The sequence below is a fragment of the Sturnus vulgaris genome, chromosome 12, assembly GCF_052056855.1.
Source record: "Sturnus vulgaris isolate bStuVul1 chromosome 12, bStuVul1.hap1, whole genome shotgun sequence".
In the NCBI taxonomy this organism is placed as follows: Eukaryota; Metazoa; Chordata; class Aves; order Passeriformes; family Sturnidae; genus Sturnus; species Sturnus vulgaris.
The window spans coordinates 19,552,966-19,665,412 of NC_142254.1; the positions used below are offsets into that span (position 1 = coordinate 19,552,966).

General features: G+C 47.0%; 3 protein-coding genes, 1 long non-coding RNA gene and 1 other non-coding gene across 6 annotated transcripts; 2 read left to right on the forward strand and 3 right to left on the reverse strand.

The window, feature by feature from the left end:
• Positions 1–1,617: 1,617 nt before the first annotated feature.
• On the reverse strand, positions 1,618–25,883 carry FBXO31 (F-box protein 31). 2 transcript variants are annotated; one of them, XM_014874483.2, is made up of 10 exons: positions 25,501–25,883; positions 18,866–18,937; positions 17,010–17,096; positions 13,404–13,480; positions 11,819–11,986; positions 11,085–11,159; positions 9,281–9,390; positions 8,509–8,662; positions 7,625–7,980; positions 1,618–6,383 (listed from the first exon to the last, which is right to left on the reverse strand). In XM_014874483.2, the coding sequence occupies exons 1-10, from the start codon at positions 25,877–25,879 to the stop codon at positions 6,161–6,163; spliced, it is 1,701 nt and encodes a 566-aa protein (XP_014729969.2). In that variant the 5' UTR covers positions 25,880–25,883; the 3' UTR covers positions 1,618–6,160. The 2 variants fall into 2 exon arrangements, with proteins under 2 accessions (XP_014729969.2, XP_014729970.2); XM_014874484.2 differs by lacking the exon at positions 17,010–17,096.
• A 429-nt stretch (positions 25,884–26,312) lies between these two features.
• TRNAM-CAU (transfer RNA methionine (anticodon CAU)) lies at positions 26,313–26,385 on the reverse strand. The gene has a single exon. It is a non-coding gene; the product is annotated as a tRNA-Met (tRNA).
• Positions 26,386–34,513: 8,128 nt separating this feature from the next.
• Positions 34,514–43,202, forward strand: MAP1LC3B (microtubule associated protein 1 light chain 3 beta). Its single transcript, XM_014874457.2, has 4 exons — positions 34,514–34,805; positions 37,277–37,332; positions 39,616–39,722; positions 41,663–43,202. The coding sequence occupies exons 1-4, from the start codon at positions 34,766–34,768 to the stop codon at positions 41,835–41,837; spliced, it is 378 nt and encodes a 125-aa protein (XP_014729943.1). The 5' UTR covers positions 34,514–34,765; the 3' UTR covers positions 41,838–43,202.
• A 138-nt stretch (positions 43,203–43,340) lies between these two features.
• On the reverse strand, positions 43,341–93,009 carry ZCCHC14 (zinc finger CCHC-type containing 14). The gene is made up of 13 exons (XM_014874456.2): positions 92,090–93,009; positions 79,546–79,669; positions 59,683–59,756; positions 57,027–57,098; positions 56,687–56,796; positions 54,641–54,735; positions 54,497–54,551; positions 53,600–53,873; positions 51,877–51,968; positions 50,747–50,874; positions 50,339–50,479; positions 48,794–50,269; positions 43,341–47,482 (listed from the first exon to the last, which is right to left on the reverse strand). Exons 1-13 carry the CDS (start codon positions 92,651–92,653, stop codon positions 47,427–47,429), a joined length of 3,261 nt encoding a protein of 1,086 aa, XP_014729942.2. The 5' UTR covers positions 92,654–93,009; the 3' UTR covers positions 43,341–47,426.
• On the forward strand, positions 92,293–95,881 carry LOC148222424 (uncharacterized). The gene is made up of 2 exons (XR_015806365.1): positions 92,293–92,419; positions 95,569–95,881. It is a non-coding gene; the product is annotated as an uncharacterized LOC148222424 (long non-coding RNA).
• The last annotated feature ends 16,566 nt before the right edge of the window (positions 95,882–112,447 follow it).

The window sequence follows — 112,447 nt, forward strand, 5'->3', positions numbered from 1 at the left end:
CTCACACTGGGAAGTGATTTCAGGCTCATATTTGTGCCTTTAAGAATGGAGACCCACCTTCCTTCCTGGCTGGAAGCAAAAGCCTTGTGGGCTTTAGGAACAAGCCAGGAATGCTGTGCAGGAATGCTGGGGCCTTTTCAGAGGAGCAGAGACCAAGACCCAGTGCAGACAATGTCCCCAAACCAGTGTGGGATGTGCCTGTCCTGTCAGAGAGGGAATAATTCACCCTGCACTGCCTCAGCTTCTGAGCCAACAGCTCTGGGAACAACTCTGTACCACACTGAACAGCTATGACAGCCAGGACTTGAGCCCCAGCAGATGGAAAAAATCAATTTATCCATCACTGAGCTGGGAGGAGGAACCCACCTGGCCAGGAACACCTCTGCCAGCTCTCTGGGAGCTCCTCACTCCTTGGCCAGGGGTTGGAGCAAAGGAGCTCAGCCCTGCACGGATCCTTCACACCTCCAGCTTCCTTGGAAGGAGAGGGAGGCTCCCAATCCAGCACCTGGGAGGTGGCTGTGGCTGGGATTCAGCAACGCTGCCCTTTGAGAAACCACATTTGTGCTCCTCCAAGGCCAAACACATGGCAGGAGTTTCTGAACTTGTGTTTGACTCTTGCCTTGCTCAGGATTGAACACTCAAAGGGACCTGCAGCACCACAAAATCACTGCATGGGATGAGGGGCAGGCATTTGTGATACAAAAATATATAAGAATATAGAAAAAAGGGGATGTGGGAGGTGCCAGACATTCAGAGGATGGCACTGGGGAGCTGTGACAGAGTACTCCAGCCTGGATTAACCATCAGCACTGAAGCAGAGCCATTTCCAGATCAGGAGTTCATGCCTGAACTTGGGCAGTTCAGTGCTTCACAGCCAGGGTTTGTTCTGAAAAAGAATCAGCTGCCAAGGAACTTACCAGCAAAATTGGGCTGCAAAACTCAAAGCACAACATTCCCTCCAGGAAAGGCAGGACAGGGAACAAGGGCCTGGCACAGGACCTGCAGCAGGAGGAGGAAAAGCTCCTTGGTGGCAGCTGAGCTCATGCCACAAGTTCTCCATTTGCAGAGAATCACTTGGAAAAGCAGTGCAGAGCTGGAGTGGGTGTTGGTTTGAAGTGTAGGAAACACAGACAACTCTGACCCCACAGAGAAGGGGCTGACACCACCACACTGCTTCCCCCTTCTCATCCCTCCTGCTGGTTTGGTGCCAGCTGATCCCTTTCAGACCACGTGGAAGGAAGAATGGAAAAAAAAAAGGAATCCAGAATTACCTCAGGCTTCCTTTCAGACAGAGAAAGCTGGGCCTGGGAGGGCAGGGAGGCTTTGTCAGGGCTCAGGGTGTCAGTTCTGCCACCCCAAATCTGCTGTGGCAGGGAGCCAGGCACCACGGGCACCCCAGGAGGAAAGAACAGAAAACAGGATAAAGCAAGAATTGGGATTTCACAGCATGAGGTGTGGGATGTGTGTCTCACATCTCCAGGAAATCAGAACTGCTCACCAAATACCCAAAGAAGGGAAAATTAATTCCTATCCCACGTTGGAAGACTGGGAGCTGCACATCAGGCACAGCATTTTCCTTAGGGATAAAGGGGAAAAAAAGAAGCAAACAGAACTAAATTCACAAAACTTTGCTTTTTATTATTTGAAATTGGAAAAGGCTCCTTGGGTAACAATGATCAGGTGTAAAAGTAACACACAGAGCTTGCTCAGCTTTCCAAAACCTGGGGTGAAGTAGGCCAGGTATTGATTTGATACATTCCATTCCTATCAAAGCCACCAAGGAAAGGACAGGCAAACCCCCAGGCCTTGCACAGGTGAGGTGGTTTAAAGTACAATTCTTCATGTTCCACACAGATATTTGTGGTGGAGGATGTTCAATGGTTTCCTCCCACTGCCCTCTGTACAAAGCAGGGATTTATGTTTCACCTTCATTTTTAATACTTTTATAGAGACTTATCCACACTCAAAACCTACAGGAAATGCCCAAATTAATCCATAAGTGTCATGTTAAAGTGGTGAGTGCAAAATACACATGGGAACAGGGAAGGGGGAGTAATCAATGACAAAACAAAAGCGCAGATTGCTTTAATTAAGCTAATGAACACTGTCGAGCCAAGTGCTCTTTGCCTCAAAAGTTCCAAGGATTGCAATCCAAACAAAAACCAGAACCACACGTTTTAACTCGGCACACAAAGCACCCAAAGGTCAGTGGCACTCACAGTTTGGTACCTCTCTCTTCACATCCCAAATAATTCACTGTCCCACTGGGAAGGGCAGCACGAGCCTTTGGCAGCTGAACACCACAGAGGATTATTGGCCACCTGAGCAGCCAGCTACAAGACAGAGTTAACACATTATCATTCCCTAAACTACCAAGTCGAGCCTAAACAACCCATTTCCACACAACACCCAACACTCCCATCAAGTTCCACTAGGTTTAAATTAATAAAAAAAGCAAGAAAAAAAGTCATCCCTTGTTGAGAAGTAAACACTGAGCCAGCTGGGCTTTGGGCTTTTCCTGGGAGCTGACACGTCCAGGCACGTTGGCACAGAATTCCCTTTCTCCCCAGCACACATTTCCCAAGGAACTGCCCTCTGTCCCATTCCAAGGCAGCTGCAGCAGCACTGCTGTTCACTCCACAATGGAGCTGACACCAGAATTTACAAACAATCCCATCCTTTTTCCTCCCCCTCAGTAAAATCCAGCCTGACAAATCCCCCTGCAGTGTCTCACAACCACCATGCCTGAGCACAGCACATTCACAGCTCTCAAATCAGGCCCAAGGCAAACAAACTGGAGCTTTTGATGTTCCTGTTTTCCAGCTGGTCAAATCCATGTGTTTTGACAACACAGGGAGCAGGATGGAGGAGCAGAACCCACCCCCAGCACATGAACCAGACATTTCTTGTCCCCGAGCCAGAATTCAGCCCCAGGTCCTGCAGTGGCCATTGGGGCTCTGCAACCTCCCTGCAAAGGCTTTGTTTAATCCAAAAGGCTCCTGCCAAGAGTATTCCTACCCCTGACAAGTTGTTTTCCATCCTCGCCAGCACTTTCCACCCATCTGGGATGAAGAAATCCAGCCAATTGTCCCCGAGATTTCCTGCAGAGCCAAAAGGACGAGGAGCCGTCGGCAGCAGGGATTTATCACCATCTGCAGGGCCCCAGCACACATTATCCCTGTCAACAGCTCACAGAGATCCCAACAGGCTGGAAAACTGGGAAAAGTGGGGAATGCAGTGCTGTGCAGGGGGTGGTACCAAACATCAGCAAGCACAGCAAAGCCCTGTCCTGTCAGCACAGCTTCCCACCAAGGAAAAGAGGATTGGGAAAGCAGGAGCATCCCCCTCAGCCTGCTCCTAAATCTGTCTCCCCTTTCCCAAAGATTCCAGAGTTTTAACTCCAGGTTTACCCTGCTTTGCTCTGGAAGCACTGGCAGAGCCAGGCACAATGCACAAATTCCCAAATTCATTTTCACAGCTTTCCTCACCCTCAGCCGAACCAGAGGGAATTCTCTTCTGAAATGCCACAAAAGCCTGCCAGGCTTGGAGCAGCAGCAGGTGAGAAAAGGCATCAGAGGAGGAATATTAATCCAAACTTGCTATTCCTTTTGCTCTAGACAGAACAAAGCCAGGGGGTAGCAGCAGTTCTGCCTTTAATCAGGAATTATCCTGACATTTTGAGGCCAGCCAGGTGAGTTATAAATAAAAAGATGCCACTACAGGGGTAAGGCAGAGATAGGAAAAATTCACACAGGGCATCAGCCTCCACCAAAACCATTCTCTCCAGCCAGCCAAGCAGGTCTGGCCCTCAGGAGACCCTTGGCAGTGCCACTGGAAAGGTTCAGAAGGGACAAGGAGCCTGAAGAAAAGGAGATGCACAACCTGTGCCAACAGCAAACAGGTGACAAAGGACAGAGGCTACAGACAGGCCAGTACTTGGGAGAGTGACTCAAGCCTCAGGTACTTGCAGCGAAATCAATGTAATCTGGATTTTAATCTCCATTTTAAAAAAATTAATTTAATAGCTAAAAGCAAAAATTATCAAGTCAGTTGTGTAAAACTTTAGTTTTGTTTTTTTTTTGGGGGGATATTGAAGTGAGGAGGAATCTGCAATCAGAGCCACAGATCCAGCTGAAGAAGAGCTGGTTTTAGGGACAGGCAATGGGAACAGCTGCCCAAGGGGACATCTCCCACCCTCTGGGCTCTCAGGGAGAACACAAGGCAGAACTGCAGCAGCCTAACAGCAAACTCCAAGATAAACAGCCCACTGAGATACTAAAAGTCCTAATCATAGAATCATTTAGGTTGGAAAAGATGTCTGAGACAGAGTCCATTAACCCAGCACTGAACATGTTTAGTTGTCCCAGAAATCTGCATCAAACTGAAACCTCTGTCTGCAAATCAAGCACGAGCTCTGCACAGAGCTCAGCAGCTTTGGCACAAGGCTGAGATGCCCGATTTCAGCTCCACTCACCTCTGTGCCCACTCACCAAGGCACAGGGAGCAGCCACTCCCTGTCTCCCAGCCCTGTGTGATCCAAACTGGCTTTTCCCTCTGCAGGAAAACCTCTCCAGGCTGCTCACAACCACCCTGCTTTTCCCAGCTTATTCACCAGGCTCGTAACAGCTCCTCAGCCCCAACACTGAGGCAGGTTTGCCACTCCTCACAAAGCTGCAGGAAACAAAGCAAACAGTGCCCCAAACCACCTTGAAATTCCCAAAGGTTTGGAGAACTCTATCCAGAGAGACAGAAATTCATCCGGTGAGTGACAGGAGCTGCTGCTCATTGTCTCTGCTGGAATCTGGGCTCTCCCACAGCTCAGGGAACACATGAGAGCCAGAAATGGCAAAAAGCCCTTGTGAGAGTGAGAATAAAAGCAGCTCACAGGCACTGGAACCAGGCAGGGACTGAAACGTCTCCACAGAAGGGGCCTGAAACCTTCCACACATTTACAGACCTAAAACTGCAGAGATGTAACAGCAGGGTTTTGTCAGACACTGATGTGGGGAGAAGAGAAGGGACCTGGAGTTTGTCATCACAGGCAGAGGGCAGCTGCAACCAAGAGTTGTGTTAGTGCTGATGGTTTCTAGCACAGCCTGGAAATGAGCCTGGATTTTCCTGCACAGCACAGTCTGAAGGGAATCTGCTCCCTTGCCTGCAGCACACAACTCCCAGTGGAGCTCAAATCCATCTGGGATGAAACAAGTGCAACTGGAAAGGAGGCTCCTGTGAGTGGGGCAGCAGCACCCTCTGTTCCAGGAGCCAGAACAAGCCACACAGTACAGGCACAATTCCTTGTCAGTCTGGACTCTGAAGGACAACCCGAACAGGAATGGCACCTCTGGGGACACACCAGTGACATGTGGCACCTTCTGCTGCCCATCTGGAGCCCACTGGGCTCATCTCACAGCTGGGTTTCTTTTGGCTCCTTCCTGTGCCTTTTCAGACCCACTTTACAAGATCCGAGAAAACCTTTCAGGTACAAACCAGTCTGAACACATCCGTTTTTACAGTTTACACCCATCTCCATTCCCACACAGAGCTCCTGCAAGGAGAAAAAAAAAAAAATCGTCTCTGGTCTCAGGGAGACACCCAGACCTGGAGCTCCAGGGACAGCACATCCATCAAGCTCCAGAAGCCAGGACAGTGCTGCACACCCTCATCTGCAGTGGGGATCCTGCCCTTGCTGAGGGAATTCTCCAGAGGAAACCACACACTCCAACCAGCAAGCCAAGGATGCAGGTATCACACCAGCCTCTCCTGGCAGTGCTGCACCCACTGAAAGGTTTCTGGAGAGGAGGATGTGCTTTGTCACTGCCCGTTCTTCTGTCCAGCTCTGACCAGAAGTTGGTTTTGTCCCAATACATTCTTTTCTTGCACTAAGGAAGGTCTGTTCCCTCCTCTGCAGGATCCCTTCATCTCTCCAAAGCACAGACTGGGAAACAAGGACTGCTGGGAAGCAGCGTGGAGTGGCACAGAGGAAAGGGCAGCAGTCAGGGGTGTCTGAAGTGGGATGTGTGTACATTTGGGGTAGAAAGGCTTGATTCAAAGTGCATGCTTCTATCCAGAGGTACCGAGAGCGAGGACTCGCCACCCCAGCCCCGGCTGGGGAGCACAGCAGCCTTTGCCACCCCGAGCCCTGTCCATCACCAACCACTCATCAAGTAGCCAGGGACTGAATGTTCTTGAGCATCTCATCAAAGGCCTCCCGGGAAGGCGCTTGGGCGTTCTGGAAGGGGACCTTGATGCGGCTGTAGAGGCTGAAGGATTTGAGCTCCAGCCAGATGAAACCGAAGCGGTCGTCGTCGAAGAGCACGAACACCCCCGGTGTCCTCTCGGGGCTGGTGAAGCCATGGCCAGCAATGAGCCCTGTCCCATAAAAACTGCCAGGGGATAAGGGTAAAAGAGGTGTGAGAACAGGCAGGATCACCCAGCGTTTAGTTCAAAAATCAGCACAAAACTCTGGTGAAGGCGCTCTGCTGGGGGTGACAGAACAGCGAGTTTTACACTCGGTTTTTCTATTAAACAAGGAACTCCCCGGTGCTACGTGCAGGCTCCTGCTTTGGGTTATCCTAATTAGCATCTGCACACCAAAGCTGGGTTTTTCAGTAGTTCATCCCCCAAGCCCATCTGAGATTAACTTGTGCAACTCAAGGATCACACCAGGTTCAATCCTCCCAGGAAAGCAAAGGCATGTTGGGAGCATGACCAGAGAGGCAAAAGCTAAGGGAAAGGAGAGAAAAATCTAAAAAGCAGAAAAATCTACCAGGACCTGAGGAAGAATAAAAGTCACTCAAAGCTCTGAGCAAGCAGCAGGTGGAGCAGGGTTTTATCCAAACACAACTGAGCTGTGACAGCAGGAGCCTTCTGGGATTAACCAGCTCTGGGTAGGTTTTTCCATGAGCACAGATGTTTGGCTGAAGGTCACCTGCCTAAGCCTCAGCTTCTGGGCTCTTTCTCCACACTTCATTTAGTGTGCTGCTTCACCAACTCCAGCTCCCATTCAGCACAGCTCTCTGCATGCCTGCACCTCCTGCTTGGGGTGCTCAGCACCTGCCAGGGCTGCCCCAAGGCACCAGAGGCCAGGGAAAGGTGGGAGGGAGCACTGTGTTCCCACAGCCAAGGAACATGAATGACACTCATGGGAATGGGAAGCAGCTTGAACAGTTCCAAATATATGAGCTGGCCAGCTCTGGGACATAAAATACACTAAAAAAAAAGGAGGTGTGGGGAATTCAGGAGAGGTGCCAGCTTCTGAAGCGAATCTAGCAAGGAAGTGGGATGGCAGATGACAGTGGTGAGAAAGGGAACAAACCAAAGCATGGGAAATTGGGCAGCAGAGGCAGGAACCAGAGATTGTGGATTCCACATTCCTGGAAATGTTTAAGGCCAAATTGGACAGGGCTTGGAGCAACCTGGTCTAGCGGAAGGTGCCCCTGCCCATGGGGTGGAACAAGATGGGATTTTAGTTCCCTTTCAACCCAAACCATCCTGGGATTCTGTGAAATTGAGCCCAAGGGACCGAGATATCCACAGGCAGGTAAAGAACATACAAATACAGGACACAGCTCAAAGACTCCCCCTTTCCTTTCAAAAAGGAATCAGCCACGAAAGCAGCAGTTACCAGATTCGGCAGGTCCGGGGATAATCCTCATTCCTCGACCTGACCCCCATGGGCAGCACGAAGGGCTGGGAAGCTGGGGCCTTGTCCTGGGTCGTCCCCTCTGCCCCAGCTGCAGTCTCTTCCCCTTCAGCACCTTCTCCTCCCAGGGGACTGGCAGGCTGGGGGGTAGCTGGCTGGGAATGCTCCTCTTCCTCCTGCTGCTGCTCCTGCTCCTCCCGCCGGACCTGCTCCTGCACCTCCAGCACAATGCGGGAGAGCTCGCTGAAGTCCCGCAGGTTCTCGATGTCAGGCAGCTGCAGAGGATGAGCCAGGTCTATCTCCACAGTCTGCTGTCCAGCTGGGATGTTGGGATCTCCCTGGGGACAGGAAGGAACACCAGGTGCTACAGAGCCATCACTTGAAATTGTTAACAGTTCACCAATATTCTACAATCACCAAGCTGGCAACAAAAAAACCCTGCTTGGACCTTGTTCGCTGTTCTTTGACATTTCTGTTTTCCCCTTGTCAGAACCAGAACTTTAAATCAAAAGCTGTACTTGCAAAGGTGAAAGAAAGTCAAAGCTGCAGCTGCATTTCACCAGAATCCCTCCCTGCAGGGAGGAAGGAGCTCCCCTGCCTGACTTCAGAGAAGAGCTGCCAACATTTGGTACCTGCTGCTCACACACACACAGGGGATCTCCAGCAACCTGCTACCAGCTGCTCTCAGAAAGCAGCTGGAAGGGGGAGCCAGGAGAAATTTTGCAGAGCAGGTTCTGCTTACTTAGCATGTGCTGAGATTCACCCAGTGCCACCAATCCCTTGGGCTACACAGAAAATCTCTCCTGTGCATCCACAGCGCTCAGAACACTTTCACGAGCACCCGAGAGAAAGGAAGATGCACTCACAGTGATCTTAGTGCCTTTGGCTTTCTTGCCATGAAAGCTGAGCATGACAATCTCCAGCCCATGGCTCCCGTAGGTGCCTTTGAAGAGGCCAGGCTGGAAAAGGTCCTCGGGGCTGCCGGGGGGGAGGTAGATGCGCCGGTACGTCAGGCAGTTGCTGTGCAAGAGAAAAAAACGTCCGAGAAGTCAAGGAAAAAACCCTCCCCAGCAGCAAAGTGTTTGTATTCTGCTCCTCTAGCAGCTTGGGGATGTTGTTAAGACAGGCAGAATCTGTGTTTGTAGATTTGCTTTAGAGCTCTGCAAGTACTTCCTCCCTCCCCACCATCCTCGTGAGCACACCAGGAGATTCCTGCAGCAAGGAAACTTCCTCAGCCCTTGAGATTCCCTGAGAACCTGAGAGTGAAGTATATTTAAACATCTGCTGCAGTGAGGTGGCTGCTAATAGAACCTTGGAGAGGTGGTTAAAATCCCCAGTTTCTCAGGGACTCTCTAATTCCTGCACTACAAAGCACACTGACTAATATGGATAATAACCAGACACTCCTTGGGATCACAGGCATTTGGTCTGTCTTCAAATTAAACTGAGTTAAATGACTCAAAAGCACCTTACTGTGCATAGTTATTGTGTAGAACTTGGAATCCTATTCCTACTGCTGTCATTCCACCTCATCTCCCTGTACAGCTGGGAAGCACTGCAGAGACACAACATTCCTCTGGCTGTGAAAGCCCATGGAAAAATGCTCCAGTGTGCTTGTGAAATTGCAGCAGCCCTTACTCATATTGGCTGGTGTAGATGAACTTCATCAGGATGAGCTCCTGCATGTGTTCATGGAAAATGTCTTCCAGAGTCCGACCCCACTCCTCCCTCAGCCACGTCCGGAATTCCTGCACAGGAGAGAAGGGGGAGGATGTGTGGACACGCACATTCACAGAGCTGGGGAATTACAGCTTGGGAATCCTTCTCAGGCCTGGATTTCTCCTGACTCTCAGCTCCATTCCCAGGCTGACAAGCTGACTGCAGCTTCAGTTAGGGAGGAGTCTCCCAGGGTGACAACATGGTGACAAACAGAGTGGAGTTCATCACCAACATTAACCCCTGGTGTCTTTCCCGTGGGACATCCGGACATGCTGTCCCAAGGATGTTTTTCCCAATTGTCCAATGAACTCCTGTCCTGTCCTAGCTGCACGTAACACACTTTAAATCCGGGCTGTCTGTACAATAAATTGGCCTTTTTTCCCCAAAAGAGCTCCGTGTGTGTTGCTGTCTTTTCTCCTCTCTGCAGCGCAGTAACCACAAGGATGAGGTCGTTTCAATGCTGTGCCCCAAAGTGACCTCACTGTGTGACTCTGTGACAGCACATTTCACTGGCACAGCCACAGACAGGGAAATGTATTTGGATTTGGCAACATGCTTGGAAATATGCTTAAAAAATAGCGATGCTGCCAGTGATCACACAATAAACAGGCTCCCCTTCACATAAATCCCAGGTAGAAGCATAAACCTCCTCAGAACACAGGCATGAGCATGGCTTGTTACTGCAAAGTAGCTCATCTACTCTTTCTCTCCAGTAACTCATCTGTGTGCCCACAAGCTGACTCCTGTGCCCTGTCCTGACATGCTCAACATAAAAGAAAAAAGCTTTTGGAAAGCACTGAGGGTTTAGGAGGTTAAATCCTGCTGATTTAATAGTGATGCATCTAAATCCAAAGGGTGCTTTGAAAGCATCTCCCGAAGTACCCCAACTGCAGCTCTGACAAGTTAATACCCTGCCATGAGTTGGTGTGATAACAGCTTACACTGAGACAGCAGCCTGCCAAGTGATATTCCTAAACCTGCCTCCTTTATCTTCCCAAGCCAGATCCTCCAATTTCCATAATGCCACGCACACTTAATGTGGTGCTTTGAAAGTATTAAAGCATTTCTCATCTGCTCCAGCACCAGAAAACACTTAACTAAACCTTTCACCCAGCTGTTTCCCATTAGCAGGCAGACTTTTACAGCATTCCTCAGAAGCAGCTGAAATATCGGATTTGTCACGTGGAACCAGCTGGAAGCAAACAGCAGTACCTGACACAGGTATTCATCCTGACATTTATATCTGCATTTAAACACAGGTATTTCAGTCAGGAATCTGCCTGGCTGGGTAGAGCTGACAGACACAGGAGAAACAAGCAAATTAAGCTTTTAATCCCTCGAGCAAGGCAAGCAGTGGGGAGGTGCCTCGCTGACCAGCACGTATCCAAATGCAGCTGGTGCTCAGTGTGTTCAAAAGATCTTAATTATACAGACAGCAATGCCACTGAGATCAGTGCCTGAAGTGTTGTTGATGCCCAAGATGTGCTGCTGAGCCTCTCTGGACAGGTCTGCTACCAAAACAGGAGGAAGGTGCTGGAGCTCAAAAAGCACAGAAAACTGCCTAAAAACAGGGAACCAGCCAAAAGCTGCCAGCCTGGGGGCTCATACCTGCCCAATCACACAGAAATCAGAAGGGCACCTCCCACAGCCCAGCAGCAGCTGAGAGCTGGCCTCAGGAAGGGGACACACACAGGCTCAGTGCAGAGCCCTGGCACAGACTCACCTCCTGCCTGCCCCCTGACATCCGGTGGTGATCTATCTGGTTGCACTTCGTGGAGAACTCGTCCTTCTTTACAATCTGTAGTTACCACAGGGGAGAATTGAACAGGTTGGTTACACACCTCTTCAGAGGTGCTCTGGGTGATGCAGCTGAGGCTGCTCACAGTCAATGCTTTACAAAACAAGCATTACTGGATTTGCTACAACACATAAATCATTCACTTCTAACAAGTGCAACAGCTACAGAACAGAGAAATAAAAGCAATAAAACCTCAATGCACTCTAATGAAAATAATAGTTTTAAGCTGCTTCCCTATTTCAGCTTCCTCCTTTAAAGAAAAACAAACAAACAACCTGTCAGGAAGCTTTTCAAAGCATTCAATGGATGCTGTATCACGTTCTCAAGGTCTCACGGTGGAGAGAGCTGCAGAACAGGTCTGTGTCTGCCTGGGCACACTCAGCAGCTGCCCAGGGCCAGTTTTACACATCCTTTCCCCAGCCTGTGCACATCCTGGTGCTCCCAGCCCAAGAGAAAACAGCACAGCAGCCTGGCTGTGCCATTGCCAGGGAACAGCCCACATGACTTGTCAGACACATAATGAGTGTAAAGCTGGTGCCCACACTCACAGCAGGCTGGGGAAAGCCACATCTCTGAAATAAAATTCTCCCAGCTTTCTGATGAATCCATTTCCAGAGGCAAAAGTGCACACAGAATGCTGGAGAGGCAGAGGAGCTCACCTGGACGTGGCCTTTATGAGGTCCCTTGTGGCCATACATGCACTCCACTGTGGCACATTTCCTCTCCATGAGGTGGATCCTGAAGAGGGGTTTGAATCTCATGGGATCATCCACGTGAGGGTCATGAGGGGGCAGGTACATCCAGCCAATGATGAACAAACCATCCACCTGCAGAGGGACAGGACACAAAGCCCACGGGATCAGCTTTGCAGGATTCCTTAGGAGTCTGCAGCAAACTCTGAGGCCTCTCCTGGCCCAGATCAGGAGCTGCAGAACAGTTTGCTGCATTCCCAAACAGCTTTCCAGCCATTAACCCAGACCATATGCACTCCCAGGGTGAAGAGGGTTTCTTTAAAAGGCTTCCTGCACCACTGGAAAAAGCTCAGGCCTTTATTGCTGCAAATGACTTGCCTGGAGTGCAGGATCCAGAGGGAAAGACCACACAGCAAGTCAGACTCTAATTGGTTTGAGAGCTCCTGCTGGCAGATACTCCAGTAGACGAATTCTGCTTCCCATAACTATCCCTGCTTTTTGGATGAGGAATTATTTGGCTTTGTTACTCAGAATAGAGGAAGCAACACTCACTCTACTGAGAGGCACAAGAGCCAGCTCCCTTCCTGCACACCTAACAGAATCCTTTCCCTCAGGGCCTGCTATTCCAGAGGCAGGATATTCTCCAAACAAAGAGACCGAGGCAGGGCGGTGCCACAGAGTCTTTAGAAGGTCACAGTGGAAGCACTGATGCAGTTGGATGCCCTCTTACACCAGTTCATGCAACAGAATCTTGCAAAACCCAAAGGCTTCGTGATTTGCTCTGCTTCAACCTGGCGGTTGCCGAACCTTGGGGCAGAGAACAAGGCTCCAGGCAAACTCCTGGCTCAGCTCTCAGCAGTTCAGAGTCAAATGTTGTTCATTAACTGCTCTCCCAGCAGCACCAGAGCTGCCAGGCTCCACAGATCTTGCACCAGTGTCACTCTGCATCTGATGAATGAGTCTTAGGGATGGTGTAAAGGTTTGCCAACCACACAATTGCAAAACCCTTTGCAAAAGGTTCAGCTGCAGGCAAAGAAAATGAAGCAATAGAACAGATTCATGTGCCAGGCACTGGAATATCAATGTCAAACTCTAAATCAGGCCTTTCCTTCATGTTTTCTACCTGCTCCTGGGGCTGTTTGGCATGGAGCTGAAATATAAAAGAACTGTCTGGAGAAAGGTGGCGATGATGAAAAGAATCCCAGAACCATTCAGGCCAGAAAAGAGCTCCAAGACCATCGAGTCCAAGCTGTGAGCAATCCTCACCCACAGCAACGAGTGCCACGTTCACTCCAGGGATGGAGATTCCAGCACCTCCCTGAGCAGCCCCCTCCTGTGTTTAACAACCTTTCCTGTGTCTGAAATTCCTCCTGACATCCAACCTAAGAGAAACCAAGAGAGAACCAAGGAGCACCCTCCGGGTCCAAATCACTCACTCGAGGGCTCACTGCTCAGACTTTTCAGTGGTCTGGGAATGGCTGCCAGGTGTGGGAAGTGTAAAAAAAAGTCACCTATCAGTCCCCAAAATGCCCAGGATGAGGCACTCACTCACCACCACGTTGAGCAGTCCCCCGTAGGGCCCGATGTCCGGCTGCCACAGTCCCAGGATGTGCCGGTACCGGTGCAGCACTGGGGAACAGGAGACACTCAAGTGAGCACAGCCAGCCAAGGAATTGGGATTTTGGGAATGAAAACCTTGCTACCATGCTGACCAGTAACACCCACAACTGCTTTTACTCAGGAAAAGTTGATTGTGTCCAAGCTGAGGTCTCCCCACAAGCTCACACATATTTATGTTCTTTATTCCTGGCCCTGTGGAAGGGCAGAACCACCTACCTCAGCATGAATTCCTAAAAAAAAAACTTCTGCAACACAGTCCCATTAATGCAAATCACACAATATAATCAGAGCTGAAAACAAATAAAAGCATCTGCTGCCTCCAGTTACCAAAAATGCACTCGATGCTTCACACTGCAAAGCAACAGAAAATAGGGAAGGGCAGGAAGGTAGGAAGGAATGGGGAAATTTGAGTATTTTGAAAGCATTTCACTGCCTTGTGTAAACAAACTTGGCTCCAGAGTTAAGCATCCTTATAAACAGCCACTGGGAGCACGGGCAAAGCACATGGATCACTCCAGCTTGGCAATCTGGTGGTGTGGCCACATCAGTCACGGCCTTAAAAATTCTACAGAAGCAGCTACACCTCAGCAGTCCCCAAAAGCTGCCTCCAAAACCCACTCAAAATCTACTCTAGCAGTTGAGGCTTCTCTGTTTCTCACCTCAGAGCCAACTGTCTCTCCAATCCCACCTAAACAGAGGAATATTTTCAGCCAGCAGGAAAAAAGGGCTTTTACAGAATGATCTTAAACCTCCTGTTGAGAGGAAAGCTTAGAGATGGGACCTACCTCCAGTCCTTGCACAGCCATTCCTGTTGTCCAGCTAATTTCATTTTGTCCATCTGGTTTCCTCACATGACCAGTAACCCTCACAAGAAGGCATTTCCCAGTCTGGCATTTTGGGCAGGAAGAGCAGCTTGCACATTATTTCCATGAAGATGGCAAGAATGTATTTCACTTGCCTTAAAGTGATGTCCATGTGCAGCTCAGAAGGCCACAGAAACTCATTTTAACCTCCAAGACTGGCTTGAATAATAGGGTTGGGTTTACATCAATTTAAAAGAGGAATTGTGCTTCAGTGCAGCTGTTCCAGCAGCTTTGTTTCAGTAATTACTTCAGACAGCAAGAACTACAGGAGTGGTTTTATTCCACCAAAGCAAGAACTTCCCCAGGAGTTTAGGAGAGCAGGGAGGGATGTCCAGAGCTGCTGCCAGCTGGCCTGGAGGAGCCTTTTCCCTGGGCACCTAAACAATTTCAGACTGATGGCCTGGTTTCACCCAGGCAACCAAGTGCAGCACAAACAACACTAAGGCAAGCAGGCAAATCCCATTCCCAGCTCAGTAATTAGACATTAATTAATGGGATGAGCTGCTCTACCCACCACACTCTGCCTTCTACCCTGTCTGCCACAGAGCTGGTAAAACCCAGCATTTTTTCATGTATTATTATTTTTTAGGACAGAAAACTAAGCTATCCAAGGGGGATGAGGATGTCCCTCCTAGCCCAGCTCCTGTTAGGAGCAACTTCAGGAAACAGAGCTGAGATCTGGACACAGGAGGCAAAAAAAAAAAAATTCCATTCACTTCCAGAACTTACTGGGGAAAATGCTGGTGCTTGGCCAAAGGCCCAAACAAATCTCAAAACACAGCTCAATTTTCAAGCCTGGGCTGTCTCTGAGCTCCAGCAAAACAGCAGCTAGTATTAATTGCAGGGAAAACCTGATGAATTCCAGCTCTGGCTCTTCCTGGTAGGAGACTGGATGGATCTGGTAGTTGTTTCCCCTTCCTGCTCCTTGAGAGAAAATAACACTTGGGTCTTTCTCCAAGGTTTTCCAGTGCCTGTGCTCAGTCCTGGAGAAGCCTCTTGCTTATCCAAATTTCTGAGTCCACATCCTGCCAAATGGAGCAAAACCACATCTACTGGATGCTCCAGAACAACCTTCATCCAGCCTGGATATTCTCCACATTCCAGAAGTAGCTCTGCACACCCTTCAGATGGGAATCCAGCTGGGAATGGGATGGAAAAGCAGGGAATGCCAAGCTCCCACTGACAGAAGGCTGCCTGGGGAATGTCCTGACCAGGAAAGCCCCAAGCCACTGCAATTCTCCCAGATTCCTGGGATGCAGGAAGGTCTCTAGAAGCAAAGTGAGCTGGAACAATGTAAGCAGTGCCCAGGTTGGTAAAGCCTGACCTGCTCTGGGAAGAGCTCAGGGTAATCCAGGTGAGTTTAAACCCCTGGGGAAAGTGATCTGAGCTCTAACACTGTATGAACAGGAACTGGGGAAGACTTCCATGGGAAATCCTGACAACACAGGAGGGGAAAAAGGGGGAATGGGCCACTGCATCTTAAACCACATGGGCTCAGAACCACAGAATCATTTTGGCTGGAAAAAAAAAATCTCTAAGATCATCAAGTCCAACCATCCAAGCTTTTCCCCAAGGAAAACAACATAGCCCAAGGGAAAAGGGGCACATCAGAAGTTTGGGGCTGCAGCTAAAGAAATAACAACTGAGGGAACAGCACTAAATGCCATTTAAGTTTGGAGCAAACATCCAATCTCCAACGGAATCCATCCTGCAGCTTGGATTTGCTTCTCCTTCCCGTCCAGCCCCAGAACACAGCTGGTGCTGACAGGCACCCCAGGTTGCCAAACCCCAAATTTTGTCCCAATTCCTGCTGTAGCCCTGCTGCTGGTCTGTCCTGACTCACATTAAAGTCACCACCTCCCCTGCATGGCCCCTGCTCGGTTGCTTCCCTCAGCACAGGGAATTCTGCAGCATCCACTCACTCATTAATGTGTGCAAAAAACTCCATTCCCAAGCAGCAGTGAGTTAGTAACTGGAGTCTGCCAAACTCTGCAGACCCAAAGGAGCATCAGAGACAGCTCCAAATAAACACCAGATAGTCCTGGCTTCCTTAATTGATGTCAACTAATCAGTCCTTCCCCCTCAATTCCTGCCGAACACTAAACTCCAAGGGTTTAACTATTCCTCCCTCAACACAACAAAAGGAGGGGAAAAAAAGGTTATCCAAAGTAAGGAAGGCAAATCACAAAAATCTTTAAAACATTAGCAGAACGTTTCCTAGAGACAGAGATGGTGCTTAAAAGGGTTCAGTGTGCAGAGAGGGAATTACTATGGGAACAATCAGCATTTTTCACTAAAGGGCTGTGGATTTCACTGTGGCTCACTCGAATCACGACAAAGCTCTTTGCCAGTCCAGAGCTGCTTTTGGGAGGCCTCACCAGGGTATCTGAATTCTTCCCTTGAAGAAAGGAGCGATTTCCTCCTGTTCTGTGCAAAGAGATCCTCAAAAGAGCACCTCCAAAAAAAAGAGCAACACGCACCTCAGCGCCTGCCCTGCTCACGCTGTCACCCCGCAGGGTCCCAGCTCCTCTAACACACACCAGCCACGACAGGTGGCACCTCCCTGCTGTCCCCAGGTGACCCCCAGTGCTTTGCTCCAAGCCAGGGCACACTCCATGCAGCATCCTGGGCGCAGTGCTGGGTGCAGGAAGCAGCAGCAGCAGCGGGGTACGTACGGCAGGTGTAAACATCTCTGTACTCCATGTGCTCGTAGTCGGGCAGGATTTTCATAAAACGCCCCGACTTCACCCGTGGGTTTATACCTGAACAGACAGAGCAGCGTGAGTGCCAGCAAACTCTGCTCCACTGGGACCAGCAAACACTTCCATGGCTCTGGAGCAACCACACAGGGAAGTCCAGCTCTCTCCTGGCTTTGCTTCCAGTTGTTTCTGTCACCCTCAGCCTCTGATTTCTCAGCCAGAACTTGTTCCAGATCCCCACAGACATTATTTATAAATGGCATCCAGTGAATTCCAAGTGGAATCAAAGTCCTTCCTCAAACTCTGCACTGCTGCCTCAAGAAGACCAAGTCACTCCATGGACAGCAGCCCAGGCTCAGGATTAGTTCTGCTCTCAGGCACTTGAGCTCAGTTCCCAGTTTCCCACACCATTTCTCACAGAAGCACACTCAGTGAATGGAAAAGCCCAAGCAGTAATCCCAAATTAACTCCTCTGCAATGAAAGAGGTTTATGGGACAGTAGAGAAATGGGGTGACATCACCAGGAAACTGCTCCTGGCACAGGGCAAAGTGCACAATCTGAGCAGAGGAGCTGAGATGGTGCATCCTGAAAAGCAGGAAGGGCTGCCAAGCATTCCCACTTTGGAGTAACCATCAGTGCTTGGGATTGCTGGGTGGATCCAAACACAGAAATGCAGGAAAGGCCATCACAGGCCTTTCTAGTGTGACCCTTTGCTAATGGATGCCATAGATTTGAGAACTACTCCTGGAAACTGATGTGTCAGACAGATTTATTGCAGGTTATTAAATAAATAAACTGATTACACTCAGGAAGCCTAGAAACAGTGGGAATGTTTAGGAAAATATCCCACAGCCTTGCCCTCTCCTCAGCTTCCTGCCCACAGCCATGGGCTGGAGAGTCACCACTGTCCTGAGCCAGTAAGGCCATTTTTACCCACAACTTGTGTATAAAAAGAGCTAAATATCACTTTAGTGTCTCTGAACCATGGAAATTATGTAGTGAAAAGGACTACAGGTCATGAAGAGATGTTGTCCCACTTAAAAATGGCAGTGAAGAGCTGAGATCTGACCTGGTATGTGCTGTGTGGCTGTCACCACATCAGTGCCACACAAAGTTATGGGATTAAATGGGAATTAAGGGAGGCCTCAAGGGTTAATGGAATATCTCTGGGGACATCTGTGTGCTGGCTCAGCATCACTCAGCCTTCCCAGCCAGGAAAATGAGGCAGCTCCATCCCTAGTGTAGTGTGTAATAGGAAAAGAGAGATATCAGGTGATAAAATCATTTTCTTGTGGATGCTCAGCAAGTCTATTAAAGATGGGATTAAACCCCTTCTACCTGTTTTTCTTTCCAGCTTTAAGATCAAAAATAAATACTTGAGGTCATTTCTACTTCAAGGTTCTAAAGGGTCCCACAGCCACAGACATTCCCAAAACACACAGACACCTCCTGCCAGGCTCCTTCCTTCAGGGAATGCTCATCCCTTTCCCACTGTCCTACAGCCATTTCCTTTCACTGAGATCCAGGCTTAGACAAAATACCAGTTAATTCCTTAGCAAGATCTGAAAATGACCAAAAATGATGAAAAACCCTCAATAAACTTCATTAAAAAATGAATTCTGTGCTCTTTTCTCACCAAAGGACTGGGAGGCACAGAAATCCCAACTGTTGGTAGTAAATAAAACTCCAAACACATCAACTTCCCAATGAAACACCTGCAAGTCAGTCTGAACAACTTCTGCCATCAAAGTCTAATGAATATTCAACATTTCTATGTTGAATGCTCTCAAAATTGGAATTAAGTAAGGTTTGGATTGGTTTTGTCACTCACGTTTGGCGTAAACATCTCGACAGGACACTCCTGTGATCTCCAACTTCCTCAGGTTTTCACACACTCCATATTCTGCAACAACACAGGAAAAAAAAAGGGTCAGTTCTGGCATAAAAAGGCTGGGACCCAGAGCCTTGACATCAGCTACTGAGATCTGATTTGTGCTTTCTTGAAGCTGCCAAAGTAAACCAAGAATCTGATTTTTGCTTTAAAAGCTGGATGCGATTTCGTTGCAGATTCCAAGACATTTCACAAAGCAATGCCTGCAACAAACACAACATAAGGCACAAACACAGCCAGCAAAGTCACAGCTGCTCAGGAGGAGTGAGAAATGTGGGAGACATCCCCATTCCAGCTGGGATTGTGTGCCTGTTCCCAGCAAATCACCGCTGTGCACGGCAATTATCCACTCTCACTGAGGTACCCAACAGGGAAAAACGCTCATTAGGATCCTAAAGGAAAGGTCACAGACTTAAAAAAAGAATGAAACAGAGACATAAAACAGGGCCCAGCATGTACAAATATGGTTACACTTAAAGCAGATCAGATTGAGACAGGGCTGTTGTACAGTCAGATGCCTTTGATTGCTTCCAGAACCCCTCGAAAACAAAGGGAGTTGGAGATCTGGGAGCAGCTTTGAAGCAGAAAATGAGATTCTCTCTTTTCATTCTCAGGAAGTCGATGTTGAACTTCTAAGAAATAAATAAAAGAAAAAAAAAAAATCAAGTACTAATGTCTTGATGCCAGAAATCCTCAGAAGAGCAGAGGGAGGAAATGAGAGGAGGGAGATCCCAAAAAATCAGCAGTGACAATGCCACCCTGCTGCAGTGACCCTGACAGATCTCAGTACAGAACAGTGCCCTCCTTGACATCAAAGACATCAACAGCACAGATCAAACAGCAGCTTTCCTCAGCAACACAAACACCTGCCAGATATTTGACACAAAACTATCTCTGCAAACCCTCATCAAGTCATTAAATATGAAATTTATCCTCAGCTGAGCATCCTTGAATTAACAACTGTGGCTGTGAAGCACCACCTAATGCTGGAAACCTGCTGCAGGAGAGAATTCAGGTTCCAGATACGAGAAAAGCAGGAGTTTCCCTGAATTAATTCAGCCTCCTCCTGTCTATAAATAGGAGCACAGGATGAGGGAGCACACCCAGGGTTTATTGGCAGCCTGTCCCCAGGGAATACACGTCCTGCACACTCTGGTAAGGGTGAGGGGGGCACAGGGCACGACACACAAGCTGCCCTTCATCAAAAAATGCCAAGGGCAGTGGCAGAAATGCTGATTTCTGCAGGCAAAGGCAGAGGAAGCTGTGAGGGTTCTCAGCCCCAAGGTGGGCTGAGGAAGCACAAGGAGCAGAGGTTCTTCCAGCAGGAACAGCAGCCCAGCACAAACAAACCATTTACTGCTGGGGCTCTGCCAGCACTAAATGTCAGCAGGATCCTGCATCCAAGGGATGCAGGAATGGTCCCAGCTGATTGGAAAGTCTTTGGCAAAGGGCAGGAACAGTGGTGTAAACAAAATAAATAAAACTCACCTGGCCCCAGGGCAGGTGAGATGAGCCCTGCAGGCAGGGAAGGGATTTATACTGCATGGGAAAGGGAGCACACACGTGGAGGATCCTTCCCAAATGGAATTTCTAACAGCACCAAGAGTGACATTCCTTCTCCCCACAGGAGATGCTGGTTTTTCCCAAAACCTCCTCCCTAACCCATAAATCACTCGAGTGAGTGCCATGGGAGATCCACCAGCAGCAGGCACCTCCAAATCACAGGGTGGGAAGGGATTTGATGTCAAAGCTTTCCCTGATAACCTGCAGTGGAATTTTATGAAAGCCAAATCGCTATTAAAGTGGTTGTAATTTCAATCTTACCTGGAAAGATTCAAGTAACAAATTCCTTTAAATAACACAAAAATTTAGGATTTCTATATTGCTACACGTTTTTTGTGATTAGATATCCAAGAAAGTATTATCAAGAAAAAAATAACCTCATCCTGATGTGCTTTAACACTCATTTTAAAACTAATTGTTATCCTGTTTTAGTCAGCAAACAGCTACAGAGAGTGAAAATGCCACAGTGATGGCTGAGCTCCATAAGTGCATTACTGCAGCTCTTCTGACCCAGCTGCTCACACCAGCATGGCCATTTTATGGGAAAAATGAATCTTTTGGCTCACAGTGCCTAAAAAAAATCGCCCCTCCAAATATCATAAGCAAGAAAGGTCATCTCTTTTTAACCCAGAAGGCAAGAGGGACATAAATTAACAGCAAGTAGAGCTTCAAGATAATGAGAGAAAAATAAAACTGGTAAGGTTTTCTTTATAGAGAACAGAAATCCCTTTCCAAGAAAGATCTGAAGGGCTTGAGCTTCCTGGAAAATTCCACTTCAGTGCAATTAAATCTATTTTAAGGAAATGTATCTCAGTGCAATAGCTCACTGAGTATTTTTATTTTAAGGAGTTAATAGTCACCGAAATTCACACCCTTGGAAAATGGCTACTTAATCCTGCTTCCAAAGCAAGGATGGAAATTGGTTTTCAAGTTCCCACTGACCAGCTGGAAGGGCTGCTGGTTTACAAGGATTTCTGATTTCCCAAACACAGGGACACGCTGCAGTTTCCATGGTCACATGCACGAGAATTTAAAGGACTTGGAAAAGCAGTCTCCATTTGGTATGAGCTGCATTAATGCTTCTGCAAGTGGCATTTATCCCCTGCCCTGCTCCCAGCACTTCCAAGCCTCACATTCCCTGTTCCTCCCCCAAAGAACTGTGTCACCTCCACCCTGCATGGATTATTCTTGTTGTGTTTTGCTTGTTTAAAAATAAGCAAGGCTCTTCCATACAAGGTTGGGAAGGACCCCTGTGTTCACACCAAATTCCTGCTTTTCTGCTGCCTTTCCCAGCATGGGAGCTGCTGGAAGCTGTGTGTGCACATCCATAATTTTGAGGAAATGAGGATGTCTGGCAGAGTTTGATCCCCTTCACCATTACTGAACTTCCACTGTGTCCTGGCTAATCAAATCTTCCAATTATCCCTGGATAAATGCACGCTCACAAGGCTGGATACAGAACAGAGAGGATAAAAACTCACTGGATTATTCCAGATACCACAAAAATGGGAGATTCTCAGGTTAGCAGCTCTGAAGTACCAGGTGGACAAATTTGGAATTGGCTTCTTGTTTCCAAAGGCTGAGCAATCAGATTAAAACACACCCAGTCCTCTCCCAAACACTTCTTCCAGAAGAAAGCTTGGGGTTACCACTGAGGAGAAGGAGATTTCAATTGCAACAAATGCAAACATTTGGGGAAACCCTAAAGCAGAAGATGGGAAGCTTCAGATGTGCAGCTTGCAAACAGGTCTGAGACTCTCAGAGGGTGGCTGAGAGTGCTGAGCACCTGCCTGAGCAGTGAGGAACAGCCAAGCACTGCCAAGCTGGAGTTTAAAAGCCAGGAAAGGTCACCAGAGATGAAGAAAAGCCACTACACAATGTGTTCATCTGACACAAAGGGAGGTTGGAGCCTTGTGACTTCTGAAAGACACAGCACTGCAAGAAATGGCTCCTGCTGTGGCAGCATTTGTGCATCAAACTCCTGCATGGATTCCTTGGACTCTTTTAAGGGCTGGACCCCACCCAAAAGTCTCCATAATGAGTGTACAAACCACATTTCCCACCCTTCTTTCCCTCCTCCTTTCACACAACCTGAAGGTCACAAACTTCAGCACCTCAGCTGACATTTTCCAGAAGGACCAAAAGCTGCTGGGGGGTTGTTTTCACAAACAAAACAAACAAAAGCCTTTTCTTCTAAGCTCTGGAACTGGTTATTCTGCATCACTGGTCTGTGCCCAGGTGTTCTGCTGCACTTACCCTGTTCTGGTTAAAGATGAAAGAAATTAAAGATCAAAAATGGACTATAAGGTGTTAATCAAGGTAGGTCAGGCCACCAGCCAGGATGACACGAGCTTTAATTCTGCTCCTGCTGCAGAGATCAGCAATCTCCTATTTATAGAAAACATGGAAGTGACTGCAACCCTCTCCTTGCCAAGGAAGCAATCCAGAGACATTGTTTACCCCAAACAGTTGCAATGATAAAAGGACAACAGCTCTGACAGCCGTGTCGGTGTTGCACAACTCCCCCACTTCGTCCCAGTGCTCTCCCAGTTCTCCACCAGCAGCAAAAGCCACTCCACTTCCAGGCACACAAGTCCTCTGGACACTTGGAATAATCACAGCATGTTTTCAGACTGATCTCCAGCTGGGCTGGCCCAGAGCAGAGCAGAAGAAGACATCAACACTGGACTGAGGGCTCTGTCCAACCTGGGGCACAGCCAGGCTGCTCCTCACACCCAGCACTGCTCCTGTCCAAGGAGAAGGGGAAAATGGTCAAAACAAAGCACTGCAACAGCTGCTCCCAGAGAAGCTTCTCTCTGATTATTTCAGGATTTTTTTCCTGCCTCTGCACTGCTGTGCATTCCTAAAAACAGAAGTGGTTTTGCACATGCAGCTGACACCAAGCTGAGGTTTCCCAGTTACTGTTGGAACATCGTGCTGGGTTTGCATGATCCTTGTGGATCCTTTCCAACTCAGGATATTCTGTGATTCCAGGATCATCAGGAGGCTTCAGAGTGAATAAACCAGCACAGCACACGTGCTCTTGTTCTGTTTTTAGGCCATGCAGCCTCACAACAAGACTCAGGCAGGCACAAACACACATTCAAACATTGACCTCAGATGGGAACTGGCTTGGTTTTGGAAAAGATTACAAAAAGTAAAGACATTTTGTGTTTGACACAAGTCACCAGTGAATGGCTGTGCAGAAACACAGCACAGAATATTTTAAGTTTTATATGTGTATTTATTCACCAACACTTGATGTTTCACCTATAAAATAATGCCCAATTTTACTCATGTGCACAACCACTCAGTTACAGTCCTACCTCAGCAGAGCAATGCAAAGCACCACAAAGAGCCTGAGAAGTCCAGCTGAGGAACTGCTTGGAAAACCAGAGCTGGTTAAAAGATTCAGGATCAGTTTCACCATGGTAGGAGGATTTTGGCCAGGAACTGCCCCTTATCTGTTCAGCACAATTTGGGCACCTGCCTTTGTACAGGATCCTCCTCAGCCACACCAGCAGCCACCAAAGCACCCTCTGACACTGCTTGGAATGGATATGTTGGGAAACTGGAGAAATGACATGCAAAAAGAAGTAAAATTTGGTTTATACACCTGTCATCTGGTAGTTAGCTAAGGGCCATAGACAAAAATGTTTCCTTGATACCTTTCTTTCCAGGTTAGTTCTAGCCATACAAATTCCACTGTTTCCTTCATTTTCTTAAGTCTCAGCTGAGCTTTTGAACATTGCTTTATCCATTGGAAAGAAAATCCAAGGAGCAGACATGAAATTAATAAATAAATGTAAATCCCTGTCAGGCCTAATTCAGTGGATCTTTTTACAAGTCAACCTAGCCTAGAGTTAAAAGTGACATAGATTTCTATATACACATTTTGCCAGGTTCATAATTCATTAACATAATTCATCAGTGAAGTTTTGCAAACCATTCATCACATTCACAAATATCCATGAGGGCTCCATGTCACTAGAATATAAGGAAAGAATTAACACCATTTCATTAGTCTGTCTCCTAAAACAAATCCTAAGTTATTTAGACAATGCTGGATTATGAAATAACGCTTTAGTTTACATTTCCCAGGTGCAGCCTTTGTGCTTACTGTCCAAAGGTTCTTGGATAGTGCTGATAAGGCACGAATTAATTCCTGCAAGGTTTCAGGCATTCCACCAGATCCCACTGCAGGCGGCCGACTGCCATTCCCAAATCCTTCATCCCCGTGCCCTCACTGGTATGAAAAACAGAAAGCAAACAGGAAAATACACATGACTTCATGTGCTGGCAGCAGCAGCACCTGGCAGCGTTTGGAGAGAGGATGAGCACAGCAAGGCAGACCTTGGGAGATGGGACAGGATTGAAATAACAAACAGAGGACAGTGGTGGGAGGAAGAGGATGAGGAGTAACGAGGGAGAACTGCAGCTTTACAGAGCAGAGCAAAAAAACATCTCGCAGGCCTTCACACTAATGCAGCACAGCATCCTTGCACCAGTGGAACGGGAAAACGCACACACGGACCTGGAGTCTCTCCACACTGGCTCTGTGCTTCCCCAAAGCTGCCTTTACCCAGGCCTGGCCTCTCTGCTCCCCCTGCATCCCCCGTGTTCCCACGGAATTCCAAGGTCCCCCCTTTCTTCCCCGGTGCAGGGGCTGAGCGTTCCCTGTCCTCGGGATTCCCCCAAGGACATTCTCCCATCCCGTTCTTCCGTGGGACAACCCCAGCTCGATGCCCTTTGCCACAAGACAAGTGCCACCAGCAAGAAACCGTGTCCCGAGGGACCCGAGCTGTGCCCCGCACACCCTGCGATCCACGGCATCACAGCCCGCACCCCCAAATCCGATTTCTGTCCTGCACCCCCAGCCCTACAGGACCGCGCAGCTCATCGCCTCTCGCACTCTCCGTGTCCTCCCGCTCCTCCTGGAGCCGCTGTCCCTGTCCCTCGAAGCCACGTCCCCCTGCAGCCCCGGGCCGCGCACCCCCTCGGCCGGGCGGTACCTTCGCGGCAGCGCCGCCGCCAGATCGTGTCGGTGCGGAGGATGCGGCGGAAGGTGGTGCACACCCGGGCCAGGCTGGGCAGGTCGGTACCGGGCAGGCAGCCGAAGATCTGCACCAGGAGCTCCGGGGGCAGCTCCAGCAGCGACAGCGGGGCCCGCCCGGCCGGGCCGGACTCGACAGAAGGCGGCAGGGGCCGCCCACCCTCAATGCGTTCCGCAGCCTCGTCGTCCTCCGTGACGCCGCCACCTCCCGCTTCCTCGGGGTCCGTATCGGTGTCGGGCTCGCTGTCGGCGGCGCCGCGGCGCTGCTCCCTGGCCGCACCGCGCCGGCGGCAGCCGCGGGCCGGCCCCACGCCGCACAGCCGCGCGCACACAGCCATGGCCGCCGCCGCTCTGACCGCCGCTCCGGGGCGCGCCACCGTGCCCACCGCTGGCCCCGCCCACCGCAAAGCCCCGCCAACCAGCACCGCCCACCCCGCAGCTGGGCCACGCCCACCGCGCGGCTCCTCCAATCAGCGCCGCCTCATCAAGCCGCGCCACGCCCCCACGGGTAGCGGACGCTGTGCGGACTTTATTCCGTAACCGACACAACCAGCGTGCGCGCCCCCTAGCGGGCGGGCGGACCGCAGTCATGGCGGGGCCTGTGCCCGGTAACGGGGCGCGCTGCGGGCCGCTGCAGGGCTGGGGACGCGCTCACCCTGTCCTGCCTCCCGCTCCAATTCCATGAAAAAAAATAGAGAATCCCTTCCCTTGCGAAAGGCTGGCTGCAGGAGAGGGAAGGGGGAAGAAAAAGAAAAGGAGGAAACCGTCTTTTGCCCCGTGTGAGGATCGAACTCACGACCTTCAGATTATGAGACTGACGCGCTACCTACTGCGCTAACGAGGCTCCTCGAAAACACGGCCCCCGCGCAGGGCTCTTGTCCCTGTGCCTCCGCCTCCCCTGGCCCTTCCCGGTGCTCCGCCATTCCCGGGCTGCTGCCTGAGAAACCTCCCTCCTTACAAAAATCTCTTTTTCTGCACCTGTTTTGGTTGTTTCGTTGTTTCTCCTTCCCCTATTCGTTCTTCTCCCTGCTTTTCTGCCAGCCAGACCTCACATTTTGTGCAAATGGCTCCTCTTTCCCACAGTGTTCTGCAAGAATCATCTTGTGTTTTGTCTTTTTTTTTGTATTTTAAATTTTTTTTTATTTTGGAATTGGCTCCTTTTTATTCCATGTTGTTCTGCAAAACAGCTGCAGAGTCCTTTGGGGTTCCTAAGCATCCTCATCCTGCTGGCCAGGAATAGACAATGAAGGCTGCGCTGACAACAGGCTCGCGAGGAAATCAAGTTGCTTCCACATAATTAACACAAATTAGAGCCAGCTTCGTTTGCTGTGAAGAGACGCTGTTCAGCTGGGATTTCTGCAGTGGAATGAGCTCTCTGCTCTCAGAGAGTGCTCAGTACAAGAGGGTCCCCAGTGATGCTGGCTGAATGCTGCCCTGAATCCTAATGGAGGGGCCTCACCCTCAGCGAGGGTCCCACGGCTGCAGTCGCCATGACAATGGAGCAACAAATCCCCAAACTGGCAGAAGACGGGAAAACAGGGATTTAATTGATGCAGAAAGTCTGAGAGCATCGCCCACGAGAATCGCTGCTCTGCAGAGCAAGGAGCTGGCAGAGGATGAAGGAGGAATACACTTTTGGACACCACAGAATCCCACAATGGTTTGAGTTGGAAAGGGCCTTAAAATCATCCCATTCCACCCCCTGCCATGGCAGGGACACCTTCCACCATCCCAGGGTGTTCCAAGCCCCAATGTCCAACCTGGCTTTGGACATTTCCAGGGGCAGCCACAGCTGCTCTGGGCACCCTGTGCCAGGACCTGCCCACCCTCCCAGGGAACAATTCCTTCCCAATATCTCATCCAATCCTGCCCTCTGGCAGTGGGAAGCCATTCCCTGTGTCCTGTCTCTCCATCCCTTGTCCCCAGTCCCTCTCCAGCTCTCCTGGAGCCCCTTTAGGCACTGGAAAGGGCTCTGAGCTCTCCCTGAGCTCAGGTGAGCACACCTAGCTCTCCCAGCCTGGCTCCAGAGCAGAGGGGTTTCAGCTTTTGGAGCATCTCCCTGGCTCCTCTGGACTCTCTCCAGCAGCTCCACATCCTTCTTAGGCTGAGGGCTCCAGGGCTGGACAGAGAGCTCCAGTGGGATTTCATGAGAGCAGAGAGAAGAATCACCCCCCTTGTCCCACTGCTCATGCTCCTTTTGAGTCTCACCAGACCAGATGAGATACTTGAGTTGCCCAAGGATTTTACCAAGGGTCTGGTGGGCAGCTCTGCTTGTCAGGGCCAGGAAAGCCTGATTTCCAAAGATCTGGATGGCCATGGGTATGGGATGATGACATGACGACTCCAGGCTGCCTGGCTCATGGTACAAACAACATTGCTCCAACCCTGGCATGAATAAATGCTCGACTTCTCCCAGGCTGAACCACTGCATTCCCCCTCCAACTCTGCCCACGTGCAGGATGAGGTGTCATTTTTAGTGCTGTGCTAATCCTTTGGGGCTTCAGTGATGGACAAATTTAGTGCCCACAGTTCTGATTACATTACAAGAAGCTGCTGCAAGCATCTGAAGCAAGGCACATGGGCAGTGAGTCATGTAAACCAAACATCAAATCTTTGGAAATACGGCCAGATCTGTTTTGCACGTGTAGGAATCACATGGCTTTTCCCATGTTGCATTAGGCTCAAATGGTACTTAAAGGTTCTGACACACTTTTCAAAGGCCTTGTCATGTCTGTTTGTTTAGGAACTGATGGATTCATGGAGGGGACAGGGAAAAGTACTGATGGCAAGGATTTTCATGTGAATGAAACAAAAGATGTCCTGGGTGACATTGCCTGGAGCAAAACCACGGTTTCTACAGTACACACATGCTTTCCCCTCTTTTGCCTTTCTACTTTTATCTGAACTTTATTCTTTCTCCTTTTCCACTGAATGCTCCTTCTGCCTAATCACCCTACAACCTTCTCTCCTTTCCCTCACCCACCTGACCCCTATAACCTGACCCCACAGTCTTGGCTCCGTGGGTGCTGAGCCACATTTCTCATCCATCAGACTTTCCCTTGGCCCACTGACCCCCTTTGCAGTCCAACCCAGCAGAAGGCAGGACTGGAAAGGGCTGTGATGGACAGCCTATCACAAATCCATGCCAATTCCCACGGAGCTCCATTGTCCCGTGCTGATTTCTTCCAGATGAAGAAGGGCAAAGGGAAAAGTCTGCCTGGCAGTGCCCACCTCCATCCCTCAGGTGACACTGATGTCACCCAGAGCCCAGCAAAGCCTGGGCCAAAACTCCCAGTGCTCCAAGTCACCATGAAAACAAAGCTCCCAGTGCTCTGAGTTCTCTTCTAACAAAACAGAATGAGGGAATCCCAGCCCTTCATCACACCAGAGAGGAGAAACAATTGCTGTCTCCAATTTCCAGTGCTGTTCTTGTGGAGCAGCTCACAATAGTTTTGGAGTCCAGGCACATCCAATGGCTTTGAGTCCCAGAGGGTGAAGACCTGGTGCACAACAGAGTGGTAATAATTGAATATCACCTAAACTTCAGTCATCAAAGTATAAAATTGCTGTTACCAAATCCATTATCTGAATCAACCAGCTTTGTTTGTGACAGTAAGGAAAACAGGAAAAGTGTATTATCATCATCTCCCATCCTCTGTGGCACTGTCTGAGCACCTTCATTGGAAAACATTCCCAGAGTAATGGCCTGGAGCTTTCCAGTGCTGCTGTCTCAGGCAGGCAGCTCGCAGCCCTTACCACAGGGCTCTTGGAAAAGGATGTAGCAAGAGGGGAAATGAAACAATAACATTTCCCCTCAGCAATTAAGGAGCTGATGCAGCTCTCGCTGTAGTCAATTAGTCTTCATGCTCACTAAAGGGCTTTGGATGGGTCCCAAAGTTAGTGTCCTCATTTTCTGTAATCCTGGAAGTGTTTACGCCTTCCCAGGCTCTGAGCAGGGATGAGCCAGCTCATGGCATATCCAGCCAATTATAACCAGAACAGCGAGGAGAGGATGATTTGTTTTCCATTTGGCAAGAGGGACAGAAAAGTATGGCAAGGCAGGCCAAGACAGATGAACAAACTTTCTCTGCAAGCCCTGTTTGCCACAGAGAGTACTTGCAGCATGTTTTTTTGGCATGGGCCTGCACTGAGATTTCTGCTTTGTAATAAAAAACAAAGACTCCTCCTGCCTCCTAAAAAACTGCTCCCATCCTTGGAGGGAGGACACATCAAAGAGAGAATATCCCAATAGAAAGGCTGAAGAGTTTTGCTTTGGTTTTTGTAATGTATATATTTTAAACTGGAAAAGAGCTTTTCTTGTCCTGAGTCTATGCTTTACCACTTCCTTGCTTTCTCTGTGGACACTGATCTCACCAGATTTTGCAGGATAAAGGCTGGGCTCTTCAGGAAAAATCCAGAGCACCTCAGAAAAGTTGCTGATGGCTTAGGAAGTGGTTACATCCTTCTGCCCTCTCTTCAATTGGCTCCCCACTGCCAGAGGGCAGGGATAGATGGGATATTGGGAAGAAATTCTTCCCTGGGAGGGTGGGGAGGCCCTGGAACAGGTTCTGTGGCTGCCTCATGCCTGGAAGTGCCCCTTGGACAGGTTTTGGAGCCACCTGGGATAGTGGAAGGTGCCCCTGCCCATAGCAGGGGGTGGCACTGGATGGGCTTTAAGGTCCTTTCCAACCCAAACCTTTAAGATCACTTCCAACCCCAACATTCCATGATTCTATGACTCATGGAAGAGGGTATGATCTTTCTTCAACGTGCTGTCCTTGCCACGAGGAATCAGTCACCCAAGACATCCCAGCACTTCAACCACAAGCAGTTCTTGTCCCTCCAGTTTTCGCCCCAACCCAGCCTGAACAATTCAGTTCTGTTCAACACCTGAAGCAGCTCAGCTGGCACAAGGATTCTCCTGCTCTGGAGGGGTCAGGTGTTGGGGCTGCTATTCCTGGGTGCTGATCCGTGGTTGTGCAATCCCAGGCAGTTCACGGAACCGCTCGACGTCAGCGAGGAGAGTGTTTTCTGAAACACGTGCAACATAGAGCTCTGTAAATATTTGAACACGTGGGGGATTGCTTCAATGCTGGGAGTATCAAAAATGAGGGGAAGACCTCGTTACAAGCTGTGTTATTCCACGATTTCCCCGCTCTGCCTCCCGCGCTCGCGCTGTCGTCGCTGCTTGCCAAGATGTTATGGATTTTCTGAGTGAAAAGCAGAACACAAACACAACTCACTGTTGCTTACAGCAACTGATTGACCGTGTTCTGTCATGAAAGCAACATCTCCCATTTCAAACTTGATCCTGGAGCCAAGAGCTGTTTGCTGGAACAGCAGGAACAGCAAGAGCTGATGTCAGTTATGGTACCCAGCAATAATGTCTTGGGCAATGCTTCGTGCAGGGGGAGTGCAGGGAGTTTTTAGACAAACATTCTATGAAAATGATGGGTTTGTGATGGCATCGCACTCATCTGTGTGTTATCTTGGATTTACCATCCAAAAAAAGCGTGTCTAATAGGCTAGAACATGTGATATTCCAAAAGACAGTGTTGTATTCCCACTGAGGATATTGTTAGACCTCAGAGAAAACCCACTCTGGCAAAATCTGGGTTTTGTCCCTACCTTCACTTCTCTCAAATTACACCTTCCTACCCCCAAAACAGATATTTTACCATTCTCACCACTTCTTCCCAAAGTTCTCCTAACTCAGAAGGTGAAATTTGAAGTGTGGGGATTTGTTCTTAAGGGTAGCCACCATCTTGAGTCAAATTTAAGATGAAAACTTCCCAGCAGGGTTATTTTAAGGCGCTGCAAACAATTCTCTACAGTCAGATTCTGCCTGAAAATCTCCAATAGCAGCTGGGTAATGGCTGCACACTTATAAAAAAAACAAAACCACATTAATCTTGAGCTGAGCAAGATCGATAAGAACAATTTGTGAGAAAAGAACTGAGGGGAGGTATTTTAATTCAGGTTGAAATGAAAGTTATTATCAGCACAGTGTCCTTCCTTTTATTTTATGGGGCTTTTCTCTCTGTGTTCCTGGTGAATTTAATACTGCTGACAGCTGCTGAGCTCCCAGCCCCACACACTGAGTGCTGTCTTCCAGGAAGGGTGCAGCACTGCAGAGGAACAGCTTTGTCTGTTCCTTGGAAAAAAAAAAAAAAAGCCTTTTCAGTCCCGTTGTACCAGAAAAATGAGGGGATGATTTATTATTCTGAATGTGAAATACACTTGTTTCATTGTGAGGCAGCTCATGTGGGAAAAAAATAGGAAAAGTGGGAGTTTTTCCCAAGGGAAGTGCTGTGAATATCAGTCATGGTTTGGAGTCACTGTTCATACTGGATTTTTAACAAAAAAAACCAGCAACCCAACCTTGTGGAAGATAGAATGGTTGGGAAAACCTGGTTTGCTTTTTTTTTTTTTTTTTAACTTAATATTTAGTCTGATATCTTAAGGGCAGACAGGAGGATCTGAGCTGGAATCCAAACCCAGCCTGTGCTCTAACCTGCTTTGTAAATTTGGGAAATCACATCTCCTTTGCCTCATGCAAAACTAGGGCTGAGAGGGATTGTAGGGGATTATTTACCCCATCCTTCTCCCTGAGATCAGAACAATTCTCCCTGAACTCCTCACAGCAGATGTTTTACTAATTTCTTGTTAAATAAAAACATCCAAATGTGATTATTCCGTTTCTTTCCTAGGGAATTTCTTCTGGTGCTCAACAATTCTTACCCTTAGCCCAGTCCCTATTTTCTATGGCCTTTTCCAAGCTGTAAGCTCATTATTTCTCATCCTGGCCCTGCAGCATGCAGGGAAGAGCTAATTCCCTCCTGCTCTGCAGAAACCTTTTGCATATTTGAAGACGATGTAATGTCCCCTTTGGGTTAAGCCTCCTCTTCCTCAGCCCAAATGCTTTGCACAGTGTTCTAAGGCCAGCATAAAAACGCTCTGCGGCTCCATTTTCGAAGGGCTCTGTTCCAGCGCCGTTCCAGCCTGAAGCCAAAGCATTTTTCCAAAGCAGCATTTTCTCACCAGGGCTGGGGAGCTGTGCTGAGGCAGAGCTGATCCCAAAGGCAATGTCCATGCTGTCATTCCAACTGCTCCTAACACCTTCCTCAAATCCAGACTCGCCAACTGTCTGTGCTGTCGACACGCAGACACGGGCGAGGGCTGAGCTGAGGAGGGAAAGGTCAGGCGAGTCTCGGTGTGGATCTAAGTTTCCTTCTCACAGTCTCTGCGGATTATTTATGAGAGGAACATGTGATAGCCCAGCCTGTCAGCAGATACTCTGATTGTGGCTCTCCCCAAGCACCATATGGATGCTTTCAGCCGGAGCTGCAGCCCTGCTAACATTCGGCTTGTGGATGCAAAAAGCACGGCACACAGAGCCCGGAATTGTCAGCCCTGACACCAGGATGCACCTGTACACCCCAAAAATAACAGTATGTGGTTTCACCGGGGCTCATCCTCCTGCCTTCAGCCCTCAGACACAATTCCGAGAGCATGGTGGAATTTCCTCAGCCTGGAAATTTTTTTTTTTAAAGGCAGGCTTTTAAATTAAGAAGAGTCCCGTTGACACAGAAATTTGAGATTGCTGTTTTAAGTTGCAGAAGTATCAGTGTTCTGCTGGCCATCCATGTCTCACCTGCTATCCCTGGACAGTGATGTGCTGGACAGAGCAATCACACACCTTAGGGCTGCATTTCCTTGTTAGTCACATCTTTAATGGCCTCATAATGACAGGCCATGGGAACTACGTGACCCTGAATCACAAAATGAGCTAATGAACTCTCATTCCTTTGTGTGAGTGCAGATTCACTCCAACTTCAGTGCATCACTCCACCCCAAAAACGCAGAAACACTGATAATCTCTAAGATGGTTAGAAAGCTGTCCTTCTCCCTGTACTCCTAAGGACAGTCCTGGCCACAGCTCCCTGTCCCTTGGATTGTATACAGTGAGATCGTGTCACCCTATTGCTGCAAAATCATCCTTAAATTTCAAAATATGGTGCTGGGAACGTATGTGAGAGAAAGAGAGAGAAAGAGAGACGCAACTGAAAGGCTCCAGCCAACAGCTTGTGTCAGAAAGCTGCTAAGCAGGAAACAGTTGGGCAGTTTTACTCACAACGTGGTATCTGTGACTGAAGTTGTGATTTAATCAATTCCTCACAAACTGCATGAGACTGGGGGGTGGCTTCCAAGAGAACTGGAGCACCTGCTCCTAAAATTTTGTTCTTCAAATGTAAACTCTATCACGTATTCATGTCAATGTGAAGGCAAACTGGTGACAGGTCATTGAACTTGCATTTCTGCATGGAGAAAAGGGCTTAAGTGCTTAAGTGCTCATGTTGAAGGGGATGTTGTGGGTCACTCCAAGGTGGCCATGGCTGCAATCATGGAATACCTGGTTAGAGGGGACCTCAAGGATCATCTGCCCCAACCTTTCTTGGCAAAAGCACCATCTAGATAAGACAGCTGAATCTTTTAAGTGCCCAGCATTGAGGAATCCACCGCTTTCCTGGGGAGATTGTTCTATTTTGTTGCCGAAGGGGAGCATGGCAGGGCACCAAGGTGACCATGGCTGTGTCACGGCCTGGCACTGAGGTGGCCATGGGTGTGTCACTGAATGACGAACACACCTTGGCACTGAGCTGGCCATGGCTGTGTCCCCGAGGACAACACGGCCTGGCATTGAGGTAGCCACGGCTGTGTGTCAGTGAGGAGAACAGGGCCTGGCTCTGAGATGGCTATGGCTGTGTCACTAAAGAACATGGCCTGGCACCGAGCTGGCCACGGCTGTGTCACTGAGGACAACAGGGTCTGGCACCAAGGTGGCCATGGCCGTGTCACAGTCTGGCACCGAGCTGGCCATGGCTGTGTCACTGAGGACAACATGGCCTGGCACCGAGCTGTCCATGGCCGTGTCACGCCCTGGCACCAAGACGTCCATGCCCGTGAACCGCAGAGCCGCCAACACCCACAGGGCACCGTGACATTCCCACAGCACGAGGGCCGTGTGTCACCGAACGAGGAAACACCGCCATGCCCCGGTGCCACACTCAAGATGCCGGCGGGCCGAGGCGGAGCCGCCGTGACGCGCGGATCAGCTGACGGCCGAGCGGCCGCGGCGGCGCGGGGGGCGGGCGCCGGCACTCGGAGGTGTCCGCTGCCGCTGCTCAGAGCCGCCGCCGGGCCCGGGCCGAGCGAACGCCGCCATGCCCTCGGAGAAGAGCTTCAAGCAGCGCCGCACCTTCGGTGAGCGCCCCGGGGAGGGATGCGCGGCTCGGTGGGGCCCGAGGGTGCTGCCGGTGCTGGAGGGATGCGGAGGGGGAATGGCCGGGGAGGGGAGGACAGGGGAGGACAGGGGAGGGGGCCGATGGCGGTGGGAGCAGCGAAGATCCCCGGGAGGCTCCTGCTGACAGCGGGGCCCCGCGGGTGGCTGTCCCGCTGTCCCGGCCTGCTCGGAGCTGCGGCGGAGTCAAAGCCCGGCCCGTCCTCCAGGGTTGTTTATTTATCCCGGCGGTCCGGGACAGGGGGGGTGTAGCGGTATGGCGAGGTGCGGGCTGGCACTGGGAGCTCTGCGCTGGGAGAGGGGTTTGGGGTGGGCACATCTCTTCGTGGCATCATCTGTTATCGACTGCAAAACTCCCAGGAGCCTGGAAACATCCTCGCTGTGTGTGTGTGCCAGGAGCTGGGCCTGCCCTTCCCTCCGGTGTCTGCTCAGTGTCCGGCGGCCTCTGCGCCAGTGGCAGCGGAATTAAAGCTGCACTGGCAGCCGGTGCCTGGCGCGGGCAGCGGAATTCTCCACCCGGGCAGCCGCCCCTGCGCTGGGGCGTGCGGCTCCTGCGTCCGTTCGGCTGTCGAAAACTAGCAGGGCATGGAAAAGAGCTGTGTAATGATGGCTGGGAAAATGAGATTAGTCCCTTCCGAGAAGGAACAGCCTCGATAGAGCCGCGCCACGCTTCTGTGTGTGCGCTCGGGATGGGAGCGGAGCAATCCGAGGGCTCCGGATCTGCCCATGTGTGTCAGTGAGCGAGGCTGAAGCGCTGCGAGGGTAACACGAACTGGCAGCGTAACCTATTTCTGCATGAGCTATAAAATCCCGTACGTGAGATGGAATTGGTGGAAGTAATTGATCCAGATTTTCCTTTCTTCCTGCCTTTGGGTTAAAGTCAAGCTGCTTAAGAGAGCCTTGCCTTTGCTGATGTGGTAAATGTAAGCTGTTCCCTGCGCTGGAGTATGTTGATCTGACAAAAGTCTGTGTTTATGCTGCCCCTTTTCTTGGAGCCTTCCAAAAGTGTTGTTGACCCCATCGCCTGTCAGCAGCCTCTGTTTGCAGGTATTAAGTTCAGCTAGGATGGCAGCCAAGCAGTTGCCACTGCAACTACTGTCGTCAGAGAACAGTGTTTATCTGTGGCTGACTGGGGCCTGATTTTGAACACGCCACACACAATAATCTCCATGATTTGCCCGGTTTATGTTCCTTCTACTCCAGGGAGTTCTGCTGAATAACATTGCTGTGAACAAACCTGTTCCAGCTGAAAAGTTTAGTGCTTGCCAGGTGGATGGTTGGTCTCACTCTCTCCACGTATCTTTTGTGTTTCTGGTTAATCTTAAAAAGTATTTTAACGAGGTGGAACTCTGCCCTTGGAGCGCTCCTGCTGGGAATGTGGCTCGGGATTTGGGGTGGCTTTCAGGTGAAGGTTTCTCGTGCTCCTTGCCTGAGCTCTGCTTGATTCACCTGCAGCTTCAAGCGGTGATTCAGGGCAGCTGCATTCCTCGCCGGGCTCGTGGGGAGGATGTATTCCATGGGCACAAACACGGACTGGGGAGACTGAGGGATGTTATTGCTCAGTGTCCTGCCATTAGCATTCCAACGGGGAGCTGGCCTAAGTGCTTCTCTCCCTAGGCAGGTGCGTGTTCAAGCCGTGATGCAACACTAAATCATCCCTCTCGGAACCTGAAAACAGCCTGGAAAGCCCCGTCCTGCTGAAAAACAGAGGGGTTAAAATTGAGGTCACTGAATCTGAAAGTAGGCATGGGACACACAGATGAAAGCAACCGGGCTGTTTACTGTGTCTCGTGTACTTTAGCCCGGTTCATGATATCTGTTCTATTAATATTTCTGTGTGAGGAGAGGTGAACTTTATCCTGAAAACTGGCACGGAGAGTGGCAAAATGTGCAGGTCCGGCAGAGGCTCCAGCAGCTCCTGCAACAATGGGTGCGGCCGAGTCAAAATAAAACCTGGAATTCAGTAATGTGAGAGCACACGAGGAAAGCTGATGCTGCCAGGCTTGGGCCAGTCCCGGGGCTCAAATAATTGTTGACCATTTCCTCTTCTGGGACCTGACAGAAATAGCACAGGGTATTTGGTTGTTAACTTGGGTGGTGTAATTTGAGGCCTTAGCTGTGTGAGGTTAAATGTGTGCTTCAGTGGGCAGAAAGTGAGGGGGTGTGGGGAGCAGAGGATCTCCTTTAACACTTTCTAGGAGTGCCAGGCAGGTGCACACAGCGCTTGTCACCTTGGGTTAAGGAGCAGGGGATCAGCTGTCACAGGAGAGGTTGTGCTCCTGATAATGCCGGCCCATTTGGAAATTGTTTTGCCTGAATTTCCTCTTCTGGCTTTTCATGACACTTGGTCACTCTCTTCAGCAGTGGGGAAATAAGGAAATAACAGCATTAACTGTGAATATGTAAACAGATTTTTTTTTTTAATCCCTTGCAGAACAAAGAGTGGAAGATGTACGACTGATTCGGGATCAACATCCCACTAAAATACCAGTAAGTCCAGTTCTTTTAATTTTTTACTTTCAGTTTCCAGTCTCGTGTTCTTTTTAGCAGTTAGAAACCTGTGAAAGAACTGTCCCGAGGAGACCAAATGAAAATGTAGCTGTTCAGGGTGGCTGAGGCTGGATTTCAGGAGCATTCTCAAGGAGTTATTCTTATTCTCACAGTTGCTGTGGTGGAACAAGGTGCTCACAGGGGCTGGAGGAAATGGCGTTTCCGGAGTTTGGCAGTTGTGTGTTGCAACTTGGGAGAAAACCACACCCCAGCTGAGCTCTGAGATCCTCCTGAGCGCTCAGCTCTCCTCTCTGTGGTTTTCTTCTCTGAATTCAGAGTCTTCAGAGGCTCACCAAGAAGAGTAGACAGGAGTGTAGAGGCAGATATGGATTTGCTCATCAGCTGAGAAGGACAGAAATGCTTTTCTCCTGGGAATGGGCCTGTGTTTAGGTCTCCAGGAATGCTGCTGGGCTGTCCAGCTCACTGGATATCACCCTTCACCTTGTCACTCTTCAGCTGCTCAGCTCCAAAGGCTGCCTAAGTTTGTATTTTGTTTTACTTACGGCATGCTGAAGGTTAAAAATGCAGAGAATATCCTACAAGCAAAAGGCATGGATTGTGTTCTGTCACTGCTGAGTTCTTCAGCAGAGGGAACTGAATGGGACCCTCAGCCTTTGGCTCTGTGATGAGATTTGGTGACCTCAGTGTGTGGAAATTCTGCTGTGAACCAACTGCTGCAAACTGAGCAAGCTCACTGGCAGAAGCTGCTGTAGAAACAGAAACCGAAAGGTTTTCAGCTTTCCTTGGGCTTTCAACCCCTTCACCTTGGAGCTGCCACTGCTGCTTCCCTGTGCAGCTGGGCAGAGGAACAAGGAATACTTCACAGCAGGGATTTTCTAATTTTTTTGGAATGTTTCATTTTTCCAAAAGGCGCTTTCCTTGCAAATGTGTTTCCTGACAAATATTGCTTTTTCACTCACCTTTCGGAGACCACTTAGCCATAGTCCCCAAGCTCTGTGACCACAGATTGAAAGCCAGGGATTTATGGCAAAACTCACTTTAAGTTAACCATGAACAGGTTCCAAACAAGAATTCAGAGGTACCTAAGGAACTTGCTGGACATGTGGTGATGCAAACTCCCAATTATCCCTGCTGGGATCCCTGGAGTCTTGCTGGGCCAGTCACTGCCTCGTTATTGTCATTAGCAGTTCTGGATGAGATAAGGTGGCAATGTCACACTAAATGTGCTGTCAACATCCTTCATTCTGCTGTTGGAAATATCTACTAACTGCTTAAAAATAGTGGGGCTTTGTTACCCAGAATAAGCCAGCATTTATTTCAACTGATGTAAGGCTCTTTTCTCTGGTAGAATTCAGTCAGTCTCTTCACCTGTGCAGCTTTTTAAGATCAACACGGCCAGACCCTGTGAGCATGGAAAGGATCCAAGGGACTGGTGTCACGTAGCTCCTGTTGACTGAACATCAACAAACCCCACATGGCCGTGGAAACAGGAGCACCCAAGTTCTGAGATCACTTCTTAAAAGCAGGAACTACCCTCAGTTGCTGGGCAGGGTGTTCCTTAAATTGGGAAATCTGCAGTTTCTCTGTGAATTAAGAGGTTATTACATAGCAATCCTGGCAGAGTTAGTGGTTGCTGAGCATGCTTGAGGAAATTTTCTCCTTAGTTTGGAAATTGGAGGGTTTATACCCTTGCAAAGTAGCTTTTTCTCATGTGTTAGAGGAACCATAGGAGGTGAATGGAACAGCAGAGTCATCTAGAGTGGTAGTTCTTAAAGAGATGGCCTAAAAGTGGAGAAATTCCAGTGAAAACTGCTTGATCTGGAAGACTTCTATAGCAGCACAAACCCCTGGTCAGCCACTGCAGTGTGTTAGAGGGAAGTGGGCTTGATCTTTCCTTGGATTTCCTTGTTGCTGGATAATTCAGTGCTGGGTTAAATGATTGCAGTAAAGGAACTCTTTGAGAATTGCACTGAAGCTGTGGATGTGTGCTGTAAAATCCTTATGTGTTACCCTTCTGTGCAGTGGCTCTTGCAAACAGAACAGAGGAGCACGTGAAGATAATTAATTCTCATGGAAACACAGAATTATTTGTGTTGGAAAAGACCTTTCAGATAATAATTGAGCCCAACCATGAATTGTTGCTTTTCAGATTGGAGATGCTGCATTCACAGATGAAGGGAAATGGAGCTGGGAGGGGGGAGATGAGGGCACCAGACACTGCTCCTGCCTTTCACATCTTCTGCTCTTTGTGTTTCTTCTCAGGTGATCATTGAAAGGTACAAGGGAGAGAAGCAGCTTCCAGTTTTGGATAAGACCAAGTTCCTGGTGCCAGATCATGTCAACATGAGCGAGCTAATCAAAATTATCAGGTAGTATTGCTGGGATTCCTGTGTGAACTGATCAACTTCGGGCTCTGATGCTCTCTTAATTCCCCCCTGGTGCACTTGGGAGGTCTAAATGGAAAATTCATCTCATGGGCACTAGGACAAATCCAGGAGAAGGTGCTTTTCCTTTTGCTTTGCTGGAAAATCCCCATTCTGAAGAGAGCTGGGCTGGTAGTCTGCTTCCAAGAGAAATAACATTCCCAGAGCTGTAGGAGGGAGCTGGGGCTGTGAATCCCTGTCTGACATGGGTCCTTCTGCCCAGGGCTCCAGCTCTTCCTGCTTGGCTATTTTGGGATGCCTCCTCTCTTCTGCCACGGAGTCCCCCTTGGGAGTGGCTGCCTCTTCCCACCCACTGGCAAGGGGAGTTTGGGCTCAGAGCCAGAGCTCTGTGCTGCTGCTTGGGGATGCTGTTGGCATCCTTTGGGAACTGAAGTTTCCCTCAGTGACAGCACTGAAGCCTGGGAAACACCAACTCAGGCCAGAGGGTTTCTGCCCTGGCTGCTTGCTCAGCTTACAGGAAAGGCAGAGAGAAACAGCCTCGAGTGGAAGTGGTGTGGTTGAAAACTGTGGTCGGAAACTCTGTGTGGTCAGAATTTCTGCTCGAAGTGCATCTCTGCTGGCTCAGCAGCAGTGTTTGGTTAGGAAGGGTTCTCCAGTGGTAAGTGGGAAGTGAGCAGCAAACCAGAGCTTGTTTTGTGATGGTCACGCTGCAGCAGGTGCTGGTTCCTGGAGGCCGTGGGCTGTGGGAGTTATCCAGAGTCTCCAAACAAAAACTGTCACAGCCAAGTCCCAGCTCCTACAGGAGCAAGAAGGGCAGATAGGGCTTTGGAGACAGGAACCAGGTTGCTCAAGTCATCCAGAGTTTCTCAGGAACGTGAAAGGCCCTGGGCAAAGAGGTTAACTGCAGGCTGAAGGATTTTCCCACCTTTTTTCTCTGGCTTTACTGTTAATAAATAACTTGGTACCAGCCAGACTTGGGCCTCAGCCAGCTCCAGTGATGCACAGCAAAGCCCATCCTTCCCAAATCTTGGAGAGCTGCTGCCTTCCCTCAGCCTGCTGTCTCTGGAGTGATTAGAGTCTGGATTTGGAAGGGCGTCCCTGTCCAGGGCTGTGGTTGGGAGCTAAATAAATCCTTGTTTCCAGCTGCTGCTGCCCCTCAGCAGCCAGTGGAAGCAGCAGGAAGCTCTTGTGATCTATTCTTTCCTTCTTGCTTTGGTGGCAGCTCCACACTCCCGAGTTGCTGTTGCCCACTTGGTTTATCAAGTGGGAGGGGAGCTGCTCTGTGCAGACCTGCTCTGCAGGAGGCAGTTTAGCAGAAATACCCATTTCCTCTGAGCTGGAATGATCCAGGGAAATGCAGAAATTAGCTGTTTCCTGTGCCAGGCAGTTTGTGCAGCCTGTTGCTCCTTGCCCTTCCTACCATGCTTGTCCTGGAGGGAGGGAGGAGGACAGGGAGCAAGATGCTCCAGGGTTAAACCCAGGTCGTTACAGAGCTGGAGACAAAGTGAGTTTAAAAGTTGCCCAGGTTTTGCAAGGAAGCTCTGCCTGTCCTTCTAAATCTTCCCAAGGATCGCTGGGTTCTCATTCCAGTGAGCTGCAAGCTAAAGGTCCCTGGTTATGCCAGGGGTGCTTCTTCCCAGTCCCTCCAGTTTAATGCCTTTTTCCCTTGAGTGAGGGCTCTGCCAGTCGATGCACCTACCTGGATTTAGTGGAGGAATTCTGTCCAATTTTAAGGGACAGGGCTGGGTGGGGACATGCAGGGAAAGATGCCCATAACTGAGGCTGCAATGAGATAAGCTTAATCTAAATCCTTCCACCCCAAAACCATTCCCTTTTTCTCTGCTATGACCTCGCTGCTGTCAGTGTTGAGGACTGTCCGTTGCCATCTGTCCTTTGTCCCCTTTTCCCCCCTCACCCCTCCCCAGGCGACGCCTGCAGCTGAACTCCAACCAGGCCTTCTTCCTGCTGGTGAACGGGCACAGCATGGTGAGCGTGTCCACGCCCATCTCCGAGGTGTACGAGAGCGAGAAGGACGAGGACGGCTTCCTGTACATGGTCTACGCCTCCCAGGAGACCTTTGGAGCAGCAGCTTCTGCCTAGGACAGCAGCCCTAGCCTAGGATTTGGGTTGACCCTTGGCCATCACCCCCACTCTTCCCCACGCACCCCCCAGGGAAAGAACCGGATGTCACCCACGCTCTCAGTCCTTAGCATAGTCTTGCTTTAGCAGGTGTCTCATCTCACCTTGCCTTGTTTGTGACTATTAAACAGTACAGACGAGCACCTCCAGCTTTGAAACCTGCCCTTATAATAATAATAATAATAATAATAAGCCACACAGGCACATTTACAGGTCTGGACCTGATGAAAGGAGCCCAATTGTGCATGTGACACTTGCAGAGAAAGGGACACTCGATTTACTTTTAACAAGCAAACAGGCACCAGGAAGGAACTAAAGTGTTTCCTGTGAGTTTGCTGGAAAATCTCCCTCCGATTCCTTAAATATTTTGGTTTTAAATGGGAAGGTTTCTCATGAGAGCAAATGCATTTTAATGTTCCAAAGGGGAGCATTTTCTTCTGCAGCTCCATCAGCCTCGTGTCAGCGCTGCAGGGAGTTAAGGCAAGTGCTTTGGGGTGAGCTGGGGAAGGACAACTCTTTGTGTCTCCGGTTTTTGGGGCGCCGCACGCTCAGGGGCGGTGCCGTTTCTGGAATACTCATACCAAACACCACAGCTTTATCGTAGTTTTAGGAAGTGTCTAACTGTAAAATGCACACCCAAACAGGTAACACTGAAATAAACTCCAGTCTGTTATGAATTCCCAATCCCTGTGTGTTCATCTGAGCTGGTGATCCTTAGGATCCTTAGGATCGTGCTCCTAACCCGGAGGTCGGCCGTTCCCGTGCCTGGCAATCGGGAGAAGCAGCTCAGGGCCGGGAGGAGTCGCTGCCCAGAGTTGACGAACAAATGATTTGTGGCACGGCCGGAGGCTCCTGGGCAGGGAGCAGGCTGTGCACAGGGGAGCTCTCCCTCCCGTGGGACAAACCTGTGTTCGTGCAGTGCTGTCCAGCGAGGCGTGGCGGGATCCCCGCGGTGTCACCGGTGTCACCGGCGGCTCGGCGCTGACGGGGACAGAAGCAATACTACAGCGCCTGGCACTGCGCGGGGTGCACGCGTTGTACCTCCTCCTCCTCCTCCTCCTCCTCGTTCCTCCACTCTTTGCATGCATCTCCTTCCTCCCGGGGCCCCCTGCCCGTTTTTTATTGTCCTTTGTGTTTTTACTCCGACGTGAACTTTTCGATGCAGCTTGTTCTCTGTTTTAGTTCTGTTCGTGTAAGAACTCGTTTAACTCATTAACTGACAAATGTACTTGTAATTACGACGTGATCGACTGATATTCCTGTACAAAATGTTGCTTTTTTAAAATTAATACAGTGCTGATATGGATGGATTACATCCCAACTTAATTCTGGCTCGTGTGGTTATTCCTAGGCATTTTCACAGCAAAATAATTAAAGGAATTAAAAATAAGTCCCTGCTACTGCCAAGCTGGAGAAGCCCCCACACAGCTGAATCCCTTTAAAATGAAACCCAATACCAAGGGATTCTGTTTAACTCTTTATTTTCCATACATTAAATTTACTCAGATAAAAACATTCTAAAAATGTACAATTTAACTTTTAACAAAGTATAATAAAACATAAAAATCCCAATACCAGAATACTTGACATTTACAATTCAAAATCAAATTAGCTGAATATTAAATATTTACAAAACTATTTAAAATATTTATAAAGTTACATGCAGAATTTGTAATACTAGAAGTGATCGAAGTAAAAGAAATGGCTCAAATGGAGCAGGAATTTTCCTTCATTCCTAATGGAAAGTTATGTCCAAGAGAAGCTGTTAATCTGCACTTGAAAACACACAGGATTTGCTTTCTGCTTCAGTACCAACACAGTTCTTGTGTACATCAGGAACATTTCAGGGGAACAAATGGGTAATTCCAAGGGTTTATTACAAGAGCTGTGGGGCCTCAACCAGCCAAAGTGATTCCTACTCTCACAAAGGCTCCATTACGTGGATTTTTGTCCAGATTTGCCCGTGCTCATCCCATTTACAGGTGTCCCAGGCTAACCCAAATCCAGTGCTCCAGGGTCCCTCTGGCACAGCTCTGCTCCCCTGCAGGATTTTGGGAGGAGCTTTGCCCTGCCTGGTGCCCCAGCCTGGCTCATCCCGGGGTCTCTGCCCTGGGATCTGGGGGGATGGCCAAGGCCTGGTGCTGGACTGTTACTTTGGGAAGTCTGGTGCTTAATTTGCCAAGATTTAATGACTGTGGTATGAAAAGGTTTCACAAAAAGCTGAGTGTGCCAGAGCTGAATAAAAACTAGTTTTGATAAACTTTAATAATGGTTCAAATATAGTTTTCAATAGAAGTCGGGTGGAACCCTTGATCAGTATCTTGGTTCCCTCTCCTCCCTCTCTGCTCTCCCTGTTAGGGTCAAGCCCAGAATATTTATTAATGCTTAATTTGCAGGGTGAGGAGGAGTTTGCTGGAAATTCCATCCTATTTCGAGTCTTTCCATCATCCAATGGAAAATGCAGCTGGAACTGCAGCACCTGCTGCTCCCTCCCCTGGGAAAGGCTCCTCACTGATTCTCTGTGCCCCTGCAGGGAGATGACTGGGGATTCCCTTCCCTCTTACACTGAAAAATCATTCCCATTCCCCAGTGAAATCCAGCTGGAGAACTAATTCTTTTTATACTTGTAGGACAAAGATAGGGCTAAATAACATTCTTTGAAATCTCCATCTTTCAATGTACAAAAATAGGCTTTAAGAACTGGTTCCTTCAGGCAAGGCAGCTGGAACTCTACTACTCCAACCCAAGCTGCCTTGCTTTTTAGGGGTAGAAAGATGGATTTGTGCCTTTTAAGAACAGATGAAGGATAATTTTATGGAATTAAGGTGCTCTGTTCGGACTTACCAACTTTGGTGGTTCTGGGTACAGAGTGGAGGGTGTTCACTGGCAGGTCTGAAGCCCCAACTCTCTGGGATTTGGGGAAGGCTCTGAGGTTGCTGCTGGCTCACCAGATTTTCCTCTCAGGACACTCGTGTTGCCTCCAGGTCCTTCTGGATTGGATCTTACTCCAAACCCAGACCCAACTGTTCCAAAGCGTCCCCCAAACGCAGCCATGAGCCACTTGAAGAAACATCAGCCTTAACTTGACACAAAGGAAACAATCCCAAAGAAAGGAATGAAACAGTTTGCTGGAAACATCAGCCTTAACTCTACACACAGGAAAGGATCCTAAAGAAAGCTCTGGAGAAAGGAATGAAACAATTTGCTGGACAGAAGTTCAGTTTTACAGTCCTTTTGATATGATTTTTTTTTCTGTGATGAAGATCAGACACAACTGTGCCCAGCCTTGGGCAGTAAAACAGAACACACCTGGTACAGAAATGACCTTTTTTTTTTTTTTTTTTTTTTTGCTGCTGCTGTTTTTTTGCTGTTTCAAGAGGGTTTTGAACACTCACATGTGTGTTGCAATACAGTTTCTTTAAATACAATTTTAAAATATTGTTTAAAAAAAGTGAAAAAAATAATACCAACAACAATAATAATAACACTAAGTTTGGCTTTCAGCACATGTTCCAGGCCACTGGAGAGACCCTCAAAGCTGCAAATAGTAAACATGGAACTGCACGTTTTCCTTGGGCATGATGCAGTGGGACAGACTGTTCCTACCATTGTCTCGAGCTCATTAAGGCAAAGTAAATTGCATTGTCAGTTTTCATCCCTTTAGTGTTGTAGGTCTGAAGGTTGTTCATGGGAACACAGGGAACGTCCTCAAACACAGGCAGAGCCAAGAGCTGGGCTGGGGATACACAAATCGGGGGGTTCTTATTGCATAGCAATAAAAAGGATTTATTTTTGTTTGTTTGTTTGTTTGTTTGTTTGTTTCTTTAAACCAACCCTTCTGCAAATTCAGATTTTGGATCCCTCCCTGGGCCGTGTTTGGTTCTGCCCACCCACATTCTGGAGGCTCATGATCCCGAGAGGCTGAGACTGCCCTTGCAGAGACAGGGACACGTTTTGGGATGGCCCAAAATGTTCCTTTCCTATGAGCACGGGCCAGCAAGGGCTGAGCTCCCCCCTCCCACGGCCCCATCTCCTGGGGGCAGCTCTGCACAGCTCCAAACCCTCCTGCTCCCAGAGGACTTCCCAAATCACTGCTCCACTACAAGTCCTATGGATTCATCCTGCTGGAAGGAATAGCTCCAAGTGTAAACAAGGCTTCAGACTTTAAAGGTGTCCCCCAAATTACAGGATGCAAGTATCTCTCTGTCAGACACTTTTACAGAGGAGGCCTCACCCATTTAATGCCGTCAAATTCCCGGGGGGGGCGGGGGAAGGGAGCCATGAGGATTAGGATCTTCTTTCAACCAGACAGGACCAAAGTGTTTCAAATTAGCAGTTCGAGATGGGTTTGGCTTCCTCTCGAGTCCTAATTTAGATTTGTCACCCACAAATGATGGACTAAGTAGTTAACACCAAAGCTACTCATCTACAACCTACTGCAACGAAGGAGGCCGACAAGAAATCCTTCCAAGTCTTGATAATAATGAAGTTTTTACTACCTTTTACATGTTTGACTCCCACCACTCCTGAATCCTGGGCTAAGGAGCCAAAGGGTATTTTATATAAAGTAAAGCAAAAGCTTATCAACTCTGCTGCCAGAGTTCTTAGTTTGATTTTTTTTTTTTAAAGGATGGTTTAAAATTCATTTACAAAAGCAGAATAATAAGGTTTCTGTGAAAGAGACCTATATACAGTAACAGGACGTAAAGGTTTTGTGTATAACAGGAAAATATCCTTGAAGCCTTTATGACTCTGGAGTCTCTGGGACTTGGACCCTTGGAAACTAAGTTTATTCCAGTGCTGGGAAGCCAGCACTAGCTAGTAATAGGTGAGACAATGAAGCACGAGTTTGTTTCCAGAAGGAACCGAAACTGCCGTGTGTGTTCTTTTGGAAGGGAAAAAAAGAGACTTTTTAGGATTTTTATTGTGGAATTAAGTCCCGTAAGCCTGCTGGTGCCAATTTGTAAAGGTTGGAACTTCTTTGCCTCTTGCACTGGTCTCAGAGTGACACTGTCTGCTAAAAGTGCAGAAAGCTTGAAGAGTTTTACATTCTTCTGTAGTGCAATCCTTAAAAATCCCAGAGATTAGTGCCTGATCACTTTTGAAAAAAAGTAGACATTTTACCTAGCCCAGGGGTGCCAAAGTCCTTCCAGCCACTCCTACCTTCCACCTCAGAACAGAGCTGCCCTGGAGTCAGGCCTTTCACCTTGGAAAAGTCCCATTGTGGCAACGTTCTCCAGCCAAAAAAAAAGCACAGGGGATGTTGTACTTCCAGCAGGAACTGCAGTTGGCCAGCTCCACCATCCATCTGTCCATCCATCGGTCCGAGGACACGGAGTCAGGAGTTCCAACAAACAAAGCTTGAATTTGGCAATCAAAACTGGGTTGGCTGCACCCCTAAGCTAGATTTTCTACCTAGTCTAATAAAGTAAAGCACCTTTGGATTAAAAAATACATTAAGCTTAACAGCAACTGGACGTCTCAGTTTTGTGGTTCGATCTCCGTCGCTCTCCATGGCTTTACAGCATCGTGGTGCCAGGTGGGGAAACCTCAGTCTGTGGAGTCCAGACTTTCAGAGGGAGGGGCGTACTTCAGCCTGAACGTACCTGGGACAGGGACAGGGACACAGGGTTACACACCACTCACCTCCCACAGCTCCCCAAACCAACCTGCTGCTTCCTACACTGGAGCTTGGCTGGAATTTTAGGGTTGGCACGATTTTGTTTGGTGGAATCAGAATCCCGCAATGGTTTGGGTGGGAAAGGACTTTAAAGATCATCCAGTTCTAACCCCAACAGCTTCCACTAGCCCAGGGTGTTCCAAGCCTGTCCAGCCTGGCCTTGGGCTCTGCCAAGGATCCAGGGGCAGCCACAGCTGCTCTGGGCACCCTGTGCCAGAGCCTGAGCACCCTCACAGGGAAGAGTTTCCTCCCAATATCCCATCTAACCCTGCCCTCCTTCAGCTTAAAGCCATTTCCTCTTGCCCTGTCAGTCCATGCCCTTGTGAAAAATCTGGCAGACTTTAAATGGGAATTTAATTAATGAAATCAAATCCAACTTAAAAAGACATCAGTCTCCTGCATTTCTGAAGTTCTCTCACTCAGAACTAATGAGGCAGCGGCTCTGCTTCCCCTGGCCACTGCCAAAACATTTGCCACAGGAATTCCACTCAGTATTTACCTTTTTCCTGCTGTCAATTGCTGCCCAACACCTGACACTTGTTAACTGATGGTGTTCAAACTGTTGAGACCACACAAAAAATGCATCCAGGTAAAGGTACAAGGTATGATGTCAAATGGAACCTGAGTGCTCTTCACTCAGAGTTTGTATTTCATTCTTTAACCCACACCACTCTCAGATTATGTCAACATCAAGACAATCAAAATAAAAAAGAAAAATGAGACTAAAAAGTGCTCTTGGTAAAGCAGTATTTCTCTTTTAGCTGTTTGCTGCTTGGAATTAAGGATTCTCCTGGAGAAGCATGTAAGCAACATGCCCTATAAAATAATTACAGCAGCAAACAGGACCTTCAGGAGGGTTTGAACAGCAATTCTTCATTTAGGTTATTGTGTTGGGCAGGAAGGGAAGAGGAACAGAGATTTCAGTTTCTAAAATTCCAGAGGAATTTGCAATAATGACCAAAGCTGACCTGGCTGACAATGCAGAAGCAGCAACAGCAATTCTGCTGCAACCTCTCCACGGCAGCTCCCTCCCTTACTTGATGTTTCTTCTCTCCCTAAAAAGCAGTGCCAACCCCACAGAGCACACCTGGGGCCTCACCTGGCTCCTCCTAGGGACTGCCTAAAATCAACTCTCAATAACAAAATATTTTTCCAAGCCACAGACTCCAAGATGCCACCGGGCCCCAGGGGCAGAGCTCAAGGCCGCACTGTGTGTGTCCCCCCACAGAGCCTTTACCTTGCCGATTGAAATCCATGGGTGGCTGTTTGCAGTCCTGAGCTCTGTGCCCGCTGGCCCCGCAGTTGTAGCACGAGAGGTTCCCGTTTTTTTTGTGACCCGACCCGTTGCCGTTGCCCATCATTCCCTGTGCCTGGTACACCCCGGCCGTGCCCGCCATGAAGTTCTGCATGGGGGGCACGGCGAAGGTGGACTGTCCTGCCATCACGGAGTCGGGGGCCAGGCCGCTGTTGTAGGCCGTGTGCACCACGGGGAACGTGGTGCTGCTGTTGTACTGCTGCGTGTTGATGTAGCCGTTGCTACACAGGGGGTTGAAGGGCAGGAAAGGGAAAGTAAACATGGAAGGTCCTGAAAAGGGGTGCTGGAAATAGTTGGCGTAGCTGACGGTCATGCCGCTGGAGCCGCAGTTGCCGCTGCAGCCGCAGGAGCTGCACACCATGCAGCCGGGGGGCTGCGGCGGTGGCTGCTGGTGGTGGTGGTGGTGATGGTTCTGGTTGGGGACGGGCACGCTCCCGGCCGAGCCACCGCCGCCGCTGCTGCTGCTGCTGCTGCTGCTGCTGCTGCTGCTGCTGTAGAAGTTGTTGTCGGCGCCGGAGGAGAGCGTGGGGCTGGAGCTGGGCGCGGGGCAGCTGGGCAGGTTGGCCATGGTGGTGAAGGACGGGGACGGGTGGCTGCTGGAGGAGGCCGCGTTGCTGTTGGCGCAGAAGCTGCCCTGCATGGGCGCCACGGGCACGCTGCTCATGGCAGAAAAGGCAACTTTGGTGTTGGCTGTGTACAGAGCAGTCCGGGGGTTGATTATTGCGGGGGACACCGTTATTTGCATATTACTGGAGCAGGAAGTCTGTCCGGCCATGGCGGAGTCGGTGGGAAGAGACGACGACACCAGGAGCTTGATGGGCGGACGAGCCACGTGGAAGACTGTGCTGGATGTCACCGTGGCAGCAGTGCTCGTCTCCACTATGAGTCCTGGCTGCTGGGCTGGTTTGATCACTCTGTCCAGAGTGGAAGCGTGGACGACTTTGGTCCGAGGCCCAAAGTTCATGGTGGACGTGGGGGAGCTGCTCTCGGCACCCCCCGACAGCACCTGCAAGGGCTGGTGCGGGGAGGACGCGGACATGACATCCACCACGGCGTTCCCAAAGCCCTTCTCCATCTTGATGCTGCCCCTCGAGCCGGGAGACACTTTATTCCTTTCTTCCAAAGACAGGAGGGAGTGCACAGAGGATGAGAGCAGCTTCATGTCTGCGGAGCCGCGCTCTGGTTTGTGCACGGAGCCCAGCATGCGGATGGGGGTGATGTGCGAGGGCGTTGGGGACAGCATCTGCATGGGCAGGGCGTGGTGGCCAGCGGGGCCCGAGCCAGCCTCGTTCTGCACGGGCAGCACCTGGGCCGTGGGCCTGGCAGAGCTCGAGGGGAAATGGTTGAGCAGCATCACCGGCTTCTCCTTGTCCGAGGTGTCCAGGTGGAGCTCCAGGCCTGGGGAGAGAGGAGCTGTGAGGGCAGCCCTGGGCAGGGCAGGGGGCACAGCTGGGGGGCTCTGCTTACGTCTCTCGTTCTCCTCGGCGCTGTCCGAGCTCTCCTCGCGTGTCTGGATCCCCATGGGGCTGGAGCTGGAGCTGGAGTACTCAGAGGAGCTGCCCTCCCGGGGCAGGGGGTGGGCTGGCTGATCCACGTCCACTCGCAGCTCTGCAGGGACAGGGGACACGCAGGTGACGCTGGCAGCACCTCAGGAGAGCACAGCCGTGCTCAGCACTCACAGGGATACTGCCCACTCCCACCAGAGCCATAGGAAAAAAATCACTTTTTATTGCCTCCAATAATCACTGAAATCAGACTTTTTGCTTGGTCCCTATTAAGGCTTTTGGAAGATAAATCTTGGGGAAGAAGCAGCACAGGAATGAGCTGAGCCTTGTGCAGCACAGCTGAGCACAGCAGTGTCCCCTGTCCCCTTACCTGCAGCGTGGTTGCCCCGGATGCTCTGGATGGGCCCCACGTGGGAAGTGGGGGGAACCCTGGCCACCCCACTGCTGGTCACTGAAGAAGGTGTGGAGGGGTTTAGGCACCGTTTCTCTGATTTCTCCCTACAGGGTGATGGAGAGAGGCATGAAGAGACAGAAACTGGCTAAAACACAACCACAAATAAATCAGTTTCTGAATGAAACCAAAGCAGACAAAGCCCATTGAACAATCCACTGACGCTGTGCTCATTTCAGATGGAAACACTTGGAAATCACATCAGTGCTGACCATAACTGCCAGCAGTCAGGGTTGGACTATCTGCCATCTGACTACAACACTGTGCTCTTATTTGTCCAGGGTAAAACATCACCAAACCCTGACTGAACTCTCAAATTCTATCTCATATTATGTCAGCACATCCCAAACCCAGCCCTGCACACCAAACCCAAAGAGGAAACAAACACAGTCCCAAGTTCTCCTTTTCCAAACAAACTCTGGAAAAACTAAGATTGCTGAAAAAACGCTGCCAAGAAGCTCTGATAAATGGGCACAGATTTGGATTTCTAATTGCTTTTTAAGGAACAGCAGTAGCTACAGAATAAACACTTCTCTGTAAGTGGAGATGCAAAAACCAGGACAATTTGTTGCACCAGTGTCCCCAGAGGGCTGTCACAGCTGCCTGGGGTCACTGTGGGGCTCTGAGGCAGTTCCCAAAGTAGCTGTGCTCCACCCATATGGGTTGGAGCCAAAAAACTCTCCCCTCCCAGGAAAAAAAGGCCTGACTTTGGGAGTGCATCCCCTGGGCTTGCAAAGCCAACAGCTCCCATCGATGTCAAAGTGGATGGGAAGCCCAAAATCTTTGCAGTAACAAGTTGTGTGTGTTTAAAAAAACCTGAACACAATATGTATGTTTTGTAGATTCAAAAATTTCGTATCCTTATCACAACCCTGAAGAGGCAGCAGTAAAACAGAAAGTATTAAATATTGCTCAGTAATGGAGATAATAATCATCCATATCTCCAGGTGGGAATCATGGTAGGTTTGTGGTCTGGGAAGCAAAAATCACTGTAAAATTTGCATTTTTTGACTTTAAAAAGTTAAAAAGTTCCCCCAGCCCTCACTTACTTCTCCAGCTCTAGTTGGGTCTTGAGCTTCTTCTTTGCTCCCATGGTGAGGGACTCAAACTTGTTCAGATCTTCCTCAGTAAGACTCAGAAACTTGGAAAGAAAAAAATGTGTTTATTTTTATAACCTGGAAAATTCTTATTCCCATTTTTAGTGGAGAGCAATTCCAAAAGCCAACTTTGAAACCATTTTTAAATTCAAAGAAACTCTCTACTCCAGTTTTCAATTATAGTGTAAAAGGAAAGTGTGGGGGACAGAAAGAAAGAACACCTGCAGATTTAATTTAGTTAGGAGTGTGCTGGTATTAACCAGTCACAATAAAGATGAAATAACTTGTGTGCATATTAAAATAGAATTAAATTAAAAGAGAACTTGATGCTATCAGTAAATTTAAGGATCTTAGAAAATTACTCCAGTTTTCCCATTGTGTAATTTACCACAGGAGTGCAGTGGAAAATACACACCACCAACAGTAAATTTAATAATAAAATATAGAGATAGATACAGATATTTATATTACAACATAATTAAAATGAAAGTCAGTGAAGTATGCATAACAGTATTTGCTGTTTTAAAATATACTGGAATACAGAGTTTTACTACTTTATTAAAGAAAAAAAAAAAAACCAAACAGTGTATTTCCCTTCTTATAATGAAGAAAATTAAATCAGAAGACTCTGGTAAGAGATTGAAATTAAATCCATAAAATATTCCATAACCAGCACAAAGCTCAGCCCAAGCCCTCCCTCCACTGGAGGGCGTTCCAGGCCAAAAGACACAGGACAAGGAATCTCCCATTGGAGCTGGGAAAATGCTCTCAAACCTTGTTTATATCAATTCCAGCACACAAGGGTGTTATTTGGGACTCTTACAATGCAAAGACATAAGAGATGATTTTTCTACAGGAATTTCTGCAGGAAACAAACCTCACTCACTCATGTTCATATTCACGCCACGAGTCTCTGAAAATCTGTTTCTTAAAATGAGGATAACCAAGTATTTTGGGAGAAAAAATCAACAAAGAAGTAGAAATGAAGAGAAATCAACACATTTAGGTATCTCCTGTGTGGTCACTGCACTGCAAAGAGAGAGAAAGGACAGCAACACACACGGAGCTCTTTGGGGAAAAAAGGCCAATTTATTGTATGGACAACCTGTATTTAAAGTGTGTTACTTGCAGCTAGGACAGGACATTAATTCATTGGATAATTGGGAAAAACATCCTTGGGACAGCACCTCAGGATGTGTCCCACGGGAAAGACACCAGGGGTTAATGTTGGTGATGAACTCCACTCTGTTTGTCACCATGTTGTCACCCTGGGAGACTCCTCCCTAACTGAAGCTGCAGTCAGCTTGTCAGCCTGGGAATGGAGCTGAGAGTCAGGAGAAATCCAGGCCTGAAAAGGATTCCCAAGCTCTCTAAATGTGTGTGTCCACATCTCCTGCACACAAAGGGATGTCCAGGGAAACAAGCAGAGCTCCTAGGGCAGCACCAAGCATTCCATGGGGAAGCCTGGGAGCAGCAGCAGCTGTTGGACAGCCCCGGACACAACACAGAGTGAAAACAGCAAGAAGGTTTTCATCAACTCATTATTGCTTTCAGAAAGTGAAAACCACCCCAGCACGTGCCAGGAACTTGTGTGATCCTCAGTGCAGATGTTCCCAGCCTGGAGAACGTGGGGATAATTTCAAAGCTGGCTGCTTCCCCTCATTTCCTGCCTTACCTTTTCCATGGTGAGCTGTTTGAAGACAGGGTAATACTTGTGCAAGCGCAGCTTCCTGAGCCAGTCCAGGATCCCGTTCTGCTCCTGTGGCTGAGGGGTCTGAGGGCTGGAAGACATCAGCATGGCTGGGGAGGAGGATTCCAGCTGGGAGCGATAGCCCAGCGAGGAGCCGGCGCCTCCGGAGTGGGAGCAGTGGGGCAGAGACACGGGAGCAGCAGCCGAGTGCTGCACGTGGTTCTGGGAAGACTGAATTCCAGCCACCCCACATATAGGTCTGCAAAATAGGAACAGGCTTGGGTTTAGGATGGGTAAGCTGTGTCAGTCACAGTTCAGCTGTTGTGGCATCAGAAATTGGGATTCTGGGAAAAAGCGCCCTGTTGGAGACGAGGTATGGATTTGTACCTGCTCTGCTGCACAGCTCAGTAAAACAGGAGTTTGCAGCTCTGGCAAAGGGTGAAGCTGATCTTCACCCTACAGCAGTTCCTGCTCTGCCCTTCCTGCTGGATTAACACCCCCTTTGCTGGGAAGGGTTTTATGCCCTTTGGAAACATTCAGACCATTGTAAAAGTCCCCTTCCAGTCAACTCCTCCAGCTCTTACTCCACAGAGTTTTCCTCAAGCCCTGAAGAATAATTTTTCTTCAATAATTTCCTTCAGTAATCATAGATATTAAATATTCTGCTGCCTCTCTGCAATTTAAAAAAGCTTTTGACAGAACGGGCTTTGCATTATTAAAATGAAGTAAAGATGGCCAAATATAATCCCATGGAAATTGTTAATCTTCCCATATGGCAAAAGAAGCCACAATATTGACTCCTTGAAGGAGGTCTGGGTTTTGTTGGAGGACATGAAAATTGCCTCTTAAGAGAATGAGTTGGAAATAAGATAAATATTTCACCTTCCAGATGTTCCCAGCGTAGTTCCTACTTTATACAGGGAGGGATTGCCAGGATCTGGAAACAAGGAACAGAGTCACAAATAGCATCAGTTTATGATATGCAGTACAAAAAAAAAAAAATTTTTAAACTTTATTTCAACTCACTTGAGCTCTGAAGTTGCTGTGAGGGAGATGAAGTGCTGAAGAACTTCCTGACATGGTCGTTTTTCACCACATGGGAAGGGAACGGGGCCAGGTACCTGCAGCAAACAAAGCTCTGTCAGAGCCTCCCAAATCCATCAGGATTGCACTCTGGACAACACAGTTGGAAATCAGATTGGAAATTTAAAAGCTGAAACACACAATTCAATTCTCAATTCTGGAAATGTAGGGATATTCTTATTCTTAGTACCAAACCCTGTTACCTCTGGGTTGTTTTCACTCTGTTGAGTGTTTCAGCAAAGATGCCTCATTTAGGAACCCTGAACACTTAAAAGGCAGAAAATGGTCAAATGTAAACTTAAAAATTGCCTTTCAAATGCAGGAACCTGAGGAATATAAAATAGAGATGGATCTCTTATCGAATTTCCTCCTCTTGGAGATAAACAGCAGATGCAGAGTCTGGCAGTTTAGGGAAAAAACTTCTGTCACGTTTTCCCTGTGCCTCTTTTAAGGGAGAAGAGCCCTTAGAGCAGCACTCCAGTGCCTCAGGGGCCTGGGGGAGGCTGGAGAGGAACAAGGATGGAGGGACAGGGGAAGGAGAGACAGCTTTGAGCTGGAAGAGGGTGGATTTAGACAGAATTTTAGGGAAGAAATCCTCCCCTGGGAGGGAGGTGAGGCCCTGGCACAGAAGCTGTGGCTGTCTCTGGATCCCTGGCAGTGTCCCAGACCAGGTTGGACAGGGCTTGGAGCACCCTGGGACAGTGAAAGGTGTCCCTGCCCACGGCAGGGGTGAGGTTTGAGGTCCCTTCAACTCAAACCACGTTGGGATTCCGGGGAAAAAACACCAACCTCCCAAAGCTTTGCACCTCCACACACCCAGAGGTGCTTTCCCTGGAAACCCCAGAGCTCAGTGCTGAACTTCACAGCTGAGCAGCCCCCTGGAGCAGCTCCCTCCCTGCTCCAGAGCTGCAGCTGAGCCCTGGCAGTGCAGTTGCTGCTCCATTAACCCAGATGTGGAGAGGCTGTTGTTCCCAAAGAGCAGCCACACACATTCCCTGCAGCCTCCCAAATTCTCCTTGGAGCACAGCGAGGGAATGGGAATGCTGCTTGCCATGAAAAATAATCCAGGCATGCACCTGCTGGCTGCTGCCTATGGAAAACCAATGGCTTAGGGGGAAAAAAAAAGTGTAAAGGAGAAGCTCTAATAAAGTTAATTAATATTTTAAAGTGTCATTTAATTTTATTAAAATATCATATTAGGATCAGAATAATATTAATATTACAGTAATCTCATTTTGTGTAGATAAAGACAGTAGCAGCTGAAAAGAATTTAAGTCACTCCAATTTTCCTAGGAAAATCATATTTAGAAAGAGAAACATGATGTGATCTGCCAAAGATTATGATATTTAAAATACTGGTTTATATTAAATCATGGCCAGATGATTTGTGATAATCTGAGGAGGTACAAGCTAAGGCTTCAAAACTTTCTTAGCTGTTAAAGGCTTCCAAAAATGTAATAATTAAATAATATCTAAATACATAACTAACTTTTTAAAATTAAAGTCAAATAAACACCACAACAACCTAAAACAACTGAGAAAATAAAAACTCTGTGAAAGGGGAAAAAACCCCCCCACAACCCTTTCCTCAGTACAGATGGGTGAATATTCAGGTTTCTATTTTTTTCCTGAGTTTTGAGCAGTTGTTTTAAGCAATTCTGGTTATTTTTGAGTCCAAAACAAACTTTTACAAAGCCAGTGATCCTCTATTTGTTCTTCACAAGGAATGAGGAAATATCAATTCTCCAGGAAGCTTAATAGAGAATATTATTACCATCTGTATTTCTGAAGAAAGAATTCCTGAAAACTTGTTATGCACTGGAATTAATGGAACATCAAGGAAAAAAAGCTTAGGATCAGGCTCTAATTTCTTTAAAGTAATTTAGAATATGGAGATAATATTTCTACTTCCTGTTTTTTTGGGTTTTTTTTCTTTTTGGTGAAAGAAACCAAGTGTCAAGATAAAAACCCCACAAAATGCCATCATACCTCAGGTCTGATTCCAGGTCCATGTGGTTCCGTTCCAGGTAAAATGAATCTGGACCAGCTAAGCAGGGAATGAATTTCTCCAAGTTTTCTTCTGGATACAGCTGAGACAGCTGAAGGGGGAGGATATTAATTAAAATTAAATTAAAAGTGAAAAGAAGTTTTGTTATTTTCTATGAGATTCAAGCCACTGCCAGGTATAAATCAAATATTTTCTGAAATGTTGAAATTCAATCTGAATTATCTTGGCACGTTTTGAAAAGTATCATTGAACAAAAATAGAGAGAGGGACAAAACTATATTTTTTTTTTCATTTTCAAAGTGTTTTTCTTATTGTCTTTACCTTTGAAATAAATTCAGTCACTTCAGCAGAAGATTTGGTTACCAACGTCACCGAAGAATCAGACCACAGGACCTTGGGGAGGAGGAGCAAGAAGGATTTGCTTTAGTAATTAATTAAATTTGGTTCCTCAAAGTTCATAATTGGTATCAAGTGTCCCTCACAGATATTGTGATGGATGACATCAATAAAGAAACGCTTTTTTTTTTTTTTTTTTTTTGTGCACAAGGACAAAACTGCTGCTCAATTTTTGCTGTTTTTACATTTAACAACTCCTGTGGATGCTTGGAAAAGCTCCTCAGAGTTTACACAGCCCTTCCACACTGCACACATCCAGAGTTAAGCAACCAACCACGGAGTAATGGAATTTTTTCCCCTCATTATTGTTAAAGAAAACAGCTGCTTTGTAGGATCTGCTTTCCAACAGGAACAGCTCCCCCACACAAGGCTGCCTATTGCTAATTAATCAACTCCATATGCCACCAGAAATTGGGAATGGCAGCAAAAAAACCCAGGCAGGACCTTCCCAGTGAAACCTGCAGCTCCTGCTCCACACTCCATCTTGGCTATGCCCTAAAAAAAAAAGGGAATATTCAGTATCTCTTCCCACACAAACATCCTTGGATATTGAAGCATTTATTGCTTGGGAGATGGAAGTTTAATCGAGCCAAAAATCAGGATTTTTTTGGCTTGAGGAAAATCACCATGAGACAGGCCAGGGATGGATCCCTGTGGATCCAAAATATCCACTGGAGGTGTCTGGATCCATAGGGGAAGGAGCTGGGTGGATGTTTTGGGATCACAGAGCAGCTTCTCACATGACATTAGTTTCAATGACAACTCCAAACATACACAAAGTTTTTCCAGCCATCCAAAAGCTGCCAAAAAGAGTGGGGAGAGGATTTCAAAATATATTACATAAGGGAGGAATTTCCTCTCAGCAGAGCTGTTACACACACCAAAAAAAAAAAAAAAAAAAGGGGGGGGGGGGGAAGAGAAGAGAAAAGAAAAGAAAAGAAGACAGAAAAACTTGAGCAGTTTTACCAAGTTTGTGGGTTGGTTTTTTTTAAAGTCTATGGTAAATAAATATTTTTTTAATTCTCAAGGAACTTCAGAAAGCACAGGAAATAATTCTCTCTTTTTCCTAGTTCTGTAATAACCCAACAATAGTCATGACTTCTGTTTTAACTTGAATTTTCAATACTTATAAAACAATAATGTGAACTGTAAATGGGGGGGAACAATAGCACTGCAAACACTAAACTGCTCCATCCATTGACCTGCTATTCCCAAGCTCCTGAACAGAACAAAAACATTCCATAATTAGGTTTTTAACCCAGCAAACAGCAATTTATCAGCTCAGCTGAAGTCTCTGCTCTCCCTTCGGTTCAAGCTGTTGAGGCAAACACTGAGTACAGTAACTTCTGTTATTTATAGAAAAAATTTGTAATAGGAAAAGAAGTTTCACGAGATCTTAATTGGAGTGGAGACAACTGCAGGCTTCATACAGAGTTTGAAAAGCCCTTGGAAAAATCCTGTCTGTGATCGATGACATTTGGAACAATTGGGGATTCAGGAAATTTGGGACATTCTCCATGAATCCAATCCTGCAGAGATTAATGCTGCCAATATCCCAACAAAATGCTGAGCTGATGCTCTGCCCTGGCTGGGAGTTTTAAGGAATAACTTGGTGAAAGTTGTGGATAATTGGGATTCTCCTGCCTGGCTCCTTTTGGATTCTCCTTTTCCCACCCCTCACTTTGGCTCATTAAACAAACCAAAGACGTTTTCTGTGCTGTGCATCCCAAATTTTGAACTATTTGGTTGCTGCTGGGAGAAAAGCAGTTTGGGAGGTCCTGAGCAGCACCCTGATCCATCCCTGCCATTCAGCCAAGGTTTCATGGGATGAACTCATCCCTCCACCGGAATTGGGAGCAGAACCCAAGCTCCAGAGGCTGCTGCTCCTGGTGGGCTGTGGTGAACCACACTCATTCCACAGCACTGCTCTCACTTCCACTGGCAGCCAGGCTGCCTTCAGCTCACAGACAGCAGTTCCTGCTCTGCCCTTCCTGCTGGATTAACACCCCTCCTTTGCTGGGAAGGGTTTTTATTCCCTTTGCAAACGCTTTCAGACCATTGTGAAAGTCCCCTTCCAGTCAATTCCCCCAACTCTTGCTCCACAGAGTTTTCCCCAAGCCCTGAAGAATTTCTCAAGTTTTTCTGTTTTCTCCAACCTTTTGGGACCATATCCCCAGGCTCCCTCCCTGCCTCTTTGCAGCAGCTGTGCCCTCAGAGCCCACATTGTTCTTTGTCTAGATTAAGACTTAAATTCTCTCTGGTTTCTGCATTCCAGCAGAAGAATGGACATTGGATATAGATATGGATAACCACCCCATAAGTGTGGTATCATATTTCCCCCTAAATAAACACTGCCAAAATTTTCTGCATTAAAATGTTTTTTTTTTTTGCCAATCCCCCCCTACCAACCTCTGCATCATCCACAGCCATTTATGACTTTCAAATCACTGATTAAAAACTATCAGTCCCAAAGGAGCTCTGCTTTCACAAAGGATTTTTGGGATCCAACAATAAAGTCTGAACATTTCCTTAACTCAAGCATTATCCTCCCTTCTTTCACAGGAAAGAAACTCAAACTTACCTCAAAGGAATACTCAACATTTCTTTCATTCTTCTTGTGTGCCAGCCCCTTTAATTCCACTTTTTCAACACTCACTATGGAAAAACAAAGAGAGAAGAAGAATGGGGAGGATATTCCTAAATACAGACAGAAGTGATGACTTTTGGGAAGTGCCAGGCCTTGCTTTGAGAGCATCCCATGACCCATGGAGGTGATCCAGGTGCCCAGCTCCAACTTCCTCCCTCAGGATTGTTGGTACCACCACTTCATTCTATTTTCACTTGCAGCCTTCATTCCAAACATTTCAACCCAAACAATCCACTCCAAGCAAAGCTCTTATCACACCACTCATCGCTGTAATAACACATAACACACACATGGAATTATCTTAATACCATCAAGGAATAAACACCATCCCTCCCCCAGGGAAACTGGGATGAGGAAGAAGTCTCCATGTTTTCAGGGCCTGGTTTTACAAGTTCAGTGTGGTTTCATGGCTCTGTTGATATCCTGACTCCTCCCTTCCTGCAGTTTCACAGAAAATTTCAGTCTCCATTGGAACAAGGTGTAAGTAAAACCAGGATTTGAGTGTGGAAAGGATGGAATGTCAGGACAGGTCACTGATTCTAAAGACACCATCTCACACTTCAGGTATCTGATGTGCTGAATTCCTGGAGACTCCCACATCCCAAGATCCCCAGATCAGGAATTCACCATGACAATCCTTTACTTCACTGACTTTCTCTTCTTATAAATTCCTCCTGCCTTTTACTGCACTCAAGGGGATGGGATACACACATGGATTTTTTTCTTACAAAAAGCCAATTTACATTGGCTTAAAACTACAAAAGCAGAATTATCCCAACCCAGAGTCACTAAAATTGTACCTGTGAGTGCCAGGTGCCTGAAGGGATGTGTGCTATGCATGGTGTAATTTCACTGAGCAGCCCTAACAAGCAGAGCCCAGAATTCTGTCACTTTATTTCCAGAGAATCACCATTTACAAGCTTTTTACCTGTTTTCAGGACTATTTATTATTAACTTTTTTGTTATCAGTAAGACTCGAACCAATGTTTATCACAAGGAACTTCACAGAACACTGCAGTGCAAAAGTTACAGCAGCACCACTGCAACAGGGACCTGCTTGTGCCACCTCCCATGTCCCTGTCCCCAGGGAGGCTCCACCCAAAGCCACCCTCCTGCCCATCTGCAGCTTGATTCCAGATCTAATATTCCATATCTATCTCATATTCTGTATCTCATATTCCATATCTAACATTTCATATCTGCAAGGCATCTTCATGGGTACCCAATGCAAATACTCCATGATCCCCAAAACACAGATCTCCAGAACATTCCTGCTGGGTAAAACAGGCCAGTGACAAATAAAAGAGATAATTAATATTCCATAAAGCTCAGGAGAACCCGGTTAAGGTTTAGTTCTTACCATCCAGTCGTGTTCCCCATGATTCCATCCATGACCTGGAACTAAAACTGACTTTGGAAGGGCAATGGGATGGAATAAAACCCAGGGAAGAACCTCCTGACTGGATTCTTACCCCATTTCTGAATTCTGCCCCACTTCCATCTGGAGCTTCCTTCTATTTCCCAGCAGTTGGGGCCTGAAGGTTTTGTTCTGGCCATTTAAATATTTTATTGTGTTCTCAGAGAATCCCACAATGGTTTGTTGGAAAGGACCTTAAAGATCATTCAGTTCCAACCCTGACACCTTCCACTGTCCCAGGCTGCTCCAAGCCCTGTCCAGCCTGGCCTTGGACACTTCCAGGGATCCAGGGGCAGCCACAGCTGCTCTGGGAATCTGTGCCAGGGCCTCCTCACCCTCCCAGGGAACAATTCCTGCCCAAAATCCCATCTAAGGGCAGTGGAAGCCATTCCCTGTGTCCTGTCCCCCCATGCCTTGTCCCCAGTCCCTCTCCAGCTCTCCTGGAGCCCCTTTAGGCTCTGCAAGGGGCTCTGAGCTCTCCTTGGATCCTTCTCCTCTCCATGTGAGCACTCCCAGCTCTCCCAGCCTGGCTCCAGCCCTTGGAGCAGCTCCATGGCCTCCTCTGGACTCATTCCAGCAGTTCCTCCCATTGGGAATCCCAATGCATTGGGACTGGGATGCTGCTCTGCAGGGGGGGTCTCAGGGGAGCACAGCAGCTCCTGTTCATTGCTGCTTAAAAATCTCTTCTTTGAGTCTTATTTCTGGTGAAAATTTTAAGAGCTCCAAAATACAGATTTACAGATGTTTGTGCCTGTCTTTATATGGAGAAAATTAAGATTTCCTGTTCTGATCCTCACAACTGGTCCTCCTCCATGTAATTCCCAATTACATCAATCCCTGGGTTTATGAATAATGTCAATTTATTACTTACTGCTTTCTCCTGCACATTCTGCTTTTTGGAAAGGTTTGTTCCTTTCAAAAGATTTCACTGGGTTTCTCTCACGCTTCTGAAATGATTTTGTGCCACATGCTGAGCACCACAGGGATAAATCTGCTCACCAGACATTGCTGAACCATCCAGACAATATTTAGTGGCATGAAGGTTTGAACATGAAGATTTGAACATGCAGAAGGTTAATTTAAAAAAAAAAATCTACCTCAGTACATTCATTTAAGAGAATTTATGGCCCCCCGAGTTGTGATCACAGCTAAAATACACTGAATATTGACTGGAATTGTGAGTACTGCAGGACTATAATGAGAAAGAATGTGTAAAATGGGTATTGAAAGGGGGAATGTGGTGAAGGATGAGCAAATAACTTGCAGAAATCCTGGTGTGAACTGCTGCAACATCTGGTTTTGAAAAACACAGCCAGCGTTACGCAACATTTGTTGTTTATAGCAAAAGCCAGCATCACTTTTCTGCAACTGTTCTTATCATTTGGCATTTCTAAAGGATTCAAATCCCATCTCTTCCAGTCATTCATTTTTCATCTCCAGCAATTCCAGCAGAATTGGATTACCCAGAGATATAAACTCAAGCTATTCCTGTTTTACTCTGTGGGTTAATAACAAATCTTAAATCACCCCTGGATTTTGTGGTGCTGACAGTGCCACAACCTTTTCCTGTTCAGTGTCTGGGCTGAACTCACCCAGTGAATAAAATCCACTGCACTGAATTTTGTCTGTGGAAAAGGACTGCAATTAGAAAAATGGACATTTAGGTAAAGATTTTTGCACTGAGTTTGTAAGATTAGAGCAGGAAATGCAGTTCAGTGTCCTGCAGGACAGGCTTTAGGGACAACCAACTGAATAATTCCTAATATTACACAAAGAGCTCCAGGAATTGTCTCCCAGCTAGCTAAAATACCATGAAAAATATCACTTGCCTAAAGAAATCTTGTTTAATTTATCAAGCTGTATGTTTGTGTTCTGTGGCCTCTCACCTGCTCTGTGTGTTGTTTAACTTCTGGTTGGTTTTATTAAAACAACCTTTCTAAACCTACCCTGAAGCTTAACTTTATTCAATCTGCAGTGATACAGAACTCCAGAAGAAAAGGTACCAAGCAGAAAGGGGAAAAAAAAATTTTTATTTACTGTTTTTACTCTCAAAAGCTCCAAGAGCTGATTCTACTCAGTATCCCAATAAATGAGTCCAGGAGCAGAAAAACCTTTGTGCAGAATTAAGGATATATGGTACTGATGTCTTTTCAGGATGCTGAATTCAGCAAAACTCCAATTTCTCAACCCAGGGGATATAAAAAGTTAAAGTTTCCAATTCAGGAGATTCCCAGAGTATATTTGCACTGGCAAAGGGGCACACAAGGCTTTTAGCCATGGAGATTTATCCATAAATATCTGAGAAATTCCAGCAGGTAAGTGGAACAGCTGGATGAGATCCCCAGGAAAGGGGGGAGGAGGAAAACAAAGGGGGCTGGAGAAGCTCAGGGCTGTAGGAGAAGCTCCAGCAAGGTTGTATCTTCTGCCATCATCCCTTAAGGGTTTTTTTCATTTTTATTTGCTGTTTTCTTTAAACAAGAGAAGCATTTTCCATATAGTTTTGAAGTACATTTCCTTGTGTCCAGCATGGAAGCCTGAGTGTGGAATACTCCAGCACTGAGGCACAGGCAGGAATCACAGGCAGGACAGGCTGTGAAAACATCCAGGGAAAACACATCCAGGGAGCTTGGATTTGATCACATTTTATCCAGGTCTGTTTTCCTATTCCAGCCAGGGAATTTCACCCTTTGGGCTCATTTCTCATCTGCTCAGTTCAGTGCTCCTGTGAGGGGACACTCAATTCCCTCCCTCTGTTCACCACCAGGTGTTAAATCCTCTGCATTTCTGGCCTCCCCCTCCAAAAAAGCAGGAGCTTGGATCTCCTCCTCTTCCCAAAATGTCAGCAAAAGGCCAATCCCAAGCCTTCAGGATTTGCCATTCCTGGCTGGTCAAGGTCAGGGTAAAACTTGCACTGGGTGTGGGCAAGGGCAGAAGAGAGATTGTGGAAGCCACCTCAAATATCTCATCAGATATTGATCTTTTTGTAATTCCCTCTTTACAACTTCTGGATCCATGCCAATTAAAGGATTAGATAGATCAGTGCCTCAATCCAAACTGAGAATTTTGTGCTCCTCCTATAATGTAAAGTAATTGAAAATAAATCAGGAGTGTTGATTGTGGCCCAGCCCTTTTCCATAAAATCCAATATTTCATCACTCCATACCTAGTGGATTTCCTCTGATTAAATCCCTGGATGCAGGAGCAGTTTGTGTGGGATGTAGAATGGAAATGCCACTCTCCAGGTGGCAAAATCTGAGTCTCCTGAAATTGGGTTGTGGATCTTGGTTTGTGGTACTTAACCTAGAACAGCAGAAAGGCTGCAATGTATTTTTAAGCTGGGTAAAAAAAACCCTAAGTAAAATCCTTTCTATAGGAGGCCATAACCATAAATGATGCCTCTGCACTAAAAGATTTATAAAATTTTCATTCATTGAAAGAGGCATCAAATACCATGACAAGCAACTGAGTTTGTGCTGAAAAAGTGGAACAAAAGTGAACTCATAAAATCCTTTCCACATCCCTGTTTACACAGAAATGGGAAGAAATGCAGCAGCACCACTTTCACATGGGATCTCCTCTTTGTGCTGAAGAAATGCTTCCAAAGCAGCATTACCCAATTCCTGCTGCCCAGTAGATGCCAAAATCTGAGAACAAAATCCCACAGAGGCTCCCCACAAACCCACCAGGATTTTTATTCCCATATATACAGGCAGGGGGGAAGGAAAACAGAGAAAACAGTTTATTTGCTACATGCAAAGCACATTCATGGCAACAAAAGAGCAGAAATTAAAGGGTTTTGTGAGGTTTTTGTTTGGGTTTTTTTGACTGCTTAGAAGTATCAGCTGAAGAGAAGGTTTGGGGTTTTTTTGCAGAAAACTTTCTGCTTTAACTTTTTAAATCTTTCTAAAGCTTTTTATCCAGGCTATGATAGGGAATGAAAAAATTCAGGATACCCTCTTGTTCCAGCACACACACTGATCCTCTTCTGCACAAACACCCAATGACTAATTTTTCTCATCACTAAATTTCATTTCCCTGTCTCCTACATCTCAAAACTTAAATTATTCTTTTACTGGAATAATGGAGGCCTGAGAAAAACCTGCAGAAACAAGTAAGGGTTTGAGTCTGTAGGATGAAAACTGAGCTCTAATATGATCAAGCATCTTTAGGGTGCCAAGAACTTGGTGTTGGTGCTACCCCAGGATCATTTTGGTTGGAAAAGAGTTCCAAAGTCATCAAATCCAGCCTGGGACTGGTCCCCACCTTGTCATCAGCCCAGAGTGCCACATCCAGTTATTCCCTGGTCACCTCCAGAGGTGGGGACCATGTCCCAGGAGCTCAGATCAGGTCAGACTCATGTTTATTATATATCTCTTTTAATAAACAACAGAATGACAACATTATCTCCTAATAGCTCTGTCACCAAAGCCAAGAAAGAGCTGGCAGTGCTGAGCTGTCCCTGAGACGATTTCAGAAGATTTTCTTGGAAGAGCATGACAATTCCTCACTTCAAACTTCCAGCTTTGCACCCAGCAGGCTCTGAACCCTCCAAATCTGGAGAGGATGGCACTGAAACCATTCAACTTGAACTCTGCTCTATTCCATAGGCAGCAAAAACACACCTTGGTGTGCTCCAGGACACATTAACTCCTGCACAAACCCAGAGATATCTCATCTGCATCAGCTGATGGGCCAGAGTCCAACTGCAGCACAACAGGAGGTGCTCTCTGCTCTGGGAAGGCAAAAAAACATCAAATACACCCTTAAATGTAACTGCAGCAAACAATTAAAAGGAATAATTAACTTCATTGACAAGTCATGAGCTTGTCTATAGAGATATCAGAGGGGAAAATGCTCTCACTCAACAGCATGGAGAAGTGTTTCAAATATTGCCCTGAATGGGAGGGAGAACAGGCAAAGAAACAAATATTTCTTTTTAAAAATCATCTTATTTTGCTACCTTTAGAAAAGTCAGATGTAGGAATAGGTGGAGCAATTCTCTCTGCAGTTCATTGACCTGTCATGTGAAAATGACCTTTTGCTATTATATCAGTGAGAAGTGACATCTCAGACTTCTCCAGAAGGATAAATAAACATAAAATTTAAATGTATTAAATATTTATAAATAATAAAGATATTAACCTGTTTTCACATCTTGCAGTGGTTATGGATGGAGAAAACAATGATGTGAAGAGGCCTAACTGGGACACTGAAATGATCCCTAACACTTTCTGCAAATATAAAGCTGCTGCTTGCTAAGAAATACTTACATTAGATGTTTAAATTAAAAAAAAAATAAATAAATTTAAAATTATGGAAGTTCTACAGAAAAGATACAATTTGAGTTGGACTCATTTGGATCCTGCTCAGCCCCATAACAGCATCCACCATGCAGTTTTCTACTGGTATCCCTTAAAACTAAAAGTAGATGAGCAGACAACAGTTTTTCAATGGAAAAGGAAGGGAAACTGGGAAAAAAAAAAAACTTGTAAGCAAACAGAACAGTTTTACTAGTTAGCAAGAAAATCTTGTGGCTGGCTGCTCCTCAACAGGAAAACCCTGGAAATTAAAGTTTCATGGACGAAATGAAACATTTCTGTCAGCAGAGGAAAAGCTCTCAGATCTGGCATTTTCCTGTGTGAAAAAATACCAGAGAATATTTAAAATCCAAACCAACACATCCCTCCACCATGAGTTCAGGTGACAAATCAATCCTGCTTTAACTGAAGAGCAAGGCTGGAGCCTATGAAGTTCAATATTCCACAGGAAATAATTACACAGCTTTTTGAAAAACCAAGGCCATGAGCTGAGTTTTGGCAGCCCAGAGGAAGCAATAACACTCTGGGGTTTTATCACTCACCCCAATCAAAAGAGGAGTTTTCATATCCCTGCTATTTCCTCACTTTGGTTGATTTAAGCTGCCAACTAAGTGACCTTCTTATGTTTTTCCAAAACAGATATTTAAAACAAAACAAAACAAACAAAAAAAAAAGCTTGTATATCTCAGCTTTTAAGTGAATTCATGCATTTTTGGAGTAATCCTGAATGATCCTGTCAGCATTTCAGCCAACCACAAAAGTCAATCAACCTAAAGATGATTTGTGCAACTTCCCTGGATTCAAAAGCTTCCCTAAAATCCCAAAGTGCCTCTTCTGGAGGCTGGAGAAAACTCACATCTGGACAGGAAAATGTAAAACCCTGAAGAACCACTCAGCTGCTCTGAAAAAAATAGAGAGATGGCTTCAAACACTGCTCTGAAGGGTTTTCTTCCCAAATCCTCGAGGCCAGGAGCACTTTGTACCCCTGCTCCTCCTGCCATGGCCACTGAGCACACAACTGCCTGATGAGTTGTCTTTTTTGGGTTTGTTTTTTTTTTTTTTCCTTTTCTGAGACCAGAAAAACCTTTTGCAGAATAAAGTGGCCAGAAAGGGCTGCTGGATTGGCTGGATTTGTAAAACAGCTCCTAAATTTGAGCACCAACATTGGGCAGGAGCTGGGCCTGAGAATATCCCCCAGGATCTGCTGCTGAAATGTGCAATGGGGTGGAAAAAGTTGTGCCATAAAACCAGGAAAGGCTGCAAGAGTTTGACATCAGGGACAACCCAGCAATAAATATATTCTTAAATTCCAGCAGCTCTTAGCAAGCACAGATGCAGCTCTTTGGGATATCAGGCAGAACTCAGGGAAAAGGAATCCTGAAGGATTTTTAGTTTTGGTACCACGGCATTTTCAAGCATGATTTTAGGTAAATATGTGCAACACTGAAGGTTTAAAGGTATCCTATAATAAATTCAGAGTTATCAGTCACAGTGAGGTTCAACATATGCTCAGGTTTTGTGCCTTGGGGGCTGAATTTTTAAAAGATTCCAGGAATTTATTTCATTTGCACACTGTATTTACTGCCTAATTCCACTTGGAACTGCAGCTAATCAACTATTTGCATACAAGTGAGAAGTGTAAGTTTTGAATACAGCTCTGGACCTCATTTGCTCAGTGACTCATTTTCCTTCTCCCAGTTAGCTCAGAAACATGGAAAAGAATTCCTGCAAAAGTGACCAAAACCCCAAACTCTGGGGTGCAGGGCAGCTTCAGTAACCATTAACATCCAGCCTTGTACAGGCAATTTAAATAAGCAGCCTGCCTGTGTTGAATTTATCTAACAAAAACATCTCTGAAATCAAGAGAAATGTTCAACTATAGATATAAATAATTTTACTTTCTGGATAAGCAAGATGCAGTTGTATATTTAGTCTGGTTTTATCTGATGGAGTGCTTATTTTATTTACTATTCTTAGAGCTCTTTTAAACAAAATGTTGGCTTTGTTTCTCATTCTTAAGAGGAGCTTTGCTCATCATAGAGAAATCTCCTGCTTTTCCCCAGAAAGGATTTTCTCTGGCACATAAAATTCCCTGAGCCCCCTCAAACCCAAGGTGAGCCTCATGATTAATTCTGATCTGAAAGTTGTATTCACCTACAAAATTACACATGCAAAGTCAGTTTTCCATGGAAAACTTTGGGGTTTTTTTGCTAAAGTGCAGCAAAGCCCAGAAATCCCCAAATCCCAAATATCACTGAGGAACCAACCCAGCTCAGCTGAAGGCTTTGAAGTTTGAGGTCTGCACAGAGCAGCTGCTTACCCTGAGCTCAGAGAGGATTCAAACCCCAGAAAGGAGAGCAGAAAAAGGGACATTTTCAGGTGGTCACCAGAGCTGGGCACCTGAGCTGGGGTTTGCTCTGAAGTTTGGAGCAGTGTCCTAAATACCAAACGGAGTCTCACAGCAACACCCAGTGAAATAATGCACCAAAGCACCTTTGAGTGCAGCCTGAACCAACTACAAACCACCTTTGTTGGAGGTGAGGAAAATGGGAACTGAGCTAAAGCTGTTATTATCCATTAGTTTCCCCCAAGATTTTATTCATTTAATGACTGAATAAAGATTTGAAGACCACTTAGCTCATGATAATCCAGTGCTGCTCTACTAAAACACCCCAGCCCTCACTGCATAAACCCAATCCCAACTGCATCCAGTGAGGATTTGAGGGAGTGTAGAGTCTCCAAGGCAGGAGCTGAGTGCTCCATATATAAATATACATTTCTCCCAGCACAGGGCTGTTTGTTTTGCAGCCCGAGGGTGCAGTTTGTAACCATATATCGGCATGGCTGGAGCCCAGAGGGAGGGGACAGGCTGCAGCTGCTCAGCCAACGTGCCCTGGCTCGAAGGGCATCTGGTGCTAAAACACCCCAGCCCCGGGATCAGATGGCTCCAAGGATTCCTGCCCCTACCCAAAGGAGTTCAGAGATTCCAAGTGCACAGAAAATGCAGCATTTCAGTCTCCAAGGCAGATGAAGTGAGCAGCTTGCCCGGTTTGGAAGAGCTGCTCCAGGCCAGCAGGGTTTAATGCTCCTGTAAATAAGCACGTGCTGTTTGCTGCATTTTTGAGACCAGGCTCAGCACTGGAAACTCATGACTAAGGCTGCAATAACAAGGAGGAGCAGCAAGGACAAAGTCATTTTATAGCAGCTTCAATTTTTTATTTTCTAAGGAATTATATAGCCTCGTTAACAACAACAAAAAATTCTCTTAGCACGCCATGTAAAAACACCAGACTAGGGGACTCATGTGGAATAGAAAAATCCTTGAGTACAGACAGTCTTGCCAAGAGCCACAAATGCATTCACTGAGTTCAGTGAGGAACAAATATCCCTGCACAGCCACTTCTGTGAGGTTCCCCTTTTGTGGCAATTTTTGTGCCTCTGTTCTCAGGCTTTAATATTCTTGTTCCCTTTTCTACTTTTGTACAACTCATTGTTCCTTCTTTCTGGATCCCAGACAAGATTTGCTCAGTGATTCAAAGAGACAGAAGGGAAGTTCTAATTCAGCAGTTAAACTGATTTGGAGACACTACACAACTATTGGACAACTGCAACACATCTATGAAGCAAATACAAGAGGGAAAAGCCCAAAGTAGATTTTATGAATATTTGCCAGGGCAATGAGAATGCCCAGAAACTGAGCTAAACAGAATGGAAAAAACATCAAACCTCATTCACTAAAAAAATCTCCAAGCCCTGAATCTCCAGACTCGCCAGTAGATCCTTCAGCAAAGGCCTACAGAATGAAACAAACCCCACTTCTAGCAAAAATTAATGTTTGAAGTTTTAGATCCCCACCTTCTTTTGCAATAGCTGGATATCCAGCAAATCCCTGAACTCTTTAATAACAGGGACAGGCAGGAATACAAACTAGGAGCTCTCCAAGCCACTAAGACCTATTTCATACCTGCTGGTTTTGCAGGCAAATTCACTTAATTTACATTTTCCTCGGGCCTGTTCACAAGGGGCTGATTGTAAACAACTCTGCTGGAATGATACACCTTGAATAATTCACCCACAGGAGTGGAAAACACAATAAGGAGAAACTCCAAAGGCTCTGCTGTGTTTTCTGCCATTTCCTTTCAGCTGGGGATATTAATGATGTAATTTTAGCAGGGCTGCCCCTCTGAGTGATGGTTAAAAATAGCACCCACACCCTCCACTGATGAAATGCATCCACTCCAGGCAGGGAAGTCGTGCAGCACAGCAAGTCCTCTCCTTCTTTTTTTCCAGTGAGAGATAAAAGAACAAGCCAGAAAGCAAATAAAACATTAACCTTTTAGCTTAGCATTTCTGTGCTCCCAAGAAAGAAAATTTACTTTAATCAAAACCATTGTCTTGCATAATTACAGCCTGTGACTCTCCAGCTTCAAAGAACAAGAGAGAATGAAATTAGAAATGAAAATTCAAAGCACCTAACAATTCCAGAGTTGACTATTTGTCTCCTCTGCTTGTGTGGCACAAAGGAACAGATCAACCACGTGGATCAGATCCACAATTCCATGGAATGCTGAAGGGAAGTACAAGGCACCATATCCATATGAGTTTGGGGCAGCATCACCCCTCAAACTTCTCCCAGTTCCCACTGTCTGCAGTGCACAAATGACATTTTATTCTCAATTTACTCCCAAAAACCAATCCAAGAACAGCTCCAGATGCTTCCCTTCCCTAACAGCTTTCCCATCTCTTCATCCAGGTCCCAGGATCAGGCTCTGCTCTGGCATTTTCCAACATATGCCATTTATCAAGACTACATTAAGCTGTCATTAAACACAAGAACACAACTTCCTTTAAACAACCCCAAAATAACTGAATTAATGGACAGAATTCCACTGCTTTGACTCTTCTCAGATTTGTTCTTTCCTATCATGGAATGGTTTGGGTGGGAAAGGACCTTAAAGCTCATCCAGTGCCACCCCTGCTGTGGGCAGGGACACCTTGCAGTGCTCCAAGCCCTGTCCAGCCTGGCCTTGGACACTGCAGGGATCCAGGGGTGTCCCCACCCTCAGATCCAAGAATTCCTTCCCAATATCCATCCCAAACCAACTCTCTTTCAGTCTGAAGCCATTCCCCTTGTGCTGTCACTGCAGTTCCTGATGAAGAGTCCCCTCCCCAGCTTCCCTGCAGGCTGAACAGCCCCAATTTCATTTATTTATTCTTTCCAATTCCCAAGATCACCCATTTCTCTGGTCCTACAGTATTTGCTATCTTTTCCCTGCTGCAGTCTGAGTCTTTCCAAAAATCACAGCCCCCCATGTCTGCAGAGAAAAGCCCCCAGTGAGAATTCTAATGCTTACATCAAAGGCAAGCAAGAAATCTTATATTTATTTTAAATACCCAGAAATTTGCAGATCTGGACCCAAAACTATGTGAGAGATGACACCATTTTTAACTTGTATATTCAGATACCTCTAAAAACTCCAGCTACCTATTGAGAAAATTATTGTACTTTAAACCCATTACCTTCAGCTTTTGGAGGCAAGAATTCATCTAAATGGAAAAGTAGATGGAAATGAAAAATATGCTTTGGAAAATGGGGGGGATTTAGGAATAAACTGTTAAGGGAAAGAAACACTTACCAGCTAACAACTAACCAGCTGTAAAAGCTTCCTGAGCATGACATGCAGCAGAAAATTGCCATTTAGTCATTAGTACAGTGGTGACAGTATGTAAAATGGGCAGGGATGTGCTGGATTTCTAGGAATACGTGTGAATCACTTTGATTTTCTTCTCTGAAGTGCCAATTTTTATTCAATTTAAGGGTTATGTGGGCCTAGATAGGATAAGCAAGCCATTTATTTTAAATTCTTTCCCTAAATTCTTGCATGCCCCTGTTTAAGATGGCAGCAAAATGGGTTATTTCAGAAATTCCCAGATGTTCCAGGGTGCTGCATTGTGAAAGCAGGAGGAACAGCTGAGCATTTCTGAACATTTCTCACATCCCTCTCTCAATCTGCAGGCAGCAGACACAGGAATGTCCAGCCCCACTGAGCTATTTCCCTTCAGGTTGCAGCAGGAATTTGCCAGGAGGAAAAAAAAATCAGCAGTTAAAATGCACCTTCTTGGGGTTTGGGTTTTGGTTTTTTTCCAGTCTTGAATTACATATTTGTTATCCTTCAGTAATTTCTTAAATTTCAAATTTCACCTCCTGCTTTTAATTAAGGATTTTCAGTAAAAATGCAGGTTTAAGCATTAGTTCCACCACAGGAAAAGCTCTCCCAATACCTTTTTTCTGCCTCAGAAGATGGGCTGGATGAAACCATTACCATTAAGAGCTGAGAAAAAAATGTTTTTCACCATTTAATGCGATTTTAATTAAAAGTTGAAGTTGCTTTGTTGTTTCCATTACAGGGAGAAGGTCATGCTGCTGCTTCCAGAGCTGTTGAGGTAATGACCATTAATTTCACCTTCATTAACAACTCCTGTGCCACTGAAGGCACTTCCAGGACTCCAAAGACATGGAAATGGGAGAATCCTTCCAGGAATGCACATCCTATCCTGAGAGAGCCATGGAAAAAGGCAAATAATATTAAATATGAATTTATAATCTCACCATAGATATTGATGACTACACTGTCCTTATCCAAGACCAGGAATGTGCCTGAGGATTGAGGTAAAATCCTTGGCATAGCTGGATTTACCAGCATCCTATTCTTAGAATTTAAAATTTTCTGAGTAGCTTGATTAAATAATTTATAAACAGAAGTATCATCCAACTCCCACTGAAGCCAAAATGAGCAGAATACTACAAATCCTATTGTAGCAGAAAACTGCTCGTTTCTTCATGTTTAATAAGGAAATTGTATTACCCAACACACAAATCTTTACTTAACACAGGGATAAATAAAAACAAGAAGAATGATGGGGCTCTGAGTGACCTGGAAGGTGGCAGGGGTAGAATAAAATGAGCTTTAAGGTCTCTTTGTACACAAATTCTGGGATTTTATGGATTACCAAGGAGAAAAACAAAGCTTTTTTTTTCCACAGATCCAGGCTGTACCTCATTGTTCTCACCTCTCCTGGAGGAAGCATGAATGAGTCTCTTCTATGCAGACACCACTGTAAATAAAATCTCTAAATAGCTTTGTCAAATTTGAATGAATTTAATCAACAGGCTCAGCAGTTAATTAGGAAGGGACCAACAGCTGCCCAAGCAGAGTGATTCCACCTCCTGACTGAGGAAAAACAGGCAGGAAGACAAACAAGACCAAAGTTAGAGAATCACTCAGCAGCTTGAGGATAGCCATTATTTTAGGGGAATATGGGATCAAGGCAGATGGTGCAGACACACCCAAATCTGCTCAGAGGGAAATCAAGGAATGCTCTGTGATATGAACTCAACAGGAGGCTCTGGTGAACACACAGAGCATCACCTGCAGCTCCTGGCCAAGGAGTGACCTGGAGCCTCCCTCGAGCACAAAGGGAAGGGATGGGGGCCATGGATTCCAAAGCTCAGCCAGGAACATTTCCACATTTGCACAAAAGGTTGTGACAGGTTGAGCAGGCAGCCAGGAGCCACCTTCCCATCCAGCCAGGAGTGTCCCTGCTCCCTCCTGTCCCTTTCTATCCTATCACAGCAATCCCAGATCTCTCCTGACAAGGAAAAGGAGGCAGTGAGGATGACAAAGAAATACTGACTCCAGCCTCCAGACAGGATAAAAGTTAACTTATTAACAGCTAACAACATCAATTTGCCAGAGTCCAAGTGCAGCCCCAGCAGTGAGGAACTCCACTCCCAGCTCTACAACAACCACGAACCCTGGCTTTGGGGACATCAAATGGCCTTCTGTAAGCAGAGAACAATTGATCAATAAAAACTTGAGGTGAAATGCAACGTTTCTGATGTTTTTTTTTAAACCCTAAACTTGAATACTGTCTTTATTGCAAAATCAAACCTCCAACCTGAACTGAACTCCCCAACTCCAGATTGAGCAACGTGATTTATGCATCATCAAATAACTCCTTAACATAAAAAAAAAAGTCTTCTAGCACGGGGGAAAATATGCAACATCAAAACATGTTTTTTTGGAGCACGCTAATCCTTGGGTTTGACTTCTAGAATTCACTCTAAATACTTGATACTCCTCAAACAACTCGTGTGGCAGAGACAGAAGGTCAGGAACGCAGTGCCTGGTGTGTGATCTCAACCTACATTGCTCAAGTTTAGAAGCACAGCTCTCCCTTCAGAGGGAATATGAACAAGGACATACACAAACAGCTGAAAAATTATATACAGTTGGGAGAGGGAGATTTTTCCTGAAGGATTATCATAGCCTAAATATTTCTTTAAGCCCTACACTACCAGTAGTTGACCCAATATTGTTGGAGATGATGCAGTTATTTAAAAATAGAATAATCCAGCTCCACAACTGATGCAGAACAAGGCAGTCTGAAGTCTGGACCTGAACAAAACAGATTTCAGAGCTTTTTTTTTTTCCCCCTCCTCCTGTATTTTGTGCCTGCCTTCAGCAGACTGGTATCAAACATTTCAAGAGGAAAAGGCTGTGGACCGCCATTAAACTGGGAGAGCTCCTGCAGCCTGGTTTCTTATGGAAAAAGAATGAGTCAAGGAAGTGGGAGAGAAAAAAAAAGGTGCAAGACTGTACAAACACATTTTGCCAAGGAAAACAGAGCAGCAAAAATAGTGGTGAGAAGTTCTGGGAGGCTGACATCACACATTGCTGCTAACTATTGTAATGAAATAATTCAGATACCAACGTTTGCTGCACGTGACAACCACCACAACCCACCTGGGCTCAACAGGAGTATTCAACCAGGGATACACTTCCATCCTAATATTGATTGAAAACTAAATCAATATATTCCTGAGATGCACTTAGAGCTTGTTTTCCTTCAAGTCCACAGACTTTTATCCAGTCAGCCATGTGCTGTTCCATGTATTTATCCAAGTCTGGGACACATCAAGGCTTTGTGTGTGCACTCAGAGTATCCCTTCAATTAAGCAATTGGTTTTCCTGTGCTCAGCAGAGCTAAATGGAGAAGAGATTGTAGAATAAATCCTGCCCCCATTTTCCATCTCAAAGCTTTACTCCTCACTCTCCAGAAGCAGTTTGTGCCTATCCTTAGATCCTGTGTTGCAAGAATTATGATTCAGCTTCACTCTAAAAGGATCAGATTTCAACAGTTGCCTCATTTGAGATCAGGCTGGCGTGGAGACAATTTGGAGGGTTTTGTGTGGCAACAGCAGAAAGGCAAGATAAATATACAGGAAACACAAGAATAGGACAGTTTCTGTCACTCTGCAGAAAATGAGACTTGTTCAGTTGAGGAAATTATTGTCCAGGCTGTTCTGGGAAGTGCCACTTGTTAAAGGTCAGAGCAGGGATGAGCAACTTCTAAATCTCCAGTGCAGGAAACTCACCCAAAGGCTGTGACAAATCAGGATTTTACTCAGCACTGACAGCAGGATGAAACCTGCACAGTCTCTGTCCTGGGATGTTTGTAACTTATGTTGTCTTTATTATAAAGATGCTTTTGTTCTGCACTTCAACATCTGGTTAATGCAATTCATTCCTCTGTGCTTTTGGAAAACATGCTGTGGTCACTGAGCATGCTTAATACATTGCTAAAATATGCCACATGCAGAGAGCAGGACTTGCCTCCACTGCTATCCACCTAATGGCCAAATCCTTGGAACCTTACAGTAAAAGAGTAATTAACAACATCTCTGGAGCATGGAAAATTCCTATGGCTTTTTTGAACAAATAAAAATAAGCTGATTTCTTCAGTCAGCTGTGATAACCAATAAACTACTCTCTTTTGGGAATTACCCCAACTCTACATCCACAGGCTTGTTAAAAATTAGCTCTGTGCACGAGGCTTCCCATGGGTCACATAGATCCTCCTGAACTTTGGAATAAAAATGGAATTTCCTGAATTTCCCTTTGCTACCAGCAGAGGATTGCCTGCAAAACAAAATAGTGAAAAGCAATTTTAACTCGTGACTTTTTTTAACTGCCTTACTACTGGGAAAGGCTCAGGAGACAAAAAAATGCCCAACCTTTATTTGAATTCGTTTAGTTCAAATGGTGTTAAAACCATTTTTAAAACCAGACTACATTCTAGGAACAGTGGGAAGAGGGACAGAAAGCAACACATCCCTCTTGGAATTTTAATTATATGTAACCCAAGAATCTGTGTGTTTATCTCTGTTCTGCCTGACCAGTGAGATCTGTCAGTGCCTCAAAACCTGTGAACAATCCTGACTGCAGCTTCCAGCACATCCTGAGGAGAGGGAAAGCTCCACTTCCCAAAGTTACCTCCAGTTAAAACAATTCCACGTCCATGGAAACAGCTTTGGACAGCCCTACATCACTGGTCAAAATAGGAATAAAAAGTACAATTCACAGAGCATGTTACAGCTGCTGGATTTCACCAGAGCTCCACATCCTTCTGTCAGAACCCATCTGCATTTTTTTTCCTCGACTTGCACAGGGCAAATTTTTAAACTTTATTTTATAAAAGAAAAGCCCAGATAGAGCACAGATCCCCAAAATATTTATGTCAGCAGGCACAGAACTTCCCAGGGCCACAACTTTCACTTTGAAGCAATGTCCACCTGGTTTTCCCACTGATATGTACACAGGGACAGAGGGGCTTAGCTTGGAGAAACAGCAGGAAAAATGGAGGAATTTTAATTTAAAAAAAAAACCAAGAGTTTTCTGGTCACCACTCTCAACAAGTTGGGTATTGCAGCATGGATCCAGCACCTGGGCCAGTGGAAGGCATCCCTGCCCATGGAATTAGACAATCTTTAGGGTCCTTTCCAATCCAAATCATTCCATAATTTATGATTTAATGTCTGACAGTGCTCCCACAGCGAGCTGGGCCTCTGAGGTAAAAGCAAAGGTTTGTGCACTTCTCAGGCTGACACTCCTGTTATAAATTCATTTCCTGAGGCAGCACAATTCTGGTGAAATTATTCCCAGGTATTTGACAAGTCTCTGCATGAAGCTGTATGAACATTCCCAGCTACCACTTCCAAGAGCACACACTGCCACTGAGAGGATCCAGTAAAATGCTCCTTCCTTTCTTCCTGCCTCCTTCCCATGGAGAAACTCAAATATTTGATGCCAAAAGTGGTGGATTAAAGAAAACACAGTCACTGAGAGCTTTCAGGTCCAAGCCACTACAGTCCCAGTCACTGTTCAGCTGGGGAGAGTAAATTAAATTACTGACATTTCTCCAAATCAGGATTAAAACATTCCCTGGGTTAATGCAAACTGTCTCTAATCCAGCTAAGCACAATAAATACTGCACCTTTCTCATTTTTCTTTTCTTTCTCATGTTTCAGCTCCAGCCTTTTTTAACTGAGACACTTCCAGCTCCAGGGCTTTGCCAGGAGAGGAATGATGACCTTGGGCAGCTCATTACTTCTGGGGAGAAATCCTGTCCTGTCAAGCTGTCTGAAACCAGGCTCACTAAAAAATAACAACATGAAAATCAAGCATCCCATGTTTTTATGACAATTTTATGTGCTCCAGCTTAAAAAGTTGGTGGCCCCTGCTAAAGTAAGAGCTGTGTTTGGTATGAAAATGAGGAATATAAATCAGCAACAGTTGATTCAGGTGGCAAATAATCCTAAATTGCACTCCAAGCTGAAGAAACAGAACCCCAAGACATCAAGGAGAATTCAACACTGCTGCTGAAGCAGAAAGAATAGCAGTGTTTGTTCCACACCCCCTTTTCCCAACCATCACTGAGGCAGTCTGTAAATTAAACTGAACACGAGGCAGGTATCCTATAAGAGAAAAACAGATCAGAGCAAAACCTAATTAATTTTCACAGCGTACCGTGACTAATCTTAGCATATATGGTACTGGAATAGCAATCACTGAGTACAAATGAAAACAGAGTTGAACCCTGTCCTATTTTTAATCAGATGAAAGCCACAAACCCAGCCATGCTTCTGCTTAGTGCTGCGTTTTCTTCTACCCTGATGGTTTTTACAGCTGGAGAAATGGCTACTTCCAGCATTACTGTGCTGTAAAAAATGACTGCTCCTTACACTTCTGGGATTACAGTGGAGTGTGGCACAGAAAAGGAGGGCTGGTGGAAGCAAATCAACATTTCTTGGGACGTTTTACCCTTTCTGAGCTGAAGCCGTGCTTTGAAATTCTTGGATTTTTGTGCTATCAAACTGTATTTGCAAAGTTCTGTAGGAAGCCAGTGGTAGAGAAGAAAAGAGAATAAATTCCAAATTAAACAAATTTAGATGGTGCCTGACAAAATTTTTAATGATATTTGAAGGCAACATATGAGGGCAGATATTTCCCCTGATTAACTCTGCCCTACAGGGCTCACAAAAGCTGTTCTGCACAAAGGGCAGCTCCCAGTTCAAAGACTTTCCTCATTTACCAGTGATTTTTTTTTTTAATAAAAACACTGTTAGTCACATTTTAGCCTGGACATTTTCATATTTGCAATGAGAGCCTGGAGTGTGGAAATGGAATAATTAACCCTGATTTGCTAAGCCCAGTTTTTAGCCAGGTCAGCATGCAATATAGCACGACAAAAACCAGATTTATTTTGTAACAGAGAAAGGTGCAAGATCTCTCTCCCATCTTCCACTTCTCTTCACTCAGTTTCCCATTTGGGAAAACAAGAGGAAGGTGGAAGTGGCAGTGAAACTGTTTAAATGCCTTTTCCCCTTGAGAAACACTCAACACCACATGCTTTATCCAAGAAATAACCTGCTGAGAGGTGGAATGTCCAAGATATTCACTCTTGGAGAATATTTCTTGAGAGCAAAGCTGCTGTTTCAAAAGAAGGGATCTCAAAGCACCTTCTTGCTTATTTTCTGGTGGAAAGTCAGGATACTCCTCTTTTGCTGGCCATTTCTCCCTGACACACTCACACTTCCTACAAATCCTTCTGTCACTTCCTTTGCCCAAGCTAACCCAGCAGAATTCCAGCATCCAATCCCAATGAAAATAAAGCTGAGCACCACCAAGGATGGAAGCAGGCATGAAGAAAAGGGCACACCTTTGGAGTGTTTCCCTGAAGGCCTCTTGGGTAATGACTCCTCCATGGAATGTGTGGATGTGTGGAGCACATTTTCCAAACTGTTACTGACACTATTGATGGGGGTCTCCGACCTTGGAGTGACCTGCAAAGAAAAGTACAAAAATCCATTAAAATGAACGCAGGGAACACACAAACATCACACCTTCTCTGGAGTGAGGGATCCCCTGGGAAGGCACTCAGGAGGAGTTGGCTTCTCTTAAAACTGAGGCTGTTACTCCTGATATTCCCCAAGTAACAGTTCAGGGAAGTGCTTTCAGTCAGCAGCTATTCACAAACTGAGATTATCTTGGCTAATCTAAAAAGCTACTTACAGCATAATTCTTTTTAAACAATAGTCACCCAGCAGTCAATTGAAGAGAGATTGCAAGACCTTTAACCTCTGCACACCACAGATTTTAACTTTTCCAAAAGAAAACTGGGGAAAAGTGCTCTTGGAAAATGTCATTTTTATGTTATGTCACTGTGCTGCTTTTGGGTGGGGTGGAGTTAATTTTCTTCACAGTAGCTGGTGTGAGGCTGGTTTGGATTTGTGCTGGGAGCTGTGGATATCTCAGGGATGTTTTGGGCACTGCTGAGCAGGGCTGACACAGCCAAGGCCTTTTTGGGTCCTCATCCCACTCCAGCAGCACAGAGGCTGGGGGGACACGAGGATTTGGGAGGGGACAGGAATGGCCAACCGAGCACAGCTGATCCCAGGGATATTCCAGGCCTGTGGATCATGCTCAGTCTGGAAATGTGGGGACATTCAGTGACCCCAATACTCTTCCCCAGTCACCATGACCTGTGAGGTTCCCTGGGATGGCCAAACCCTGCTCATCCATGGGAAATGGGGAATGGATTCCTTTGCTTTGCTTTGCTTGGTTTTCCTACTAAATTGTCTTTCTTAAATCAGTTCTCTCTGTTGCACTCTTCCCACTCTCTCCCCATCCCAATGCCAGGGGAGCAGGAAGTGGCTCCATGGATGAGACTCAAGGCACTCCCAAGCACTTCCACAACAGATTGCAATGAAAAATTCTTAGCAAAACCCTGATTTTCTTGTCTTTGCCATTTAATAACCTGTCCTGATCATATTTCAATGGAAACTTCTCTACTAACAATGCCCAAGCAGAAGGTTGAAACATCAAAACCAAAAAGGGTTTAAGAACCTCAAAGAGGAAAAGATGCTTTAAAGAGGGAGTTCAGACCAACAAAAACACTCCCAGTAACTACTCAGAGTAACTGTGTGACTTGAAAATCAATTGTTACATCTGGAATCAACCTGAGCTGCTGCTAGGGAGAGCTGTAATTAGAATTCCACACGGATTTTAACCCGGCACAAATCACAGGAGAAAACGTGCATCTTGCCATAACAAAATTAGTTCTCCTTCACTCAGGGTAACTCAAAACCAGCAGCTCCAGGTCCCTGGAAGGGAAAAGGCTCCCTCAGACCCTGCTAACTTGACACAGTGCCCTGAGCTGGGACAATTTCTGCTCAAAACAATACTTTGCACACCCTCCCATCCCATGTTGCCGTCAGTCAGCACACACAATGCAAGTCAGAAATAGCACAGCCCCACTCCATACAATTACCTATTGTAAGCTCCATTTTAAGATTGACATTTATAGATTTATACACACTTTAAGGCAGTAGAACAAGTGGAAAGCTCTGTATACTTGACATCCATAAAAAAGCTTCTATGTGTAAAGAAATCAATCCAGAATGGCAGATGGGTGTCAGGAAAAAAGAGAGTTACAGGTACTATTCAGCACTATTTCTTGACAAAAGAATAAAGCTTATTTTATATATACAAATGCCAAAGTATTATATTTATCTAATTATACACTATTACTTCACCACAGCTTCCCACCAAAAACAAAACTTAACACCAAGCTTTCCCTTAAACCAATCATTAAAACTCCCAGCTTGGCAGGACTTTAATGGGGAAGAGTTGAAATTTCCTTTGCCAAAGTCAGTCTTGAGCTGAGCTTATCTCACACAGCCTCTCTCCTGGAGCTCATTAAACTCTCCCTGCAGCCCAGGGCTGCTGGGAGGAAGTTCCAGAGAGCTGAGCACCATCCTCCTGGCAAAGGGACAGCACAGAGGAGCAAGCTGGGAAAGGAGCTCCGGCAGGGCTGAGTTATCCTGGACAACCAGGTTCCAAATATTCAGAATAATCAGAAATATAAACACTCAGAGTGATTGAAGCTGAGTAAGAGCAGCCACACAGCTCCAGAAAAATCTCTGAACAAGCAGTTTGTTACAATTTATTGCCTCTTATCTTGTATTCCCTCCTCTCCACTCTCCTTACAACAAGCATCGCGTGCAGCTTATAATTTGCATTTTGTTTATACATAACCTCCATTTTTTTTCCATAAAGATTTAATTTTCCTAGACTTGCTAAGGATTAATTTAGCCCATATGTCTTGTCTGCCTGAGCTCATACTATCTGATCCCGTCGCACATCAAAGCAGTTCCAAATTGGCCTAGAAAAAAATCACAAAGCTCTGATTAGTTCCAAATGGAGCACTTTGTTAGGGAGCTGAATGGTGTTAGAACCACTGAATCCCACTGCTTAAAGCTTCCATTCCAACTTTTGAAATCATTTTTTCCACTGACTTAAACATCACGATACTGCAATGGTTTGGATTTGTTTAGGGAAAGTGAAATAATGAAAAGTGGTTTGCAAATCAAAGTTTCAGTTCCAAAATAGTAACAGCATTTTTTTTTATCCTTCTTTTTTTTTTTTAATTCAAACTTGAGGCCAAGCCAAACAGAGGAACAATAACCCATCAGCTCAGAACTGCAGGAGATATTGTCCTGGGAGCATTGGGAGAAACACTGGGAAAAGCTTTACAGGAAAGACCTGTCCAAATTCAGCTGCAGAAATTCAGCATCAAGTAAATTCAGGAAGGAAAATTCTCAATATCTGAACACTCCTGAAATCCCTGGTTTGGGCTCAGCACAAACAGCTGCTCAGGAGAACCTGGATTTAGAATAAAGAACAAGGGAGATAAAGGTTCAGAGAAACAGGGAACAAATTGCTTTGGACCTTTTAGGAGCTGTAACATCCCTGAGAAAGCCAAGATGCCATTAAGGAATAAACATCTGCAGCTCCAGAACTGTTCAAGGCTTGTTTGCTGAGGCAGTAACAGGCCACACTGAAGATGGATAAGCTGGCATCACAGGAACCAGGAATGTTCAGGCCATACATCATAACAAACCACAGGAGTGACATTTTATAAATGCAGCAAAAAAAAAACCAAACCCATGAATCATTCAAGGTCTAAGAAAGAACAGCATTAGACCTTTGAATAAAAGACTGGATTTTTCTACAGAAATTACTTGAGAACATCAGCAGAAACAATCCATAAAGAGTAATCAAAACTAGCAGCAAGCCCAGAGTTAAACATTCTGCCTGATTTTACCCCCAGCACTGCATTTCCAGGAGGGTCAGGGAGAAGGAAAACCCTCTGGTGCACCTCTCCATAGTTTCACTGCATTGCTCAGGAATTCCTTCCACACCACAGTGCCCTGAAGGCTCCTCCAATGCCTCTAAAAACTGCAAGTGGGTGCAGAAAAGAGCCTTAAAATTATTTTGACTCCACTCTAATGTTGCATCTTTGATTGGAGCCAAGCTGGTCTAGAGGAAGGTGTTCCTGCCCAGGGCAGGAGCTTGGAATGAGATGAGCTTCAAGGTCTCTCCTAACCTTGATGATCCTGGGATCCTTTGATCTGCTCCCTCCACAGCAAAACATCTGGCTCACAGATGGACTTGGATTTTCCAGATGCAAACCCTGCTGTCTCCTGCATTTCAAGCTAAAGCCAGAATTGAAAATAACAAAGAAAATTGATTACTGCTCAGCGACTGAGGCTCAGAGTGAATTCTTCTCTGCCTCATTCTCCATTGTAATGATGACAGGATCAAAACTGCTATCACTATTGGAAAGTGGATCCTTCCCAACACAGATTATTCAGGAGGATCACTAAATGCTGCCCTCAAATCCTCCATCCCCAGGAATTACCAGGAAGAGAAACAATTGTTTTGATCCAGAAGGTTGATAACAAACGTGCCAAGGGAACAGAATTCACTGCTAGAATTTTGCCATTATCACATTTTTCCCATTTTCACCTGTCATCATCCAAACCCAACCATTTTCCCCACCAGAGTGCAGTGATAGGTTGGCCTTGATAATCTCAAAAGGTCTTTTCCAACCTAGTTAATTCTGGGATTTCCTTCCCAGAGAGGTCCTAACAGGCTCAGATCTTCTTGGGACTGCAAAAGCAGCTCCAGGAAGTTCTCCTAAGCTCTCAAGCCATTAAAAATCACACAAGAAAATAAACCCAAAATAAAAAATAAACCCAGCTATTTCCCACAGGTGGTGCTGCTCTTTCAGTCACTGCTGCCTGAAGTGGCTCTGTCCCAGGCAGGGAAAGTCACTATGGAAAATGGGAAATCTGGGAAGCTGGGTAACTGTTAGCTTTGCTAACACTGAAAACAGCAAAGCCTTTCATAAAAATAACAGGACTGATAGGAGTCAAACTTAATGTGGTCAGAGTTTTACCAAAACAGCAATTATCTGTTCCTTTGAAAAATAAACAGTGCACAGAAAATACATGGTTTAATAGCAAAGTATTTGCTGACTTAGTTTGAAGTGGAGCCAAAAAAAAAAAAAAAAAAATAAAAAAAAAAAATCAACACAGTCACTACCCAAAGCACCGTGGACACATGGAACAATGATCTGAGGGAACAAAATACGGATTTCTATACCTGGTTAGGTAAGAAATGTAGGTCATGTATTACACAGGAAAAACAAACAACACATAAGAGCAATGAGTGAGTTAAGTGAGGTCCTGGAGCTCCAAGCCACACAAACACATTCTCCCACTGATCACACAGAAAAACTTTTCCATGTTTTCAACAATGGCCAATGATAAATTGAGAGTCCCACAGAGAAACGCTTCTGTCCATACTGGCTTTGGAATTCTCCTTTAAAAAAAAAGAGTTTTTTAGTCATAAATTGCCCTCCAGGAGCAGGTAACATGTATGAGTGACTTCAGGAACTGGAACAGTGACTCTAGGGGGTAAAAACCACTCAACTCCTGTCCTGCCAGGTTCATATTACTGAGTATTAACAGCAGCTTATTTGAGGTTAACACCAAGGTCTTTAACATGTGCAATCCTGCTGGCAACAATGCTCCAGGAGAAGTTTGATGGCAGGGACACAGCCCCCGAGAGCTCAGGCTGATTCCCACCAAAGGGACAAACTCAGATTTTTGAAATCATTTGAATAAAAATGCATTGCTAACACTCAGCTGTCAGTCTGACACCACGGGATGGTTCATCAGGATAAATCCAAGGCAGAGACAAGAGCAACTAATGGGATCTGGAATTCCAAATGCACAGAGACAAGGCCAGGAGGGGCAGGACTGAGCAAACACCGTCCTTTTGGTAGTAACAAGTCAGTCTTGTGAAACCACTGCCTCAGGCAGCACTCCTGCATTTATTCACATATCCAAACACCTGACTGTTCTCCCACCAGGGCAAGAAAATTCCAAGCTTCTCCTTTGGAAGATTCAGGCTCTTCCATGAGGATGTTTTAGAAGTGCTCACAAACACCTTCCACTTTGCACATAGCCCAGTAAAGTGCTCACTTAAATTTGCACGTATTTAGTTGCTTTGTTGGACTGGGATGTGGATGCAGCTGGAAGTGTTTGGTTTGTGTGAAAATTCAAGCAGTTCCAACAGTCCAAATAAGCTGTAAGAGCCAGGTGCCTCCATGTTTCAATACCTTTTCTCCTAGAGGAGGAGCACAAAGGGTGAAGAGGCAATTCACAGGGAGATGGGATCATGGATAATAGATCAGATGGTTCTGTCCTGGGAGACTCTCTGGAATGAAATGAGGCATGTGGTACTTAAACACCACGGGACAATCATGCACCTGCTCCAAGGCTCCTTATGAATTCAGGAGAACAGATGGACCAAAATAAGTCTGGGCTGCATTTTATAGACTAATTTCCACTAAAACCCCTCTGCTGGAAGAATTGTGTTAATAATAGGAACATAAATCTACCATAGAGGTACTGGACTCGTCAAAGCTGAATTTTACAAACCAATCATTTAAACCACCTCAAAATCAAAACAAATCCCTGCTTCTATGCAGACCTTGGAACAGACACTGCTGCTCTACACCCCAGCCCTGATGTACAAATGTTTCTTCACCTGATGCCATCAAAAGCCAACCACCCCTGTCTCTTCTGCACCAACTCACAAAGAAATTACCTGCCAGGTCACAAATCCACTGAATTCTATTTCTCCCTCTTTCCCCTCCTCAATGTTCACTTAAGTAATGGCTTGAGTGCAATAAAACTACACAGAATCATGGAAGTACAGAGTCATTAAGGTTGGACAGGACCTCTGAGACACCAAGTTCAACCATGATCACCACTAAACCATAACCCCAAGTGCCACATTCCTGGTTTTTGAGCACCTCCTTGGATGGTGATTCCACCACTTCCCTGGGCAGCCCATTCCAATGCCTGAACACCCTCTCAATGAAGAAATTTTTCCTAATATCCTGGACACACTCCAGCCTTTCAATGTCCTTCCTTCTTCTACTTATGGTGATAAAAGAAGAAGACATTGGAGGAGAATTCATAATACACATGAAAAGTGTTCCCTTTCACTATTTATCATCAGGATTTGGCAGGTCTGTAATTAAAATTAAGATCTTGCTCTTAAGTAACTGATCTGATTATTTCTGGATCACTCCTGATATTCACAAAACCCCTGAAATTCTGTGTTAGACTGAACACCTGTTAAAAGGTTATCTCTCTCAATGCTGATCATTGGATAATTATCCCAATGGAATCAATGGGAAAATTCTGGTTCAGCATGAGGACAGAGCAAGGAATTGAAAAGTTTGCTCATTACAAACCCCATGCAAAGAAACACAGACCTGAACCATATCAACATCCTTTTGCTTGAATTAATACCCATTTCAAAGCTCAGGAGGGAACAGCTTCAATTCAACTGGCTCCAAGACTGAAGTTAAATTTGAGTGGTTCTTGTTTCTACAAATTAGATACAGCATTTCTATAATAAAATTCTGTAGGCTCTGGGAAATCTTATCTATGTTCTTGGGACTGTATTTGCTTTTTTTTTATTATTTTTAGGGATAAAAAGCACTCCAGAGCAAGTAAATGGAGAGTGGAATATTTGAATATTAAAGATGAGAGAAGAAGCCGAGCTCTGCCCTGCCAGGAAGAGGCAGGGCTGTACACACTGTCACAGAAGGTGACAGGATCTCAGTTGTAGCAACTCAAACATCTATAAACCCACTAAACCAAATGGTTAAACACTTCCAAACAAGGCTGCTGTTCAGCACCTTTGAAGTCAGCCCCTGGAATGCCTGTGAGGTGTGGTTAACTACTGCTGCCTCTGCTTCTCCACACAGGATCTCCTCCAGCTCATGCACTGATCCCATTAAAACAGCTCAGAGCTGGTACATCCAACAGGAATCTTTATCCCACAAGAACCAGGCTCACTTCAGTGTTGCTTCACTAACAGTTACAAAGTAATTAGTAGAAAAAAAAGAGTAAATTAAAAAAGAGAAGTGGAATGCACTCTTAAAACAAAAACTTCATTCAGCCCGTGCAAAAATAAATGGGAAAACTGTTCATGGAAAAAACATCATCATTATTAGCTCAACACACATTTTTTTTGGCTGCTCTGTTCCTGATGTTTGGGTGCACAGAGCATTTCCTAAGCAAACTCCTTTAGGCTCCTAAATTCAAGTTCCTCACGTAACATATGATTAGGCAAAGTGAATTTGGTGCTAATTAATAAACCATTGTCTTCCAAGAATTCCTTTCTTTGTAAAGCTCATTTCTGAAAATATTGCAGGTCTGAGACTGAACCATTTTATCACATTTCAAACGAAACCATGAGTAAGAAAAGAACGAGAAGGAGAAGCCTCAGAATTTTTAAAGTGGAGTATCAAGAGCTGTGTGCAATCCACGTTGCCTGGAGTACCCAAAAATTTTCAAAGGACGTGCAAAAGACACAAAGGGCTTGGCAATGTCACCAGAGCTGGAAGCTACAAGACCTGTCCCTACAGCTCCTGAGGTTGGATTCATGTGGTTTGGAAAGTGAGATCATTCTGAGATAGCAACTCCTGATACCAGTGAGTGAACACCTCTAATCCCAGCCAGCATCTCCTCAGTCCATAAAATACCCTCAAAGAGGCTAAAAATTAAGTTTCTCATGGTTTATTCTACTCCTACAAAGGTCAAAAAAAAGCCCATAAAAGCAGCTGACATAGATCATTTCATAGCTGCATTGCTGCCTCTGTGAGGGCTTGACTACTTTCAACCCAGCAAGTAAGTGATGGTTTTTTTATAACTCATCACTCCATTGGTGAAATAAAAATATCAGAATATTTCTCAATGGAGTTATGCCCATTCATGCTCTTGAGACAAACAGTGCAGACAGATGGAGGTGTTTGAAATGGATCCCTCAGAGCAGCTCCATAGCTCCCAATATACAGCTTTGAGTTCTTTGGAAGTTTTAGAGGAGCCTATGGAATTAGCATGAGTGAAAAATAGCACCTTATGCTATAAACTTGAAATAGCCATTGGTGCAGTTTTTGGGAGCTGACTGGGCAAGAGCCCTCCTTCCCATTCACAGGATACCAGCCCCAAAGAGCCACATATCCACGGGGTCACTGCCCCTTATTCCACTTCAGCTGCAAACAAACTGCACTCAGAGTGGCTATTTCTGACCCTGGCTCTGCAGCTGAACCCACAGCCAGAGCAGAATCATCACCACAGGATCATGGAATGGTTTGGGTGGGAAGGGACCTTAAAGCTCATCTCATTCCAGCTCCTGCCACGGTTGCTCCAAGCCCCAATGTCCAACCTGGTCTTGGACAGTTCCAGGGATCCAGGAGCAGCCACAGCTTCTCTGGGCATCTTGAGCCAGGGCCTCAGCACCCTCACAGCCAAAAATTCCTTCCTAATATCCGATGCAAACCTACAGCTCATCACCCTGAGTGCACTGAGAGCTTTTGTCACAGCACAGCAGGTGCCGAGTACCCAAAGCATTCTCTCATTCCCCTGGTTTTACAGCACAATTGCAATGAGGAGATGAAACAACTCCAGGAAACAGAGTGACAGATTCATGAATAACTTCCCTAGCTCTGAAGTTCTGTCCTTACAGTTACTGACAGTAGAGCTCTTGAGAGGGAAAGTCCATGCACAGACTCATGTCAGGATGTCCAACATCCATTTAGGTCACAGAATCCAAGTTCAGATTCGTGTTTCCATTTGCCATCCACTCCAGCAGAGAACCACAGAGTCACTGAGGTTGGAAAAGACCTCCAAGGTCACCAAGCCCAACCTGTGACAAACCCAACATTGTCCCCAGCCCAGAGCACTCAGTGTCACATCCAGGAATTGCTGGGACACCTGCAGGGATGGGCACTCCAAACCTCCCTGGGCACTTCCAATTCCTGAGCACCCTTTCCATGGGGAAATTCCTGCTGATGTCCACCCTGAGCCTCCCCTGGCCCAGCCTGAGGCCGTTCCCTCTGCTCCTGTCCCTGCTCCCTGGGAGCAGAGCCCGACCAGGAGCTGGACTCAATGATCTTTGTGGGTCCCTTCCAACTCGGGGAATTCCATGATTCCATCCTCACAGAGTCCAAGGCAATGCAAACAGGACAACGTTTTCCCTCCTGTTCATAAAATGTTCATTTTATACCATCAGGTAGAAACCATCAATCTAATAATTACTGACCTACTTAAGGCCAGCCACAGCCACCTTTTCCTGCAAAGTTAAGATTCAGGTAAGACAAGAAGCATCTGAAAAAAGCACAAAAAAATATATGGGCAGCTGGTTGAAGCCTGTTCATAGTCAGTGAGTGCAGGCAGTGAAAGGAAACAGCAAAAAGCAGTTTGCATCACTGACCACCTTCAGCTGTGTTCACCTACCCCCAAAGCAACTTGAGGAATCATGAAATATTTACAGTAAATTTGTATCAGCTGTTCAGTCTCTTCTCTCTGTTAAACACAATTTGATTTTGAGCTATTTCACTGTTCAGTGTGAAAGAGGAGATGGAAAAAGGATTGCAAGGTCCAATCCTCTGGATAAAGTTCTGGCTAACAGCAGGTTGGGGCATATTTTAATAGGGCTGGCTAAGCAGAAGCAGCATATTCCTACTTGTTTCTGCAAGGAGAACAAAGAGCAGATTTCAGATTTCTGTTGCATCTCCGACTAAACAAGTTAACCATAAATCAGAAATTGTAACAGTAGGGCAGGTGCAGCTACACAAGAGTTACACCCTATTCCCACCCTCCCAAGGGGAGGGCTGGAGGATAACTCAGCTCACAAACAGCTCCCTGTTTGCAACCCATCTCCCCAAAGTTTTTCAGGACCTCAAATGGTGAGCATTTCTCCAGTTTCTCAAGGATGAGCTCAGAGAGCAGCAGAATTCCCCCATTTAACACCCAGCTTCCAGCACCAGCTCAGCAACAGGAGCCATGAGAAAGTGCTGGTACCAGGGGAGGAATTCTCCTCCAATTCCGAGGAGAAAAAGCAGCAGCCCAGGGCACTCACTTTCTCTCCACATCCACATTGTTTTTTTCTAGGTGATGTTACAGCACAAGGATTGTCACAACATCACTTGGTAACACCACAAGGACTCGGTGCTGGAATTTATTTGTGCATATTTAACCAGGGCTGAATGGAGAAAGACATTCTTTTTTCCACTTGCTTCATCCAACTCCTTGTTCAAGCCAACTGCTTACTCTAAAAGTAGCAGAATTACCCAGTTAAGAACAACAATAAAAAAAATCTTAAGGAAATCTACATCACTTCAAACAAAATGCACATTCAGAGACTGTGAAGGCAAAGTCACCTTTGTGTTCCCTCTCACTACTCTGTACTTAGCAACCAAGATTCTTCAACACAGATTTCTATAAAAATGTGCTTTTTAAAGAGACAACCCATCAGTGAGCTCAGAAGAAAAGAAAAATCAAACGATCCTGGCTGCCTTGTTCCTGGCAGGAAAAATGGCAGGATGGATTCTCCGTCCATCTTAGATTGACATAAATAGTGCCGGGGTTTTTCAGTTCCATAAATCCTGCAGCTCAGAAAGAAGACTCTCAAAAACCTTCCAACCTTCCTGCCTGCCTGATTTTATCTCTCTTTTTTTTTTTTTCTTGTCTTATTTTGGGGGAACTTGGATGTGATTTACAGCATTTCCTTTCCAAGCCAACCCAGGGTCGCTGCATCATTTGAATAAGGGAAGCTGAAAGTAGTTAAGGAGCTGAAAAGAAGCTTTTTTCTGGTTTTAATTATACCCTTCTACATCCTGTGTGAAATATCCTTTCCAGCTATATTTCATCCACATGGAGGATTCAGCTAAATGAAGAGGCTCTCCCATACCTTGTTCTTTCCCTTTACTACAGGAGGTTAGGAACAGGCACAGGACAGGAAGGGAAGAATAACAAAAATATGAAATTGAACACATCTCAATTTTAGCAGAGGTGTTTAAACAAAATGAAGTTGGAAGGGGATTTGTATTCAGGGGAAGACTGTGCACAGATTTCTGTCTCAGTCTGGAATTCAACGCTCAACTTAGTGAAATCTCTACTGAGCCCTCAGAAACAGCTTTATTTAGGATATTACTCCAATACAGGGGCTTTCACAGCTTTTAGGTATTCCCCACCTTCCCCAAGAGCAGGGTAACACATCATCCACTCATCCTCAAAGGCTGCAGCCTGTTAACTTCTCACAAGCACCCTCCAAGCTGGTGTTCAGATTGAACTTTCCAGCGGGTTAAAATCAGGCAGAAAGACACTTTGACTCCCTGATTTGTAGCGGGCTGAGAGCAATTAAGCAGTCACATATCTAATGACTTACAGCACATCTTAAAACGTTCCTGTCTGGCCCAACTGCTGGCAACTGAATGAAAGAACAGCGAGTTAATGACGGTGAACCCCGACACCAGGATCAATACCCGAGGGACGCAGAGTGACAGAAAACGACAACATTTCCTTCAGCTTAACACCAGCAACTCCAAACGTTTGCCATCACACCCGTCTAAACAAAACCTAGTCTCACCAAGATGCTTTGCCACTGGACAGCTACTTCTCCTTTCCAACTTTTTCCAGGGGGAACTTTCAAACAGATGCTTTTATCGAGAGATGCAGTTATTTCCCTTCCTAAATCACTGTTTTTCCATGCAGCTGGCGGGACTGTTCTCCCAGCACATGCTTTGAGAAGCAATCAGGGATGGAGGGCTTATATTGCTGCTGTTGATCGGCTTGTGAACCCCTTCTCATTTAAATGACACAAGCTCGTAGAAACTCCATCCATCCTCTCCCTGTGCCCTCAGCTGACCATCACCAACCAACTGCCAGCCTCTGAAGCTGCCATCTACCACCGTGCTAAAGCACGGTTTAAAATGAGAGCCGGAGACACAGCCCGGTGCCATCCCAGCGTGCAAAAAGCCGGATACCCACCTTATGGCAGCCAGGATAGGTTGCCATGGTGTTGAGGGTAGAGGTGCTGGGATTCTTGCTGCTGCTGGCCATGAGACTCTGGATCTGGGTGAGCTCCTGCCTCAGCACCTGCTTCTGGTGGAAGCTGAACGCCGGGTGGTTGGATGCCATGGTGAAGAGCAACAGGAACTCATCCCCCGTGCGGCCCTCGTTGAGCTGCAGCCCGTAGTTGTTGATGACCGAGTCGATGTGGGTGAGGGTGCGGAACAGGACCCCGGCGGCCTCCCGGTGGGCAGAGCCGAGCAGGGCGAGGGACACCAGGAGTTTGCTGCGCACCACCTCGTCCGTCAGGTTGGTGAGGCTGCCCAGGTCGGCGGGGTTGTTGGCCTTGATCTCGGAGTCGCGCAGGGAGTGGTAATCCTTGCGGGCCAGGTCCTCCAGGCAGGCGCCGAGGAAGCGCAGCTCCAGAGGGATGCACAGGTCCAGGAGGCCGCACAGGAACTCCACGCGCTGCGGGGAGGGCAGCTCGGAGAACCAGCGGTACACGCCGTCCCGCTGCAGCCGCGGGCACCGCTTCTCCACCATGGTGCCCCGCGCCGAGCACGCCCCGGCCGGGGCTCGCACACCCGGCCTGGGGCAGCCCCGGGCGGGCAGGGCCGGGCCGGGCCCCGCTGAGGGCGGCGCAGGCCCGAGCGCTGAGGCGCGGCCTGGCCGCGGGGTCCCCGCCCGCCGGCGGCCCCGAGGAGGCCGCTGCGCTCCCGTTCCTCCCTCACGGGGCGGCTCCTCCGTCCCTCCGGCGGGCGCCCGGTGCCTCCATCCCCCGGCCCCGCCGGGGCCGCCCCGCCGCCGCGACCGCGGGAAATAATCCCTCCCGGGCGGAGGGGCACGGAGCGGCGCGCACACCCCGCCGGCCGCTGCGCGCAGGCGGAGGGATCTCACGGTGAGGAGGCTCGGCCGCGAGCGGAGCGGGAGGAACAGGGAGCGACGGGCGCCTTCGCTCCCGGCCTGACCCCGCTGCGGGACACGCCCCCCGCGCCGCTGATTGGCCGAGCCCCCCGCCCGCCCTCGGCGATTGGCTGCGGCCGCGCTTCTCCCCGCCCCCTCCTTCACGCTCGGGGGCGGGGTCTCATGAGCTTGTCAATCCTCCCCGTTCAGCCCCGCCCCTGGCGCTGATTGGTCGAGGAACCCTTAAATAGGAGAGGGGCGGGAACGGGCGCCTTTTGTGTGTGGCCGCCTGCGGGTGCGGCGGGGCTGCGGCCACGGCCGCCGCTGCCCCGGGGGTTTCTGAGGGGCGATAACCCCGCTCAGGGCACGGCTCTGCCTTTCCCTGCTCCCGCTGACCCCGCAGAGTTGACGGGTTTGGGCCTCCTGTCCTCCCCGCAGGCTGGAGAGGAGCCTCGGGTTGCGTCCTGACATCCCAAATCGTGTGTGAGCACCTTCCTCCCTTCTGTCCTTTATGGCCGGTGCATTTCAAGTCTGTCCCCCGGCGCCGAGTGCTGCCCGTGCCCGCTGCTTCCAATGTGTGCGTTAGGTGCCTTTTCCCTGCCTTTTCAGTCACAACGCCTCGTTCCAGCCACGAGGAGCCTTATGGAGTAGAAAAGGGAATGGCTACGATGCTCTCCTTCCTCAGCCGTTGTTTTAGGATCACAAAGAGCCTCGGGGATGCAGCCTGAGCTGCTGCTGGCTGGTGATGCCAAAACCCCCATAAATCTTTTGGCAGCGGCGCTTGCCTGAGCCGCCACCAGCCGAACCCACAGCCAGTTTGGCACCTGACTCCAGATTGTCTTTAAATACAGTGTGGAAACAAAAGAGACACCGAAGACCTCTCAAAACGATCATTTTTTTCGCCCCCCCCTACATTCCCACTCTCCATTCTAATCCGTGATTCTGGCTGACAGCATTGTAGAAATGCACATTTTCTAGCAGGGTTGTCGGCTGCAGATTTGAATGAGGAGCCAAGGGGCGGACACACAATTTCTGTTTTCCGTGGAGTTTGGCTGTGGTAGCCCAGTAGCCAGACTGCACATCAGCAAGATAAATGACACGGGTGAAGATCTTTAACTGGGACAAGCCAGGAATAACATTTTTAAATGCAGCCCCAGGCAGGCAGCAAATAAATCCAAGGCTTGGTTTTTATACGATGGTAATGTTGGAAGATGGACCGTGTGTTTTATTTTCACGAGTGCAACGTTGTTGCGCCGCAGCTAAACAAAAGACCCAGCATAGATGTTTTTAAAGGCAAAATTGTATTTTGTCTCGAGTTGATCTTTATGGGATGTGCAGATGCCCAAATGTGGGCTCTCACAAGAGCTGTGTGACCACTTATGCTGGTATCACAGAAGAGAAAAAGTCTCATTCCTCCGGGGGATGGTTTATTGGAAATCACATTATACACCTCGCTAAGACGAACTGCTGCACCACAAACATTCCAAACGCTGGTAGTTTATCCTTTTTTATTTCCCAGGGGGATATCGTGGGCTATCGACTGCATTTATTGGAGTCCCACTGAAATGCAGGAGTCAGCAGGCAGAGGACACTGACTGGGGCTGCATAATGCCGTATATTGTAAACACACACAACCCTGCTTCTGTTCTCCTGCTGTGAGAGGGTCCTTGACACCCCCACAGCGTCTCTGTGTCCTTTCCTTGCAGAGATCCCTCACACAGTGCAAACCATATGTGCTTCCTTTTCCTGCCGTGCCCGGCATTGTCCATGGGAGGAAGGCATGTGTGGAAAACAGAGGAAGTGCTCTCAGTCCCTTAGGAAAAGTCTGCATTGAGTTCTAGCCCTGGCCAGGCTGTTGGCATGGGTGTGATGAGTTCTTTGGTGGCCTTTCTGCTTATATTGATGTCTTTATCCATCCTGAAAGCACATCCTTTATCCACTAATCCATCCTGAAAGCACCACGCTGTGCTCAAAGCCAGGTTTCTGCAGCAAGGTGAAGAAGGTTGAAACTGTCTGCTTGGGGTCTAAGACTCAGTCTAAATAAATGTTTGAATGAGAATTTTGTTGCAAAAGAGTGATTCTGTGGTTTATAGCCAGGAATTTTTTGTCTTTGATGCCAGACAGCAAAACAAACCCTAACCTGAAGTGTAATAGATGAACTGGGAGCCTCTTCTCTGGTTAGAAGTGGCTTTGGGTGAAGCCTGAGGAAACCAAAAGGGGCATGGTATATAATTCTGTCACCAAGAATTCCTGGCTGTCCAGGGGCAGAGCCAGGAACTGCTTTCAGGGAGATAAATCAACTGAGTAAGAGCTCGTGTTACCATTTATCCAGGCAGAGGTTTGGGAGTGAAGGTCGTTCTGGGGTGCCTGTGCAGCCTCTGTTCCTCCTACAAGCACAGGACACCAAACTGGCTCCTCATTTCATCCCCAGATCATCCCATTTCCTGCCTGTTCTCCTGAAAATTCTCTTTGTGCACGCTTGAAACAGCTGGGGAAGATTCCTTGCTGGTGTAATCAGTAAGCAATAACTAATTTTCTTCTTTTTGTATTTTCAGAGCATGCAGAGGCTGTTGTTGGATGTTGCAGTCAGCTGAGGACTGAGAGAGGGTCCAATCCTTCAACACTTCAGTTTTATCTGCTGTTGTAATTTTGAGTTCTCCTGTTTGGATTTCCTCAATCCTTTTAAACCAAGGAGCTTGGCTGAAGTGCTTCTTTTCCCTTCAAGCAGCACCTCAGAGCCATTGTAGCCAAATCTTTTATCACATGATTAATTTATTATATCCTAATTATCACAAAGAATTCCTTCCTGTGAGTTTGACTCTGTGCAACATGGAATGACCAAAAGCCTATAAAAATTAACTGAAATAATTGAGTGTGAGGTAGGTGACTGAGTCCAGGGTGAAAGGAGGTTATTCACTTCTGTGTCCTTCCACAGAGACAATAGAAATGAGAATCTCTACCATGGAAAAGGAGGAGATTTGTTTGGGAGGCTGCTGGATAAAAAACCAGTTGAGTTACCCAGATCCATCAAGTGCCCAGTGCTCCCAGCCCACAGAACTCCTCCACAGGGACCTTCTCAGAGCTTTCCCCCATCACATTTTGGAGCCTTTAGGAGGCTGTTCAACACTTGCAAAATCTTCTGCCACTTAATGACAGGCTTGACATTTTAAACCTAAATGTGGCTTAAATCTTAGCACTTCTGCCAGATATCCAACCAGGAGATCCCAAATCTTCTACCAAAGTGACTCACAAAGCCAGAGATGAACCCACTGCTGTCTTGGGTATGAGTCAGGTGTGATGGGCACCTTCCCTCAGGTGGGTTCTGTGCCAAAACAGCTTTTTGGGATAGAATGTTTTCCCAGGATGATCTGAAAGCCCACTCTGTACATGGATGAACATAAAACCTGATGGACCAGCTGGGTGTTCGAAGTGGGATCTCTTTCACCCCAGAGCTGCCTGCTCCTTTGGAGATACTCCTGACTCTGTCACACCTCTCCCAAATATCAGATTTTGCCCTTTTCTGAGCCAGAGATGGGGCAACTGAGAGGCGTTTTAAAAAAACTTTTATTCCATTTTCAGTCTCATACGAAAGGTGAGACAATACAGGTGTTATAATTCTCACAATCAGAAGTCAGCTATTTCCTAATTACAATACACTATAAGCATTTCTTGGCTTATGCCAAGAAAGAAATGCCATGAAATAGGACAGATATTGTTGAGAGAGAAATGGAGCTAGGAAAAAAGTTTCAAAGGATGGCCTTGCAAATAAGACTAGATACTTTGGAGAAATAGAACTATGAAAGATGTAATAGAACCCACGAGGGGTGATTTTGGATAATTGGCTTTAAGCCATTTTACAGCGTGATGTGACAAAAGCTGATAGGCTAAGAAATGCTTATAGTGTATTGTAATTAGGAAATAGTTGGCTTCTGATTGTGATGGCGTGAATTATTGCCTCACCTTTCGTATGAGACTGAAAATGGAATAAAAGTTTTTTGAAACGCCTCTTAGTTGCCCCATCTCTGGGCAAAATCCGGCACCGAATTTCCCGATGCTGATCATCCCCTGCCTCTCCGCTCATCCCTTCCTTCCTGCCTCGTTCCAAACCTTCCTCCTCGCTGCCGTTCTGCCCAGCTCTCCCTCTCCACGCCGGAATCCTCAGCCCCTGCGGCTCCACCCTGTCCTTTCCCGATGGATGCGCTGAGTGGCAGGAGCAGGAGCCTTGCGTGTCTCCACTCCGGCCCACGGAAGGGGAAGATAAATATTGCCCTTGCGTGTTCTCTCAACTACTTCTGAGCACACACGGGTTATTTCCTGCCGGCTTTCACGCAGATGCTGGAATTGGAGCTCTCGGGCTTGAAAAAACAAACAAACCCCAGCTTTGAAGCGCAGAGAAAAATACCACGTGGGCGTTGGGAAGAGGAGAGGGAAAAAAAAAAAACCACCAACCAAAAAACGGGCAGATGTGGGCTCTGCAGCATCCCTTGGAGTTCGATTTTCAGGGATGAAGCCGGGTTTGGTTTGGGCAGGGTGGGGAAGGTGTTGTCCTTGCTGTGACAGCAGCAGGAGCGGGATGGATTTTAGGATGCCAGGGATGAGCGTGTGCCTGCGAGAGTCACTGCCCTCTGCTGATAGACTCCGGCACGCACAGAGCTGGCTGTAAATACGGATTTTCCAGGGGTTTTATCCAGCTGGAGGCATAAGAGAGAGGCTCTCTTCTCCTTCAGCGAAGATCCCTCCTCAGTCACACTCTGCTTCGTCTGTCACCTTTCAAAATCAAAAGTGTGAGCATCCCTTGCCCTGTGTGTCCCCTGTGTCCCTTCCAGCAGCGCTGGCACGTCCCTCCCTGTCCCCAGAAGTCAGGATGCCCTTCTGGCTTTGTGTGGTTCCCCGTGGGACTTCCTTCAGAGCGAAAATCCACAGAGCTTGGCTTCCAAAAACACTGCCCGGCTCCCTTCCCTTGCTCCTTGCATCTCCCTCGGGACCTGCTGCAAAAGAAACACTCTTGGGTTTCCCTGTGCTTCCCTCCTGGCTGGAAGGACAGGGGTGCCTCAGCCTGCACCCCCTGCCCCATCACAGGCCAGCAATTTCCTTTTGGAATATTTTCCCTGTTTGGAATATTGCCTTACTTAAATCTTACCCCACCAAAGTCACATTTGGGTGACTTCACCCAAATTAGGGATGGGCAGCAGCCCAGCCTGGAGTTGTCCTCTGTGATCCACAGGCTGATTCCAACCCCCATCCATTACACAATGTTAATTTAGTCTTTGCTAAAGCCAAAACACTTCAGAGCTGGAGAGGAAAATCTGGAAGTATTTACTCGATTATTCCAGTGACATTCCTTGGGCTGTTTTCACATCATATCCCTTCCCTCGCTGCCTTAGGTCACTATTCCAATAACCAGCTAGATCTGTTTAAAGTGCTGGAGGAGAAAGGACGAGGAAGAAAAGGAAAGTGCCCAAGTATGTGCTAAATGTGGGTGTAAAGTTCAGTGTTTCTTTGCAACATTTGAAATTCTTGCTGCAGTTGGTTATAGAAAATCAGCTTGGGCGAAAATTAAACAATGGTTTGGGTTGGAAAGGACCTTAAAATTTATTCCATTCCATCTCCTGCCATGGCAGGAACACCTTCCACTAGCCCAGGGTGCTCTAACCTGGCCTTGGGCACTTCCAGGGATCCAGGGGCAGCCACAGCTCCTCTGGGCACCCTGTGCCAGGACCTCAGCACCATCACAGGGAGCAATTCCTGCCCAATATCCCACCTCTGGCAGTGGGAAGCCATTCCCTCTTTCCATATCCCTGTCCAAAGTCCCTCCTGGAGCCCCTTTAGGGCTCTGAGCTCTCCCTGGATCCTTCTCCTCTCCAGGCTGAGCAGCCCCAGCTCTCCCAGCCCACCTTTAGAGAGCTGGTGTCACCTGTCCCACCTGCAGGTCCCACACTTCAGCCCTTCTGTGCAAATTCCCAATATTTACACATTGGGATGCGTGCTGGAATCACACACTGGGGATGATTTCCTGAAGAAACCCACAAATAGCTTGTGAATGACGACCAAAATGAGAAAATTGGGGTTGGTTCACGGGCAAGTCATGAATAGAGAAAGAGATGAAATTAGCTGAATGAACTGTTCATTATGCATTATTCAGCCAGCTGTACTAATTAGTGCCTTAAGGACTGTTCCTGTTCCCACTGCAGCCAACTCTAAAACTCCTTTTGATTTTCAGTGGGAGCAGGACAGAGCCCTCAGAGAATGGGCTTGGTGCCTGCTCCCTCTGCAATGCCTCATGTTTTCTTTTCCTTTTACTATTTCTTACTGATTCCAATATTTTGTGTCTTCTATTAAAAAAAGCTTCTGAAATGTCCTGCGTGGTGATCAGTTAATCACAGGGACAGAATTGTTCCATCAGTCCCTGTGCCTCATGTGTTCTCTGAAGGCAAAGGTTTTTCATGTCTCCTCTTGCTTTGCTTTTATCCAGAGGAGGAGAGAAGCTTGAAAACCTTTTAGAAAACACAATCCAGCCAGAAATGTCACCTGGGCAGGAGGTGCTGAATTAAATGTTTGCACTCTGAGCCCAGAAATTGCAGTTGGGCATTTGATTTTTTTTTTTTCCTGTATATGGATAATGTTTGTGCTGGTTCTTTCCCACCAAAAATTCCTAGAGTTCTGAGTGTGGCAATGTTAGAAAAACCAGACCACTTGTTGGGGGTCAGAATAACGTGGTTTATACCTCACTTTTCTCCCCGTGGACAAACCAACACCTTCAGAAGAAACAACCCCTGATTTTGGTGTGGCTCACAGCAGACTCCAACGTTGTTGTGCTCCCTGCTTTTCCCTGGGTTGCCAAACCAATTCCTTTGGACAGGCACCACTGCAGATCATCATCCACAGAATTCTTCCAGCCGATGGTGAGGCCAGAGAGGATCCCAATGGATGCTCAGAACCCAGCTTGGACTTGAAGGGATCACATTTAAACGAATTATTCCTCTCTTGCTGCAGAGTCCCCTGTGCCCCCAGCCCAAGGCAGTGTGCACTCAGGACTGTGTAGGGAATGTCTGGCCAGAGAACAGCTTCCCATTCCCACATTTTGCTGGATTTTTGCCTGTCCATGTTGTACCAGCCGCCTTTCCCCCCCCAGTTCTTTGGTTCCCTGGCAAGGAGCAGCAGTGCAGCACCAAGGTGCAGCCCCAGCCTGCCCTAAACTGGAGCTGCTGTGGGATTCCTTCCCAGCAATTCACTCCAATTCCATCCTGGAGACAGAGAGCAGAGGATGCAGCAGCAGCTCAGCCTGGAGGAATCTCCACAACCCCACTCTTTGGGCTCCTCTCCACAGACTGCCTAAAATGGCTATAAAGGAGCCTCGGCGTGGAATTTATTTTCTTCCTAAGACCATCCTTAAAATAACAAACACCAGCAAACTGGTGACATGCAGTGCATCTGTTTGAAAAACACGGACCTTCTGTTTGTAAGGGAGGAAACTCCAAATAACTCTTTGATTTGTGTTTCCTTTCTTCTCCTTCCTCATCTCCTCCTCCTCACTACTGTGTACAAATCTGTTCTGCCAGCTCCGAGCCACCAGTCCCCCCCTCCCTCCCCTGAGCTGTTTTTTTACGCCTTGTGATGGTTATTTAATTTCCTCTTTTGCTTCCAACACGGTCAATTTTTATCTTCCCTCGTGGGATTGTGCCTTTGTTTACAGGCTGATGTCAAGGGGGAAGGCCAGCCCTTCTCTCAGACAGAATTCCTGCCCTCTGACTGCATCCCAAGGAATAGCAGCTTCCCTCTCGGATCAGAGGAGCAATTAGGATTAAAAGATGTGTTTAAAGTTAGCACATGGACACATCCTTTTCCCAAAGAGGGATGGAGTGGCTGTTGTGGCAGCCCGGGGTCGAGCTCTGCTAAAACCTGGCTCAGTGTTATTTTCTCATTGTTATTTTCCCCACAACGAGCAAGGCTGGGAAAACAACACCTAATTGCCTTTTTTTCATTCTTTTCTTTAAGATAGCACAGCATTTCGACACAGGTAAAAGGGAGATTGTAAAGCACCACTCCCAAAAATCCGATTTAAATCAATGTGACTCTCAGAAAAGGCAGGATCTTACCAGAAGCAGCTTTCCTTTGTTCAAAGCTGTGCTCTAAACCGAGTTAGGAACCATCTTTTCCTCATTAAATTTGTTTCCTTTCAGTGCTGAGCCTTTCCCTTCATTACCACATGCAATTTTTTTTTTTTTTAAAGTCCTCATGGCTAATATCACAACTATAGATCTTGGGGTTATTTATAGCCCCAAACTCCGCAGAGAGCTGTGTGTCTTGTTGCTGTGGAAACTGGGATTCTAAAAGTAAAAAGGTTTTGAAGGGATTTGAGAAGAGACCTGCTGGATTTTGGGACTGGCTTTCATTTCCAGAGGTCTGTGTTCAACCATGCCTTAAACTTACAGGTAAAATTCACCTGAGGGGCTCAGGTAACCCTCAGGGGATGCTGGGGAATACTGATCCTCTTTTTTTTTATGATCTGGCACATCACAGCCTGGTTTTTGCTCTCTGTTGTGAGACAAAAGATGCACAGGTAGCCATGGGTGTGTCAAACTCTTGGTGTCACCGATGGCACATTGGCCAGGCTCTGGCCTGTTTGCTTTTTTTTTTATTTTTTAATTTTTTTTCTTTAGCTTTTGTTGTTTTTTGGGCAGCCTTTTCCCAAGGGAAATACCCACCTGACCTGATGTGCTGGAACCTCCTGCACACTGCAGCCAATTATTGAACGTGGAATGGTTTGGGTTGGAAAGGACCTTGAAATTCATCCCATTCCATCCTACACCTCCCACTGTCCCAGGGTGCTCCAGCCTGGCCTTGGGCACTTCCAGGGATCCAGGGGCAGCCACAGCTTCTCTGGGAGTCTGTGCCAGGGCCCCAGCATCCTCACAGGCAGAAATTCCCTCCCAAAATCCCATCTAACCCTGTTTTCTTTCAGTCTGAAGCCATTTTCTGTGTCCTGATGAAGAGTCCATGAGACTGGCATGGAGCAACATTTGCTGGAAATTGGATTTTCCTGTATTAAACAGTTATTTAAATGATTTTATTTCTCTCTGGGTGTAAAGGATGATGGGCTGGGTCCTGCTTCCTACCCTGCTCCTCCTCTGGCAGCTCAGCCAGGGGCACACTCTCACTTGGCAGAAATTCCATGTTTTACCTGGGCAGGGATCTCACTGAGCCACCTATGGAGAAGCCAATTCCTTCCCCTGATCCACCCAGCGATGCCCAGACTGAATCCCAGCTCCTGACTGGAAGCCAAAATCCCCCTTTGCCTGCCATGGGATGCTTGGGGTTGACAGGAGCCCTGTGCTCGCCACCACCCCGGATTTTTCTGTGCCTCTCAATGTCAGGTGTCCCCTCCCCAGCTGGGGACAATTCCGTGGAAAGCTTCTCTGGCTGGGGGTGTCACTTTCTAGCTTCAAAAATTTAAATTCAACCAGGAATTCTGTTTACAAACAGCTCCGGAGCCAAGCCCGACCTGAGATTTGAGCTACTTCCAGGATGCCAAACTTGGAAAAATATCCTAGAAAATTCCACCCTATCAATGCAGCCGAGGGAGAGGAGGGGGGGGAAAGGGAAGGACAGGCAATGTAACACGAGCATGTGCCTTAAATTCACAAACAAAGCCCAAATGTCAGCGCTGATGAGCTTTTCCCTTGCATTTCCATAAGTAAAGCAGCAATCCCTGGGCGTGCTGGATTCCCAGAGTCGGGGGCGAGCACCAGGCAGCCTCTCCTTCCCCAAAAGCATCCCTGACATTTGTTCAGCACATTCTCCAGGTCCTTCCTGGCACGCCGTGTATCGTGCCTGGCTCGGAGTTATTCCTGTGATATTGGATTAAAAATAGAAAGGCAGGAGCCAAGACTCGCAGCCCGAGACGGTGATTCAGTGACCGAGCTTTTCCATTAGAGGGTGCCAGGAACCTACTGTTGCTACAGAGCCCAGGAATGGTGGAAAACACAACTTTGTGCCTTGCATTTCGGGACTGGGCACATCCATACCCATTTTTAGACCCAATTCTTGCCCTGCCCGTTCTAAAGTAGAGCGTGGTAGAATGGCAGAATGCTCTGAGTTGGGAGGGACACAAAAAAGGATCAAGTCCAGCCCTTGGATTTGCACGGGGCGTTTCCAAGAATCCCACCGTGTGCCTGGAAGCATTGTCCAAATTGCACTGGGGGGTGTTTTGCAGGCAGAGATGTGTTTTCAAGCAGTGGATGTGGAGAGCAGGAGATCTCAGCATTCCCAGGGGGTTCTGGGCACTGTTTGGATGTGAATAGAAAATCTTCGTTAAAAAAGAAAAAAACAAACGAGTGTTATCCACAAAAAAAAAGTGGTAGCTCTGGTGGAAAACAATGATTTGTGTGGCTGTCACTGGTTGTGCTCGAGGTGTAGTGCTGAGGACAGACAGTAAAGGATGGGCCCCATCTTCTACTCTGCCAAAAATCCCCCAACACCAGGTACCAGCCCCGTTATCAAATGGATTTTCTTCTCCACCCCGGAGAAGCCCCTTTGGAGGAGCAGAATCCTCAGGTCCGGGCTGCTTGCAGCAGCAGGCTCAGCAGGTTTAGAGGTGTCTTGCTTGGTTTTGAGGCTTTGGAAAAACAAAGTTCTTAATTTTGTGGAAGGGTTGGTGAAACTATTGGGATCAGTCACAGAATCACGGAATAGTTTGGGTTGGAAGGGACTTCAAAGCTCATCTCATTTCACCCCCTGCCCGGACAGGGACACCTCCACTGTCCCAGGCTGCTCCAAGCCCTGTCCAACCTGGCCTTGGACACTGCCAGGGATCCAGGGGCAGCCACAGCTTCTCTGGGAACCTGTGCCAGGGCCTCAGCACCTCATAGAGAGGAATTCCTTCCCAATATTCCCAACCCTCTGGCAGTGGGAATCCACTCCCTGTGTCCTGTCACTCCCAGCAGTGTGGAGACGAGTTCCTCTGTGCTGCAGCTGCAGGGGGACACTGCTGCCGACACATGGAAAAAAAAATAAAATGAATCCTTGGATCATGAGATATCTTTAGCCCTTCCCAGATCCTGGGCACATCCATCCCCCAGTGTGGGATCTTTTGGAGCACGTGGATTTCTGGTTAATGAGGGGATAGGGACCTTCCTGGGGGGGGAGTGTCTGCAAAGCTACAGGTGAGAGCAGTGAGGGAGGGCAAGGGAATCTAAATCCCAAATCCCAGCACTGCCTGACTCTGCAGCACATCCTGACAGCTTTCCCCGTGGATTTCAGCCAACGTGGCTCAGGTTTGGAGCCGTCTGCTCCTGTCCCAGGTCCCAGTGGGTGATCCAGAGCAGATGGGAGGAAGGGCTGACCCTGAGCCACACCAGCAGGACTGAGCCTCGCTCTCCTGACTGCAAATTCAGGACAAGGCAGGAGCAGCAGTGTCCTGACAGGGTGGGTGAGGGCTGTGTCAGCACACAGCCACCTCTTCCCTGGGTTTTTGGAGGAATCTGGTGTTTCTGAACCCAAAAGTCACGATTGTGCATTGGCAATTATTTCTGGCTGACAGACAGAAAACCAGGGATGGTAAAGGAGCAGGAGACTCATCTGAGGCAGCAGTTTTCCAATAAAACCACGCTTGGCTGAGTGCTGGTGTTGGCTGTGGCCACCCTTTTGGTCCTGGTGGCTTCCTGGGTGTCATGAGGATGGATTTAATGGATCACATGTGGGGCTTGCACAGACCACGGGCTGCCCATCCCTGACTGTTCTTTTGCTGCTGTGGCCAAGGGACAAGAAGAAACCCTGTCCCCAAATCTGTGATCCCTGATCCCTGTGACACCCTGATTCCCCAGGATGGGAACAGCAGGATCCGGGGCTGCAGCCACATCCTCATGGGAAGAGCCCCTGATGGATGGTCTCACATTGCTGGAAAGTCTTCCCAAAATGATCCCAAAGCATTTTGGGGAGTAAATATAAACCAGAGGAGGTTCTAAATGCGGGGAGGAGGATGAGGGGAGGATTCAGGGCTCGCAGTGACACAGCTGAGCAGTTCGGGATGGGAAGGGAAGCCAGGACATGTGAGGACACAGGAGGGAGCACAGGCCAGCACAGTGCACAGAGCAGCAACTGGCAAAGCTGGGGCTGGGCCAAGAAAATAAACATAGGAAGTGCTTGAGACTGATGAGAACCATGGGCAGCCTGCTCTTGTTTAAGGAGGTTTTTTTGGGACACTGGAGCAGGCGCCTGTTGCAGACAGAGCAAGACCTCAGCCCTGTTCAACTTTTCATTGACTTCAGCTGGGCCAGGGTTTCATTTCAGATGGTTCTGGTTTTCCCCAGGATGTGATTTCCCCATTTTGGGATGTATCCCTCTCCCACCCACTGCCCCACAGGAATTTTGGAGACTTGTACAGAGATTTAGGGATGGATGGTGGCAAGGCTGGGTGCTGCCAGCACGTCAGGAGGAGCAGAGGATGCTCTGCAGCACTCCAGAGCTGTGTGTGAGCACTCAGGATCGATAAATCCAGAGCTGAAGGCCAAATCTGAGTGCTCAGCAGCTCTGCTAATCAGCTGGGTGCCTGCATGCAGATTGAAAGCCAGTTCCTTCCAAGTTTTCTCTTCCAACAAATAACCTGCAGGCTTTTCACTCCAAAGTGTGACATGTGCCCCTTTCTTTAGAATTTCAGCCCCCTGTGTGCTCCTGATGAAGATGGGCCATTCAGGATAAGTGGCAAATTTTCATCTGGCACCAGCTTTCACCCTGAGATCTCCAGAATTAACCATCCAAAATTCACTGAAAATTCACTGATTCATTGAAAATCTTGTCACTCATGAGGGAAGTGTGAAGGGAAGGCTCAAGCAATACTGGGAAATAGGAGTAGAAGGTAAAAGGGGAGCTTGGGGTGGTTGTGAGAAGAGATTCTCTAGGAGGTGGAAGCCCGGGGAAGATTGTATTCCTGGCTGGAAATGAAGCTGGGTATGAAGTGAATGAGGACAAGGAATGCAGCCTCCAGCTCTGCTCCTTTGGGGGAGCTCAGCTCATCCCATCATGTCTGGGATGAGTTTCAGTCCAAAAATCCAAAAGTTCCCTCACTTCAGAACGGTTTCCACTGGGATTTATCAGCACCTGGGCTCCTTTGTTTCAGCAGGACCAAGGTGTGCATCTCATCCCGGGGAAAATCCAAATATCCCCCTCCTCCCCATCCCTGCTGCTCCTGCTTTGTGCCCCTGCTGGTGCCTGACAGTGACAGCCGAGTTAATCTGGTTTAGAATTCTCGTGGCTTCATTTCTGAAGGTCTCACTGTTGTTGGGTGACATTCCTTTATCCCTCACCCTTTCTTTTCCTCCTGGATTATCCCATGTTAATAGTACCATGTAATAGAGTCTGTTATTAACTGCTCCTGAATCCTGCTTGCTGATTCCTTAAGCAGATCTCAAAACACCATGAATCTGCTTTGGAGTTTTCTGAGGGTTTGTTTTGTGCTTTGCTTTTTTTTTCTCCTTTAAACCCATGAAATGTGTAGGATGACTTTCTGCTCTGGCTTTTGGGAAGCAAAGGAATTTCTCATGTTTGGACAGCCCAGACATGATATTCCAGATTGAAGCATGCATCTGTTTAAATCCCTACAAAACAGGCTGCAAGAAGGAAACGTTGTTTGAAAACCTACATCAAATATGGAATAAATCCTTCTATAGGTATTTATCTGCCCAGAAAAAAAGATCCTCGACCACCCTTGTGTGACAGCATTTCATAAGAAAAGAATATGAGTAACGTCAACTTTTTTACATCACTGTGTCTTCTTGGTTCACTGAGAGACATTTCTTCTTTGTTATGAATTATAAATCCCTGTTGCTACAGTCCAAACAATTCTGGGAACTTCTGCCACTGGTTTTCAGAGCCCAAGGAAATCACAGTGTCCTTTGCATTTACAGTGCTCAAAGCATTTCCAAACATTCATTATTCACACAGGAATTTATCCATCAGCAGCTCCATTAAACTGAGAGTGGGAGCCCTGCTTTCTCATCAGGTGCCAAAATACTTGGTTGGGGTTTATTTCTTCCTCTGGGAGCAGATTCTAATCCCAAGGGTCACAGCAGCACCTTTTGCAAAGGGTTAGAGCAGAGGAGTGAGTGTGTCCTTGGGCCCTGCCTCAGTTTCCCCATCAGTGATGTCACATTTGAGGACTCAGCCCAGTGGGAGCTTGAGGAAACAATAATAAAAAAATCCATTTGGCCAATACTTGTAAATCCCATCTCCCACAGTCCAGGAGTTCTTAGGGATCACAGAATCCTGGAATGGTTTGGATTGGAAGGGACCTTAAAGGTCCCATTCCACCCCTGCCATGGGCAGGGACACCTTCCACTATCCCAGATTGCTCCAAGCCCTGTCCAACTCGGCCTTGGACACTTCTAGGGATGAGGCAGCCACAACCCCAACTTCTCCAGATTATAAAAATTCTCAGAATTTAAAAAAAATTTAAAACCCAACTTCCTTTGAAAAAACCAAGTTCTAGGCAGAAAATACCCCAAATACCCTCAAAGCAAAAAAAAAAATCCACCCTCCAAGTTGTTTATTTTTTAACCCATGCATCTTGAACCCTGTCTCAAGGCTGGGGAGGGACAAGAGGGAACAGAAATTGTTTTTTCTCCAGGTTGGGCAAAGCTTTGGGATGTGAAGAGCAGGATGAACCCCACAGCAGCTCCTCCAGGAGCAGGAGCAGCCTTTGGCCAGGGCTGGAGCTGGAAGCCAGCGTGCCAAGCCCTGCTCCAAAGCAGGTTTCTTCTCCTCACATTATGTCAGCATTTCCTGACAATCCCAGCAGGAACACGGGGGTGACAGATGTCCCTTAATTATCGGCAGCATTCCCACTCCTCGGGCTCAGACAGAAAATTCTGAGCCTTGAAAGGAAGGCCCTGCTTGGTTTGGTTAAGCCTGGCTACCTCAGGTTTATTCACAGGCATCTTTCAGCTGTGGGAAATTGGTCACCTTGGGGTTTCTGCCCTGCCAAGGGGTATCCCAGAGCTGCAGGCAGGTGAGGAGGGTGGAAAATCCAGGGAGATGGGGGTGGCTGGGGAAGCCACGTCCCTGGAAATTAGGGGATTTTCCAGCTGGGATGAGAAGGGCAAAGAAGAGCCAGTCCTTTGGGTAGGCTGTGTCCTCTTGGAGATGGATCTGGGGTTTATCATGGGCAAACAGCTCAACACTCATTTTTTGTAGGGTGATCCAGGAAAGTAAAAGGGCAAATCAAGCATGTCGGGGGAAAAATCCCATTCTTTTCCTTTGGTTTTATTTTTCACCTTCCAAGATCACGAAAAATCTACCTGTGCTCCTCAGCAAACATGTGAGAGGGATGGAGGGAAGGAGGATGGGATCCCACCACCTGCAGAGCCATGTCCTGCTCCTCTTCTCCTTGGCTGATACCTCCTGCTTGGGATAGCAGCTTGATTTTATTGAATACTGGGTGTATTCTAGCTGCCAGGTGTGTTCCACAGCACACACAAATCAAACTCAAATCCATCCATCCACCCATCCACCCATCCATCATCCATCCCTCATCCATGATCATGGAATGGCTTTCAGCTGACAGAGAGCCAGTTTAGATCAGATTTTAGGGAAGAATTCTGTGAGGGTAGTGAGGCCAGAGCAGCTGTGGCTGTCTCTGGATCCCTGGCAGTGTCCAAGGCCAGGTTGGATGGGGCTTGGAGCACCCTGGGATAGTGGAAGGTGTCCCTGCCCATGGCAAGGGTGGGATGGGATAAGTTTTAGGGTCCCTTCCAACCCAAACCATTCCAGGATTCTATTCCATGCATCAGCCTCCCCTCGTGTGTCCCTTGCAGCTGATTCCAGCCCTATTCCTTCTCTCCTGAAAGCACAAGGACCATGCATGCTCTGAGGAGCTCTCAGCCTGCCTGTGATTCCCACACATTCCTTCCTTCAGGCTGTCTGATGGATGCTGGGAGGAAAAAAAAATCCACCTGCCCCAAGGAAAAACCATCCCCAAAACCATTTCCAGCTGCCAGCACTGCCAACCTTTCCTTCCCTCCCATGTGCTCTGCTGATCAGGATCAGCTTCTTTGCTGCTGTTTTCGTGCCTCTTGATTTCCACACGGAAACTGGCTCTATTTTTACTCGGCTCAAGCTGATTAGATTGGCACTAATTGCAGGATAAACAGACACGTCCTGTGTGCAGCAGGTTAATGCCATACAGGCAGTGACCAGGGAATGCACCCAGCCCATGCCCAGAACAGGGAGGACAATCGAGGTAATTTATTGTCCACATGCCTGGAACATGCCCATTATCCAGCCCCATCCTTCCTCTCCCTGCAAACCCATTTCCCCTCTCAGGGTTGCTGCACAATGCCAAACCTTTCATTCTTTTCTCCTCAGCTCTTCACAACCCCGCAGAAAAACCCCAAGGACACACAGGAGTTTTCCTTTCTGGTTAACCCAGGTCTTGGCTTTTCCTGACCTCTGAGATTATTAGCATCGAAGCAGCCACATATTAAAAAAAGAAAAATGCTACTTACAACTGCAAGGCTGACCTCGTCCCAGTAATGTAATTTCCCACCATTTCAATCACTTCCATAAGTTCCAATCTTCCAGAAGATTAGCAGCAGTTCTGCTTGCTGCAATATCATTCTGAGCTTTAATTGGTTTTGGGGGTAATTTAGCCAGAGACCAAGTGGAGAAAAGAAAACTTAGGGGCAACATCAGGTGATGCTACACTCCTGGAATTCAATTCACTGGGGGAGAGATGGAGCAGGACACAAAAATGAAAATCATTGTGCTTTCCAAAGCTGCACATTTCACTCTAATGTTGGGAAACCTTGGGAATATTTTGGCTTTTGTGCTTGGTGGTGGCTGCACCACCTGTTTAATGCCAGGAGAGGAGTGGGAGGTGAGCAATCCTCGGAAAGGTTACGAGCCAGGGAGGGAGGTGCCCTGTTTATCCAAAAACATCTGTACCTGCATCAAGTTTGATCCCATCTCAGAGGGTTTCTCATCCCTCCAGCCACTGCAGGATTCCAGAGCCACCACTGAGTCCTCCTGTGCTGCCAGGGGAGTGTTTTTTGGGGAGTCCCACTGAGCTGGAGGTAGGGAATAAACCTCTCCTTTTTCTTGCTGCCTGCTCTGAACCCCAGCCTTTCCCTCCATGCAGGTGGCACAGGCAGGATGTTCAGTCACAGAATCACGGAATTGTTTGGGTTAGAAGGGATAACGAGATAATCCAGTCCAGTGGAAGGGATTCCACTAGCCCAGGCTGCTCCAACCTGGCCTTGGACATTTTCAGGGATCCAGGGGAGCCACAGCTTCTCTGGGCACCCTGTGCCCCCACCTCATTTGGGAAGAATTTCCTCCTAATATCCCATTAAATCTCTCCTCTTTGAGTTTAAAACCACTGCCCCTTGTCCTGTCCCTGCATCCCAGAGCTGCTCTGCTCGGTGCCTCCCTCCCTGTGTACAGCTGAACCTTGAGCCCTCTCAGTTTTGCAGTTTCATTTATTTAATGCAGGCCCTGTTGGTTTGATATTTTTCCCAATCAATCCATGGCAGGGACCAAGCCCAGGGCTTTGTGGAGGGCTGAGAATTCCACTGCTGTGATTCTCTCACATCCCCATCACCCCACAGGTGAGAGCCAGAGTTCTCCACTGCCTGTTTCCCTCAGACTCCTCCTTGCCACTCGTTACACCACCCTCTCTAATTACCGATTTTTGCCATTATACCACCCTCTTTTAATTACCCACTTCAGTGTTTGTGGTTCCAGTAATTGGCCAAGAAACCTCCCAGCCTTGAACACTTCAAACCCACGTTGTCCTGTCCCCCTTTGGAGCGTGGGAATGGTGCTGGATTTTTCCCAGTCCTCTGGGACTTCCAATGGCTCTTCCAAGACCTCCTGGAAAGCACCAGGCAGCTCCTTGGCCACCTCCTTTTAAACCCTCTCAAGTTATTCTGATGTGCTGCTTTAAAACCACTGAGCTCCATCAGCTGGATGCTCCTGGGCACTCCTGGAAAATATTTCCTTAGCATGTTGTCTTTTTGCCCACCAAATACTAAATAAATCCCTCAGTGAGCGTTCCTGCCTTTTCTGTCATTGAGAAACCTCCCATTTCCGTGTAGCATCACCCCACTGCTCAAAACTCATGGAAAATATCCTTCTGTCTTTCATTTCCCCAGCTTCTGAGGTCTATTAATTACAACCAGTTTCCCTTTTCTTCCTTTTGTGTTTATATTTTGTGTGTCAGTCTTGGCAGCTCTTTCCCTTCCTTTCCAAGTGGTGGTGGTTATTTTAACAAAGATTCCTGCCTGTGTTGCTGCTTTTTGGATAAAATATTCTTAAAAGTTTCTCCCTTTTCAACACATTTTTCACTTAAAGTCCTTCTCTGAATTGATCTGACTTGTAATTATTTTCTGATTTGGGAAACAGGCCCTTTTAAAGTGGCAAGTAAATATATAGATTTTTATTTATTACTGCTCTAAGCTTTACTTCATTTGCACAGAACGAATATAATCAAGCCATGAAGGTCCATGCCTGATACAGTGAGAAATCCACCCTCACCTGCTGGAGTGAGGATAAATTTGGAATTCTCTCATGCTGGAGACAACCTTTTTTTTTTCCACTAGGATATTGCCTTTTCCCCTCCCTGCAAAGTTCTAAGGATATTTTAATATTGGCAGCTCAGGACCTCCAGCATCCATCGCTCAGCCAGAATTCCCCAGGGATCCCATGGTTTTTATTGGATATTATGGATGTGGCTGCTTAAAGAAGCAGAATGTGTGGAGTCCCTGCTGCAGACCCTTCTTGCCTCGTGCTTTATTTCCCAGGATATTGATCCAGAAACACTCTGGATCATTTCTTTCCTTTTTCTTAGTGACTCAGAACCGAGCAGTGCTTGGGAGAGGGAGATCATCTTCTCCCAGTCAATCCCAGTGGGATTCCAGTCAGGACTGGCAGGTCAAGACCTCCAAGCATGAGTGGAAATCAAAATGGAGAGGATGGTCAGAACACAGCATTCCAGACAGGAAAAATCCCTGTCCCCCTGAGGCACTGGGAGCAGGGTGAAGGTGTGGATTTAATGGTTGGACTTGGTGATCTCAGAGGTGATGGAGAGGGAATTTACACAGAGTATGGAGTGGTAGACAGGGGAGGAATGGCTTCAGACTGAAAGAGGGGAGGTTTGGATGGGATAGTGGGAAGGAATTCCTGGTTAGGATGGGACACTAAGAAGGTGAGGCCCTGGCACAGGATGCCCACCTGGATCCCTGGAAATGCCCAAGGCCAGGCTGGACAGGGCTTGGAGCAGCCTGGGATTGTGAGAGGTGTCCCTGCCATGGCAGGGATGGAACTGGATGAGCTTTAAGGTCCCTTCCCACCCAAACCATTCGGAGATCCTGGGATTCCAGGATTCTATTCAGCAATTCCACCTTGTTCCACTGTTTTGCTGCAGTTGTTTTGGGTTTTTTTGCA

Coding starts and splice junctions, on each gene's coding strand:
- MAP1LC3B (XM_014874457.2), top strand. CDS start 34,766: ATGCCCTCGGAGAAGAGCTTCAAGCAGCGCCGCACCTTCG. Junction 34,806..37,276: donor CAAGCAGCGCCGCACCTTCG/GTGAGCGCCCCG, acceptor AATCCCTTGCAG/AACAAAGAGTGGAAGATGTA. Junction 37,333..39,615: donor AACATCCCACTAAAATACCA/GTAAGTCCAGTT, acceptor GTTTCTTCTCAG/GTGATCATTGAAAGGTACAA.
- FBXO31 (XM_014874483.2), bottom strand. CDS start 25,879: ATGGCTGTGTGCGCGCGGCTGTGCGGCGTGGGGCCGGCCCGCGGCTGC. Junction 17,097..18,865: donor TCGAGATGTTTACGCCAAAC/GTGAGTGACAAA, acceptor CTGTCTGTTCAG/GTATAAACCCACGGGTGAAG. Junction 7,981..8,508: donor CCAAAGGCACTAAGATCACT/GTGAGTGCATCT, acceptor TCCTGTCCCCAG/GGAGATCCCAACATCCCAGC.
- ZCCHC14 (XM_014874456.2), bottom strand. CDS start 92,653: ATGGTGGAGAAGCGGTGCCCGCGGCTGCAGCGGGACGGCGTGTACCGC. Junction 57,099..59,682: donor ATGTTGAGTATTCCTTTGAG/GTAAGTTTGAGT, acceptor CTCCTCCCCAAG/GTCCTGTGGTCTGATTCTTC. Junction 51,969..53,599: donor AACAGCTCACCATGGAAAAG/GTAAGGCAGGAA, acceptor TTTCTTTCCAAG/TTTCTGAGTCTTACTGAGGA.